General features: G+C 42.0%; 4 protein-coding genes, 1 long non-coding RNA gene and 1 other non-coding gene across 9 annotated transcripts in view; 2 read left to right on the plus strand and 4 right to left on the minus strand.

Moving 5' to 3' along the window:
- The first annotated feature begins 12793 nt into the window (after window positions 1-12793).
- On the plus strand, window positions 12794-52086 carry HOMER2 (homer scaffold protein 2). Its single transcript, XM_025894831.1, has 9 exons — window positions 12794-12890; window positions 28935-29066; window positions 35429-35521; window positions 36689-36715; window positions 36859-36998; window positions 38555-38711; window positions 40923-41033; window positions 43700-43780; window positions 45176-52086. The coding sequence occupies exons 2-9, from the start codon at window positions 28965-28967 to the stop codon at window positions 45362-45364; spliced, it is 900 nt and encodes a 299-aa protein (XP_025750616.1). The 5' UTR covers window positions 12794-12890; window positions 28935-28964; the 3' UTR covers window positions 45365-52086.
- A 9222-nt stretch (window positions 52087-61308) lies between these two features.
- WHAMM (WASP homolog associated with actin, golgi membranes and microtubules) lies at window positions 61309-86317 on the minus strand. Its single transcript, XM_029958699.1, is given in 13 exon segments — window positions 61309-62608; window positions 65262-65432; window positions 65435-65801; window positions 66184-66279; window positions 66364-66450; window positions 67886-68073; window positions 69023-69188; window positions 69877-70046; window positions 70555-70705; window positions 72046-72219; window positions 84648-84840; window positions 85433-85549; window positions 86074-86317. Coding segments are annotated over 11 exon segments (1932 nt in total). The 5' UTR covers window positions 84723-84840; window positions 85433-85549; window positions 86074-86317; the 3' UTR covers window positions 61309-62321.
- On the plus strand, window positions 78297-96459 carry FSD2 (fibronectin type III and SPRY domain containing 2). 3 transcript variants are annotated; one of them, XM_008925412.3, is made up of 13 exons: window positions 78297-78745; window positions 80445-81240; window positions 81320-81415; window positions 82478-82711; window positions 83975-83997; window positions 84971-85092; window positions 86092-86247; window positions 87242-87376; window positions 88128-88281; window positions 88601-88734; window positions 90584-90716; window positions 92702-92878; window positions 95042-96459. In XM_008925412.3, the coding sequence occupies exons 2-13, from the start codon at window positions 80485-80487 to the stop codon at window positions 95292-95294; spliced, it is 2373 nt and encodes a 790-aa protein (XP_008923660.2). In that variant the 5' UTR covers window positions 78297-78745; window positions 80445-80484; the 3' UTR covers window positions 95295-96459. The 3 variants fall into 3 exon arrangements, with proteins under 3 accessions (XP_008923660.2, XP_017925192.1, XP_017925193.1); XM_018069703.2 differs by having other exon boundaries at window positions 78297-78441; XM_018069704.2 differs by having other exon boundaries at window positions 78297-78429.
- On the minus strand, window positions 96308-99488 carry LOC108639100. Its single transcript, XR_001920265.3, has 2 exons — window positions 98438-99488; window positions 96308-97459 (listed from the first exon to the last, which is right to left on the minus strand). It is a non-coding gene; the product is annotated as an uncharacterized LOC108639100 (long non-coding RNA).
- LOC112840998 lies at window positions 98787-98917 on the minus strand. Its single transcript, XR_003212654.1, has one exon.
- A 9167-nt stretch (window positions 99489-108655) lies between the features above and the next one.
- PDE8A (phosphodiesterase 8A) overlaps window positions 108656-144179 on the minus strand; it is a 143046-nt gene continuing 107522 nt past the window's right edge. For both annotated transcript variants that reach the window (XM_018069706.3, XM_018069705.3), the window contains exons 2-23: window positions 142350-142406; window positions 139751-139941; window positions 138513-138569; window positions 137056-137113; window positions 135519-135607; window positions 135204-135282; window positions 133495-133632; window positions 128808-128896; window positions 127523-127574; window positions 127380-127422; window positions 126367-126444; window positions 125323-125393; window positions 124527-124691; window positions 122050-122098; window positions 121624-121759; window positions 119223-119421; window positions 116230-116447; window positions 115305-115437; window positions 111489-111653; window positions 110460-110589; window positions 109581-109700; window positions 108656-109499 (exon numbers count right to left, since the gene is read on the minus strand). In XM_018069706.3, the coding sequence (XP_017925195.1) occupies window positions 109594-109700; window positions 110460-110589; window positions 111489-111653; window positions 115305-115437; window positions 116230-116447; window positions 119223-119421; window positions 121624-121759; window positions 122050-122098; window positions 124527-124691; window positions 125323-125393; window positions 126367-126444; window positions 127380-127422; window positions 127523-127574; window positions 128808-128896; window positions 133495-133632; window positions 135204-135282; window positions 135519-135607; window positions 137056-137113; window positions 138513-138569; window positions 139751-139941; window positions 142350-142406 (2304 nt within the window). In that variant the 3' untranslated portion in view covers window positions 108656-109499; window positions 109581-109593. The remainder of the gene's footprint in view (window positions 109500-109580; window positions 109701-110459; window positions 110590-111488; window positions 111654-115304; window positions 115438-116229; window positions 116448-119222; window positions 119422-121623; window positions 121760-122049; window positions 122099-124526; window positions 124692-125322; window positions 125394-126366; window positions 126445-127379; window positions 127423-127522; window positions 127575-128807; window positions 128897-133494; window positions 133633-135203; window positions 135283-135518; window positions 135608-137055; window positions 137114-138512; window positions 138570-139750; window positions 139942-142349; window positions 142407-144179) is intronic.

A 144179-nucleotide genomic window follows, 5' to 3' on the forward strand; every position in this document is an offset into this window, starting at 1 on the left:
CTCTCTTGTAGTCTCGTTAGGTACTGGAAGGCAGAAAATCCCAACTCTTTCAGCCTGTCTCCATATGAGAGGTGCTCCAACCCACTGATCATCTTTGTGGCCTCCTCTGGACTCATTCCAACAGCTCCACATCCTGCCTATGTTGGGGCCCCAGACCAGGATGCAATACTCCAGGTGGGGTCTCACAAGAGCAGAGTAGAAGGGGAGAATCATCTCCCTTGACCTGTTGGTCACACTTCTTGGGATGCAGTCCAGGATACGACTGGCTTTTTGGGCTGCAGGTGCACATTGCTCGGTCAGTCCTAGTCCAGAGACCCTGTGTTCAGTTCCTCCAGTGTATTTGCGGTTTCTTTTCAACCAGAGAGAAGAAAAGGAATGAGAAAAAAAATACTAGGAAAAGGAAGTGTTTGTGTCAGTGCTGCCAGCTGACAGGGCAGCCGGCGTATCAAGCAGCAGATAGTGGCAACTAAATAAGGGCAAGGCAGAAGAGCTAAAATGAGTCCCACAGTCCCCTGGCGCTCACACAGGCTCTGAGCTCCAGCTGAGGACCCAGCACACAGCCAGTTTCATCAATAACTGCGATACCCGCAGGCCCTGGAGCCTGTGTGGAACGGGAATCCTGGGAGAGAGCCCAGCCCCAGCGTGCCAGCCCATCCAAGCCCATTGTTTTTATCCCAGTTCATGGAAAAATTATTTCAGATCATCTCATCATTTCAAACATTTTGGTAAGTGTTAATATACTTTCAGCTCAGTGGAAATAATCACCATATGGCTGTAAGATTTGCCATCTGTCCAGAGATGCTGGAATACAATTAGTCCATGTAGTCCATTTATCAATCTATAAGTGACAACATTCACAGTCCTGGCAACTTCGGCTGCTGACAGAATCAGCACTTGCATAGGGCCTACCTGTCTGCCCTTATTACATCAATATATAAATGAGATGGAAAAAATCCCATCATTCAGCTGTGTCCTTCACCCTTGACACAAAGAAAAAAGTCTATATTGGTGTAAATGAGACTGAGGAAATGGTATGCCTTAATTTTTGCAGCACTAATTGGATTTCTTTATGTCTAACAGACCATAATTTGATAAGGAAAAGAAAGATTTACTTGCAGTTGTTCAATCAAGAGATACCAGCAGGACAGAGTGTGTCACAGGGGAAAAAAATATTATGTCCTCTCCTGTTGTATTCATTTCCAAGGCACAAAAAGCTAAATATTACAAACACAAGGAATGTCATAATTTGCATCATACAGGTAAGAATTTATTTTCAAGGCTTCTTGTTTGACATCAGAAAAGCGAGAAGTTGGCTTTTCAGAAGAATGAATAATTTTTTTTTTAAGAAAAGGTCAAGACCTTTTCATTTTAAAGCTCCTGATGATCTGACAGTATAAAGTTCTGACTTCTGACTACTCCTGCCAATCTCACCCCAGCAGGCATCCTAGCGTGGCCCCTCAGAACTGCCATATCCTTGAAACTGGAGTTAGATTTGGAATATCCAGAAAATAACTTGAACTTTTTATTAGGTTTTGTTTATTACCCAAACTCATCTTGCATAATAAGTTTATAATAGGAATGTGTGCTATGTCTTGTTTATTCTACAAATTTTCACCCAGCCCACACTAGTTTTTGAGATTCTGCTGACAGGAGAATGTAATTTTTTTTGGCATATTTGCATTATAACACGTAGTTATGGAACCTGCATAGCATGAAAAGTGGTGATAGTTGAAATTAAATCCTTCCATAGCCCACACCTCATATAACCTGTATCTCATGTAACACACAAAGTTGGAGGCATTGACATGCAGAAATCAGAAGTGCCAAGGGAGCAGGACTGCAGGGATCAGAAAGAGTTGGCTATTGAGGTTCAGGAACTTCTGGGATAAGTTTCTCCCAATATTACCTGCAAATATGCACAGTTTGCAGTGTTAGCAAGCTGTTGGGGCTTGGGTTTGTGGGTTTTGTGGCAAGGGAAGTGGTGTTTGTTTTGCAGATACTATGTTTCTCATGAATAACCTGTTGGTTATGCTTTTCAAATTAGTAGTTTTTCTCTGTGAAACTCAGGAGATTACCACAGTATCGCTGCTTTTGCGCTAGGGCTGCTGACAGCTTTTTATACCAACAAATAATGTACATATCTGAGATCTGTACTGTAAATCTGATGGTAACAGATGGTGTTATATTTTTAAAGATCAAAGTGAATAATGTTAGCTTCTAAATGTTTGAAATTTCCTTTGTGGTTTTAACTGGAAGCAGAAGAAATGTGTCATGTTATTTTACTGGCTGCTAGGAGATACATGAGTTTCAAAAACTCTGTCCCTCAGTTCCAGAAGAGGTGCTGCCTGCATATTACCAGCAACCAGCACACTCTGGTTGTTGATTCTATTAGTCTATTAAAATCACCAGAAAATTGAAATCTGCTTCTTTTCAGACAGTCTAATTTAAACTGCATTGAGTGGGGAGTGAGGCTGGCTGTAGCCATGCTTGTGTCCAGCACCTTGCCCTTGCCTGACTGCAGCTGTGGGGTTCCTGGCTGTGAGCACAAGGGCTGTGCTTGCACTGAACCTCTCTTTACTGTTTTTAATACACTATCTTTGGTGCTCTTGACTACCTTTGGTGATTTTTGTCTTCTAGATGGCTTGCTCTGGTAGCATCAAATCAATTTAAACATGGCAGTGCTGTTGCTGTTGCCAGCCTGGTGGTGTTCTCAGCGCAGGCAAGTCGATACACATACTGAAAACCCCACGTGGGCATTGGATTGCATTTTTCTAATCTCTTACAGAGCAAATTGCTTATCCTTTAATTGCTTTTAATTTTTACATCCTTAAGTTTCATTAAAGACGTGCAGCCTTGTATTAAGCCATCTGTTTGCACCCCTTTTCTTGAAGACTAAGGAAGCACTCAGCCCTGAGTGCGTTATTAGCCCAGGTGCTCTGGTGGCAGCATGTCCCAGCACGGGGCACTTGCCCTGCCCTGCCTGTGCTCCAGCACGTGCTGGTGGCCATCAGGACCAGCAAAGCCCTATCGTTTGCTTCTGACATTATGGTTGGTAGAATTCCTTATTTGATCCTTCAGGCAGTAGATCAAAAAGAGTTATACAACTTGTTCTTTAAACTGAACTGATTGGCTTTTTTTTTTTTTTTCCCTAGTGTAAGTGGAAGAAAAGCCTCAGGGGAGAGCATTTGAATAGGGCATGGGAAAGCATATCGATAATTACATGCATGGATTAGTGCACAAAAGTACTCCCCTCCAAGGATCTGCTTAGTGCTGTGGCGTTTGAAATAATGGAGTCTTTAATCATATTATTTTGCAATAGTGAGGCTTTGATTATGCCACTGATTGAAATCAAGTTTTCAGATTGCTTTGTGCAAAGATAACCTCATCAGCCATGCAAATTCCTATAGCACGGGGGTTGGGGGAGAAAAAGTCCAAAACATAAAGATGCTGCCCTGGTGGTGTCAGTGGGTTTTACATGGACAAACACATTGTGTTTTACTTCAGCCTTCTGTTTGCAGATACCTGTGCTTTGGACGTATATCCTCTGACATTTAGCCTCTTCATTTCGTAAATAAACACCAAATAGCATGTACAGCCTCAAAGTACCCCAAGCCTTCTGCCATGCAGAAGTGCAAAGAGTTAAAAGTAGCAATAAAAGACTCCACTAGCATGTTAAAGGAATTTTCTGCTGGTTTACAAATGCAAAATAAACTATTCTCTTTCTTTGAAAGTGTGTTTGCATTATTTCTCTTCTTTGATTGTTTCTCTCCAGTGCCAACTGCAGATGTGTCTGATGTCTGACAGGGGGTGAGGAAGCCCAGGAGTGACTGGGGTTGCTGGTACCTCATTTCCCTGGCAAGGCCAGTGCTGGGGGGTCCTGGGCATTGCTGGTGGGATGAGTGAGGGCTCTCAGGAGTACTGTCTCTTTTTGTATTCTGCTTGGTGCAGTTCAGGTCTGTACACTGGCTTCTTATTTCTCCTTTGTAAAACAAACCAGGCAGCCCCTATAGTGTTTCATCTGTGCAGGGGAAGACTGATGGTGGCACAGGGCTGCAGAGCTGTGGTTTTGTCCAGTTTCTGCTGGCCTTCTGTGACAGCAGTGGAGGCTGATGTGTGCCTTGTGGGGGTGAGCTGAGTGTTTCCTGCACATGGGGAACCCCTGGGCTGGTTCAGCCCTGTACATCCCACCACAATGAGCTTCTATGGGGTCCCTCCTGCTCCAGCTGCCTTTGTGCTGTAACAGAGCTCGCTGAAAGCTTTCCAGAGCAGCCCTGAACATGTAAAATACAAGACCGGTGTGTGCTGGTGCTTCATCCTTCCCAGTGCCAGCTACATGGGGTAGATTTTGGTCTGTGTATGCGGGTCTGTGATCCAGAGCTTGGGATCAGTGACATCCCCTTGTGCCCTGAGGTGGGCACTACAGACAAAGCACGGGGAGAATGTGCTTCTGTTCCTACAGGCCTGTGCTCTCCAGTCCAGGATTTACACTTTCAATTTACAATGGCATTTCTCACTGAAATATTACAACACAAACATTGTGCCACATAGGAGGCTGTGCTAAAAGCATTAACTCCACTGAAGCTGGAGTGAACACAGAGGAGGTGATTTTTAACCAAGCAAGAAAAATAGGATGACTCTGGGGGGCTGTTCATGTGCTGATCCAGACTCTTTTGTCACAAGGGTAGGAGAGGTGCTGGGTGTAAACAGAGTACAAGTATTTTTTCCAAAATATGGAGTTTGAATTTATACGTATGCAAATAGGAGGCAGTGTAAACGTTACTGAGGGTGCAGATTTATGGATCCTTTTTCAATGCCTTCTCGTGAAAAATCTCGAAATGGTCAGAGTTACACAACCAGTTTTATACTCATGTGTCTCAACTTCTTTTTTTTCCAATAAATAACCTTACCTATGAAGGATTAGTTCAAGGTCTTCTCAGTTCCTGTCACTTGCGTATAATTGTTTATTCGCAGTGTCTTGAAAGGTTAATAGACCTCTGGAGATAGCCCCAAAATAAAGTGTGAGCTTTCTCACTGCCTGAGTTAAGGCTTTTAATTTGTATATTGACTTCATAAAGGCGTAGTGGTATTGTGAGACCTCACAGATGTTACAATGATTTTCACGCTGAGAGCTTTTGTCCTCAAGATTTATTCTTTTGGATTTACTTAGGTGCAGATCAAAAATTAGTTTAATTAACGTCTGTGCTTTTAACAGACAATTCCTCTTTAGCTAGCTAGTTGTATTCTTATTTTTTTCTGTCTAAGTAACTGGCACTATTATGTTTTCTACAAATGCAAGAAGCACTTTTGCTCATTATATTGTGTTGAAATAATAATGGTTATAAGTGAAGTAAGCTAAAAAGATGGATTTTTATCATGAATTTCATATATTTCTGCGGGTGAGTTGATATCAAATCTAGTATCAAGTGGGCACCAGAGAATCATGACTGGATATTTGAACGAGTTGCATGACCTTGCCTTTGATCAACACTGCTGTCAGATTCAGCACTTCAACCTCATTGTGAGGAGAGTGGTCTGCCTACAAAATAGGCATTTCAGCAGCTGAAAGACTGGAAAGAAGGACTTGGAGTAAATTCTATTTTAAAAATAGCTGTTTCTCTTCCTTGTTTTCTCTCTTTCTAGGAGCAGTGTAATTTCTGTCCTAGTAGTCTGGGTTTTCCAGAAGTCATTCCCTTCTGTGCACCCCCAGTTCCACCCTGCGGCAGGGAATGCCACCTGAGAGGACAGGGCTTGGCTGGGGAGTACCAACAAAGGCACTTTCAGGAGTGCCTGGGTGTTTTTTTCACAGGGAGAATAAAGAAGAGCAAAACCTGGGAGCAGCTGTCCCCTGCTAGCCCAGCCCATCTCTCTGGGCCAGTTTTCCCATCCCTGTGTACAATTGATAGCAAAGCCTCCCTCTTTTCTCTTCCTTGTATTGCTCAGGGTTGTGTCTCCATTCTTACAAGTAATTTTTGCCATGGAAATACCTGTGTGAGGAGGAAGGACTGTTTGCACTGCAGGACCAACAGGAGCTGGAGGCGGGTGGTTTGCAGGGCTGGCATCCCATCCCACCCTCTTCCACAGTGTGGAAGAGCAGCTCTTAAAACCACTGATAGTTCCTCTCTGCTCTGTAAGACTATTAATTCTTATAATCCTTTCTTTTGTTCAGTGGTGAATATTCAGCTGTTGATTTAGCCTTTTAAATTCAGGTAGTCAAAAACTTCCCTGAGTAGATGTGGTATAAAACTGCCCTGTAATGATAGTGATAGCTAAGCTACAGAGAGAAAATGAGGTGATTTAATTTTATTTCCAGGCTTGCTAGTGTCTCTGTTATCCTGGGATGCCATCTCGCTCTCCCTGGCTGTTTCTTCAGGTGTAAAATGGAGCCATTACCCACCTGCTCACCTCATGCTGAGTTTTGCACCCTTGCAAGTCGAAACAGGCTCTTACTTGCTTCTGCTAGTTGTGTGGGTTGGCAGCCAGCACCAGAACCTGCCTGTGGCAGCTGACGAGATCTGAGTGACCTGGATTAATTAGCATATGGCAATTTGGGAAGGGAGCAAAATGCCAGTTTGCTGCTATCACATCCAAAAAATGTGCAGGTTTAGTGTTCACCTCTCCCCAGCTCAGCCTGTGCTGAGTGAGCCCAGCCTGCTGTCCTGGTCCCTTCCCCCAGCCACGATCTGGGCAGTGATGGGCATTGAGGTGACAGTATCTCAGGGATTGGGCTGAGACAGCTGAATTTGCTGTGTTGTGCTGAGTGTAAGGGGAATGCACTTGTCTTGACTGGAGTGTGTACAGAGAAGTGAGAAGGGGTCCTCTGACTTTGTTCTCGGTCATCATTACGAAGCTAATTTTTGTGGTTTTCTTTTTTCTAAAAAGATTTTATCCAAGATGGCCCAAGTGTCCAACATGTAGAGGTAACAGGCTGGAGGATAATGGACTCTCATTTTTGCTTGAAGCAAAGATTAGTATTGTGCATAAACTGCAACCGCTGTACTGATTGCGGTATTGCAGCGTGTGACACCATGAACTGCAACTTCTGTCCACAGCAGTTATGCCTTCATCAGAGGAATACCTTTACTTGGATTTTGGTGTTTTGGGGAGAGAGGTTGGTTGTCTTTTGAAATTTGAGATGTGTTTGTATGAACTAGTGAGGAGAGTTACGGGTAGATGAAACAGTATTTTCACAGGTAATTCTTAGGCATCATAACTTGCCTGGACTTTCATCGAGCTGAGTATTCCAAATAGGAGAAAAATCTCCATCTGTGAGCTCAGGGGCCATCGTGCAGCAATAAAACCTAGAAAGGCAAGGCAGCAGCAGCCTGGCAGGGCAGCTGTGCACCCTAAAGGACCCTGGGACCCCCCATGCTGGCACTGCTGTGGCTGAAGGGGGACATTCAGTGACTTTTGGGGTCTTGGAGGAGTGATTGGAGAGCTTGCTGCTTTCAAGGGGTAGGATACAGTTACTCAGTTTTGTTTGGGACCAAAGGCATGGGTTTGCCTCTCTAATATGTATTAGCCTTTCGACCTGTGCATGCATGTTGGGGAAATCAGAGGCACTGGTAATGCTGGGTGGCTTTGGGAGCTGGTATCGTGCCTGTCCCACTGCCATACAGGAGTTGAGGGCAGCTGGTGTGAAAGCCATGCCTGGGCAGGGGTGGTATGGGAAGAGCACTCTTCTTTTTAGCAACATTGCTTGTTTTTGAACAATCACAAATAAATACAAATGGCATTCCAAACTATGATATGTGAAGATGTACATAGAGGATTTACTCTTTATTGCACTGTCAGGCAGTAGTAGTGATATTCAATCCAAAGAACTATTAACAACAAGTTTATCATGTTGTGTTTAGCAAATAAATTTTTTTGTATCACGACCAGTGATAGGGGATATGTCACAAAGTAGGATTTTGCATTTGTAGCTACTCTTCTTTCTTGAAAGATCCTCATTATCTAATACTTGTTACAGCAAATCACTGCAGATTGCTGGCGCTGTCAGGTAGTATAAAGCTCAGTGTGTGCACAATGCTGGTCTGTAGCAGGAAGCACCACGTTTGAAAATATCTATGCTGATGCACTGTTTGCAGCCATGTGCATCCCCCACCAAATGGCAGATATATGAGGATGTGTGCTTTCAAAAAATATTTTTATTTCAATTATTAGACAGCAAATGCAAGACTGTCTACTGTTAGTGTCGGGAGAGCACAAAAAATCCTGTCCTGCAAACTAGGAATCCTCATCGCAGAAATTTTAAGTGATCCGCTAATGAAAGTTTTAGCAAAATGTGCAAATAGTGGTTTTGCCTCTGGTGGAGTACCAGAGCTCCTGTCACAACTATATTTGATCTTCCAGATCCTACAAAAGTTAAAGGACCTGCTTTGTTCTATTTACTGTGCAGTCAGTGCATCCATCCGATGTGCACTGGACGCTTTGTGCATTTAAAAGTATTTGAGTGCTGATCCCACAGCCACCCACGTGAGTCACTGTGTTGTATTTACTACCAGAAAGGGTTGCTCCAGTACAGAAGTGTTCACATCATCAGTGCCTGGTTGAGAGCTGGAGCTGGTTCCACGTGGCCCCACGCGTGGCTGGGTCCGGGGTCCCGGCTCTCCCAGATGCCGGCTGTCCACCCAGCCAGGGCTCTCCATGCTGCAGCTCCACCAGCATCCCACAGCCCTTAGGGTGCTGGCTGCCAGTCAGCAGAGGCTCTTTACAGCTGAAGTGATTTAAATCACTGGTTGTGCTCATGATTCAAGTGATAAACAAGGAAATTTAAATTAAATAATTTGAACTTTTCCTGGGTGAGAGCTCATTCCCGTTGATTAGGAAGAGTAATGTAGAACACATGGCTTGCAGCTAGTCACACGCTTGTAAAATTTGGCGTGGTTATGTATTAACCAGAAAGTGATGCTGCATCTCTCACAGCTGTGCAGCAGTTAGTTAGCTTGAGAGTCTCGGTTTTCACTTTCTAAATTCTTCAGAAAAGGTTGATGACATTGATGGAGAATGGTTGTTTTTTACTTGAGATATCTCATATGACACAAGGACAGAAATTAAAGGTCGACTAAAATATGTAAACCGTTACTTGAAAATTGCGATTATATTTATGAAACATGCTTGCCATATTTAATAATAAAAAGCATTTTCTGTCTTAAATTACATTACTAAACAAAGAACTTTTAGGTGTAATTTTCTACTTTTCGAGCAACTTTACTCTAAACAGTGGATGTTACTGTCTAATTGATTTTTAAACAGTTGGTTTTCTTTTTAAAGAGTATTTAATCAATCATTAACAACTTTGGTTAAAATTAATGAGATTTTAAACATTCATAAATTCTCTTTGCCTTCTGATGTGCAGGTCCACAGCCCAGCTGGTAGTGCTGCTGCTCCCTGCCTCCCCGGGCAAACTGGCAGCCTCATGGAAGGACCAGCTCACGGGGCTCAAACCATGCAGCATGTGCTGTAGGAGCTTCGAGTTAGCATTGCTGCTGTTTTATCATAAAAGTTGATAAATCTCTGATAAAACGAAAATGAAAGGAACACTGGGAAACAAAGCTGTTACTCTACCAGTAAAGTGCTTTCTTGAATGTCAAAAGCTGCAAGTGAGTTACACAGAATAATCCGTCTCCGTGTGGAGCTCTGTAGGGCCCTGGTAAAGTGTTTTAAAAGTAACTAATTCAGTGTTTCACTTGAAAATTGAGTGCCACAGTTTTATAGTTGCCTGTGTGTGCCTCAGTGGTCAAAGGAGTTTGGGATGTAGTGAAGGATGTTCCCCCCCATGTTAAAAGCTTTACCACTGGAGTTTTCAGTGCTGTTGGCTTTCCCAACCCGCTGTGGTGTGTGGGAAGGTGTGGTGGCACCGGCTCCCAGTGCTGGCTCGTGGGCCCTGGCAGTGGGTTTGGGCTCCTTGGAGCAAGAGCTGAGCACAGACCTGCAGCAGGGCAGACACAGCCACAGAAATGCATCTTCTTAATTATTGTGAGGCAACACTGGGAAATCCAGGAGGCTTTGTCCTGGGGGTGCTTCCTTTTCTCCAGGGGGTCAAAGATCAATCCTGGGGCTTTGCTGCCTTGTAGAGCCACCTATGGCAGAAAGGTCAGAGGCAGGTGGAGCATCCAACTGGCCCTTCCAAATCTGAGTCTCAACAGAAGGTCAACAGCTCACTTACCTCAAATGAGTTAAAATGCTTAAGTTTACACATTGCATTTTCTTATTCTTAATGATTTATCAACTAGCAACTATCACTGTGAGTGTTACAGCTGCTGTTTGCACACACAAAATGCAGGGGGGGGTTTCGTCGTTTTTTAATAATAAGAAGTCAGAAACGTAGATTTTGCCTTTACTTCTTAATAAAAGCCCCATGTGAAAGGATACTTGGCTATCTCAAGCCCTGAGCTTCATTATCCATTAATTTATCCACTTGGATACATGTATACAGCTCCCGTTGACAGCAGTAGCTGCTTCAAGACTCCTGAAGAAATGGAGATAGATGGTTGTGGGTTTTTTTCCTTCATTCTACTTCTATTATCTCCAGATTTAATTTATATGCTTACTGCTCCTGCAGCAAAGAGGCCAGGCATAGTTTTAACAGTGTTTTCTGGTATCATTAAGATGATGTAACAGAGTTAAAGTTGTTTGTGGAATAGGTTTGCATGGAGGAAACTTTGGAAAGTTTAAACTGTGATATTTAGGTCATATTACTGTAGCAAAACCAATTTTTAGTAGAATCAACTAAAAATAGAGAACTGAGTAAAAGGCAAAATAAATTCAAAATCATCCTTCACTCGGGGAAAGTACATATTTTTAAGATTAAGCAGCTTGCAAGAAACTTCCCCTCCCTGCATTCATTATTGCAGACAAACTCCATGACCTTCGTGGGCGTTACAGTGCTAATCCAGTGTAATGGATGTTGGAAATACTTTTAAATGGAGACCTGCCCTTTCTTTCCTCCCAGCTGAGGATGGCATCGATATTAGCCTGTGAAATGAGAGCTGGGTTCAGTGAGTTACTGATAAGGAAGAACTGAAGCAAATGCTACTCTTTGACAGCTGTAACATGACAGTCCCATTCTAATTTCATTGTATTTCAAGTAAGTATTTTACATGGTTCAGCACAGCTGTCCATCCAGAAATGGAAAAATGTAGAACTCTGCATAAGTCTTGCAAGGAGAAAACCACTGTTTTATTTTCTCCCTCCTGAGGCCTTGCTGGGATTTACTAGTTCACTCCATTACTCCACTGAGCTAATTCTACTCTTAAATCACTTTATCTCTTTGATATTTGCAAATTTTCTCCCCTCAATTTTAATTTAACTGCAATGATTAAGATCATGTGTGAGGGTTTATATGGTTCCTACATACGGTATCTGAAGTTGTTGTGTTCAAAAAATGCACAGGTGGCTATACAAGGAGCTGAAGATTATAGAAATAATAATAAAAACATAGTTCCAAAACTATGGGACTGAGAATAATAGAAGATAATTATTTTTTTGAACAAGAAAGAATAGCATATGAGAACAAGAGATCTTTCTGGCCTTTTGCCTACCTCTTTTCATTTGCTTTGTGCAAAATTCATCCTGGCAGCCTTTTCAGTTTCCATGTGGTCAACATTCTAGGTGGTAACTCTTGTAGTACAATAGTTTTTGAATCCTGTCATAATTCTGTCAAGTGTACCTATTCATGATATGATATTTTGTATGGGATAAGAATATACTGAGCAGTACACTTAATACAGAACATTATATACTGCAGCTTTTAGGAACCAGAAGCATAAAAATGTATATAAAAGCGCAGCAGAGCTTGATTTGCAGTTCACTTCTACTGCTAAACTTGGATTAAAGGTCTGGTTGGAAGTGAATTTAGTTTTATGGCATTTAAGTAAGTCTTAATTCTGATCTTTAGCCTGGATGACTTTTTGTGTATGACATTTGTTTCTTTTGGTCCTTTGTCTTCTCTGCTTTATGTGTGATTTGCATTGTCACGTGTTGATGGTAAAACAAAACCTCTCCACTGTGTGCACAGTTTTCTTGATGAGAAAAACATCCAAGGAGAGCTGGTGCTTAGGAATGGGGTATCAGGGGTGGTACATCATCCACTGAGAGCTGAACTAAAAGGCAATATATATATCAGCTCTGGGGTTTGGTTGTGTTTCTTTTTTCCCCTTGCTTCCCAGGATGATTGACTGGTTTGCATCTGATGAAATTTTCATGCACATCCGCAGAGCAGTGGGATCCTGAGGAGAGAGATTAATATTTCAGTAATTGTACCATGCCTGTAGGTCACTGGGGTCCTTGGTGCATCCACAGAGGAGCCCTGGCTGTAGGCAGCAGTTAACAGGAATGTTGATAGGAGGAAATCCAGCTGTGGGGGGCTTGTTGCTTCTGGCAAAATATGTGGATGGGAAAAGAAAGAATGCATGTGAATGTCCTTTCCTGCAAATAAGTGTTTTGAGGAAGGGGTGGGTACTGAGTTAGTATAATGCAGGGAGAAAAAAGCTGATTGTTTCTCAGGCTATGGCAGTAACTTCAGGTGCTGAATGTCACTTAGTGATGCCAGGGAGAGGTAACCAAGGCTGGATCATGGCTTGGCAGAGTCACTGCTCTGTCTTTTCGTTTGGGGGATTGCCAGGCACTCTCTGCCTTGTGCTTTCAACATGCCTGGTCAAGGCTGGGCTTCTGGAACATTTCATCTTCCGCAGACTCATGCATCCATTTCTCCTGTCCCTCCCTATTCCAGAGAACAGCCCATCTTCACCACCAGAGCCCATGTCTTCCAAATTGACCCCAGCACGAAGAAGAACTGGGTTCCTGCAAGCAAGCAGGCTGTAACTGTTTCCTACTTCTATGACAGCACGAGAAACAGCTATCGGATTATCAGTGTGGATGGAGCCAAGGTAGGAGGCTGGTGGTACCCCGGCGTGTTTGCTGTGTGGAGCGGGGTGTGACTGTCAGCCCTGGCTGGAGACAGACATAGAGGGGCTGCATTAAACACTTAAGTGCATAAATACTCAGTTTTTTGTATAATCCGTTATGGAGACTTGCAGTGATAACTGGAAAAACACACGGCACCTGAAAAGTGATTTTGCCCAACTTAAATGATTTTGTCTCTGACTAATTTGCATTCATGATTGTAACAAGCCAAGAGCCTTAAGTGTCCGAATTGAGTCTGTGACACAGTATCTAAAACAGCCACCTATATTGGGTAGATAAGGCTGAGCCCTTTTTGGTGGAAAAAATTTTCTTTTTAAAGGGAATGAGGAGACAGATAAACGCAGACTAGAGCTTTTAATGTAAATGCCAACTGCATATTCACTTTTGCCTGGCTGAACTATTCACAGGTTAGTACTTATTTTCTTTAGCTTTTACACTGGGGTTCATCAGCCTTAGGTGACAAGTTTGACATGAAGACTCTGCCCCCACATTTTTTCTTATTTTGTTTTGCATTGCCAGAGAGTGTGCTGAAGTATTTCCTGTAAGAATCCCGGTCAGTTGGGTTGAATAGGTTGCTCAGACAACTGTTTTTACTACATACTAGATTTATCCCTCTGATTAGGCCCTCCAAGGTCACTTGATGAGTGACCACTTTGCCCTAGCAGACCCCAGTCAGAGGTATAAGTGAAAACATTTTACTCATGTACAAAAATCATTGGTCATTTCTGTCAAAGCACAAACCACAGGGCAACAAGATGAGTTCACAGCCTGTTTATCTGCATTCCTGTTTGGATGAGGATGTTAAAATATCACTGTTCTGGGAGATAGAGATCACAGAAATCATCCCTTAATAAAGCTTTTCTATTTGTCATGCCTATTTCACATACTTGTTTTTCCAAACATCTCCTGTGCTATATTTGGTTATATATTGGCTTATAAATCAGCCATACTGCCTGCTTAAATTGATGGTAATGTCTCATTGACACTGGTTCAGCATTAATACATCCCATCATTATGCTGTTTGTGCTGGTGTGCTCATTCCCAGAAATGCCAGCTCTCTGCCCCGGTTTGCAGAGGGCACACACAGCCCCTGCAACTTGCTGGGGAAAGCTGAGCACCCCCCAAATTTTCTTATACCCCATGGATGCCTCTGCTTGGCAGAAGCTGGTGCTGGTGGTAGTGGGCTGGTGCCTTTACAAACCCAGGCGAGTTTTTTTCCAAGCCAGAACTGCTGCACTCGCAGCAGTGGGTTGCCTGATTTGTGGCTGTGCATGCACGCATTAAGAGCAATTAATGAAAACAAAGTAATTACTGTATGTGGCAGGCGAAGCTGCAGGGCAGTGTACACCCACAGCCAGAGCTCCTACCCAGAGCTGTGACTGGAAAGTGTGTGCTGAGAATAAGGTGGGCATCTGGCCTTTGCTTTGTAATCTATCCAAAAGTCATTCAGAAGGAACAGCCCCAACTCCCCACCCCCATTCTAGTATGTCCCAGAAGAAAGTGAGTGTTCCATGATTTGAATTCTCCTGTGGGGCCTCCCAAGCAGGAATCAATTGCTGGCCACATAAATTATTCCTCTTGTATTGAATCTTTGCTGATTAAGGAACAGGTTGAGAGGAGATGCTGCCTTCTTACTCGCCTCTGGAGAGTCCCGTGACCCTGCATGTCCATTTTAAGAGTGCTAATTTGGGAAAAAATTGGTGACTATGCCCAAATAAGTTAAAAGTTGCATTTTCCCCCTCAACCAATTATTGTTTAGTGTTTTGACCTACTTTTCCAGGCAAAAATGAAACTGGCTAAAACCGTGAGGAAGAATATAGACAGCTTCAGATGATGGTGTCCTGCTTTCTGTACATTTCACTTATTAGAATGAAGTTTTCTGTGTGTTGGCAAATACCAGATGGATCAGCATCACAGCATCACTGTGGGCAGGAGTTATCTCTGTCTTACGGACAAAAAAGCTGAAGCTCAAGTAAATGAAGGGACTTGGCCCTAGGAGGAAGGTGGTGACAAAGGACATGTGTCTCTCCATCCTTGTCTGAACTGCAAAGGGGCTGTTCTAACAGTTTATTTGAGACAAACATATGCAATGCACATTGGCTTGCAAAGAAATCTCAGTTAAATCCAACTTGTATGCAGCTGTTGGATTAATTTGGTAGTTTTTTTACCTTACGTTGATGTTATATAGTAACAATAAAAATGTTTTAAGGTGATCAAGACCACAGGGCACTTCACTTAAATATTGCTCATTACCTGGTTGCATAAGCTTTCTTTTACTTGTAGCATTCAACGTGTCACTCTGGGCAGCGTGTTGAGTTGCAGAGGAGCACAGGGCTGCTGGACCCTGTTAGTGCTGCTGTCGTGCCAAGCACAGGGCAGGCTGTGTAATGTCACCCTGATGAGTATTTCCTCCTGCTGCAGCACTGATCTGATGGGCTGTGATTCGGGCAGGAGTGGCTTCTCCAGGCAGCTTCTGCTGCCCTCAAAGGTCCAGAGCCTCTGCAGTCCCCTGTCCTTCAGCCCCATCCTCTCTTCTCCCAGCAGGCATAGCCTGTCCCTATTTCCTCCTTGCCACTCATCCCCATGCACCTGGGGTGCAGGAGGATGGGGAGGGGTTCTGCAGGGCAGAGGGGAGCAGCAGGATTTTGCAATGGGCTTAAAGAGGGGGATTAAGGGAACTGCTGAGTCCGTGTGTTTAAAGGTATAAATATTGGGAGCTCATTTTGTGAGCCTGGCTGGCAGAAGGGCAGAGGAGCTGCTTGGCTCTGCTGCACAGCACAATACAACACTACCTTCACATCCTTACCACTTTGCCAAGTGGTGGGGAAGGACAGGGGGGCCTGGCTGGTACACATGGAGGTGGTGAGGACGGACATTGCGGCAGAGAAAAATGGGATAGAAAGAGAGTAGGGTAAAGATAGGAAGCAGAGTGAAGTCAGGACAGCTTAACTCTTACCTTGCAGAGGGATGTGCAAGAGTCTTATGCTGAAAACCAGGAGGGCAGCCAGGAGAGGGTGTACATCTTCAGGTACAAGGTTTCTTCCAAATCCTCTCAGCCCAATTACAAAAAAACCCACTGAAATGCCTGGAGAATCAAGCACTGCATGGTGGAGACCCTAGATTCAAACCAGCTTGTACCACTTTAATTCCTCATGTTTGCAAAGCTAGACAAGAACAGCTATTGTAATTCCTGTGTCTTTGACAGAAAAACAGGTGCTGTGGACAGTATCTTACACTTTACAGCAAAAGATTTCACAAGTACTATAAAAGAATGCACTGAATGATCTTAACCAAGATACCATGACCAAACAAGGGAATAGATTAGTACATCTTTTAATTACATAGTAATTGACTTGTATGTTGTCAAGAAAGTAATTTCATCATGACGTTTTAAGAGGTTTCTAGCCAGAGGCTAACTGTGGCATAATGAATGGTGGAGGAAATGATACAGTAAAATGCAAGGGCATACACTGATTCAGAGTTAATGATGCAGCCAAAAGACTTCACCATGTGAAAGTGTTCAGTGTTGTGGGCAGAAGTCAACCCTGCTGAAAAATGACAAAATACATGGATGGTGCAGGGAGAACGTGAACTTGTAAGTGCCCAACTGCTGTGCAGTGTGTGGGGAAAGCCACACACAGGGCTCCTCATTAAAAGTGACCTACATTGATCTGTCTTTTTGAGGTGAAAAGAAAGTTTGAAAAGGTATGAAAATTATGCAGACTAATAGCCTCTATCATCTTCAGGAATAATGCATGGTAGTGCCCAGGTTGGTGGGTATATTTATTTTTTATAAACTGGAAATACGTGTTATCCAAACAGTATAGAGAAGGGGGAAAGGCATTTCAGATGGAGATATAATCCCTTAGAAACAATCTCCTGCCCTCATTTTCAAATGTTCATATGTTGTATTTCTACAGAACTTGTGATTGCAAGGTCGTTTTTCTCTTTTGAGAAGTGAGTTGTTAACAAGGAACGTAAAACTATCTTAAAAATAAATAGCCAGCAATAAAGCGTATAGTGAGACATACTGAGTTGGCAGTAGCAATGTGACGCAGCAAGAGTCATCTCAGATGCCAGTCCTAAGTTGTCTCTGAGAGATGCTTTAACAGATGACTAGAAAAAATTAAAATCAGGGTTTAAAAGATGACTAGATTGCAAGAGTAATTGTGGTAAATACATGATACAGGAATAAAGTCTGTGTTTCAGGGAAAAAAAACCAGCCATCTGACACTCATTCCTGGTTCCTAGATCATTTAAGAATTTATTACCTGACAATTACCTTGAATATTGGAGAGCAGCAGCTAAGTTGGGCATAAGTGTGTGAAAGTACTGAAGGGAGAACCAGAAAAATTGCTGTGCTGGGAAAGCAAAATCAGTGGATCTATTTCTGAAGAAAATTGCAATTACTGAGAACAAGAATATGGGCCAAATTTTACCAATCAGTATTCACATAATTCTCCCCAAAGCAAATATAGGGCATTGTAGGGTGTGATGAAGCTGTTTGATTTAATGGTATATATGCAGCAGACAGTGTGATTTCCAGAGCACAATGAAGCTGGCAGGGACAGAGCCCCAGCAGCCTGTGGCAGCAGATATTTAGTGAGGTAAGAAGGGGTGATATGTAAGTCTGCTAATATTTGATGTATTTCTGGCCTTGTCAGTTCCTGTACTGGTCCTAATTGCTACCTAATTGAATAGCTGCCCACCTCTTTCTGACCACGCTTTCCGTGTTGTCACGACTGGAGGCACAGAGAGGAAATTCAGAATCCTTCCAGTGATGTGTTCAGGCACTCAAAACAGATCATTTTCTTTGCCCACAGAAAAGGAATTATTTTAAGGCATAGCTGTTAAAAATATCCTAGAGTACTTTGCCAAAAGGTGACTCTTAGATTTGAGAATCTTTTCTTTCCCAGGAAAACAATTGCAGGGTATGGTAGCACAGATGAAATTCCTTCATCTTGTTAGTTCTTTTTGTTCTTTTTTTTTTTATTTCATTGACGTAAATTCAGCCACTAAACCAATAGCAACTCTTTCTCAGGAAAAGCCTACTAGGTAATTTACATATTAAAAAATTTTTGGCACTGAATTATAAAAGGTTTCTGGCGGCATGTACCTCACCAGGGGTCTGCGTTGGTGTGGCAGCATTTAACTGCCTCCAGGACCTCATGGATCTGATTTGTGATAACATGTAGCAGAAACAATCAAAACATCACCTTCTCACCTGGCATTCAGAGTTATCAGTGTGTGTTCATCTGACCCTATACCCGATGAATTACATGATGTAGAGTGCTCTATTTTTAAATGCCCATATTTTTTTTAAATGCCAAAGTTTTTTAACTACCTAATTTTTCAAGTTTAATACCTCTGTAGTGAAACTACAGAGGATGTTTTACAGCCTTGGGTAGCCAAAGATAAAGGGACATAAAAGTACATGAAAAGTGACCTTACAAAGTGGTGTGTTGCCTTTTCTTTTAATGTGTATGGAAAAATCCTGAATTAAATGCTATGATTTGGAAAGATGTGGGTGAACGTATTTGTGTGTTTTGTCAAAGGAATGGAGATTCTTTGATTTCTAGTTTTGCCTGCCCTAGTTTTATATTTATGGCCATTGCTTGTCACATTGCTGTGTGCTGTATCCCAGAAGTGTGGTGCTGCTGGGGTCCCAGCCAGCTGCCCTATGCCTGCTGAAATGCCAAGAGGCCCCACTTCTTGCCCTGAAGATTATTTTGCTGACAGCAGCATTGGCAGGACTATGATTTCCAGAGAGTCCCTGCTAGTAAAATCTGATTAAATTAGCAGAAAATACTTTTTGTTCCATTTTCTCAAAGCTTTTTTTTTCACCACCGAGTAACTGAGATGGGTATTTCTTTTTCTCCAAAACTTCTTTTGCCTCACAGTTTCTTCCAGGCTGTGTGGGAAATCTCTTCTGGTGGTCCCAGAAAGTGTGCCAACCATAAAACCTGGATGGGGAGAAGTATGAGCTCAATATAATTTATGTGTCTGACACTGAGAACCAACACGAAAGGGACCTTTCATCTAAGGGCAGCATGTGACACTTTGATGACCTTTCATCCAAAGGCAGCATGTGACACTGTGCCCAGGAGACACATCCAGCTTGAGGGGGACACTACATTAGGGTAAACCACTGCAAAAGTGTCCAGGCTTTGACCTCTGGAGGTCTGATTTTGCTGATGCAGTATTTCTACCTTCTTGTCCATCCACACCTGTCCACAAAAGAAACCTTCATATGTCATAAGAAAAGATTTCCAGTACTGGTCTTGCTGATTACTGTAATACAGAAATATGAGCATATTTGATGGCCTTTATCTTCTCTTTACCATAGTATGTAAGTATTTAATGAACTATTGGATCTAATTTCAGCATGACTATTAGCACTGGAGATGACACTGGAGTCAACAAATGGAGCTAATTAACACCCCATATAAAAAGAACATCTTTTAAAATAGAAAAAATGGTTTAAATATTATTTTAATGCATGATCCTGTCTTCCAGTGTGCACTGTGCGTGTGCATGTTACAAGAAACATCTCATTGCTTTTATGCTAGGGAGATGACTTGAGTAAAAACATTAGTTGTGGTTTTGTGATTTTATATATACATTATATAATCATAGAATTGTAAAATGTCCTGAAATAGAAAGGACCCACAAGAATCATCGATTCCAACTCCTGACTCTGCATAGGGCTACCTAAAATAGTTAATATAATATATAAGACTAAAATAGAATAGTACTTTACTGTTGAGACAGAGCAGCGATAATAAATACCAGTGTGTATATACTGTTAATCCATACTAGAGCCTTTACAATAATTTTGTGCCATTTAATCACTCTCATCAGGTGACTTTTGGACTTTTCCTGGTTCAAATTTTCCAACCTGTGCTGGAGAATGATGCTCATCTGCTGGAGACATGTTCTAGTACAAACAGTGCTAAACCCCAAAGGATTTTATAAAAGATGCCTGAAAAGTCTCAAGCTGCTTTTTGGGGATCCCTTTTGGGCTTGTTATTGCTGTAACTAGTGAAACTAGATCAGACTGCTCTCTGAGAGGCAGCTGCTCCGTTTGGTATGATGAGCAGATTGAGATCAGAACATCTGTCCTGGCCTGAGTCACAGCCCACCAGCCTAACCTAAGCTGGAACTGGTCTCTCACTGAGACAGTGAAGCAACTTGCAGTAAATAATTAATATTTTTAATGGCTGTTTTCTGATTTAATTTAAAGGTGTTAGTGTTGTGGTGATGCAACTTCCAGATTTTTTAGCATCAGTGATTCAGGGAGAACCCTCAATTCAAGGAAGAATTGCCATCAGTGGTGGTGCTGGTGGCTCCCAGGCAGAGGCTGCTGCTCTGGGGCAGGCTGGGGTGCAGGTTGTGGTGCAGATGTAAGGCATGGGGTGTAAGAGTGTCTGCATGGGGTGATGGGTTGGGCACCTCAAAGGTGTGGGAAGTGTCCAAAATGTTATTCTCCAAGGGGGTCCTGTGCAGACATAAATCATTCAGCCTGTGGAGTATCAGAGAGAAATGTCAGTGTTGGGGTTAGGGAGAGCTGAAGCAGGACTGATGCAGATAGAAATTGGAAATGGATGTTTTAACATGAGGATCAGTATCCTTTTGGAGTGAGCCCACTGAGGTGTGCACTGGATCCTTCTGCTGCATGGACCAGGACTTATTCTTCTCAAAGGCACCTTTGAAGTAAGAGTGAATGAAAGTAAGGAAAACAACAGTGCCTGATGATCTTAAAATATTTGTGGTGTCTGTATTAAGGGCTACTTGGCTTGATTAAAGTGACTTAGGCTTTGGTTTCTCTCTAGACCTTAAAATAACTTGAGAACATTTTCTTTGGAATTTGGTGATGAAGAAATACAGCATAAAGGAGAAGCAGAGCCGTCAGCCAAGGATGAGACTCCCCACTTGCATCATCCTTTATTTGCTCAAGGTCATATCAAGTATTCAGAAATTCAGGCTGAGGGGAGGTGCAGGATTTAATAACTGGGAGGATAGTACATTGCCTGGAGTTGTGTCTGCAGGAGATTGTCAACAGTTGCTAAGACAGGTTTAGATGGGTAGAGCTGGTAACATTGGGTGCACTTGTGTGAACAGGTCTTTTCAGTGTTCAGAGGATGAAAAAAAATGGTTAGGGCTTATCTGCAATGGGAATTTCAGAACTGCTGTATTGGCTCAGCAGGTACAGATGACCTGGCAATGGAAGGAAAAATTAAAAATGTTTGCACAAACAAGGTGTAGGGCTCCAGGTGGAAAAAAGAGCTTGTCAAAAGCTGAGAAAGGGAGCAAAGTAAATGCCAGGAAATGTGGTGGGTCCCTTGAGATTGAATCAGCCAGAAATCATGATCACCTGCTGAGGATGTGTTTTGGTTTAGAAAAAATTAAAAGTCTAGAGCTGTAGAACTCACTTAAATGTTTCTATATTAATCTCTTTCCAAGTTATTAACTTTGAAATGTGAAAAATCTTCTCTTCATTGCCTGGATTATTTCTGGAAATAAATCCTTCAGAAGCTGGTTAGTAAGCTTAGGAGAAAAGATAACAAAGTGCTGTCAACAGCTGTATCCTTGACAGAAGAGCAGAAGCACATCTGCCCCTGTCTGTTCCTATCTGGCTCATTTTTCTGCTTGTATGTGTGTTGTGTGTGTGTCACTGGCTCCAGAAAGATCACACACAACCGAATCCAGGAGATTGCGTAAACCTTTTCAGAAACAAAATTTCTTACTCATTTAAAAGCAAAAATAAAAGTCTGTGCTAAGGATTTCTTGCTGTACCACTCACCAGCAAGTAGGGAAACTTTGGTCTGGGGAGATTTTTTTCTTTTTAAAACCTCTCTGTAAAATTTCTCAGAAAAACTCTGTCAGAGTGTTTCAGTAAGTAACTGCCCCACACAGAGTCGTTTCTGATCACCAGACACGAGTATGATGTGGCATCTGAACATTCCAGAGAGGTTAATGAAACCACGTGATGTTATTGAAAAGAAACCTGGACACCCTGTCATCTCCTAAAAATAACATACCTGTCCTTCTTGGCCATTACTCCTGCCAAGGGACAGTTTTACTGGATTTTGGAGAGGAAGTAAGCTATCCTATTGCTAACCACTCCCGAGGTGTGTAGGTTGCTGAAGAGGAGTCTGTAATGATGCTATGTGGTTGTGCCATTCCTGACCTCTGCAAAGGGACCTTCAGACTTTACTGAAGCTCTTGCCACACAGCTTGAAGGATGCAGAAAATGATCAGTGCTTAAATTATTCACTTAGGGATGTGGCTGTACTCTACACAAAGACTATATGCTTTTATTAAATCTCCCAAAGCATGAATGTGATATGACTTTGGGAAGTTTTATAATTCTATCTTATTATAGATAAGGCAACCTTCTTCCTCGCCCCAATTTTAATCACTAGGAAAAAATAAAGAGTCTCTACTGTATCCTTCTCCCTTTCTGTGATAAGTTAGGAATCTTAGTTCTCATGTGAGAATAATCCACAAGCATCTTGGTTTATATATTTTTTAAATTGTTGCATGAAATTCCTGGATAACAATTTGTTCTCGAGTGTTTGAAAATCCTTGCTGTAGATTTTCTTCGTGAAACAGCTGCTGGTGCTTTGAATCCTGTGGGTGGGTGGATGTGTGTGCTGTGCCTAAAAGGAAAAAAAAAGTTCTAGTCAGATGTCAAAGCAAAAATAGGAAATTTTAGAGGTTTAGACTGGGTGGAGGATGTGGGAAGCCAACTGTACAGAGATGTTAATTACCTTGGGAAAAAAAAGTGAGCAATGGAGTAGGTGTAGAGGTGTAGCAGGAGATTTACTTAATACAATTCACATAATCATGAACCCACTTTTGTTGCATTTAGACAGGTTGTCAGAGAGGGCTTTAGAACAGAAATATTTTACCAGAGGAAAAACAATTATTAGTCTTTTTGTTGGAGGGGAGGGCTATTTTTACATCTCTTTTCATGAAGGAGGACAAGAATTGTATGAGTTTTGTTTGATTTGTTGGCTTTTAGGGTTAAAAATGAACCTAATTTTTCATTGATTTTTTCTGGGAATGCAAGGTGATGCAGGATAAAAAAAGCATTATTTCCAACACTGAAAATGACCCTTTTCCTCATAAAACAAGAAGCAGCAGCGAGAGACTTTACCCATAAAAGGAGAGCCTCCTCTCTGCAGAGAGAACTCAGGTTGGGAAGTAAATGTTGAGGGCTGCAGCAAGTCCTCTGTGGCTTGCAAGACGTCCCTTCCACTCCCACCTCCTGCAGAAATACAGGATGTAGTTTTGGAAGCTTTTGGACTCCATTGATGGGTGAAACAGCTCCTGTCCTGGTTAACTGTGTAGAACAGAAACTTTTGAAAAGCAGCAGCTGGCCAGGCATCCTGGCACTGAAGGGATCAAATGGGCAACCCGAGCAAGAGCCTGGTAGTGGATGTCCTGCCAGCTGGTGCCTACCCGGTGCTCAGCCCCCTTGTCATGCACAAACAATGGAGCAGAGCAGGAGGAACAGCAAAATGGAGAATCTCAATGTTCTTCTTAATGTACATTTACAGTGCTCCCAGTCTAATCATTCCATACGCCCAGCATGTCCCAGGAAAAGCACCATGTACACGGCAGGTGCAGCACATAAAGCAAAGCTGGAACAAGTGCTGTTGCTACTTTCAGTTTTCCCAGGCTTTTTTTTTTTTTTTTTTTCCAAATGACCTTCTATAAAGACTTGTCAGCAAGGGTGGAGAGACAGATTTGATCACTTCTGCTGCCCCTGATTTGTAAAACAACTATAATTAACCCTCCTGCACTACAGGTTCAGTTTTGGCCAAAGGCTGTTCTTTCTTTCATCCTGAAGTTCTTACACTGCTGTGAGAATGTCTTTGTACTTCTCCTGCTTCACTCTGTTTGGTGGCCTCTGCAAGGGACTTTCTTTTTTCCCTTTAATACCACTATCTCAATTAACAATGTGTGTGTGCGTGCGTGTGTTCTGGCTTTCTAGCACTAGAAATGAGATGAGCAGTTTATCACCAGTGACATACTGGTGAAAAGATGTTAGAAGCAGAAGTAGGAAGGATGGTAGATAGTGCAGAGGATAATACAGATCATGGAAATGTAGGTGGGCTAATACCACAAAAGAGTTGCTGAACATTTGGGATAAAGGGAGAATTTCTCTGTAAATCCATCCCTGTCTCCTCATCTTCACATCCGGTGTCACAAGCCCTTCTGATTCATGCCAACTTGATGAGCTGGAAGAACCTGCTGAGCCTGTGATAGCTGTGGCCAGAGGATTAGCAGCTTCTTTCCTTCTTCAATTCTGTTTTTAGACTGGGATACATCTTTACTGAAGATTAGCAGCCTGGTGGGTTGAGGAAATTAGATTTCACAGGGGCTGGGAACTGGAAGCACATATTCAGAGGTGTGGAAATGAAATGGGGAGATCTTAATATAGTCTTAAGGAGTAGGTCCTATGGCCTGGAGTCTGGGGACTTTTCTGGAGGTGAGTACTCTTTGGAGTAACGGGTGATGTGAATTTGAAGGGGAAATTGCAGAATAATTCCTGATCTGGCACTCTTACCCCAGAATAAGGGGCCCCTTTCTCAATTAATTTAACACAGTTCCAAAATATATTGCCCAGTACATTTATTAGCTTCATAGCTGTTATTTCAGTCTTTTCCTACGTAGAGAAGCTGGTGCCAGGCTGGCTGACTTGGCTCATCATCCCCTTTGGTGAATGTCCTGACCAATTCCTGCCAGTGTGTTGGTTGTCCTCCTCCTCCTCGGGGCTGTGCCAGTGGCTCTGCCAAATGCCCTCTGTGATCTCTGCTCTCCTCCCCTTGGAGCTGAGCTTGCTCTCGTCTCTGCTTTTCCCTCTTGTGAACCTGGCAAGCTGAGACTGATGAGATCAGGGTGTGCACTGAGAGCCAAGCTGGCAAACCCCATGTGCTGCTCCAGCTCTGCTCCCTCTATACTCCAGCTGCTGACACACACCTTATTAATGAGACAGTGCCTTGGGAATATGTGTTTTCAGGAGCCACATCAGCTTTTCCCCTTCATTGCACTGTTGTGGTACGGGGAGTGTGGGAGTGGAGCCCTTTAAACATTCGAAGCACCCCCTAAAAGGAAGAGCAGCTGTATATATGGGCACTGCTCATACATCACAAGCAGCATGAGCTGCCAATACATTTTTCTCCTTCTACGCACTCAGGTCGTCTTGTGACCTCTCCCTGTTTGATTTATTTGGCAGTTTCTCTCTGTGGGAAGGCAGTGGGATGGGTGTGTTACAGCCCATGAATGTTCTGCTCTATGCCAGCTTATTTGCATTCACCTTTATCTGATGAATATACCCACTGTGTTCCTAAATGTTTGGAGTCACTTGTGGGAGCGCTACCTTGTGCTGGAAACATTCTTTTGTTTCATCTTCAGATAAAAATTTAGATCTCTCAGGTTCATTTTTTTCCCAAAGGAAATGAAATTAGTGTGAGATTTTGTTTGGCTTATGCAGGTGTAGCAGGAATGCTTGCCATCTGATAAGTTTGCATGTAGTGAGTGCAAAGGCAGGTAGGATTTTTTAACCACATGTAGACAACTCAGTATGATGAATGAGTTTATTATTTTGTAAGGTGCTTATTATATTATGCTCCTCTTTGTCTTTAGGGAGAACTTTTTAACCACTTCAGGGATCGATTGCATTTGATTAGAGAGTAGTAAATCTTCTGAATCCATTATCCTGGATGAAAGTCCACAAGTTTATTCCGTTTTATGATGCAGCTGGAATTACACTGTGTGTGTATTATACAAATGGGGACCAAAGGCAGAGCTTTTTCATAAGAGCTCATTTGAATTGATGAGTGGCCTTTTCTTATAGGATTATAACACTGGATTGCAGGTAGAGATGGAAAAGACCCGGTGGGCTCATCCTATCTGCAGCAAAATAGTGCCCTTTTCCTTCTCTCCTTCTTCCTTTGAAATTTGAAAATTCTGGCTCATACCTTCACAAAAAAAAGAAAGTTTTCCGAGTTTATTTGACCTTTCTTGTTGTAGTGGCCACAAATGCTTCCCCTGCCTTCTGCCCCAGCTGAGACTGCCTGCCCAGGAGATGGTGGAGTGGTGGGGGTCACTGTCCTTCTGGTCTCACATAGCCGAGGGTGAGCCAGCACGAGGGGGGGATAGGCAAGATTACCTGGCAGGAACATTTGCAAGCCTCATTTTTAATTGTTCTTTTAAATCATAGCACCTTTTCTTTCTCCTAAACACAACCAACACGATTTTCCCCTGGCCAGTGTAGTGTCTCTGTTCAGAAATAATGACCAGATTTATGGGGAAGTGAATGTACAGGCAGATGGGGTGAGGAAGGGGAGGAAGACAGGGTGGATAAGCATGATGTACTCACAGCATCCATCTCCTCTGAACTGCTTCTATGAGCTCTGATTTAATCTCCTGAGCTTCTACTTAGGTTTTCACTTCTCTGTAGGAATGCGGTGTTTCTGAAGTGCCTGATTGACAGAGGAGGATTTAAGGGGGAAAAAAAGGTAGAGCCAGCTTCCAAGCAGTTTCACTAATTGCAGCTTATTATAAATTTAACAGATGAACTGTCAGTTTCTTGAAGGTGTGTGCTCACCACAAGCTTTCTTTGGATTCTGCACTGGCTATAGAAAAAGATTAACATGTAAGGTGCTCAGCTAATGGAGCGTATTTCATTGCTCAGTAAGGTGTTCCTTGGTTTACAATTTGCCAGCTTCATTATTCCTTTTACCACATCTGATAATACTGAACTGTAGTCTAAGATAACTTTGGGTTTGTTTTTTTTTCTGTTTGTATTTACTCAATGATCATTGTAGGAGGTATGGAAGACTTTTATTCTTCTCAGGGTCAGCTACCAGTGAGTGAAGCTGTTGCCTTTCAAACAGGTCATTTTATTATTTTTCTTTTCCACAGATGTCTAATTTGATAGGCACAGCAGGACTGAAATAATACTTTTTATGACTTGAAATCTCTGGGTATTTCATAACTTCTAAATTAAATTCTGTAACTTGAGAAGCTAAACATTTCTAAGTGGTTCATCTGCCCGATGTAAGATTTTTTTTAAAAAGAAATATACATATAGCACTTTCTTTAAAGTTTTTGGAAAGCATCCTGATTTTTCTGGGTTGGTGGTAACTTTTCCTCCTGCTCTCGTGACTCTCTGTATCATGCAGTCCTGGTATCATCATAGTCCCTTTGCACTGTCAAACCCTTACCATAAAATCTTTGATTTGCTTTTAATTTACATCTCTGAAATCACACTTATATTTTATGTTGGCTGTTTCTGTTGTGTAACTTAGCTGCAGGAGAGCACATCTGGGCAGCTTTGCTTATACCTCTGCCTGTCAATTGGCCATTCAAAAAGATGTTTTGAATCTGGAAGCAGATCATAGAATCATAGAATGGTTTTTTTTGGAGGGGACCTCAAAGATCACCTAGCTCCAACTACCCTGTCATGGGCAGGGACACTTTCCACTAGACCAGGTTGCTCAAAGCCCCATCCAACACTGAGCACTTCCAGGGATGGGATATCCACAGCTTCTCTGGGCAACCTGACGTCTGCACAGTGTGTGTTGGCCAGAGCTGGTTGCAGAGCCTCCTCTCCCCCTTTCTTGCTCTGTTTCTTCCCATGCAAAGGACACTTTCAGGGGTACCAGCCACCTGACCCTCCTCTGCTTTCATCCTTCTGGTGAAACTGATTGGTAGGGAATGGTGGAAAATCATATGTTTATTTGAAAATGATGATGCAACAAGAGGGAAATAAGTTGAGCTATTTCTAAGAAAGCAAATGAAAGCATCAGCACAGAGGTCTGAAGTCATGGAGAGGATGGAGTCAAGTAAGGATCTTCCTCCGGTAGCTTTAATTCACACTTTTTGCTAAATGTAAATGAAAGCTTAGGAAAAAGTCTGCTTGGAATACATAGTAAATGATGTTGCCAGGATACTTCCTGATCATGTTAATTAAACTGTCCCACAGATTGGGCTTAATTACTGCATAATTTGCATATTGGAAATGATGGTACACATTACTAAAGAAAGTTCTTATTCTGTTAGCAGAAAGAACATTGTACATGAATTAATTTCCGGGGGAAGGAGTCTCTAGACTCATATAATGATGTATCTTGAAAATAAAGTTAAGGTTTCTGGTAATGAACTGACATATATCTCATTCCTTTTTGCAAGATTACATTTTTTACCTGTTCCACTAAGTTCCTTGGAGACCTCATCCACCAGCCTTCATCTTTTTGGCTATTTCCTTAATTACAAGGACTACTGTTGCTTTCAGGGTTGCTGCTGCTGAAGCAGATATTAGTTAACATGTGTGAAAAGGGCAAAATATTTGTTCTGAGGCCCAAATTTGATACTGTATGTGCATTGCTGGTGATACACTTCACCCCCTTCCCAAGTTAAACTCACTATTAAGATATCAGCTTCTCCTTGATTTGTTTTTTTTTGTTTGTTTGTTTGTTTGTTTTTAACTTCTGACATGTCTCTGGCATCCTACTTGTGAAGGCCTGAGGAAAAATGGAGAAATGTAGAAATACCTCTCTGCTCTTCAGATCTGAGGTCAGGTGTTGCTGGTGGATGCCCTGCTTGGAGGCCTTGGGCATCTCAGGTGCCTGGTGGGGTGTGGTGGGAGTAACTGTGTGCCTTCCTAATGCTGCTAAAAGAGGATTTTGCATCTGCATTTCTGCCAGGGTAATTTTACAGCTCTTGACCCTGCTGTTGCTTTGAGTTCAGTGATGTTCCTGAAGCCTCTTTAGCTGCAGGACCATGATAGTGCTTTGAAAAAAAAGACAAAACATCAGAATTTCTGCATGAACTAAGACAGGATAAAAACTGTTTTGTTTCGGGAGAAAATCTTCTGAACACAGCAATTTCCCAATTTAGACTGCTAATTGCTTTGGATGATATTGTTGCTAGGATATATATTCTGATGTGACTTCTACTTTTTAATTCTTTTTTGCTCTGTTTTTGAACAGGTGATCATAAACAGCACAATCACACCCAACATGACCTTCACTAAAACGTCGCAGAAGTTCGGGCAGTGGGCAGACAGCAGAGCCAACACCGTGTTTGGGCTGGGCTTTCCCTCAGAGCAGCAGCTGACAAAGGTACCAGGGCTCACTGAACTTCTGCAAAGCCTGTCTTGTTTCTTATTAGTGAAGAGTTGCCTAAACCCATCTGCTGACCCAGGTGTTTCTGCAAGTCCTCTTCAGCAGAGCAAGTGGCTCATCTGCTATATTTACCCGCTGTCTGTGGGTGGCAGTGGGTGGTGGCAGTGGCAGGGGATGAGTAGCCGGGGAGGGCTCATGCCAGGCTTGCTGACAAAGCTGCCTCTGCATTAATACAAAACCCCTGGCCATGAGTTTGGTATTAATGAAACACTTCCCTGGACCAGGGACTGGCCACAACAGCAGGCTTGTGAAGTCTAGAGCTGCCTCTTGCTATGAATAGCCAGCAGTTTAAAATACATCCTCTGTCACTGGATTAGTGGTCTTGACAAGTGCTTATGAGGCAGCTGAGATGATTGTTCATCTAGTTAAAAGCCCTACTTATCTAGCACATAGCTGACACCTGAAGTATGGCTACTTGGCACTGGGCTTTGTAGGGTAACTCAACACTGGTGTCCTTGGGCATGGCACACAGTCTCTCACGTTGCTGTCCTCTCCTAAGAAAAGGATCATGAGAACAAGATGTTTCTTTTGTGTCCAAATCAGCAAAGGCAGAACATTGCAATAGAATGACTTTTCCATGAAGTGAATTGTTATAGGAATTTTTTTTAGTTAGTCTGTTTTACTGAGTTTTTCCAATTTCTAGAGAAATGCATTTTTTTGCAAGTATTTCTTAAAGGAAAGCATATTTTACTTTTCATGTTAAATTATTTTTGTACTTGGGATGTCCACAAAGGTGCCATGACAATAACCTGCTCTTCAGGAATGCTAAGGCCACCCCATCAATCACGTGCAAAGCTTGTTTAAAATGAGGTGCTAGTGATGGTTACATTTTATGAAGCTTACCCAGGTGTAAAGGACTGCTCATTTCACTTGTGCATATTCCCCACTCCTGGGACAAAGAGGTGTTCATAGTAGTTAATAAGTAGTGTGGGAATATGGGAGGATTACACTGGGACCTAGGGGAATAGTTTGCTTTGAGTAACAGATAAGCATGATCCAATGCAACCTTTGGACACTGAATGAAAGGATTAGCACCACTGGATAGTAATTTTTAATCCTGGATTACTGAAATTACACGTCTGCAACATGACACATGACCACAGTACCTGAGTGCAGGCTGGGGCTAGACCTGCACTGTGCACTGTGGGGCTGGTGATGCTGAGTCTGGATCGGGAGAAGAGAGGTTTATAATATAATAAGGCACAAGGTATATTTGGAGGTCCTTGCACCCTAATCAGAGAGGTTTTGCCATATTCTCCACAACTGTTCAAACACATACTTAGAAGAAATGTATTGCTGGTATCAGAAAGCAGCTCTTCAGTGTCCATGTGTCCAGAGTAGAGCCAATTTGAAAAACATGTTGTATGGGCACAAGGACCTCAGCACCAGCTGTGTTTCTCTCCAGATCATTTTGCATATCTGTTTGCACTGCATAATCTGCTGAAGAGCCCACTGCCTACAATATAGCTTTCTACTTGCATGAAAAGCTTTCCAAATCAGCAGAAAGACTTCTGGTCAGAATATTGAGAGGGAGCTTAAGGGGAGAACTTCTGAAAATAGCTTGAGATGATCTCTAAAAAAAAAAAACCCACGCCAAAACAAAACAAAAAAAACCCTGAAACAAAACCCAAAACAACAGAAAACCCAAAACTCTGACAGTTACCTAAGTGGAAAAAGTAAGAAAACCTGATTTATTACTACCATGCAAAGCAATGGGATAAAGGTACTCCTTATCGTCCATGCTTCCTGTTTAATTATTGAACCATTAGTAAGAAAGATCAGAGCTGGTGGCAAGATTACAGATGTATAACTGTATTGGGAATAGTAAAATCAAGTTTCATTTTATGTTAATATCGTTATACTCTTATAAAAGATATAAATTAAAGCTTGCCTGTTTTACGGGAAATAATTGAAGTGCTTAGTCAGGAATTGGAAGGACACACTAAAACTCCACTAAACCAGAGATCAATAGCCCTGGCTTAAAATAAATATAAATAAATAAAGCTGAAAAATGTCTGCTGAAAACAATGAATAATAATGAGACAGGAGAAGAGATTAGCACGCCTAAAAATGCCTGCATTTTTAAGTATATTGCTTGGCCTAATAAAAGAAAATGCCTCATTCTAATGCCTTGCTTCTCTTGAGATACTTAAAGTATTAATCCATACCTATAGGGAAAAGCAGTTCAAATTAAACATGAGCCATTAATGAAAACTGCATTCCGTGACCCAGTAACCTAATTACCATTCACATTGATTGGGAGAATCCCGGGGCTTAAAGTTGATGTCCTTTTCAGGGTCTTTTTTCCCTCTTGCAGGACTTGCAGACCCTCCTTTTCCCCCTTCCTACCCTGTGCCTCAGAAGGGTCTCAAGACATTATTCAAACATTGCTACAGCCAAACTGAAACAGGAATCCAAAGAAATTAATGGGGTGTCTGGGTGTGAAAAGGCAGGGCTGGTGCTCTAAAGGTAGTGCTGTATTTTGCACCTGAAGCAGTTAAGGAAGTCGTTCAGGGTGCTTTGAGGGAGACATGCTATCTGAGGAGCTGCAGTTAGTCAAGGTCATAGGGACGAAGATTTACACGGGTGAGAAACCCAGCAAACCCAGACTTTGCACATCATAAACCAACTGCATCCAGCACCTGGGAAGCACTGGACTTTATTTATATGCACACGTGCTCATTATGTGTGGGGGGGTCACTGTGTTGCAGGGAAGCAAGTTCAGGGCAGAGCCTGCCCCTGCCTCCAGCACACAGTGCAGCCCCTGCTCCAGCATCAGAGCTGGACACGCACTGGCTGGCATAGAGCACATTACTGGCCACTTCTGGGGTAAATAGTCTTGTTATCTGTCAATCTGCCCCTACTGAGGACTTATCTACAGAAAACCACGGGAGAAGCATGGGTGCGTTGTGGGTCATGGCACAGCAGTTCTCCCCAACGGGGACGTCACCTCACCCAGCCTTCCAAAAACCGAGAGGGAGATGAAATATTTATGAACCTGCTTTGGGTGGGAGCAGCTGTTTCATCCAGCACTGGCACAATTTGTCAGTAGGAGACATAAAATATAATGCCAGACCAGGACCCTAAAATTTATGCATACAAGATCATGCTTTTTAATGTATAAAATGCTAAGAAGGTCTATTTAAATATATATATATTTCACCTTGTGACAAGCTGGCTACAGATTTGAACATCCTTTAAATAATCTGTGCAATGCACATTAATTTTCGCTGGCCAAGCTTCCTAATCAAGCACTGCTCATGGGCTGCAGCCACTTGACTAAAAGGCTTCACAAGTGTTGGTAACAGCACATCTTTTCCATATTGCAGCTTAATCTCACAGCTTCCTGGGGCATGGGAAGACATACCCTATAATCCATGATAGACTATTGGAGGGATGTTCAGTTACTGTTTCTCCTACTCCAGTCTTTTGTTTTTTGCTAATTTTGGGGACTTTTGTCTGACCAACAGCAAGCGTGGAGGAAAGTAAAGATGGAAGGAGAAGGAGCATAATGAATTTTTAAGTTGATTTCATATATTTATACTTTCATTGCCCTTTGCAACCATGCTTACCAAGCTTTCATTTACTGAACAGACTGTTCTTTAACCTTTTAACTAAGAATTTCACATTTTAAAAGTACTCCCTTTTGTTGCAATGGTTTGACAGCTCAAAGTCTACTTAGATCTTGGAGGTGGAATGTGATTTTGCAGTACCAATTATTTGTCAATTATTTATGTTTGGGACAGAAGAAATCAGTTACTAGAGAAAAAGCAGCTCTCTGGTATCTGACAGTGATTAGGCCCTGTGGCTGTTCTGACACTCTCCAACAGCCTCGGGATCTGGGAGGTTCCAGAAATGCCTGCTGTGTTCCTGTAAAAATTAGAGTTGGTAGTGCTGCACAAGTGTGGGCTGTCACCACTGCCTTGCTGCGCTCAGGAGAGTGATCAAGTGAAAGGCTTTAATTTCATAACAAGCCAAGTGATCCTCTGTAGCTTTCAAAAATAGACTGTTGTAAAATCGAGCAGGTATTAATTAGCTAAGAAACTGCAGCAAAACTCTTTATGGACTGACTGTTTCCAAGTGTGAGGGGTAACCAAAACCCAGAGTCAGTCTTTCACCTCTGTTTCTGTTACAACCATCTTTATGTCTGTAACAACCATAAGAAGGAAGGGTAATATTTTGATGCTTAAAACCAAAGATCTGTTACTGAGATAGTGAAAAAAAATCAGTTATTTGTACTTGTTTTTAAAAGGAAATGTGTTAAATACTTCTATTGGTGTTCCAGACATGACTGAACTCTATTATTCAATGAGATCGTTATTGGTTTAGTATTGAAGATTAACATTTTTTTATTATGGAAGTGTAGAAAAAAATGCCCTTTTCTTCTCAACTCACATAATTTTTCACAGAAGTCTCCTGTGTGCTTTATGAAGATAGCTGCAAAAATAAAATTTGATAGATCACTCCCAATTCTTTTTATCTTTTCACATTTCATATCGCCCGTGAAGAACCCTCATAAGTTTTTCATACATAAGATGAAAAGATTTATTGTAAAAGAGAGAGAGAGATTTATTATAAAAGACAGACTCAAACCAGCCTAATGCTATTTTGAAGAAACCCAAATATAGAACTTACTATTGATATAATATTTTAGAAATAATCAGCTGGTTATAGCTGTTTTGTCACAGCAGGAGATACATTTTGTGTAAAGCTGGAGTTAAATCACTTAAGGCACAAATGTGCTTGTTCTTAATGATCTGTAAAGTGCTACAGAGGTAATCAAGTCGTTTGTGTGTGCAGCGACTGCACATGCCATCAGATGGCAACTGCTGCCATCCAAGAGCACACAAGAGCTTTGCATATGCAATGTCAGCTGCTGTAACGAAAACAGCTGGATTCCAGAGCTCCATCTTCATTCATAGGCATCCTCACAGATCGTAGAGTACACCCAAAATTTCGCTCAGCTTTTACAGTGTGCTTGTCCATGGGATTTAACACTGATGTGTGCGTGTGTGTTTTGGAAATTACCATTTTTTGTATTATACAAAACATTGGTGCCTTCACATATGAATCCATATTTCTTTTAGCCCAAATGGAGAAGATTTGTTTTGTCAGTCTTTACAGCCTCAATATTTTACTGACAGAGAGCATGCTAAATACCTGCCATAAATCTAAAAGTTAGAAGATAAGATTAGTAAGTGGGTAATGATTCTTCGTATTCCTCAACTATAAAATTTGATGTGTTTTTTCATGCTTTTATTTATAGTTTTTTCATAAGTATTCTGAGTTATCCAAGGATATAATGGCAATCTTTTCATTCACAAACTGTGCAATAAAATACATCTATTTATATTTTTACTTTTAATATGTCCTACCTTTCTGGCATTTCAAGTTTCTCAAAACACAGGCAAGCGAGACCAAGCTGCTTTAGCTGAAAGACGAAGTTACCCATCCTTATACTGGATACATCTTAATTTAAAAAATAAATTATGTATTACACCTTTTTTTTCCCATCTTTGTAATCCTCCTTTTAAAACTTTAAACACTGTTTAGGGTGTTTGAAACCCTGCAACCCTGACTGGCTGTGATGATAATTGTATTTCAAAAGTGCCAGGCTGACTTTGGAGCAGATGTCCTACAACAACTTGCAGAGGTTGGGATTTGTACTTTCCCATCTTTATCTTTCCTTCCCCTCACCTTCCCCAGTTTGATATAACCCTCTTACAGGAAGCATTCAAGCCTTTCTCTGAAGTCTTCTGCATTTATTTTTGCCAGTAATAAGAAAATTAGACCAGAAAAGCTGTGTTTTCATAGGACTCCATCATGCATTCAGATCTACCTTCTTCTCATTTTTCCTGTGTCTTGATAATCCCTTGCTTGCATTCTGCAGATGAGCTTATTTGCATTCTTTAATTTAATTTACTTGCTCTTAGGAATAGAAGACATTGATAATATTTTTATCCAAACATATGTCTTTTGTACTTTCATCTTTAATAGACCATCAACACCAAGTGAAACAGAAGAGGGGCAGGAAATAAACCAGGAGACACTAAAAGCTCCTTTTCCTCTATGGGTTTTAATGTGGTCAGCCAGAGGTACAGAGATATCCCTCTTTTAGAAACATCCCCATTCCTTTTGAAAGAACCTCCCTGCCAAAGAATTAAGATGTTTTTTCATGCCAAAAAATTTAAATTAATAAAATTAGTTGTTCACTTTTGGAGATCTGTGAACCATATAGAGATAGTAATCTCAATGATTTAATAGATAAATCAACTTAATATCTTTCATGCTTTTTCCAGTTTGCAGAGAAGTTCCAAGAAGTAAAAGAGGCTGCCAAACTAGCAAGAGACAGATCTCAAGAAAAAATTGAGACCTCAAGCAATCATTCCCAGGTTTGTAATTTAGCTTTAATGCCTATACACATACAGGATAAATAGTTTAAAGTTAAATTTCCTAATGAACTGTGCCAGCTTCTGGCAGCCAACTTGAAGTGTATAAAATGGAGATTGCTGAAGGTAATTGTCAGATGCTGGACACTAGCATTGTCAGAGGAATACTTTTCATCCTTCTATGCCCTTTGCTTTCATTTACATCTAATTTTTTTCAGCAGTTCTTGAACTGTTATAGCCTTTTTAATAACAGGGGAAGCTATACATCCTTTGATTTGTAATGTTACGCATAGTTTGAGAGTTTGAGTCATTGGAGATCAAGTCAGTGTAGTGCTTCAGCAGACAGTAAATGAGATTCATCGAGATCCTTCTTTTTGTCATCTGTCTAATCCACTTCTGTAGGTGTTTGATTTGCTAGTGGAGAACCTGACTTTGTGGCTATAGTGTTTCCCTGCGTAGGTGTGGCTGATGGGAAGCTGTGGGAACAGAGGCAGTGCTTTAGGAGTGGCTGGAAGAAGCTTGTGTTGTATATCTGTACAGTACACTTTTCTAGGCAGCACACCTCTTATCACCAAGTGCCTCTGTGTCCAGGGAGGTCTGGGTTTCTTACAAACTGAAGGAATTGAGTGTTGTCCCAGTCTCTCTATGTGGTTGGCTGTATTTTCATGTGCATTTCATTAGGTAAGAGTGAACCCTGCTCAGCAGACATTCTTGGCCTGGGCCAGTGTTTGGAGAAAAGTCAGACAGATTTTGATCAGAGAGGAATTCAGATTCATGATCAGAAAAAAACTGCTGAATGCTTTTAGTCTTGAAACTACCCTCCTTTTTGGGGTCCACAAATAATGATCTGAGCGGCTGATTTTGTATACTTATTTTATAAAGACTTTGGTCATGGTTTTTGTAGTTCACTTTGTTCTCTGTTGATGATCAGCCCCAAGCACTGTGTGAATAGTATTTGTTTGAAAGAGCAGTATTTGTTTGTTTGTTTGTTTGTCAGTTTGGGCTTTACATGCTTCCAGGTGCACTGTATTGTTTCATTATCTTAAAAAAACCCAAACAACCTTTAGAAAACACAAGCCTTATCAGGGGAAAAAAAAAACTTTAAAAATTTTTGAACACTTTAAACTTCCGTTTGTGTATCATTCTAATTTTTTCATTCTTTTTAAACAGACCAGCTTTGCAGCCAAGATGAAAAGGGTATGTGTGTGTTACCACTGTTCTGCCAGGAGAGCCGAGGTCTCAGCCAAGTGGTGTGGGATCAAGATTGCAAAGAAATTGGTGTTGTGGTCTTGCAGGAGATGCAGGAGACACCCAGTGTTCGTTTGTGTGTTGTGCTGCAGGAGTCTGGACGTGAAACACCATCCTCCACTCGAGCTTCTAGTGTGAACGGCACAGACGACGAGAAGGCATCACATGGTGGCCCTGCTGAGGCACATCTCAAGTCTGAGAATGATAAATTAAAAATTGCTCTAGCCCAAAGGTGAAGTTCCTTTAAACCTAAATTGCATTGGAATAGTGTGCTGTAATTATCTGATGGCTAGTGATATTAACAGAAATTATTCAAGTGTAATTGCATTAATTTAAAGTGGTGCAGCAGAATGGATGAATGAGCAGATTTTAGCAAGTTCCTCCTGGTATCCAGTTGAGAAATATTTACCATTTCATGTATTCCTGATCCAGTTTGTGAAGAAATAAGCTCTCTTTTATTCTGCTCATGCCAACTATTATAACCCCCTTTGTTCATGAAGTTTTAGAACTACAGAAATAACATTAAAGCCATAGGGGAGCAATTGCTGCTGATAACATGTGAAGGCAATCTTTCTTCCTCTTTGAGTTTGCTACACTTACTTTGATGAAAATAGATATGGATATTTAAAATTATAAAAGGGAATGAACTCAACCATAAAAAGTTGAAGCGAGAAATATATTTTCATCAAGCTGCCTGGAAGTCTTAGGGGGATGTTTCTGAACTGGACAGAGCCCCTTGAAGTCACATTTTTTGCTATTTGCTTTGATAAATAATTTGAAAATGCTGAGAAGAGTAATTTGCAGCTGTAGTGAAAATACAGGCGTTGCAATATGCAAAGTTATGACATTAAAATAGAATAATTCTCTACTGGGATCTTGCCTTGTCTGCCTCTTGCATATGAATGTATCTGTGAATGGAAAGGAAATCTAATAGGATCAAGCTACTCTTTAAAAGGTATTTAAAAAATAAAGCAGCATCATAAGCAGCGTTACCCTGTGAGCAATTTCAAGGTTGCATATATTATATTTGAAGTACATCATCTCTCTTTATTGACATTTTAATAGCATAAACTATTTCAAACCATAATGTTTGCTTGTTCCTCCTGCTGAAGACACCTCTACAGGCAAGCAGCAACTAGCACACAGGGAGTGTCAAAGCCTTCCACCCATTCACCCTCTAATCTTGTGCTCTGTGCTGCAGCTCAAAGCTTTGGGGAATGAGTAGTTTAATTCTGCAGCATTATGTAACACTTTTATAGTTAAGACTCAGCATTAAAAAAAAATTCAAATATAGATCATGTCAATGCCCTAAAATCCTCCAGTCTGAATTATTGTGCCATCTGCAGATGTGCAGAGTGGCTTTATTGCAGGGGTGCCAGGTCCCCAGCCTGTGCTGCAGCAGAGGCAAGGTGAGGCACAGCCACACAGCTCGGGAGGTGACAGGGCCCATGCACTGCACTGGGCTGAGACCCCTGTGTGCAAATGGTGGGGGTCCCAGCTGGACCCTACAGCCTCCTCTGACAGCAGGGCTTTTCTTCCAGACACACAGGTCACTGCTGCTGGAGTTGGTAGATCCCTTTGTTTTGGCAGAGACTGTCAAATTAAGGCTTATGTTCTCCTTAGGCATGCAGAGTCTAAAAGGAATTACATATATCTGAGTGTTCTTCATCTTATTGCAACAAATTAATGGCCAACGCACCACGGTAGATGAGTTTGCATACAAGGTAAAGAATAACGATTCACAGGAGTAGAAGGTGAAACCACCTCATGGCATCCTGTTTTTCTCAGTTCATCCAATGTGAAGAAGTGGGAGACGGAGCTGCAGACACTGCGGGAGAGCAACGCCCGGCTGTCCACAGCACTGCAGGAGTCTGCAGCCAGCATCGAGCACTGGAAGAAGCAGTTCTCAGCCTGCAAGGAGGAGAATGACCAGCTGAGGAGCAAGGTAGCAGAGCATACCCACAGGAGAGCCATCCCCTCCAGTTAGCTGCTCCTGCCATTGCTCCTTCTCTTGGATTTTTGCAGCTTTCTCGTTGTGTGTGTTAGGAGGTGGATTTTATCTTTGAAAGGGAGTTGGATGGGGAGTTAAGGCAGCTGCTTCCCTCTGTGTGCAGCAGGCAGGGAGGTTCAAAGGACTGGGGATCAGACTAGGAAGACTAATGCTGCTCCATCACGTGAAGCTTGCTGCCTCGAGAGTCTTAGCATCAGCAGGCATTGCTGGATGGGATCATAAACCAGAAAGGTTTTAAAAGTGGGGTTACTGTTGCATATTCCTTTCTAAGCTCACTGAAATGCTGATAGATATGAATGAGCAGAAGGCATGGTTATCACCTGGTTACTCAGAGGAAACCAAGCTGGGAACCACTCAGTATTAGAAGCCAATCCCTACAACATGCAGAGGAATGAGGATCTGAGTTATTTCCTCAGCACTGTGGGCTCTGAGCCGGGTCCTCCAGCACTAACACCTGGCACATCCAGAAACCTGCCAAGAGGCACTGTCAAAAGCCTTTTGCCCTTCATTACTGAGCACATTTCTCAGTAGTGTTAAGATGGAGGGTTAGCAATGGTTACAACAGAGAACAACTCAGAGGTTTAAATTTGTGAAGTCTCAGTTTAGAGTAGTCATTGGTACCATCCCTCAGATAATACTGCATTTTCTGCAACAGCTCCACATGGGACTGGCACCAACCTGGGCACAGGAGAGCCTGGATTCCATGAGCACTGCCTGAAGGGATGATTTCACTTTATTCATCCTAAATGTCTTGGAAAAGCTGCATCCTTTTCCTTCTTGCTTAGATGGATCACTGGGACATTTGAATTAGAGATCAGATTGTATCAGTCTGATGAGGATATTTTTCGTTTAGTGTTTACTTTCAAAGAAGGAAGAAATTTCATGCCTTTCTGTGTGTCAGTAGCTGCAAGTAGTATTTCAGTGTTGGAGGTTGTTTGGGTTGTCTGCTGGCACTGAAAATCCATGTGGAGCAATCTTTTTCCTGAGGCAGATACTCAGCTGTCTATTCTCACATGTTCTGTGTGCACAGTGGTAATGCAGAGATCAAACCAGAACCATATTAACTGATGTTATACTAACAAATTAATATTAGTTGTTACTTGATTTGAGTTCCTATATCCAGTCTCTTGTGGACAAGGGGGAAGTGAGAGACTGGAACAGTATATTATAAGAAAATGGCATAATTTGTAGTGTAGTTATTTGGTTTCCTATACTGTTGCAGACAAAAGTTGTTCTAATTAAAATTAACTGATGAAACATGATACATCCCAGTAGCTGTACTAGATATGAAGACATTATTAAAACACTGCCTTGCTACAGCTGCAAAGTCATCATGCCAGTGACTAGCCAGACTGCAGCAGTGCTGTCTGTATAATGTACCATCTTTTTCTATAGAGGGAGGTTTTCTGAGCTTTTCCCCAAGTAGGTTCCTTGCTCAACACTCACACTGCACCACTGCAGCGCCCTGGGAACTTCCTTCTCCTTTATTAAATAGGTCAGAATTTTTTGCATATTGCTCTACCTTCATATGAGTGAAGTTATAATCCCAAAGCAACACGAAGCTGAGAATTAAAGTACGTACTTTAATGAGCTGGCCCATTGGCCTGTGGGAAGTGCATCTCCTGGGAGCTGAGTCCAGAGCTGGCAGGAGGAGGCATGGAGAGAGCAAAGCACCTCCCTGGGCGAGAGAACAAAGTGGCTCACGTTGCTCTGAACTGGTTCTTCCCCTGCAGTTTTGATGTTCTGTCCCTTGTACTCCAGCTAGAATAATAAGCAACCCCCAAGGAGGCAAAGCTGGGAGTGATGGAGATATTTCTTCTCCTTGTTGTGTTAAGAAAACCCATCCCTTGTAGTCTTGTGTTGATTTCATAGAAGTGAAGTGCAGATTTTATCCCCAGCTCCACTTATTTTAGGAGCTCAGTGTTTTGTGCATTCCTGAGTACTCACATGAGAGACTGTGACAGAGAATAAATACAGACCCAGGACTTCCTAGTGGATGTGTAAATTTGCTCTTTTTAAGGAAAGAAGTGATAATTTGGTGAATCAAATGCTGTGATTTAGGAAACAGATCCAATGCCTATTTCATCATGCCCCAGACTTTCAGAAAATTGAAAAATTTCACCTGATGTCTGATATTTCTTAAAGATTGAAGAACTGGAGGAACAGTGCAATGAAATAAATAAAGAGAAGGAAAGAAATGCCCAACTGAGTAGACGTCTCCAAGAACTGGAAACAGAACTTCAGGACAAAGAGCTGGTGAGTGTCCTGAACACTGAAGTGGCATTTTCATGTTTGAGTGGGTCTGTCTGCTTCTCTCTTGGGGTGTAGATTTATGGAGTGGCTCACCTACAATCAGAAGCAACCTAGTGTTTCTGGGTTGCCTGCTTCTAGGTTTTCCATGTACAACTCCTTAGCAACAGTTTGATAGAGTTCCTCTGTCTCAGTTTCACGATGTGTTATGTGCTGTGATGGCACAGTTTAATTTGTCAGGGGTTAACAAACATGATACTTTCATGTATACAACACTACTCCCAATAGAAGAGCCAGAGTGGTGAAATTTGTTGCCCAGTGCCAGACAGATGTATGCTGAGAACAGATTCATTTGTCAGTCCCCATGCCCAAAATTCCTGTAGACATTAGGACCATCATTAAAAAGACATCATTTACAAAATAACTTGGCATTTGTGTAACAAGTCCTGTTTCTTTTTCTGGATGGCTCATAGTCTTCAGCTTTGCTGTTCTATGGTCTCCCTCTGGTCTCAGGACTAATACCAAGAGTGAGAAATTCAGATTCATCTGGAGTACCCCAGTTTATAATTTTTGACATACAGGGTATTAATTTTTCTAAGGAGGATTATGATGATGGCTTGAAACCCCTGGATAGTGGGGAAAAAAATGGGATCCTCTTTTTTTTCCATTGTTACAGTGGCCAAGTGCTCTGTGCTGGCTGAAGAGAAAAAGCTGTCAGCAGCTCAGTCAAGTTTGCCATGTGCCATTAAAGCATCTCTACTGGTTCTCTTAAAAGCACTGCTCTTAAGGGATTTTATGGTGGCACAAGGAAATAGTTTAGGGAGATGGATTTTGATGCACTGTTATAAATGTAATGTTTTTCAACCCTGTATTTCAAAGGAAAATGTCATTCTTTCTTCCCTACCTTTCTGTGGCAATAGCATGTATCATAACCCTTATTCTCTGCTAGTGTTTTCCTCAAGATTCACGTTTTTACAGTGCCAAGTGAGCTAGAAAATAGACTGACTTGTAAATATTACATGCCTGTCTTGCATTTACGCTGACAATATGCTAACTTGTTTTAAAAATTCATGCTTACATTAGCAGGTTCTCGATTAGCTCTAAACTACCCATAAGTAATAACCTTTCATGGTCTGGAATTCAAACCCACATGAAGTCTGCTCATGGGCATTGCTGCGTAAGAGAAGCTGTTGATACCCTTTTCATGTAGGAAATGAGGAGAGAGAAACGTAAAGACATGGAAATCAGGACAGACATATCTAGTGAAATATTTATTTCTGTGTATATCTATGTCATATGCCATATGCCACACTCCATATATAGTGTGTATATAAATGTACATACACTGTGTTATACTATATATGGTAAGTATACAGTATAGTATTTATATATATAGTAAGTGTATATATCGTATTAATATATTTATATTTTGAGATGTGAGTTCTAAGCCATTATGTAGATATGGATATATATGCACAGGAGTTCATATCTCAAAACAAAGGGTAAGTTACCCTTTCTTTCCTCTATGTCAGTAGCTGGGACATTGTCTGAATATAGTTACTCTTACATTAGTTAAATTCTTCAGTGCAGTTCACAAAAAATCTGGAGTAAAAAAATGTGCTGTCTCCAATACTGAACCCTGTGGAACACCAGTTGTCACTGGACTCCACCTGGACATCAGGCTGTTGACTGCAACTCTTTGAATGTGACCATCCAGCTGATTCCTTATCCAAGTGATTCATCCATCAAATCCATATCTCTCTGATGTAGAGACAAGGATGTTGTGTGGGACACTGTCAAGTGCTTTACACAAGTCCAGGTAGTGCAGGGATATACCCCTGCTTACTCTTGAGACCATAACCATGGGCAGTTTCTGGAGAAGGATCTTGCACTTTTTCAGGTCAGAGTTTCTCTTGGAGTTGCAAATGTGTTTTTCAGATTCCTCAAACAATCTTTTTGCAAAAATGTATAGCCTTTCTTTGAGTCTTTCCCTACTACCCACATTGATGGTGTTCATTTGTGGTATTCATGTAGTCAAGTTGTCTTAATTTCCAACAGAGACATGGACTCCTATCAAGGCATGTTGCTCTTTTTGTTAACTCCTTTCAGCTAATCTGCTGTATTTAGCTAGTGATGCCAGAACCAAATACAGATTTTTGGGGAGGGGAGTGATTCTCAGAGCTGTACCATGGAGGAGAGCCCATTACAGCTGTGCTCTGTATGATGCCTCTATATATGCAGCTGGTATTGCCATTGGCCTTTCTATTTGCTGTCATATATGATTGAAAATGTACGTGTGATTTGCTCTTTGCTACCATCTATAAATTGCTTATAGCATTACAGTCCTTCAGATTTCTCTGTTATTTAATATATCTTTTGCATAGGTATGTGGTTTAGGTTAAGATTTCATTAATCTAATTAATGGCATTCATGCTAGAGATTGGATTGCATTGTCTGTTTTAGAAATGCAAAGTATAAAATTCAGTGAAAAAATGTATTCAAGTAGAAAATTAGCAATTTTGGAATGCAGACAAGTTATTTTGGTTATTTTCCATCCAAATACTGTGCAGAATACAATAAAATATGCAAAGCCATTTCATCATCTCAAATTTCCATTATGTTTTAAATTGAAACTTGCACTAATATTATTTTTTTCTTTTATGTTTTTAAAGGAACTGGAAGAACTCCGAAAGCAGGGTGAAATTATACCAGAGCTAATGTCAGAATGTGAATCTGTATCTGAACAATTACAGGTACAGTTTAGCAGTGAAATTAATTTTAAAAAAATTGGTACATTTACTTTCTTACTCACAGCTATATGCATTTCTCTGCTCAGACTTCAGTGTTTGAAGGCAAAAGAGCTCCAGTTTGTAAAAGCAAAAAATGCTAATTACATGCAAAATACACCATGCCCTTCCCAGCATAGGAGTAATTAAATAGCTCCGTTTCTTTGCCTTGCTCTTTGTAGAAATTGGTTTGCCTGGGATCATGTTTCATCTATCTCCTGCAGATTCCAGGCTGTCCTGTATCCTGTATTTTCTGCTGCTCTGAGCCGCACCACAGCCTTGTGTGTTGAGCAGCAATCCAAGACCTGGGGCTAATTGCTGCAGTGGCACCAGGGAAGGCTTTTGGGAAAGAAACAGATGAGCATAGCTGCACACCATCAGGAATAAAAGTTCACCTGAGGATGCATTTATGTGCTGTGTCATCCCTTTCCAGCAGCATTTGGCTGTGCACATGTGGCTCCTCTGCTGGGAGGTGCTCGCTTGGAGCCAAGCTCACGGGGTGTGGGAGCCCTGCCCCAGCCAGCAGCTGGACTTTGGGCATCACTTCCTCAAGTCAGGGATTGTTTAAATGCAATGAATTAATACATGAAAGGAGAATAAATATTAGCAGTCTCATCAATGAAGTGAAATCCAGTCAATAAATCCCATCACTCTGATAACCTAAATGATCTAAAATATTTTAGAAGGCTGCTGAGGAATGCAGATGCTGGAAATGGCTAAAATATGAATTTTGTTTGGTTCAGTGTGGTGGAAGATGTGGTCTGTGGGTTTTGTGAGAATAAGCATGAGCTTACATGCATGAAATAGAGAAGAATACGCAGAAGAGTGTAAGAGAGGGGAAAATAGTTGAACGAAGTGCAGCAAGGGAAGAGTTACCTGGCTACCCCGTTCCTTGCCTGAGTGCTCACACAAAGTGGAACTTTACCAATAAATCCAAAAGTGCTGAATAAAGCAACTTTATTCCTCAGACAGTATTTTCTAAGCTTGTTTTTCAAGGTTAACCCACCACAGATAATTCTGTATGTAATTGGTGGCACAGTGTCTAATTCTGCAACTATAGCAATGACAGAAATGTATGCGCAGTGCGTGAATTAAATCCAGCTGAATTTGAAGATATCAACCAAATGACAAAGTTTGATGCAAAGCATCTTTTCCAGTTAATCTGTGTCCTTTCCTGTATGGGCTTTCTTTCCTTTTAATCGGACTAGCACATGTCTGTTGCTTTCAAAGGTGCTTGTGTTAATCAGTTTGCAGAAGTTGAAGCAAACTTGCACAGCCCAGCTGCCATTTGTTGCTTTAAAGTATGAAATGCTGTTCATCCTTCATCTCTATGATTCCTCTTATTGTCCTTTTGTCTTTAAGGCTGCTGAGAAAAAGAACAAAGATCTTGAAGAGAAAGTCAGAACACTAAGGACAGAAGTCGAAGAGAGTAAACACAGGCAGACCAACCTTAAAACTGAATTAAAGAATTTTTTAGATGTACTAGACGGGAAGATAGATGAATTACATGATTTCCGACAAGGACTGTCTAAACTTGGGGTTGACAATTAGATGGCAATAGATCTTTTTTGTAATCTAGGGTCTGGATGTTTGATGTTTTGTTGATCCCAAACATGTGTTTTACGAAATATAACTAGAATGTTCCACTTGTTTGCATTGGTTTTGTACATAGAGGCTGAACATTTGCTGTGGGGGTTTTTTTGGTGGGTTTCTTGTTTTGTTTGTTTATTTACCAAACCAATCATGCTGCTCACTGAATTCTGTTGAGATTAGAAACTTTCTATATTGCTGCTCTGGCTTTGTGGGGTTGGGAACAGGTAGAGGGTTCTGTCTCAGGAATCTGGAACTAGATCTACCTTAAAATGAATATGCAGTTAGTTGTTGCAGGGAAATTTATATCTTTCTTAAGGGCTGTTGCAACCATAGAAACAGAAAACAAGTCTTTTTCCTGTCCAAACTATCAGCACTCTTAGCAACAAAGACTTTTATTCCTTGGAGGAGTAGAGAGATTATCTGGAGCTCCTGCAGTTTGTAAAATGTGCCTGTGGTGAGCTGCAGTCAAGTGAATCACTTCACACAGATACCAGGATCTGTAGGGACCACGTCAATCAGGCCTAATTCACCAAAAAAAAAAAAAATAAACCCCCAAAAAACCCCAAAGTGCAGTGGATTTCAGATAACCTCTGACAGAGGTTACATTTGCTTGCCTGGACCCATACAGCACAAAGTCAATGATGTAGAAATGAGTTTCAGCTCTTGAAGTCATGAGTCTTACCCAGTTGGTGAGGACAGCTTCTCTTGCTTAGCAGCATCACCTCTCTTTAGCCTTCAGTTTTGAACCCATACAGTCCCTTCATTATGCCCACCTGAGTCTGGGGACCAGATATTTATTTTTAAAAGTAATTTGTTGCTGGTTTGTACATGACTCATGCCCCTCTGTGCAACTTGATCACTGTTGATTAACTTCTGCAGCAGTGAAGAAGGAGACAATGCATGAAAGCATTATAAGGTAACTTGAAGGTGCTACTCAGAAGCAAGTTTCTGCCCACAAGTCTGTCAGGGCCATGACCACATGAAATAAAAATCCTTTCCTATGATTTCTGCATTCTTTGGCAGTAGGGTGAGAATTAGTCACCAAGTGATAATGTACAAAAAAACCCCCACCCCAACCTGAGATGCAGAAGTGCTGTTGTATTCTTGAACTGGTTATTCAGCAGCTCTAAGGGTGTTTTGAGAAATGCAAGGTCATACCCTGGCCTCCAGTGAGAAGGAAGTTCACTTAATTACAGATAGGAATGTAAAACGGGCCAGAGAGGAGAATCCAGCCAAGTTTTGCTCTTTCCCTAGGACTTCCTTCAGCTTCTTTCTCTTCTTTTTTCACAACCTGGTTTGTGAGTATTTACATGGGATCTGAATTAATTCAGGAAAGTACTTTTGTTTATGTGATATTATTACTTGCTTCTTGGTTAAGCACCATGTTAGTGCTTTCCAGCAGTGACTGATGTAAAATTGCCATGCTTTTTTTTTAATTTAGGGGCTTTTTTCTTTTTTTGGCACATCTCGATGATTAAAGTGACCTTTGAAAGAAAGATAGGTTATAGATGAAACATGCATTGAATACTTTTTTGCACCTGAATATATAATCCCCATGGTGGGGATAGGGTCTGTCTGCAATTGTCCCTTGAATTTTCTTTTCATCTGTTACATTATCTTCGTTACCTGTTTTTCAGACTGGACTCTGAGTATTTTTGCTTTTACTCCTTTTAAACAATGGATGTGAAGCTGGGACCTTTCATAACCATTATGACCATTTAAGTCTCTTTAAAACAAAATTACTGTAGGCTTTTGATATTTAAAAATAAAAATAAAGATCAGGTACATAACATGTAGGCGTGTGAAAATTAGACTTTGCCAGTGTGGAAGATTCAACAGTTGCATAATGTGGGGGTTAGATCAGACTTCTCAAAATGAAAATGACATCAGAAACTCTGTGTGGTTCTGCACAAGTAGTCTCCGTTTTTAGTCTCCTTATCTGATAGAAAGTCAGATATATACCAGCATTTATCAGGCAGCTCATCCTGCTTCTCCTCTCCTCCCATGCTGGTTTTGGACCCTGCATCAGCTGGGAATCACAGCATAACACAACTAAGAGCTGCAAGAAGTACTGGCAGTCAGAGCCCTACTCCTCGCAGTGGTTCATTGCCTTTGTATGAAGGACTCCACTCTATCTTCTTTTTCCTGTTGAGTAATCTTAGGGCTCCCCTCTTTGTTTTAATATAGCCTATGTTTTTTAGCATGTTAGATTCCAGGTAAAAGGATGCAAAAGACTCTGTGAACAAATTATTTTATTGGGGTTAATCCAGATCTTTTTTCCCACTTTAGTCAGGTCTATCTCAGATCCAGTTCATTAGGAATGTATTAAGCCACTCTTAAATTGCAAGAGAAGTGTTTCCATGGAATTGCATTGATTTAACAGATGGAGTTTAATGCTGGCACATTAAGCCAGTGCATAGCTTTGACACAGGCAGTTATTTCTGGGTGCTTTGTGCCCACCAGAGGAGTGATGAGGGTGTTCTTAGAGAAATCCCTGCCCTGTCTCTTCTAGTCTTGTCCCAAATGTATGTATTTGCTCGTTATCTTCTATTGCTCTGATGCTGAGTTGTTAGGGATGCCTGTACACAGCTCTATGCTGTGGGAAACTCTATCCTTTAAGAATCCAAGGTCTTGCTATAATTGCCTTCTTACTTTTTCCTTCCCAGCAGCAGCAAGTTGAGAGCTTCTATGTATAATCACTTAAAAACTTCCCCAAACTCCATCTCTTTTAGCCTTTCTCTCTCTTTCATTGTATTTTTCCTCTTCAAAAGCCAAAAGTGTACTAGGAAGAGGCAGTGCATGCTCTCAGGAATGTTTGGGCACCAGCTGCAGCTGCCCTCTCTGGCCTGGCCCCATTCCTGCCCCAGGACTGGCATCCCATGCTGCTGCTGGGCAGGGACCATCGGTGTCACACACTGCTTATTCCTCGACGCGCTGTGATGGCCCAGCAATAACCCATGTGCCAAATCATGAGCCTCACACTACTCCTCAGAAACTCGTCCATGCATTGAAATGCCTCTTCCCTCCAGGTGGGAGCATCAGGGCAGCCAGCCTTCCCCACCAAAATGCAGGCACCATCCTATGGATGCATTTAATCCACCTTTTGTGCACAGTTGGAACTCAGCCTGTTCCTGTGGGCGCCCTGAGTTCAGTTGGCAGACACCTACTGAGGGATGGCCCCAGATGCTGCTGGGGCAAAGAAATGCTCACCCCTGTCCCAGAGAGGGTCTGCAGACTTTGGTTTTGTTATACAGTGCTGGGCAAATCCTTATTTCCAAATGCCATCAGCAATGTGTTGGTCAGTGCTCCAATTCCATCCAACCTGACTGGAGGTGTCTTTATACGAGGCTGAGTCTCACCTTGGGCCACCCTGAGTTCCCTTTCTGGACACAGGTTTCTCCCTCTAAGTGGTTGATGGCAGGATCTCTCCTACCTCACTTACACAGTCTTTTTTTAACAAAGGTCTTGTGCTTGGCACTTCTTGTGCTGAGTTCTGTTGGCTGCACCACCACAGATCCTGCCACACTGAGGCTTTAGGAAGAAAAATCTGTGCTGGCCTCTTGTGACACCAGGGCAGAGAGTGTCTTACTGTTCTCTGGGCTGTGTCGCTTCTTTTAGCTGGTGTTAGAGCTGCTGAATAATGGTGGGGTTTGAATGTTTTTTGGTGGCCAAAATGAGAAATAAACAGGGCTACTTCATATTAGCACAAAACCAAAAAATATTCAGTGAAATAAAAATACATGAATTGTTTTCAGTTGTTTCATATCTAATATTCCATTGGGTATGTTACATCACATTTTGGAAAATTACCTTAGTCTCATATTAGAAATAAATTATTTCAAAATGAAAAACTGAAACATTGTTTCACACCTCAAAATAAAGTAGGTTAACCTTTTTCTTTTTTACTATTTGGCTGAATCTTTATTTGCCAATTTTGACTCAACTTCACAAGTAGTTTTGTTTGACCTAAAAATGTATTTTCAGCAAAAGCAGTACTTTACAGTGTTCTATCTACATCTAATTGGTGTCTCCTTTGCTAAGTGAGCTCACTGGAAGAAAACTGTCTTTCCTGTAAGGAATTCCATGCCACCTCTCCCTTTCTGTATCCTAGTATTCAAAAGATTCACGTTTTAAAAACAGTTTTATGCTGGGTGCATCTGTGCCCAGAAAACAAATGTTCTTTAAACAATGTCTTTTTTCTGGACAAACACCTGATTTTTTTTTGTCTGAACAGTTTAGAGAGAACATTTTTTTAAAGCTACCCAGTAAATTAAGGTGAGTGGGAAGGGTTTCTGCTGTTCTGCCTGTTGTCACTGCCATTGCTTTCCAAGGGTACCAGCCAAAGCATTTGTGGTGCTGAGGCAGGTGCTCACCTGCCTGTGTTTGTTGGGTGGCTTGTTGGGCACAGGAAGCCTAAATTGTCCTTAGGCTTCTGCACTCTTCTCTATGCTGTTCAATTTTTTTCCCAAGTGTTTATTTTCTCCCTTATTAATTTTTTGCCACCTTTGGTGGCTTCATAAGTAACAGAAGGAAAATTCTCTGTTACTGCCACCACCTTGCAGTGGTGGGAGTTTCTCAGCTACAAGACCATGCTCTTCCTTAGGCTCTTCCAAAGCGTTATCTCTGCAAAACCCTTCGAAGCATCAGTGGCTTGTAAAGAATATAGTGTTGTCTTCCTGAGCCTATGGATTAACAAAAATAAAACTGCTATAAGGGTGAAACACCTCACTTAGCTTAGTGTGTGACCAATGCTGAACCCAAAGGGAAGGGGTGTAAGGAAAGGTCAGCAGCAGCAGCTAATTTCGATGATTGTTTCAGCAGAGGCTTTGGTGAAAGGTGCTCTGCCCACAAGCTGTGGATGGGCCAAAGGTCTGGATGGCCACACTGATCCATCAGCTCACCCACCTTTGTTCAGGCACTTCTGGACTTGTCAAGCCTGTAATTATCAAAAAGTCCTCAGCATATCACACAGGTGGTGATGTGAGGGGTGGAAGGCGAATGTCCTCACACACAGAGCTGAGCAGTGTGAGAGCGTTGCAGCACTGGTTATGATCACACAGTTGCAGTCAAAAATAGAAAAAGCTGTTGCTGTCCTACAGGGCCTCAGCAGTACCAGGGACCTTGCATAAGGGCAGGCTCAGCTTTTGACGGGGGCTGAAAGGCAGCAAGGACTCCATGGCTGGGCTGGCAGGGTCTGGTTGTGGACACAATTTAGCAATGGTAAGACACAGAGCTACCCTAAGGTAATTTTTCTTTCCATAGATTGTGTTCAACAAGCACCTGTGCGTCAGGCAAAGCAATATGTAGCCACAGGATGTTTAATCCAGACACACCACCAGTGGGAGAGCCCCATCTGGCTTACACAGCCTGGCCAGGGATGTTGTGCCTGGAGTCCTGTGCCCTGGGAGCTTGACAGTGTTTTAGGCTCGCTATTAGAATGTAAACTTGACAGTTACATGAAGTTTGCACGTCTTAAATACCATTCTCTGTGGTAAATAATAAGGTACCTGAAGTGAAATAGAGTGAGGAGGTGAATGATAAATATGACAAAGGTGCTTCCCAAATGAGGGCTCTCCTGCAGGCTGTGGACAGAGCTGATCCTGGCCAGGAGGGCTTTGCTTGTGTCCCTGGAGGATTTTGGATGTCCAACCTGTTTGATTTTCTACTGTGTATTGTCTTAGCTCTTCTTTTTTTTCTTTTTTCTTTTTTCTTTTTTTTTTAAACAGGTAGCATGAACATACAGTCTTCAGATGAAGGTGCCTATACCTCCAAAAATTTTATATGCACATTTTGAAATTTAGTTCATTTAGTAACTAATATTAATGGTACACACATGAAAGGCACTTGAGAAAAATCTGTTTGCTGGTGTATTTTTGTTTGGGTTGGATTTGTTTGGGTTTTTTTTAACACTGGTCAGCAATAATTATTTTAGCCATATACTAAAGCTAAAAGAACCGATATGTAAGATTTGTGAAATAAGTTTCTAAGTTTGCAGTGTGCTGATTAACTTTGATATGTGATGAGGGAGCTATGCTCAATAAAAGAGTATTTTGCAGCATTTAGATGTTTTCATTTAATTGCCTAATAGTGATCATGAACATAATATTCTATAAAGCTCATCATGAATGGCAAACAAAGCACATCATTTTTAACATGCTATATCCCTTGTAGTTGAAAGTTCTGAGAGTGTTTTAGTGTGGTCTGCTATACCAAAATATTTAGATTATTATGAGATTTTAGTACTAAAGATAAACATACACCCTGTTTTTACTGTTTCAAGTAAAGTTTAGTGAATGACTGACAATTTGTTGGTATACAACTGTGGGAAAACACTGCAGTGCTCTAAATGTATCTTTTTATTTGGGTTTATTATATTTAGTATATGGTTTAATGAAAACTGAAGTGTTTACTACAGTTGGATCATCATAAAAGCATCTCTTACCTCATCATTTTGTCTGCTGTAAAAAAGTACTTTCCTCTTTTTTTTCTTTTTTCAAATTGACCATAGACAGTCAATGTTAACATTTAGACTCCTAGTAGCAGTAAATGCTGGGTTTTATATCTCTAAAAGGAAAACTTGATTTTTTTCTTTATGAACTTATTATATAACTTTGTGATTTTTATCTGATTTTATTGTAACATAAAGTTGTTTTATGTAAAAATATATAGTTTAAGTAAAATCTCTTGTCTCGCTGTCTTCATTGACTTCAGAAAACCAACATCCTTGTGGCTGCAAGTCTGAACTCAAGTGAATGCTGTCCTTTGATAAGAAGAATGTGATTTTGATCTATACATATGGTATCAAGCCTTGGTAATCTTAAAAACTCTTTTTTCAGAAGGTGGAGCTTTAAAATGTTTGTCTTGTTTCCCTTTATTCTGTTAGTCCACTCAGAGGGAGGTTCAGGATTAGTGTGATACTTACATACCTAAACTGAAAAAGTAGAATCTATAAATATTTGACCATGAAATTTTGGATTTACTGCATGCTGAGAGAGGCCTTTAGTTAGGAGGCAGCTTTTTGGCATCCTGTTTGGGGCATACTCAGGACTGAAAACACTCTTGTGATTCCTGGTGCCAGCTGGAGCTGGTATTTTCTCTGAAGAAACTACCTAGGACTCAGAAGTAACCCTCTGCACTGAAATGAGGGATGTTTTGACACGAATTTCCTGCATCAGCATATAGCAGTTAATAAAAGCCTCTCAGATGAGACTGTTTCCAAAAGTCCCTGCTGATGTCCAGTGACACAGTCCACACTCAACAGCACATTCCTGGTAGGGGAAAACACTGAAGTCCATCCACAGACAGTGCACAGTGATGCTCTCAGCACTGTCGTATTTGTTGTACGGAAGCAAGGTTTACACCAGACCAGGCTTTCTCAAAGGGAATAAGGAGGTTTGAAGACTTAAATGGCTGTGGCTCATTGTGCCTTTGTTACTCTGGGCTACAAGGCTGCAAATGTCAACTTTGGGGTGAGCGAGAAACTCGTCTGCCCCTGACCTTTTGTCAGAGCTTTTCTACCTGGAGCCGTCAATAACTCTGACAAGCAGTTCAGTAAATTCTGGCAATCCCTGAATAACCAGCAGCTACAAAACCAGCTTACATGTGTTGTAGTAAAATTCAAGTAACGGTCTCTAATTCTTGGCAAACACCATCCCCCCCATTTATCTATTTGGATTTGCATAATTATAAATGTTAGTATAACACCTGTGTGTGCACCTCATCACCTACAGTTATCAGGAGCGAGCATCATTCTGTTCCTAGGAAGCTCTGGTCCCACAGTACACATTTCCATTCATCCACATGAGCACCGTGCTGTGCATGGGGCAGTGCCTCCTGCCACTGTGTGGAGGTGCCTGTTCGGTACAGGCACACCTGGCATTTCTGTAGGCTATTCATCTCATTAGATCCTGGATGCATTTTTAGCATCAAGGAAGTCTCTGGTCTGTGTGAAAGGCTGTTCCTTGCCAGTTGTTTGTAATGCAGGTGACCAATGGTTCCAAAAGAAACAGCCTGGTCTGGGAGCCGTGGTGAGCGCTGCTGCCAGCAGGGATATCTGCTGCTGCTGTCTGTGATCCCTCAATTTTCACATTCGACTGGATCCTATCAGAGAGCTCATGAGCCTCCTCAATGGATGTGCCCTTCTGCAGTTACCCATTAAAAAGCACTTTAACCTGGCTCTGGGCTGCTGAGCTGTGATGTGCCACCTCGAGATGTCTGACAAAAACATGAGGTGAATTTCAAATGGAATGTTTGACTCCTAAGTAGATGAGCGACTTAATAATACGTATTCCTTTTAGCTACCTTGAGTTCCTTCAATAGCGTAGCAAAATCTAGGCCATAACTTAGTTCCTTTTGGAGGAAAAAACCCACCATGGCACCCTGGGGGTGGCCTGTATAAAGACAGTACAGTGGATGAGATCCCTGAGCAGGATCAGGCTTGCTCTCTCTGTAACACATGCAGCATGTAGCTGGTGACAAGGCTGAACTTACATAAAATACAACATTATTTTGTCCCACACACTTTTAATATTCAGTGCTTTTCATCTAAAGGCATGTCTGCACCAACAAGGGAAGAAAGGAAGATGTGTTAATTATATATTATTAACTGTCTCCCCACTTCCTAGAAGACTTGAGCATTTGTTCACAAATCCACTGCATACATTTTCTTTCATTTCTTTTTTTCCCCTAAAAAAATAGCCAAAATCTTGTAAAGTATTTTAATTATTTACAACATTAAATATCCTTTACATAATCAGCGTTGCTAACCAGAGCAGAACAGCAGCATCAGTGAGCCTAATACATAATAGGCTAACCTTCTCCTGAGAATGACTGAAATGTTAATGTTAGATAAAAAATGCAGCAGTGGCAGCTGAAGAAGCAAAGCCAGGTGATGGCTGGAGCTCAGCCTCTGACCCGCAGCGGTGGTGCAGCCCTGCTTCGGTCACCGAGCCCACTGGAGCAAAGTCCAACCATCCTTCAAAAGCAGAAAAAAACACCCTGCCAGGTGCACTGCCAGGTTTGATTTCAGCGAGCAACGCTAAAAATGGCCCTCCAAAGGCTCGTGAAGCAGCTCTGCGAGGGCTGTGCCAGTGCCCTGGGACAGGGCTTTCCACTTTATCATTAACAGGCGTCGGGGCAGCACTGCCACAGAACTGTCTCAGGCTGGGCAGATCTGAGACACAGTGAATTTTAAAAGCATAGCTAATCTTTACAAGGCAAACATTCCAATCTTATTGCAAGAATGCATTGCTGGGAACATGTAACAGATCACTGCAGCCAAGTGGTACTTAATTATGACCTCTGCCTTTGAATATTTCAAACACAGATCTCCATGCTATGAAATTCCCTCTGGGTTTTAACAATTTTCTTGAATATTGAATATATTTTGATAACTTTTCAAAACTGTTAGATCTTCTCAGAAGCACTGTCTGAAATTAAATGATCTCTAGATGGAAAACTAGTCATTGAAAATCAGAGTTATTTGTGTGCCAAATGGGGCCCAGCTTCTGATTTTGTGGCTGTACCCCCCTACTGTACTTCTGATTTTGTGGCTGTACCCCCCTACTGTACTTCTGATTTTGTGGCTGTACCCCCCTACTGTACAGGCACAGTAGGCACATCTTACTGAACCAATCGTGCTCTAGCAGAGCTTTTGGGACCTGCTGTTCTTCACTGTAAAATGGACCTCTTCATAAATACACACCCTCCTGTGTTTGTGTGCAGCAGTAGTTGTTATCCAGGATCCCAGAGCTAAATCCTATGCAGCTTTCCAGGGCTATACTTGCACACATGGTTGGATGCTGCAGTCAGAGTGAGGGCTTAAATACCCTGAACAACATTTCTTGACAACGGTTTGCATTTAATTAATCAAGTTTATGAGCAGATACATCTATTGGCATGTGAAGCAGGTTGATTTCAGTATTTTTGTTTTCCTTTCATGTCCTCTCCATTCATTAGTACTGGCAGTCTATGAAAAACAAATCTGTGGCTGCTGTAATCAAGAGAGATTGAGCTCTTGGCTCTTGCTTTTCTCCTGACTTTTCATCATTGAATATGATTTGTTGCATATGCCCTGGATTGTACTTAATGTATGCTGGCTGGAGGGAATTCAGACATTCAGGGAATTATAAATAACACCAGCACTGAACCTTTTTGCATTATCATGTCACATTGAAACGTATCAGTTTTCAAAGCTATTTACTTTTAGGCTTTTGCTATTTATTTTGTTGCTACCATTAGCCATGGCTTTCATTTTTCTCTGGATGCAGGTTTGTACCATTCATTAGCCTGAAGATGAATGTCACAAAACAGGATGCTGGAGTTCCCTGAAGAACAAAGAACCCAGGAAAGAAGCAAAGTATTTATGCCTTTCAAATCCTGCTTATCTATAGCAGTGTTGGGTGCATTTATAAAGATAATCCCTGAGACTGAAACCTGAGAAATTGCAGTGATTCACTCTCTCCTTAATGCTGTGGAGGTCCCATGGTCACCAGCACAGTTGTTTCAGTGGGAAGAGAATGGCTTTAGGTCAAGAATGAGAGACACAGGGATGTACAAAAATATGAAGGGGAAGGGGCCGAGCTATGCTGCAGCCTAGCTCTTCTACATCAAGGTGTGTAGCATCTGATAGGTTTTTTGATTCAGATAAAAGATGACCAGAGCCCAGTGTCCAAGTCCCTCCCTAAGATGAGATGCAGCATGCCTTGACAATCCACAGCTTCAGCTGCCCTACTTTGTATCTTCTAACTGGGTACTGGAAATAGCAGGTGAAACCTCCAACTTGCAAAGGTTTTTGAACAAACTCTGGGCAATTTTCTTTAGCTATGATTGTTGTAATGGATTTGATTTTTTTATACTTTCTGGATGAACCAACATTGCTGGTCATACTTAGTTCTTCTTTGGAAAAGAAATTTAATGGATGGGCTATTACTGATTTACAACGCCTTGTTTCTGCTTGTGTGATAAATACATATAAAACCCAACACCAGTACTGATGGCAGTGTATGAACAGGAACTGAGAAGCACAGTGTTGCAGTAAATAAATTTGAACTCCTCTTGTTGTGCAAACTGGCACATTTTGTGCAAATTCTGGAGCAGTGCTGGCATGGCTCATCCCAAGGCATTCTTTGGGTCACACCAGGTGACTGCAATGGAGCCCAGCAGGCTCAGCAGAGTTGCGTCAAGGGAAAACAATGCTTGTCTCTAGTTGCCTTCTTCATCTCTGGTCCAGATGTCTCCTTGCCCAATTTAAGCTAATTACAGTTTTACAGATGACTGCAGCCCTGCTTGACTTCTGTTCACATTACCATGGGGAATACTGCTGCTGTTCCTGGAGTCATCCCACAGGGATGGATGCTGATCCACAGAGCCAGTCCCATTTCTGACACCAGGTATGGCCTGGGGAGCCCCTGCCCTTGAGGGAGCAGGCAGCTGCCTCATGTGTGGGCAGAGGCACCAGTGCTCACTGGTAAGCAATGCCAGGAGGGAACAGAGGGGTCACACGCACAGCACAGGCCGTGTCTCCTCTTTGTGCAGCCCTTTTCCCTTTTCCCTACTTCACGGAGCATTCACACATGCGAAGTGCTCCTTTTGGCAGAGCAGACAGGATGCATTGCTGCCTCCTCACCCTGTGTGCCTGCACACTTCTCAGGACTTCTGTTCCAAACTAGCAGGGCTGCCAGCTCGGGAGGGAAGGGATGGCGCAGAGCTCGCCATGTAGGCTGGGGACGTGTAGGCGCTTGATCCTGTTTCGCTGTCACCTCTGCTTCGCAGGAAGAGACTGTGGGAAGGGCAGTGACTCACTTGCTGATGAATAAATGATTCGAGCATGTCTCCAGGAGTGGGACAGATTCATTTTGTCACCCCCAGTGTCTGCAGTGCCCACTGCCATGGTGCCGAGACATGCAGATACCACGCTGCTGGCATCGCAGCTGGCTGCCTTTCAACTTCTTCTGGGTGAGAAGAGGATGGAAAGCAGGGGCGGAGCAGAGACTGCTGCTGGTTCTCAGAGAAATACCCTTGGGTTCTGCAAAGACACCCGTGGGATGGTGTTTAGACTGTTGCCTTGGGATAGAAGGGAGGTGCAAATGTCTTCAGATGCTAAGAGTGATGAACCGATGCTCAAGTGAGGGGAAACCCAGTCTCCTGGCAGGACACTGAGTTTCTCCCCCAAGCTGCAGCCTGGCCAGCCTTTCCCCAGACTGCTGGCCCTTTGGGTGCTGGCAGGGCAGAGCTGGATGCTGCTGTGGGTTGGGGACCAATGTGGCCCCTTTCTGCCAGAAGGCCCTTACTCAGAGCTGGCCCTGACCCACAGCCACAGGACCATGATTTACCTGCAGGCAGCTGCCTGGGGAGGCTGCTGTCCCCCCTCTCCTTAGCACTTTAATGGGGATTTGGGGCAGGATAGGGATCTAGTGGAAAATGAACAACTGTAGTTTTGCTAAATATGTTTTCTGAGCAGTTTGTGGCTCACTGTTACTGCAAAAGCAAAGGCTTGCTAGAGACGGCTTGTTTTACAAAGCATTTTCACAAGTAGCTGAGCTGTTAATGTCACTGTTACCTGAGAAAATTTAATTGTGCTGTTTCTTGCTCTCAGTTTAGCATGACGTGCTGAGAATGAAAATCACATACCTTTTTGCCAGGAAAAAAATGCCATGTTCTGGAGCCGTTTTAAATGTTTCCTCCAGGGATACGTTCACATATTGTTCTGAGCTGCTATTGCTGCCAAGGTTTGCTGTGGCATTTATTAACTAATGCCTTCAATACCATTCATCTTTTATCATCACCATGGGTTTAGTTGAAACAATGTGTCCCTCTTGCCTACCAATCACATTATTATGGCATATAGTGCGCAGATGTGCTCTTGGATGCAAACAGGAGCTTTTGGAATTAAATCCATGCATAGACTTAGGTCTCATTTTCTCCAAAGGATGCACACTTTTATCTACCAACTTCTTTGTGGAGGAGGACTGAAAAAAGAAGCACTTTCCAGCTTTTTGTAAGTCCTAATGAATGCATTCATACTGATCCTCTTTGTCCCTCTTGTTCCTGGTGTCCATGTGCATCTTTTTCTTTATAGGGATAAAAGAAGGGAGTGGAAGTGATCGAAGGATGGATCATGGGTGCTGCCCTGCAAACCTTCATGGGCACCACTTCAAGTCCACATATATTCAAGTGTATTCCATGGTCCCCCATAGTCCCCACAGGTGCACAAGCGATGTCACATACTTGCTCAAGACCCTATAAGATCATTCTGGATCACTTCAGACTTGATTTATTCAATTCAGTACCATTTTGCAGAAAAGAAAAAAATCCGTATCTAGCATGCAAGTCAGCCCTGTGCACTGAGCTGGGGGGGTTAGCTATGGACATATAAATCCATAGCTACACTGGCATTACCAGCTATGGCCACAGTGCTCCGTGCTCCAGTACCACAACCATGACTCCTCTCTTGCTGTGATCAAAGCACTGGGGTTTCAAAGTGAAATTCTTTCAGTCAGACCAAGTAGTCTTTGAATACATTAACTTTAAACCTCCCTAAAAATACTGGCAGCTGCTGTCTGGACTGCCCACATCATAGAGAGATCACAAGCCACAGTGATACTGATTTATAGAAATTGATTTCTTTATCTCATTACCGGGACTTCCAGCAAATCTGTGCATTATTAACTCTTTAAAGACAGACAACTGTATTTTTTTCAGTTTAAACAAATAAATTTCTGCAGCTGGACAGTCAGGGGAGACTATAACCACTGAGGGATTCGCTTATTAGCCCATGATAAGTTATTTTAAGAAGGGTATTTAATGTCAAAAAGGTGTCCCAGCATTTTTGCAGGTTAATATTAATCTAAACTGATAGAGCTGGTTATCACAGAGCCAACCTACTACTTCAGTTTCTCATTTTATCCATCAGCCCTTGTACTTTGTTGACTGTGCATGGCACCAGCAGCTGCACCAAACCTGCCGGATCATGTTGGTGTGGGAAGGCATCTGTTGAAGCCTGAGTTCAAATCCAGAATAAATCCTCTTGACCCTTGCAGGTGGCTTTTCTTGAGTGTCCCATCAACCTGGGGTAAATCAGCCTCAGGGCGCTGGGGTCATTTCCTACAAGGACAAGTCACGGTCATGGAGAGCTAGAAGAAAAATCTGATGGTGGTTCAGAAAGATTTTTTCGAGCCTTTTTATATTTGGGCATCTCTCAGAAAACAAGCTGTGGCTTTCCCTGCAGAGGAAACAGCCTCAAGGCAGCAGACACTGAGCTCAGCTGGCCAGGGGCCGCAAACCTCTCCCTGCAGTGCCTCAGCATTACCAGCAGTGCCTCGGGGTGTTTATCTAACCTGCTCTTAAAGATTTCCAGCGACAGAAAATCCAACACCTTTCCAGGCAACCTGTCCCTGCACCTGTCTGCTCTCACTGTTTGTTAGAAAGGTTTTCCTATCATTACCCTGAACTCTTTCAGCTATAATTTAAGCCCCTTATCTCCCTGTGAACACACAGAACAAATTACTTGCCTCCTCTTTGCAGCAGCCTCTTACGTATTTGAAAACTGCTCTCTCTCCTTCTCCTCTTTAGGCTAATGCCAGTGCTCCTGGTGTTTACCCTGGTCATGCTTCTGATGTCCAGGAGTGTTGGTGCTCCAGTAGCTACTCTGCTGAGTAGCACCCATTAAATTTTGCTGGTGAACCAGGTGGTGAGGACACTTGATAGAGGTGCAATTTTCCACACCAACCAGAAAATTGCAGCAGCACATTTTCCAGAGCAGGCTTGTTGCCTGTCTAGCAAATTAAGTGGGCTTCAGAAAACAGGTGGGTTCAGTGGTTTCTGAGTGGTTTTTCAAGGGTATTTTTCAGCCTGGGAGGTAGAGAGATCTGTTGAACACCTGAGATCAGCCCCAGCTGAGCTTCAGTTACAAAAGAAACCCCTAAGCAGGGGAAATCACTGTCCAGTGACACTGATCTTCAGATGGCCTCTCATGATTAAAATTGCTGCTGTTAAACCCCCCAAAGCTGTAAGATTTCTTGGAGAAATTGCAACTCATTCTCTGCGTACTTTAAACTGCTGTATTTAATGTCCTAGCACTGTAGTTAAGAATTCAACAATAGAATTAAACCAATAAAGGGCTCTGTGCTGCCATTTGGCAGGAGGTACCAGCCACAGGAAGGCAACCGAGCCTCTGTGCCCTTTTCTCAGCTTTAAATAACTGCACTGCTGAAGGGCACGGCCTGGGAGAGGGCAGCTCTCAGCCCCAGCACCAGCCCCCTCAGCCCTCCCACTGGCCAAGACCCCTTCTGCCCAGGGTATCCTTGAGGAAGAGAGTTCTGCTCTCAAAGAACCAGATTTTGTCTTCAGTTCCAGTCTATGTGAAGTGCTCAGCATTTGGGGTGCTGAAGTCTGAATGTGCAGTAAATTCTCCCCTGCTCCCCCATGCCCATCCTGGCTCAGAGAGAGCAGGTGTGGGGGCACTGCCCATTGTGCCCAGTTCCCCTCTGCAGACATCACTCAGAAAAGATGAGTAAGAACTGATCTGTGCTGCTGCTGCTGCTCTTGTCTTTGTTTGGTTTGATTGCAGTGGACAAAAAAAAGTTTGGTTTTTTTCTGACATCCAAGCAGCAGTAGGTGCTTAAATGGCAAAAAATGAACCTCCAGTTGCTGCTTCTTGAAAACTGTTGCATACGTCTTTACTGTGCTGATTAAACAGATCTGCTGCTCTGTATTAAACAGGGAATTAAAGCACTGTATTTGCAATTTTGTTACCAAATTACAATTCATAAATATTTGAGAAAATAAGAGCATTTACATATAACATTAGTGAGAGTGCAGTTGCTATCAAAAACTAGAGTACCATGATATAAGTAACAGTTACTTCATAGCAGTATCCTAAAATGACAGCACATTGAATCCACTTCCTCTGTCAAGATATATTTTTATTAAGGGTCAGTATAAACTTCAAAAAAAACCTTGAATCATTTTTGTCACTATCTACCCAAAATAGCAACAGTCTCTACATTGAATGTAGCTGAATTTTTAAGTAGTCAGCTTCCAGGCACAACACAAATACCTGCCATTTATAAGGCCATCAGGTAATTTAAATTCATGAGAGTAGCTGTAAACATGTATTGATGTTTTCAGCAGGAAAATGCAGCTCTGCATTATAGGACTAGATCCTGGAAAATACTGTCTACAATATTTTGGCTCTTTCTTTCATTGTAAATGTAGAAGTATGAAAAACATTTAGCATCTAAAAGTTCTCTATACTTAATCTTTTCCTAAAAGGTAAACTCTTCAGTTATTACTGCAGTAGTGCTTATTTCAAACATGATACTAATTTTCCCAACAGCATTATCAAGCGCATTCATAAGTGCACACTTTCTAACATAATGATACATGGAGCATCCATGTAGTTATTTGAGAGTGAGCAGCACTAGAAAAGCAAAATGTTAAAGAATTTTCTGGACAATGGAGGTAGGAGTGAAAGATTCCAGATTATGCTAAGTTTTCTGGTCTGCCTCTGCCACCACAGATTTGGTTCTACTTTTATCTGACAAAAGAGATTTTCAGTTATTTTTTCACTCCTTAAACTTTGTTGTGATAGCATTACCTACTATGTAGTAGTGATCTAAAGAGTGTATGTTTCAATCCAGCATTTTAACTGTCTTCAGATGTGGTGAAAGCATGACATGGTTGAGCCAAAAATACCTATTAATGCAAGCATAATTTGGAGTATGATTTCTTATGCAAAAATAAGAATTTGTAGCTCCTATATAGAAAATCAACAGGATTATTTTACTTTACAAGACATTTTGGACTATCACACACACACACAATCACACTTCTTTCATTTTGAAAGGGACAGTCTTCCACAATGTGCAAAATTAGGCAGACAGTTCCAGTCAGTAAGTCTGTTATGCTGAACTGGTTAGCTGTCCCATTCTCCATTATTCCGATCATTGTCCTCCTCTTCTTCAGAATCAGCAGACACTTTCTTAATTCTCTGCATGGCTGCTTTAATGCTTCTCTCTAGGTCATTAGGGGACCCTTTACTGACATCTTTTTCAGTATCTCGATTCACTTTCCTTAGTTTAACTCCTTGCCTTATGGCAGAGAGGATGCTGTCTTTCACAGAAGCATAGGGGTTTGGCTGTTCCACTTTGCGAAGATGAACTTCACTGCGTTTTAGAGAAGCCAAAACTTCATCCATGGAACCTGCAACAGATGAATCTATTGTTACCAGAAGAAAGAACAAGACAACCACACTTAGTGGTATAAAGCCCTACCCAAGTGCTCAGGGTTCTCCCTTTAATCTGTACTAAAGACAGGAAAAAGAATGGTCTCTTCCAGAACAGACTCTTTCAAGCTTCTGCAACAGCAGGCTCTGGAACTGCTTTTGAAAAGCAGTAAAGCTTTTATATCTTGAATTGAGAATCCAACACTTCTTCAACACTTTACAAAGTGGTCCTCTAAGGAAGATATTATACACAAAGGATGATGCTCTTTTTCATTACAACTTTATGGGCTTTCAAAAAAAATTCACTGAACCAAAAAATCTCCTGCATTCTCCATTATAAACAATCTTCCATCCCTCCTAGCTTGCTCAGAAGCCTGCTGAGACCATCAATTGCATTTTTGCTCAGCCAAGAGAAAAATAAAAGGATTTGAGTAGAAGGGCTTGAAAGTGCACCACTGAAACCAGTGGGAGCCAGCTCAGGCCCTACACAAGCAGGTCTTTTCTGTACAGACTTAAAAACAATTCCCATTTTACAACATGATTTAAATCTCAGGTGTATGTTTCTGAACTTCAGACCATGAAGGGCACCATACTGAGAGAGCTTCCACTAGTCCTCCTGATACACACTAATTTGTGTTTTACTCCTTCTGTTGGATTCTTTGCTGCTTGCTGCAGACTGTCAGACAGGGAGGCCGTGTCCCTGGACAGCAGTTGACTCCTACAGCAATAGGTCCAGACCATCTGTGCCTCACAGCCAGAAGTATTTTTGCCATGCGCAGTGCACACAGGGTTATGTGATTAACATCAAGCACCTGAAATGTAACATTTTGCTAAATCCTGTGGTACCTTCAGAGACTGAAAAGGATCAAGCAAAGATCCACCAGGTCCTCTTACAAAGCCTACAAGCAAGAAAGCCTTAAGTCTATTAATGAAATGGGCTGCCTGGTAAAATACTAGTCAGGCTAATAAATCATAAAAAAAGCCTCTCCTGGTTCTTCACATACAAAGACACAAGTAGTCCATAACAAAACCAAACATGTTTACGAAGCTGTTTCAGGAAGTTCCTGTGGCACTAATTTAGCAATTACTATTACAGCTATTAACATGATGGTTTTCTTCAAGAAACTGGTGTAAACAACCAATCAGATCTCTCCTTGAACAAAAAATAATTTTTCTTATTCAAAAATAATGAAAATACATCAATGTTAGGTTGTGAATGGCAGCAATATTAACTACCAGCAAGGCTGTTCCAACAGCAATCAGACTACTCTGGTGTACAACTCCTGCTGCTAATTAAAGCTTCTTAAGAGTATCCATGGTAGAGTTATCCCACGGACATCCCAGACCAAAGTCTGCACTGGATGCACAGTAGTTTGCCATGGGAACTCGACTGTGTATCAGCCCATCAGTTGCTTGTACGTCCCCAAAGCTTGGAAGAACTGAAAATGCTGAACTTTCCTTGGTATTTCTGCCTGTGGTTTGCCTCTTAACTGAGAGGATACAAAGGCTGCTTAGATGTATTGTGAAGACTCTGAAAGGGAAAGGAATGTACCACGTTTAAACACATTCTTCATTCTAGCATAAGCTCCACTGTGAAAAACGACAGAAAAAATTGCTGCCTTCCAACTTAGATCAATCTCCCTGACACAGTCAAAATATCCGCTCGCTTTAGAGATAAAAATAAGCCTGTTAGCAGGATGTAACCGGTGCAGCCTTGGGAGGCTGCTGAGCTCTATTCTCATTCAAACTACTGTTTCAATTGCCGAGTTCAGCCTTCAATTACACCTGCATGATCTTGCTAACAAAGCAAAGGTGTAACAGAGCAGAATTTCTCCCCTAGGAATGTATGCCAAAACTATTGACCTGCCTTTCAAATCCTGGTTGAATCCTACGCGAATTCTTTTACAAAACCTTTATTTAGAAACCAAGCAAATTGTAAGTGGACACGGGCTGTGCACACCTTAGAAATGCAAGCAGCCCAACTGCTAGATCTGTAGTACATAAATCAGAAACACTAAATTGCAGCCTTAATACAACTACAAATTTACCCAGTGGTCTTCACACTGGACAGGTGATTAATCCTCAATCAAAATACCAGATTCAGTCAAAGTTCCAAAATTGTGGCAAGAACAAACCCAGCAATAAAAGTTGCTTCTCACCAAACAAAGAGTAAACCTCCTTTCCTTGGAATTTCTTCTGACACATTCCTACCAATTGCAGCTGTGGGATGTTCAGTCTCATGAGAAATGCAGGTCCTGAATTAAGATCTCTACAGAACTATTAGTGCTGTGATTAAGCATGGTTTAAATTAATTTCTAAGGCCATACTTAATACATATGCAGAGATTCAAGTTCAACTGTGCTAAAAGATTGACCTGTCCCCTTTGACAGCACTTCACAAAACACGCCAAGCCACACTCCAAGTCCAAGCATCATGAAGTGAAATCATTGTTACTCATTTAACATCCTGAATTATGGTCAGTGTTATTTTATGTGGTTTTTTAGACCAAGCTTTCCAAGAGCTTCATTCTCTCGATCAAAACTACACACTATTCCTGTCCAGAACCAGAGGGAGGGGGAACACAAAAATATAGGAAGTGAAAAAAGCACCAGTCGATGTGAGTCCACTTACCTATGCAATTATTTATAGATGTCCTGGGTGAGTCATCCTGTTTGTGCAGTGCAGGGCTTTCTGAGGGGCTATTGGAGCTGAGGGGAAGTGGTGTATCCTCTGTTGCTGGTGGTGTCTTTAACTGGAGAGGTAAGGGGGGAGGTGGGGGAGGAGGGGGCAAGAGAGGAGGGGCAAGGGAGGAGGGGGTGGAGGAGGAGGTGGTGGTGGTGAGGATGGAGAGACCAACAGTTCCTTGCTGTGCTTTTGTTGCTCTGTGTCACCACCAGTAAGCTCTGCGTCACCATCACTAACAAAAATCTGGACAGGGATATCTGCTGGGGTGTTCTGGCACAAAGCTTTTGATTCTTTGGCTTCAATCAGCAGTATGCTCTGTGGCTGCTCTGGAGCTGCCCTTGCTCGTGGTGAGGGTGCAGGGGACAGTACTGCTGGGGATGAAGGTGGAGGGGACAGGACTACAGCCTGCTCGGTGATGTTTCGTGGCAACTTGGGACTGAGAGGCTGGGGACGAGATGTTTTCAGAACAACATGAGCTGGACACTTCTGAAAAAAAAAATCAGAAGGCAGGAGGTCACATGTCCATTGGACTGGCCAAAACATCAATCCCAAAGAGGTAAAAAGTCAGAGAGTACAGACCTGTCCCACTCCCCCATTCAAGCAGAAAATTCAACATTGAATAAATTTAAATGAATATCAAAATATTTCTTTCAAAGCCATTTTCTCACCTGTATTCTTTGCAACAGGTTCCACACCTGGAAATTATATTCTTAGTGGATTTAATCCTCTTGACTCATAACACATAAACCTATTTTAGGCTATCCAAAACATTGTCTCTGATTTGGACTGTGCTCACACATGAGCTATGACTACATTCTGACGTTGTGTTTTCACATCATTTAGGACTACTGGAGTTCACAATACTTGCCTCCCTGAATGCTTTCAGCCTCTCCAGTGTTTTCTGACGTTCCTGGCTTATCCAAGCCTTTTTCTTTTTCTCCTCCTCTTTTTGCTTGTCTCTCTTCTGCATTAAAACACAAGTAAGTGAGCCTTATTCTGTGAAAACAAGCAGCTGGGAGATTCTTCAAGGCTGCAATTCAGTACTCACTATCTGTATGCTGTGATGCTGCTGGAAGCGTTTTTTGCTCTCTTCTGCCTGTTGCAGTCTCTGCCGGTGGCTTGCTTCACACTGATCCTGGGAGAAGAGCAAAATTCAGGCAACTCTCATCAGTTCACATTCACTGTGTACCATCTGTGCCATTAACTCCTGTGCACAGGTCACTAAATAGCAACCACGGTTGCTATTTAGCAGTGCCAAGAAAGATGGCTAAGCTCAACTAGTGTCAGATGTGAGACCCTGATGGTGAAGTCTGTGGGAGTCCTTCATGGCTAAAGCCAGCGGGACCTTTTGTTTTCCTAATTAGTCATATTTTTATTCATGCTGCAGAGAAAACATACCCAGACCTGAATTGACCACTCTGTCTTATACTTTTGCTAAAAAAATAATAGAAGAAATGGGAAAAAAAAAAAAAGAAGAAACAAGCTCTGAAGAAATGTCACCCAAGTACCAGCTGGAGAGAAGGAATGCAAAGACATGAGGAAGAAGGCAAGAAGGAAGCTAGCAGGGCATTACAAAAATACAAGGTTTCTTTCCCCCTGTTTCTTATTTGCCATAGGTCCCAAGTAAAAATGCCAGGGAAACAAAGGTATGGGAAAGCACAATGAATGCCTAGCAGGGGTACTTTCTGTTAGTAAGAAGTGCCACAGAAAAGCTGCAGGCTTCAATATTTTCTCTGGGAGTCGCTATTTGTCTCTGTACAGAGGGGGATTATCCACATGGCTGGACAAGCATTTGCAAATCAGCTGGCATTTGGCTTTAGTGTTATATAACCCATAGACAGCAATTAAGGAAATGAAAACAGAAGCAAAAGAAGTGTTTGCCAAGGAAGCAGTTGCAAGCAAGAGACAATGATGGCTAACAAAACATTTCCAATGTCATTCCCATTTTGTCCAGGCTAGTGACGGGTAAAAGGTCAGACAGACTGGGACCTAATTTCTGCTCTCTGCTCCAGCAGGACTGCAGGTGTAAGGTAAGCTCAGCCTACTGGGAAGGTTCATGAGAGTCAATTTGTGTCTTCCTAGTTCTGCTCTGGCTAGGAAACAAAAGAACTGCCCTTTGCACAGAACTGAGAGGCTGGAGAGAGAATTGCAGCAGTTAAGTTTTCCCCTTCCCTCTGTTCAGAGGTAAAAGTATTAGCGTGTGGGCTGTTCAACCACTGCAGCTTCCTTCATGGAAGGCCAGGCTTCCTCCTGTACTGCAGATATTTTGAAAAGGCTGCTAAGGCAAAGCTCCAGCTGGCCTCAACAGGGCTCTGGTAAGGCTTAGCTGATGGGGGAACACCTGGGTCTCCCAGGTAACTTTGTGTTCTAAGTCACATGCACTTGCACCACACCGCGGAGTATAAAGCTGGCTTAGAATCACATTGCCCCTCTTTCTGTTTGTGGACCTTGGCACTGAGTTTGAATCATCCTGTATGTTCCACCCAAAGCTTCCCTAATTGTTTCCTGTCCATCCCTCGTGAGTCAAGATATCAGCTAAAGAAAATGCACATCTCCAGGACTGCATTTACTTTTTTGTTCCTGAGGTAGGCTCTCCTCGCACAGACAGTCCCACGCTTTGTCTCCAACTGCTTAGTCTTCTGCCTCAGCATCGTCATTTCTGACAAGTTAGCGTAATGTTGTCCCATTGTCTGTTCAATGACCTTGAGCTCCTCAGGATTTTCACATGTATCATAGTAAACAACTTCATCCTGTTTCTCTAAAAAGGCATTTGGCATTTTTTAAAAAACCAAAAATTGCCACAGTTATTTAAACATTTAAAGAGCTAATGACATTTCAAAAGCCATTGAAGGCAGTGAGTTAGTTATGAGGAAGTGTAATGCTCCAGAGCCGAGCTTGGTCCTTCACAGTCTTATGCAAACATGTCATGTTACTCACAGGGGTGCTTTGCAGGATCAAGTTTATGCTGTTAGCATTTGTTATTTAGCTTCCTCTTTCAAATGTCTCTCTGTGTTTTAACTCCTACCTTCACCAAATGGAGTTTTCCTGGAAAACCGACGACTGTTCTGATCAACACTGGGTGTCTTATTTTACTATTTACCACATTTTAATTATGCAACAAGCAGCAGCAATGTTTACTTCACAGTGCACATGGTAACAGAATTCATAAGCTCAAAGAAGAACAAGACTGGTGCCTAATTTGCTCATAAATACGTCACGGTGAGACACTTAAACTGGAATATAGCAGCATTCAGGTACCATTCTAGCCAAATCACCTCTTTTTGTCATTATAGGATGTATTTTGTAACTTGTACACATTATATTAGAATAGATTATGATGAATTACAGGACCTATTTCAGCAGGTTCATGATATCCAGTTTCTACGCATAGATCTTGTAACTGTGAGAGCAGTTAAGCACTGTCAATATAAGTTATTCCACATGCTAAACCAGGGCATGCACATATCACAGCTGCTGGCAAGATAAGCAAGCACTGTGGTGTTTTTTTAAACTTGTGCCATCAAATTAGTGTCTAATTAGTTAGAGGACAAAATATCAGATGGTGCCATGGTGCCATGAATGTTTTCCAAAGATGCTTTCTACTATTGAGACCCAAGCAGTGATATCCATTTTTTTAAAGTGAAAACAGAGCAGGCTATATTGCTCCTGTGTTCTGAATATGTGCTTAAATAATTGTTTATTCTCACCTTTTATCTGCCTCTTTATAGTGTCCAACTGTACAATAAGCAGCATCTCTTCATGTTTCAATACTTCAAGCTGTACATTATATAACTCCAGCTGCGTTTCATAATACTGTATTTCCAGCTCCTCCACTACACTTAAGTTCTCTTCTTGCTCACCAAGACTCTCCATCTGTATAGCCCCAAACAAAAAATAAAATAACAAAATATGCACACATGAAACATGCCTGGATGCACAAGTACCTGTAAAGAGCCTGGCCTAACTGGCAGCTGCTTAGATGCTTTGGTGTGGAAACAACAGAGCATTAGAAATGGCTTGGAGCAGAAACTCAGAACAGCAGAGAGTCTTATTTACCTAAAGTGTAAGTTTATCTCTAGTCTACCAGGAAAGACCTCATTATAAACCACACAAATGATACTACTCCTGAAAACAATTACATATGGTGCAGTACACTACTCTTGGAAAATAAATATCAGGTACTCCTAGTGGCAGTTAGAGGGCAAATCCAGAAGATCAGAAGACTAATATTAAATATTTTCATTTTTCAGTGTCCTCTGAAAATAATATCTGGGTCTATCTCCCTAAAACTAACAATTTCAAAGGTTAATATCACAAATGCTAACATGACATTTGAACTGTAAAAGCATGTATCTTAAACTTTGCTAAGTGTCCTCAAAAATGCAGGAGCAATTAAAAAGGCCCTGAAGACATGCGTTTTTCCACAACTTAAAACCATGCTGAAAACCAAAACTGTTTCATAGACAAAGACTTCAAAAGTCTACTCCCATGACCACTTTGCTAGGTTTTGATGAGCCCTTCACAAAACAGTGACAGAAAAGGAGGTTTTGTAAGGTCTTACGAGTTTCTGAATGCCAGTTCTCTTCTGTTTCAGGCACAACTCTCTTGCCCTCAGATGCTGAAGGGTTTCTTTTGCTAACATACATTTCAGGTTTTCTAGTCGTGGCAAAGCTGATGCCCAGGCGGTTTTACCAAATCTTTCCTCATCTTGTTCCATCTGTTTGTGCATTGCTGTGGATTAAAACATTGCAGTAAGACATGAGAAATGCAGTGTACTAATTGCCCTTGTGCGTTTCTGCAGTACTAAAAATGCTGATCCAACTAAACAATTTTGGAAGCTTCTTTAGAAATTACAGGATTAAAAGGGTGAATTTGTGATCTTATACATGTAAGTAAAATACTTTGTTGTACCTCGGAAACATGCCTTAACAGTTACACGGAAACCTACTCAGCTCACATGCTGAAATCCTTGAGGTTTGCATATTAAGTGTTAAAACTTCCATGGGTTTTGTGCAGAGCTTTGCAGCCATGGGTCCCATGCTTTGATAATATTTATGTGCAAGACAAATACAAGTTGTAAACCAAATTAGCTGAAAGATATAAATCTTAAGTGAATAAAAGGCTTCTTTCTTAAGCTGGACACTCATCCTAACCTCAGGTTCTGCAGATACATAAGAGGAGCTCTCAGTCCCCTAAGTCGAGTATTTACACAACCTTTTGTGTAAATCATTTTGATTACCTGCCAGAGCTTTTACAGTTTCTTTGAAGTAGTTCACAGTGATATCCTGAATGGAGCACACAGCACTCTCAGCTCGCTTAGTCCATTCTTCAGCATCTTTCTGCAAAGCTGCCACTCTTCTAGGCCCCAACTTATCATACTGCAAAGACTTCTGCAAGGACACAAAATTCCCGGTTACCGCCTGGTTTCCACAGAGGTGCAGCTGCACAGTAATATACCTGGGGACGTTCCAAGCAAGGCAGAGCATGGTGGGAAACATGAGCTTCCCCTCACCTGTCACAACGTGAATCACTGTCCATGCCTATGTATTGCCTTGTTTCTCATTCTCTAGGCTAACTCAGAACCTTTGTTTCCCAATCTTGACCCCACATTTATTTCTTAAAATATTTTTTAAACTATCATCTTAAAAATCATATCCACCATGACTGTTTTTAGTTGCTACTAAAAGTAACTCAAACCCACTCTTTTATGTGCAATGTTCCCTTCTATTTTTCCCCACGTGTTGACAGCACATTGCACTGTCAGGTTCTCCAGTTTGGCAGTTCTTTCACACAGGAACAGGGATACAGAAAAGAAACATAAGAGAGTATTTTCAAGTCCACAAAGTGTACATGGGTAGAAGACTAGTATTCAAATACTTTTTTAAAACAACTATGTTTCAAATAAGCCTAAATATCCTTTAGAGGTTTTTTTTTAATACAGAACAAATTTTGCTTCATTTGTTCCAATTTTCACTTTAATTTTCAGAACAGGACACTGGATATTTCACCGTTACGGATTTAGACCTTCAGTATCCAAGCACCTTAGTCTAAGCTTAAAACTGTTCTGCTCTTTTTGAGAACATCAACAGCTCATTTTAATTTTAACACATTATTTAAGGAAAAATCAAAACAGTAAATGGCTGCCATTTCCAGGGGCATCATAACTTTCAGCATGTGCTTCCAGTTTAAAATGCACATAAAACTAAATGAATGCACTGACAACTGACATGTTCTTAATCTGTACTTGTAGCAGGTTGTAGCAGCAATAGAAAACTTCTTTGAGTGGGAAGGTCTCCTCTGTCTTCTGGTCTACCAGCACAACTGAATTAACCAGGTGCATCAGCATTACTGAGGGAGGACATTATCAAAGTTGTAAACTAATCCCACTGAAGGCGGCACAACAAAGGCTACTTAGATCTCTGTAAATTCAGCCTCCCAGAGAGCAAACCCAGGAAGGTGGAGCTTGGGAATATTTTCCTTTTAACTGGGACACTGGTGGGAAGACAGCTGCAGTTTTAGTCAAGCCACTACCAGGGACTCAGAAATCCTCTGAGAGCAGCTCAGCCCTAACTCTGAATTTCTCAGTCACGTTTGATGGCTTGGCAGGGACAAAAAAAAGTAGGTACAGACCAAAGTAAGGAATGTTACGTGATGTGAGTTTAAACTGCTCCAAGAGCAGCTGATGCCCTCCTATACAGGTTGGCCTTTCACTCTGTAAAGGCAGACTTACCAGGATTTCCAGTTTGTACAGTGTCGCCAGCTCTCGCATATCTCTGAAGGGCTGCAGTAAATACTGGTAGAATTGTGTTGCCATGGTGACCAAATCCTGATAAGCTTCATCTTCTTTTTCATAAACCTTCATCAAAGCTACCATTGTGTCAGTACTTTTATGCTGCTGCAGAACCTAGTGGGATGAAAGGTAAATCAGACACAGTTGCTTTGCATTCGTGTGTGCTGGATGCTGAGGGGCTACCTGTAATTCCACAGCCAAGACTTCCCACTGCATAGGAGGTGTGTGCCAGGCATTCTGTGGCCACCCCAGCTGAAAATATCTTTGGCACCACCCTGTTAAAGGCACTAATTGCTGCATATTGCATTAGGAGACTGCAAGGAACATCATGCCTAGGGCTTGCACCACAGAAATTCTAATAACTGTGTGCAGATGACTCTGTTGCTGCTTTTTATAAACATAACTGGGAATCTTGGGAAGTTAGTGTACTGCAAGGACAAGCAAGGCATTCTTAAACTAGCTCTTGCATTGCTTCCACAATTACTAAATGCCTGCTAATGAATTTCTGGATCCAGAATTTCTGACCTCGGGCACAGAAAAATCATATTGACATTTAAAAATAAGAATTCAAAAATATATTTCTACACCAGATAACCCTGCAGTTAAATTCCTTTAACTGCTGTACAATTTATAATAGTTTATTCTAACCTCAGTTCTAATGATATTACATTTTGTAACTCATAATTCTTTCATGGAACTGCTGCCTTCCTAATACACTAGACCCTATTTAAAGTCTTTACTTGCTTCTATGACAAAATACAGAGTTGGGGATTTCCCTTTAATTGCATTTGTTTATTGGCACCAATCAAAGCTTCAAAGATTTTTTTCTTTGACAGCAGCTGGCAGAGACTATGGCATGCTCCACATGCCAGGATAGAGTGTGCTGGCTGAGAGAACACAGTGAAGTACCACTGAGAAACACAGACCTTCCTGGAAGGACAGCGTGTGCTCTGCAGCTCCAGGAAGAGGGAAGGGGATGGGAGGGAGGGGTGTGCTACAACAATGAGGAAAAGCATTAAAAAACTAAGCTTGATTGTGTTGCAACTGAAAACCACTGAAACTAAACCATCACCTTTGCTCTTGCCAGCTGAGTCTGGGTTAAGACAGCAGGAGCAGAATTCCCATGCATGGATGCATTTCCTCAGGGCAAATCTGTGGAAGTCAGCTCAAGGGCATTTCCCACCCATCCTGCCTGCAGGCCTGGTACAGGCAAGACAGGGGAACAAGAGGATCTGAACTGCAGTATTACTGATAATCCCAGATGTTAAGCAGCCCGTTAGGGCTCCCCAGGAGCTTGTGGTAGCTCAGACATAGTTCAAAGGCCCACCTGCAGCAATTCCACAGTCTGCTTTTGCCCCACTACTAAGGCCAACCACAAACTTAACAGTTAACTTTCTGGTTCCCATACTAAAAGCAAGTAGTGAGGGTCCCGCTGCTCCTGGAGAATGTTTAGAGTGAGTACAATGGACGTGTTAATGACATTTTAAAGTCAACTCATGGGACAATTATTCATTTACAAGGGTTTGGGCTTTTTTTGTTTGGGTGTTCTTTGTTTTTCTTTTGAAGGGGTGGTATAGTATGTCTATCATTTGGCCTGTTTTAAGGTAAAATCCCTGCTTTTACACAGTGTCATTCTCTTTTCATAGAATTCCAGTTCGCCATCAGCCCAACTGACTTCTTTGGTTGCAACAGTAATGTTCTTGTGGGTTTTTTTTCTTGAACACACAATACAAGAAGTATTTACACCACACTACTCTCCTCCATCCTGTACCAGTATCTTTTATATTCACTAAAATTAATTTCCTGGCCCAAAGGATGAAGTATTTGAGAAGGACATGGATATGAAGAGGGGAGAAGGATACTCTGGTACCTAAGGCTGGGTTAGTGGCTATTTCTTGAATCTTGCATAACTTGGTCTAGAATGAAATATAATGGACTTATGTCCCTGTTAGGCCTGCAAATACAACACTACAGCATCTTTAGCCACATCTAAAATGTAGCTGGAAATAGTAAAATAACTGGCACCAAGTTGTACTTGACCCTCAAGCTGCAAACTGCTACACAGCTGTACATGTTTGTGCTGCTTGCAAAAGAGTGTGGTGGCTGGAATGTGTGTGTGGCTGGGCTGTGAACTGTTATAGTCAGTGACAGACACTGACTTTTGTATACAACACAGTACACGTTCATGTAAACTAAAGATGCCTTTTTAAAAACACTGTCTTTCTGAAACAGGAATGTTGTTACAGCTGTAATAAGAAACAGAAGGCTAAAGTCAACTGTCTTAACCTTCCTCCAAAGCATGATCACTTTCATAAAATACCTTTCAGCTTACTTTGCCAGAAAACAGACTGGAAACAGGTACTACAAGGAAACTGTAGCAGCAACACACTGGTGAGCTTGAACTTATCTGTAACTCTTGTTTTAACATTCTGCAACTGTGTTACCAGACACTGTCCTTTGAATTCATGCTTACAACAAGGGGGGGAAAAATCTAGGAATACATCTATAACAAGAAGAAACTTAAGGTACTAAATAAAGAAAGGGCTAACATCATCATTATTTCATCAATCATTAGGGCAGAATTTGACACTTTTAAAAAAATAACACAATTTTTCTGACTACAATACACTTATTTGGCATAGAACTAGGGCAAAGTTTGGTTTTAATAAATAAACCTGACTTAGAAAATTAGCACATGATTGTACTCTCCTCTTCGGTTACTCTTCCACACATTGCACAACACTGCTGGATGTTTTTAGCAATGTGTTTTCGTAGGAGTGCTTACAGCTTAAGCAAACGCCCCAGTGTTCTTATATTGACTGCCCACCTGGAGCCGACTTATTCCCCACTTAATAAAGCTGCACTTACAAGGCTGACGACACTTAGTACTTGAGAAAGTTGACTTGGTGGCTCCCAGGCAAATAAAAAAAGTGTTGTGTAAGCCAAATCTGGACATTGGACAACACTACGAGCAAGATGGTATCAGCGGCTCGGTCGCCCTTGCTCACAGGAGTTTTGCAAAAGAGTTTGCCCCGAGCGAGGGTGAGCTGCAGCACCAAGCAGCAAACGTGCTCCTACAGCGTGGGGACCTGTAGGGAGCGCAGGGGGGGCCCGGCAGCACCCTCATCCCGCACCCCTGGGGGACAGTCCCGAGCCCCGGTCCCTCCGCCCCGCCCGGCCCGGGCCCGTACCGCCGCAGGCCTCCTTGGCCCGGGCCAGGTGACCGCGCAGGGCCCTCCCGCGCAGCTCCTGGAGGCTCTCGAAGTACTCATCGTCGCAGCGCGGCGCGAACAGCGCGTCCAGCACAGACCGCCGCAGAGATCCAGGCCCTAGGAGTACAGAGGCCCACAGTCATCCTGCAGCTCGGCCTCGCCGGCCTGCGGCCGGAACAGCACGCCCAGAGAGCCCGCGCGCGCCGCCGAGCGCGGGGGGGCGCGGCGGAGAGGCGGATCGAGGCGCGGGCACAGGGCCGACAGCTGCCGGTGGACGCCGCGCAGGGCCGCGCGCCGAGAACAGCCCGGCCCAGCTCTGCGGGGCCTGCTCCGCCGCCTCCGCCGGCCGTGGCAGGTCACGGCGAACGCGCCCTCCGCGCCGTTCCAGCCCACGAGGAAGCGGAGGCGCGGCGGCGGCTTGGGGCTCGGCGAAGCGGTGTCGCGCACGGCCCACCCACCGTCGAGGCTGTCAGGCTGCGGCTCCATCGCGACAGCGGCGACAGCGCCCGGGCGGCCCGGAGCGAAACAGAAACGGCCCGCGGGCGGGGCGGGCCACGCGTCGCGTCAGCGGCGGCTCGCGCGCCCATTGGCGGGCGGTGCTGGGGGCGGGGCCGTGACGCCTGAGGGGCGGGCCGTGACGCCTGAGGGCGGGGCCGGGGCGGCCTCCACAGCGAGAGTGGAAAATAGACAGGAAAGGGAGCGGGAGGGGCGGCTCTGGGAAAGCTCGTTCTTTGTAGAATCGTGGAATGGTTTGGGTTGGAACGGGAGCTTGAAGATCGCCTCGTTCCAACCCCCATGCCGTGGGCAACCTTCAGCTAGATGAGGTCGCTCGGAGCCCCATCCAACCTGACCACCTCCAGGGATGGGGCATTCAATACTTCACTGGGCAACCTGTGCCAGCGCCTCACAACCTTCACCCTCAGTAAAGAATCTCTTCCTAGTGTCTGATCTAAGCCTACTCTCAATTTGAAGCCATTCCCCCTTGTCTTTTGCGATTCTGTTAGGACAAGAGGGCACACTCTTAAGCTGTGCCGGGGGAGGTTTAGGTTAGACATTAGGAAGAATTTCTTTAGAGAGTAATTCGACATTGGAATGGGCTGCCCAGGGAGGTGGAAGAGTCACCATCCCTGGAGGTATTTAAGAGACTGGATGTGGCACTTGGTGCCATGGTCTAGTTAACAAGGTGTTGCTAGGTCATAGGTTGGACTCAATGAACTCAGAGGTCTTTTCCAACCTGATTGATTCTGTGATTCTTGTCCTGTCACTACAGGGTCTTGTAAATAGTCTTGCCCTATCGTTCCTGTAAGTTCTCCCTTCAAGTACTGAAAGGGAAAATTTTTGTGAAATAAGCAGCTACTTCTGCGAGGAGCAGCAGGCAGGAAGCAGGGGACACACAGTCTTTTGGGAAGGAGCAGCATCCTTGGGTTTCTGCCACTGCCTAAGGGAGAGCCCCAGCTGCAGGTGGTTCTCCTCCCACCCAGGATTCCTGTAGTCACTGAGAAACACGAGTCCTTGTCGTGTCAGAAGGCAGGTGAAATCCCACACTCCTTCCTCACAATGCCCTGTGCCCATTTGCCCTGACATCCAACTCAGCCCTGAGGTTGCCACACTTTGTATAAATACCACCCAAACACCGACTCAGGGGCCGCTGAGGAGAGCAGTGTTTATATGTTGCCTCTCCCTTATTCAGGCCCTGTGTGTAAGGCTGAATGCAATTCATGGCGCACAGAATGTTATGTTCCAGTCTTTGGCAGCGAAGCTGACACTGCTAATTTTTCAATAAATTAAGGCCTGCAAGATAGTGTAGTGTAATACAAAGAAAAAATAAGTTCTAATTTGAAAAATTAATAAGATGTCAGACAGTTAACATTTCAGCAGAGGCTGCATCATTTATGTGAAAACATCTCTGCTCTGATCTTACAGATGATGAAGGTGCTGTTAGTGGTAATGAGATCGTGCCTACATGGGCAATTAACTTGTGATTCCTTATCAAAAAGCAAACAATGGCACTGCTAGGAATGTGAGAAAATGACACCAAGTTTAATTGGAAAAGGAGGAAAAAGGAGAGCTGTGACAAGATTGTTTCCCCTTGTGCTGTCTCCTGAGCCCAAGACACATATAATGCAATGTTCTCAAATGTGCTTAAAAGCCTCCTGCCAGCAAGGCTGGCTTGGTAGCATGTTCACAAGCAACAGACTGTGTGTGGGTTTGAGCAGACACACAAAGCTCAAGTGCTACAGCAATCAATAATCAGTGCTAATACACAGCCTGGTTTTTATCGTATGGACCTCTACTCAGTGTAGACTGGAGGGATATGTTCCCACGAAAACCCACTGACCACTTTCTTCACTATAATTAGCTTTCCAGAGGTCTGGCATACACATAGGGTGGGGATGTATGTGTATGTATAACAAGCACATGTAACAGTATGATTTCTATTTTTTTCCTAAATTCTGAATTTTAATATTTCTTTCTAATATATGATCATGATTCCAACTCAATCCCATAGTAAAGCTTCTGCTAACTTAATAGAGAGGACTTTGCCAGTAAGTGTTTGCAGAGAACAGAACAGACACTTCCATGTAGTTGTGCAGCAATGCTGTAAGCATGTGTCCAGCCACGTGAGTTAGTTTGTGCTGGATGCAGGTTCTGTGTATCCCAGACATGATACTCTGCCTAACAGCCCAGCCTTGGAAATCACACCCAGAGGCAATGACTGCACTCTGCAGGGTTTATTAATACCACCTCCGAAAGTGAGAGGGTGCTCTGGCTTTAGTGAGGGCTCTCTATAACCATTCTAAGTACTTCAGATCCAGGAATCAACCTTCAGAGCCTTTTCTTGGTGTATGACATTCATCCTGGTGACACTCAAGTAGCACACTGCTGAAGGACAGCCGGGGCACATCTATATTTGTGCCATTGCTCATTGCTGGCATGTCCCTATCGGAGCAAAGAGGCAGGCTAGGGTTACTGCAATGCATCTTCCAACTGCAGTCATAGGAAAGTGGCGAGGAATTGCTTTCGTGTGAATTAATTTTTACTAGGGGAAATAGAAGTGAACTTTGATGCCATCTGAGCTATCAGAAGAATTTATGACGTCTTAAGATAGAAGGCAAGTTTTTAGGTAGTAACATTCTTTGTTATATATTTACGATAATTGACGGTCACGGACTTAAACATGCTTCGTGTAATTGTATCTGTGCCTGTAAACTGAGCAAACACTGAGCAATCATCTGAAAATCTTATTTAGGCAGCAGGGTTCCAGACAAACTTAATTATGCTCATTTTAATTTATTTTATTTTATTTCATTTTGGTAGGAAAAATACATGTTAATTCACTTTTCTAATTAGTAGTAGCTTCTAAAGCAAGTCTTACTGTTATAATTATGGTGGGAAAAGCCTTTGTGGGAGCCAGACAACATTTTCTGGTATGTGTCAAGACCTTTTCTCTGTTTAACATGTTAGAATTTGCATGATTTATTTTATTGCCTTTAGCATAAATGGTATTTCTGCCTAACTTCTGTGTTTTTGTCTGTAGTAGGATATTGCTATAGCTGTAGAATCCACACTTTGTCTGCAGTGCCAGAATATAAACAGTGAACTTCTATGTGGGTTTTCTTACACATCCGTAAGGCTGGACTGAGTCAGGAATATAAAAACAGAGAGTGCAAAGTTTCTCAGTATTTTTCACCAGTTCAAGAAGTTGTTTTCTAGTAAGTGTTGATAAAAATTTTCTGACTGTGTTGACTTTGTTAGCTAAGTAATCCTCGGGAAAATTAGTAAAATACTGATGAAATAAATTTGAGGTAATAGCAACTACTCAAAACTACAAAGACCATAAAAAGTAGTTTGAAAGCAAACCTGTGTGAAAGCTTATCCAAAAGCTCTGATGACACTGGTGTCTGACTGATCTTCTGACTTTTATTTTTCAGCAAAAAAGTGATTTTAAAGGTTTCATATGCTTCACTTATCTAGGACTAGATGTAACTACAGGTTCATTAATATTCAGCTGAAATCTTTCCATGAACTCTTCTGCTTGTGGTAGTAAACTGCTGATAAAACTGATCTGAGTAGTTCTGTAGCCATGATTTCATTCATGCTGGTGAGCAGTGGAAAGCTGTGGGAAGGTTTCAGCTCTGACAGAGCTGACTCTATACTGGCATTATTTCATTGCTGTTGTTAATACAGGCTGGTTGGAAAGAGTGGGCTTGGAAAGTCAGCATTAAAATTGCCTTTGCACCTTTAATGTTGTCCCATGTGCATCTGGGATATGCTTTATCATACAGCTTTGTATGTCACCTCCACATGCTCTTTTCACACATCCCTCATTGCACAGAATGGACAAAATGTGCAAGGTCCGTGTCAGAGCAGACATTTCTCAGCTCACAGGTCAATGACCTGACTTGCTCCCTGGTTATTGTGTGCTTTATAATGGAGACCATCATTGATATTTTTTCTAAGCTTCTTTTATGTTAAAATATATATTTTTCACAGCACCTGAGAACTGTGAACACCCCCAAAAGGCACTATGTTTTCCCTGCAGTATTTTAAAGAAAGGACCCAAGACCTGGACTCAAGTTTCAGTATTAAGAATAGCAACTTGAAAAATCCAGAACAGGATTTTTCAGGGCATTTTCTAGTGTGTTATGTGGCATCACTGGTCACAAGAGAGGACGTTCTACATTATGCCTGACTGACAGTTCAGAAAACACTCTTGACAGCAGCTGAAGGGTGAGCAGACTTCAAACCAGGCCATTTCCAATTGCACAGAACAGCACTAACTGTGCCTGAAGCACAGCAGTAGTGTTGAGCTCAGGACAGGGCTAGTCCATAGTTTGAAAATCAGGCATGAGGGTAACAGATGAGTCACTCAGAAAACAGGATGCACACCAGAGACAGCTCTTTGCTGTGCTTTGCACAGAGGTGAGAAAAAAATAAGCCTCCCATGGCTTCCCTTCAGAAGCTTCACTCAGGAAGTGAAGCTACTGGCTGTGGTCTTTCCCATGCCTACCTCCAGGACCTGGGCAGTCCTCAGCCAAATCTATTCCATCTACATATTTTTAAGCAAGAAAAACTCATGCTTTATATCTAAGTATGTAGCTAAAGATCTTTCTTATCTTTTACAAGATTGAGACTCGACATCTCAAAAGCCTTGCTGAGGATACCAATGTCATCCAGATCTGGCAGCGCAAGAGAGTATGAAACTAGTAGCCAGTCACGTGGCCATTCAGCTTCCCCACCAGTCCCAGAGTCTAGTGAGACTGAGTCTGAAGGTTTGATATTTTATCACATGGATCTTTATGGATCAAAGGAGAGGTTTGATATCTTTCCTGAAGAGCTGTCTGGTCGAGAAGACAGATCTCTGGGGGATACAAGACGAGAATCTGTATTGAGTAGTGAAAAAGTTCAGTGCTCACAAGAAATTGGCTACGACATGGAAAAGGAGGTTGCAGAGCTGGCTAAGATGTATGGACTTGATGAGGATAAAGAAAAAGAGCTTGAGCTTCTTGAAGGACGTGTGGAGATGGAGAGCAGATGGCCACCTGCTCGCACAAAAAAAGCAGGATCACAAGGCTCCACAAATAACGCATCAAAAAGCAGCACTTCAGTGAAAGATCAAAGTCAAAGCACAAAGCAACAAGGACTTCCTGGCGAGGCTTCTCAAGATGAAGATCAGAGCAAAACCAGAGCAGATGATGAGGTTGAGAGCAACATATGGTCCAGAGAGGGGCTTAGCAGTGGCGGCATGTCAGATGAGTGGAACAGTCAGGCTGTCAGTGAGGAGCAGGAGGAGGAAGAGGAGGAAGTGGCGAATGTTTTTTGTTCTACCTGCAAGATACCAATCCGAGCTTTTGACAAACTATTTGGTGAGCACAAGGATCATGAGGTGACTCAACTGCCCAATGCCTTGGAAAGTGAAAAGGTGAGAGTAATACAGGTGTACTGGGGTGCCTCTAAACCACTGTTCAGACATAATAAGAATCACACTGGGTGTTTTGTAGGAAGAGATTCATAAAAACATGTGCAAGTTAGAAGAACAGATTGCTCAGATGGAAAATGTTGCCAGCCATTTGGAGGAAATCTTCCTCACTGTAGAGGTAAGGCATTTTTTCTTGGGCTAACTTTATGGTACTGGTGTTAAACAATTTTGACAGTCATATTGACACTCATAGTGTTCAGTTGTTGATGAACTGAGTAATTATAGTAACAGAGCACAGAGTTACCTCAGGATTCGCCTAGATTGAAGTACTCAGAAAAACTAATCCTAATGAATTCTTTATGTGGACTAATGAAACCATATTTAGCATTTGCATAGAAATTTGCATTCAGAAATGAAGTGCCCCCCCTCCCGTCTCAGGTTATCTTAGTTTTAAATGGCCAGAGACCTGTGATCTAGCTAGTCCATCCTGACTGCACCCCTTGTGTTCCCTCGGTTTCATTCACAGAAGTGTCAGACACAGGCAAACCCCTGGACCAGCTGCATCAAGCTGATGACTTCAAGGGTTGTGCTCCTGCTTGGCTGCTGTCAGCTTGGCCCCAGGGGAAGGGGGTCAGCTGGCAGCAAGTCAAACTGAAGCAATGACTCAAGGCACCTGTGGTCTTTTCTCTGCTCCATGTGGCACAGGAGGACATTGGTGCCCGAGCAGTGGGTGGCTGCTGGCAATAAAGCCTTGCCTGCTCCTTAAATCTTCCTTCCTAATGCTTTCTCCAGCAGCAAGTGAGGATATCAGCATTAGCTGCTCAGCTCCCCCAGCACAAATCCATGGATCCCACTGGGTTGCCATGGTTTCTCTCATGGAAGGATGTGCTTGTTGGTGGAAACGCTTGTGAGATTACGGCTAGGATATAACCTAGTTGTGCTCCCTGGGCTTAGGTTGCCTTGCATCTTACTTTTTTTTATAACTCTGTTGCTCTTATGTCTGGAACAAAATCCAACATTCTTTTGTACCTCAGTGGAGTGAATGATCAGAATGCATTCCCCTAAAATGCAAATTAGTCAAATTCCATCTTCTGTGTACTGGTATTGTGTCCTGGCTTTGTGAATTAAATCGTGACGTTGCCTCCCTGGTAAGGAGAATTTTAAGCAGACTTGGAGTTTTCTCTGGATGACCTATGGATCAGGCTTGATGCCAAGATACAAACCCCCAAATGCCTTGCAGGAAAATTTTGGAAGGCAGGAGCAGAACTTTGAGGTGCATTACAACGACGCAGTACAAGTGCTTGCTCAAAAGTACGAAGAACAGCTGGAAGCACTGGGGGAAGAGAAGAGGCAGAAGCTGGAAGCTCTATATGAGCAGCTGGTCAGTTCTGGGAAACTTCTCGACACCTGCAAGGAACTGACAGACAAAACCCATGAACTTTTCCTGGAAAATGACAAAGCTGAATTTATGAAGGTAAAGAGCTTTAACTGTTAAGGCCCCTTCTAAGTGCTTTTTGCTGCTTGCAAGTAGTCCCCAGCCAGGAAGTTCCAAGCGGCTTTATTCTGGAGAGCATTCGGGGTGCTCAGTCCATGCTGCTGTCAGTGCTCCAGGTTCTTGCCATGGTGGCATCAACTTAGTAGGGCAACACAACTGGGGTAAAATGCAGAAGCAGAAGTTTGTAATTTGGATGCTCATTGATTCGTGAGTCACACTGGGGTTCAGAGGGAAGACATCTCCCTAGAATGCTTATCTCAGGAAACTCTGGAAGCACAGTGTTCATTGCCTCTTGCAGGCTCAGCTCTCTTGCTCTATTCTGGGCTCAGAGCAGGCAGGCTGATGCAATCACTTTGGAGAACGTTTCTTTTTCTTCCTCATTTTTTTGGAAAGTTCAGCTGAACAGGAGGCTCCAAACTAAATACATCAGGAGCTCCTGCAAAGCGATGGATGCATCCCTCTCTTCAGATGGTGTCAAGAAGTTATTTTGCTTTGGCAGGTAGAAAAATAATTGAGGAAAAAAAAGAGAATTTTCACTGCTGATGAGTGATTGCTCTAACCTGAGCTGTCTTGTGACTCAGGTGGATGGGAGCATTCCTGTAGCACAGCCACAGTAACTTATGAACTGGACAACAAACCAATCTCCTAAACACCTCCAGTCTGCTCCAGTGGATCAGTTTGCTATGGCACTTCAACTTGCTGAGTTCTTCGCATGAGCTGACTTTTCCCATTCCTTTGAATCCCTGGAATAACCTTATTTTCTCCTTAGCTTGTAAACAGTTTTACATCATCCCTAAGAAGCATTATTCACCAAGAAGTGAATACCTGTTGGTCACGAGCTCTCAGCTGCTTAGGTTTCTCCAGGGACTGTACATCTGTCTTCCAGCTACGTGCACTGCTCATATTCCCTCTGGTGCAGATCATTTCACTCAGTTCGTTTCCCCAGCTGTTTTTGAGTTTTGTTGGTGAAGAATCTGTTTGCACTTCAGACAACTTAGGAAGGAATCAGCCTAGAGTCTAACTGGGAGGTCACTGCCTGATATTGCACTTTATTCTACTGTAAATTGAGCCCAGATCTGTCCCTTTGAATGGACAGTTAGACATGACTTCGTTCTCAGATCTGGGTGGCAGCCAATCATGTCACTCCAAAGGCTGCATTTGGGGCAATTTATGTAAGACAGGTCAACAGTCTGACTCTGGACTTTTCCATCTTTAACACTCTCTCTCTCTCTTTTTCTACAGGCAGCAGTAACCATGGTTGACAGGTAGTATCACAGTCTGGGATTTTGTGTCACCTTTTTTCCTGTTAAATGGACTGGCTATTAGAGATACCTGCATGTTCTGGACTTTGTTCAGGCACACAAATGTTGTCTAGGCCACTAGAGCTATTGAAATATTTAGTATTTCTGTTTTAAACTGCATCAGGAGAAGTTGCTCTAAGAAGTATAACAGTCAAAAGTAGTTCATATCCAATTTCAGGAAACCCAAAAGGAGAGTTAGAGCCTCTGTTAAATCACTGTTTTCATCTTAGTCATAAGGAACTAATTTCACTGACTGAGAAACAGGGTTGCTAAAGATCTCGAAAGAAATGCTCTGGATACAAATGGGACTAAAACTGAGCTCCCTAAATAGATTAGTAACAGGCTTATTTATGCATCAATATAGCAGGGTAGAAAGTCGAGCTGTGGGAACTCAAAACAAATACTGAAAGATTTTGGAGCAGTTGGAAGAAGTCTTAAGGAACACTAAAATAATTGCAAAAAACCCACCTCTTTTAATTGACTATAATTGTTAATGAAAACACAGAGAAAAGATACCCCTTTTTTTCAAATTTACGACACCTAGAGCCACAAGGTCCTGAATTAGTAGGTGTTGTAAATTCAAAATAATGAAAATTATGGAGCTAATAGATTACCTTGCACAGAGAGGTTGGGGAAATCTCACTCCCCTGCTCAGTGGGAGTGCAGTATGCAGCAGCCAGCTCACTCATGAGGGGGCACACAAAGGAGGTCCCTCAGTCCCATCAGCATCCAGCTCTCTTTGGCATCTTGGAGCACTGATCCAACATATCTCCAAGCAACAGGCATGGGGGCCTGAGCTTTGTACAACTAAGAAAACAAAATTTTAGTGAAATACATGTTAATTTGCAGTGTGCTGTTCTTTTTCTCTTATAAATAGGTATCTCAAACACTATGGTACTTCCAATTAGAAATATATTTTTTTTCCCTGCAACTACAGGCTGGAAGAATTCTTAAAGCAAGAAGTGAATTTAGAGCTTTCAACACTGCCAGACTTTGAAGAGCGGGTCATAGATTTCTCTGAAGTTGAACAACTCATGAACTCCATTAATGCTATTCCAGGTACTCTTCCTATCTGATCATTATTTCAGACCTATTTACATTTAATTAAGGATATGTATTAAACAGAAATCTATTACTTCTTTTAAAGGAGAACAGCAAATGCAGGATTACCTTCTCCCTAGTTTTCATTCCAGGGTTGTTTTTTGTTTGCATCTATTTACAGAGACAGTGGCAGATATTTTTGGATATTATTTTTTTCATTTGTTTTCAGTATAAAATTACCAGAACTGCTAAGTTTGGCCTTCCCTGCTTTTGCTGGATGATTTCCTAGAAGACTGACAAAGATTACCCCCTTCTATTGAGGTGTCAGGCATGCTTAGTTGGTGATAATGTGTCTTACCTTGTAGTTGCTTGAAAGAAAGAGAGGAACACCAGACTGCTTTAAATAACCTGCACAGCTTCTCTTGATAACCAGATTTCAGTGCCTTGTTCCTCTGCTATTCAGCAAATTTTTTTCCTATTAACAGGAAACAGAACAAAACACAGTTTTAATTTAAAAAAATTAAAATCTTTTCTGGGGCATCACAAATGGTCAGAAAGAGCAGTTTTTATGCACAAATACTGTGTTTTCTTTAAAGTAAAACAGCATTTGTTACTTGTTTGCTTGTGCTGCTGACCCCCTGTTGTACAGCTCTTCCCCCATCCCCTCCAGAGGCTCCAAGCCCCCGGGGGGGTCACAGTAGTGCAGGCTTGGCAGATGTTGCTCACTGGTGAATCCCAGCTCCCAGAGCAGGGGAGGTCGAGTTTACAGAGAAGGGGTAGGCTGAGGCTTATTTATTTTGTTGTTTTCATTTTAATGTGGAGAAAGACTAGTTCTCACACACCAGTAACCTGATTATTATCTGTAACTGTTTACGGAATCAGCTCCTGACTTTTCTCCATGTGGGAGGAATATGACCCCATTCAGTGCCAAGGCTTTGTGCAAACACCTTTGTGAGAGGAGAAGGACAATACACCAGGCTTATACATTCAAAAACTTACCTGTTTTCCCCTCTGCAGCTCCTTGTGCCCCTGTGATCAATCCCCAGGCTCCAAATGCAGCAACTGGCACCTCACTGAGAGTTTGCTGGGGCCTCTTCTCAGATGACACTGTGGAGGGATATCAACTGTGCTATAAACCAGTGAGCAATGAGAGGCACAGTGGTGAGCAGGCAGGTAAGGAGGCCTGGACCCAAGGGGGCAAAACCAGCTGGTTCCAAAGTACTTCTGGACTTAATGTGGCAACCAGTGCACTTTCTGTGCCCTCTCTTTGTCACCAAAACTGTCATATCTGCCACTACATTTCCTTCTGGCTTTGTCCCTCTTCCCCTGCCAGGTCTGCCATGCTGCTGGCTGCAGCAGGACCCATCACAGCAGCAAAGACAGGAGAGGGCAGAAGCAGGGATAGCAGAAATGGGAAGGGGACAATGGATGGAGTCGGGTCTCAACAGTAGCATTTCCTTTCCTGGAGGGTGGGCACTGAATTAAGCACACATGTGCTGCATCCAGTGCAAAGCACAGTATTTTTAGAGACCAAATCATCACATTATCGGCACACCCACTGAAATCCCCTTAGTGATTTTACAGTTTCTCTCAGTGCTAATAATAGGCTGTAACTCCCTATGATGCACATGCACAAAAAAAGAAAAGAACCACAGAACCATCCTAAAATGTCCCACTCTTGTGACAAAGCTGCTTTTGCTAATAAGATTCTTGCAGAACCTGCAAAAGTGGAAGCCAGTAGAGGTGGAAGCTGGTTAGTTCAGAAAGAAAAGCATAAACTATGCAAATTTTCTAAGATGAAGAATGAGAACTGGGTAGCTCTTGTCCCTCCACTAGGATGAGCTGAGCAGTATCCCTGCAGTAGGAACATGCAGGGTCTTTTGGGAAAAAAAAAATTAGTGACAGGTGGGTGATCTTTCTTTCTGGATTTTGGATTCTGAGTGATGTAGCTTCTTCAGAAGCTGATGTGTTATCTGATTTATGCCTCTTTAGAGGAAGGCACGCTGAAACTGCCTGACAGCTAATCAAAGGGTGTGGAACACAAGGACCTCTCTTGAACTCAGCACACAAAACAACATGCCTCAAGTCCACTGTTTGAGGCAGCTTGGGGGAAGAGTGGGTAACTGTGTAAAAAAGCACTGTAAATGCTTCGTTGTTTTCGTTTCAGAGCATACCCTAAAAGTCAAAGAAACATACTGCACCATTACTAATCTGTTGCCGAATACACAGTATGAATTTTGGGTCAGTGCTTTAAATGCCTCTGGTATCAGTCCACCAAGTGAAAGAGCAGTTTATGTGACAGGTAAAAATATTTTATTCATACGACTATGGGACCTTCCTAGTGAAATTCACAGTCATCTCTGAATTTTATGCCAGTAATGCTTTTTGGGCACTTTGTTTCTTCTGATGTAAGCCTACTGATTGCATGAGAATTCCCTGCTTTCACTTGGACAGCCTATCAGGCCAGTTGTCCCTGCTTTAGAGTTGAAGAAAGAGAATCAGAAAGACAAAATAATTTCTTTAAATGCAAGGATGTAGAGCACCTGCCAATAAGGCTCAAGTCTCCCAGTTCTGTCAGATGGATGTCAGCTCTCCTTTTATTGGCCTATAGGTATTTTGCAGATTCCCATACTATGCTGTCCTTTGTAACAGCAGTTCAGTCAAACACATTGTGTGAAATCCAGACATCAGATCGAGCAAGCCAGAGTAAGACCTTCAAGTACTGGTTCCAGATGTGTTTGACATCTTAGAGCAGAGAAGAGATGCGTTTTTATGACAAAGATAAAACTAACGATAGAAAGAAAACTGTTGTGTAATTATTCTCTATGTTACTACACTGTGTAATTCTCTTGGGACATTTATAGTCCAAATTAAGTATTTAAATGCTATTGTTAATTGCCCTGCCTGCTGTTTGTTGTCCATTGGGAAGCAGGTTTCTTTAACTATATAGTATTAGTAAACAACTTCATTCTATTTTTTTATGTCTTCAAAGCATGTTTGTTGCAAACATCTTCAAGCAACAACTTAGAATTGTTCTTTTGCCTACCTTTTAGCTCCTTCACCACCTATCATAAAGAGCAAAAAGATCCGAAGCTGTGAAAATGCAGCACTGGTGTGCTGGGAATCTGGAGACATTAACCCTGTCGATTCCTACACGGTTGAACTGTACAAGCTGACAGATGAACAAAACGATGATACTATTACTGAGTGAGTTACTGTTTCTTTGAGTCCCGTGACCCTTTTGTGAATTTACCTGTATAAACATTCCTCTTAGTAAAATTAATTGTATAAATGTTAATAAAAAATTACTATATGGGAATGAGCATTGGTATGGGAATAGAGCAGAAGCACCTGCTCCTGTCACAGACTTGCAGGTCTCTTGGCCCTGTTACTGTACAAGGTAGAGTGTTGATGGGTTACAAAAGAACCTGATCATATAATTTCTTCTTTGTTGTTCAGAAAAATAATCTCAAAGGCCTACCTTTGTTTTCTACCCTATAATTTTCCATGGATTTATTTTCTGTAGATCTATTGTTGGGATTCCTAACTGTGAAGTCCTAATTCACCTCCAACCAACACAAAGGTATCACATCTGTGTTAGAGCCCAAAACCTAGGTGGCTCCAGTGAAAGAAGTGAACCTGTCCTGATACACACCACAGGTACTGTACAGCTCAGAACAACTCCAGCAGCTTATTGTTGCATCTATTATCTCAACAGAAAGATTCCTGCTGGTTTCAATAGCCTCTGGATCAGGTTTTAATCTCTTACATCTAATTAGACACACCTGGTAACCTTTGAGGAATAAAAAAACCAACTTTTTGTAACAGTAAGTGCATTGCTTTAGCTCTGTAATTTAAAAAATATTTCTGTCCAGTACATTTGATACTTGAAAGTTACTAATTTTTAAACATTTTAAAAGACAGTATCAATCCAACGCCCCCAGATATCACCAGCTTGCCAAGTACTGACACACCAATGAGGAAAGTTGTAGTGTGATTTTACTTTACTTCAGAGATTTCCTTGTAATGATGCTACTGTTGGAAAGTATGGCTGAGACAGCACTTTCCAGAGTCATTTGGGTATGCAAAATCTTCCTCTGTATTCATTAGAACATCTCCAGCTTGGCTGGGGAAGCTCCAAGGGGTGGTTCTTTTATATTTATTAGGAAAAAGGCAGTCCAGCTTTCAGCTGGAAGCTTTGCTTTTGGCAACTGACACAGCATTAACAGCTGCTCCCAGTGCCACACTGCACAAGGATTAACCTACCCCAAAGGGAAGTTGGAAGCCCTTTCCCCTTCCAAACATCTAATTAAAGCTCATTTTGATGACTTAGAGGCACACACCTGTTTTCACCTTCATCAATGCTGAAATGACACTGCAACTTCACTAGTTTGTCTCAAACCTCCCACATCACTCAGATGTATTCACACCTTGCTCTTACCTTCTGTGAGAGATTTGCAAATTGCATTTATTCAGCAAGCTGACCACACAGCCATTAACTGAAAGGTTACATTTCACTAAAACCCCTATCTGCTACACATCAGTGACACCACAGAAAAGAAATCCTCATCCTCAAATCCCTAGAGAGGAAGACTGTCATTATGTTACCATCATTTGTGTGCATTCCAACTGCTTAAATCAAACTCAATATTTGAAATTGCCCATTCTGTTTGCACAGCATGTGTTTGTTTTCAGCAGCACATGCCTGTAATTGCCCTGCCATTGTTTGTATTGTATTTGCATTGAAGTAACTTGCAGTTTGATTATAATGATTTCATTTGGGATTAGCATGGGGAGATTTATCTTCTCTGAGTCTACATTATGCAAACAGCTGATGCAAATTGATCTGTCAACTGCAAGAACCCTCCTCCAACACTGTGAATGACCTTTGGTCCTTTCTGAGGTGGATACACAAGCACCAACCACAAACAGCAGCTGTGATGGACATGGCTGCTCATCCGAGCGCAGTGTCAGGTCGGCTTTGGGAAGTCTCCGCAGGAGGAAAGGCAGAGGCACTTTTACCCTGGGCTGGACTTACCTCTCTGAGGGCTGATCTGACAAGGGATCCCTTATCTTCAAACTCTGCCCTGCATTTATGTGGAAGAGTGAAGCCACGGAGAGGCCTTTAAGCCCCCTTTCTCCTTTCAGTGATTAAAACCAGATCACTTCAGCTCTGAGGAAAATCACTTGAAACCAGACAGTCCATCGCATCTCTGAATAGCCACTTCCTGTGCAATGCCTGCTGCTTTGAGCCCTGGTAGGGTTCAAAACCAGGTTAAGCCCCCTGCTTTTCGTAAGGCTGAAACTAAACATTGTTAAGATGTAAAACACCAATTATTAGAAAAATTTCAAATAGACAATCTTGTCCTCTCAGTGTCAGCCACAGATTCCTCCCGGAGCACTGGTAAATCTTTTTGGGGATCCAAAAAAACATTTCACCACACCCTTGCTGTAAATCCTGATGCTATAAGAAGTTTCTGGAGTTATCTTCAGGCATTTTCTCTTGCAGGCACCTGCTTCTACCTTAATGAGGACACAGCCCATCCTTTACTGGCAATCCTAGATGACGGATTTACAATTTCATGCGATGAACTGGAAAACCCAGAGTGTGATCTGCCCGTCTATGATAACAGCTTTACAAGGTATACTGAAGCACTTCACTTTGTGTTTTTTAACAGATGCCAGGAAATGTCTAATGGGGCTTTCAGCAGCTCTTATTCATTTTGTGAGCTGAAATCTCTCTCTCTAACTGCTCTTTGGAACTTAAGCACCACTTGGAAGTTAATGCAAATTCTTAAAGAGGATTACAGATGCAATAGCCACAATTACATACAAACCTGCTTACATGTTTGGCACATTGAGCTAAATTTTTTAAGTGCCCCCAAAAAAATGCTAAGGAAAGGAGAGGGATCTGAAAACTTAACTCTTGCTGAAAGACATAACTGATACTATTTGGACTGACAGATTTTACTTTCAAAAAAGAATTAGGCCCTTTGTCATTGAAGTGAGAGACTAAGCTTGCCAAAATGCATGCTACCAGTCAAAACCACAGAAACAGCACATAACTAGGACAGGCATCTGCAGACACAGGATAATAGAAGTCCACAACTTAGTTCCTCCATGGAAACGCAATGTTACTAGAGAGCTCAGTAGAAAAGAGTCGGGGAAACAATCATTCTCTTCATTAAAGTCATCATGATAAGCTTAAATGGGATTTCATCTCACTTCCACAGAGTGCTTTTATGTTTCACAGAAACAGCCAGAGCTGGCACTTATCTCATTCTAAGGCTGAGGTTTTGGTACCACTGTGAACTTTCAGAAGTCTCTTTCATGCTAAGATACAGCTCTCATTACTATGGTCATTTTTGTTCACAGATTTTTACCCATCCATTTTGCATCATTCCTTTTCCTTCTCAAGCTGTAGCAGCACAGTCTCCACAAGTCCTGATTTCAGCAGCCTTTAAGCTATTCCCAAGACACCTATGTGCACTTGCAGTGAACTGTACACTTGCTTTAAGCAACTGCTGCTGCAGTGGCAGAGCAATGCTATTGTGCTGCATGTACCCATCCTTACACACCAGGCCCTCTAAATGCTGAATGCAGCTCTTTTTCAGCATTACCTAGAGGCAGGAGAGCTGTGTCTGCCAGCAACATCCTTTGCCTTTGTAACTTAAAACTTTAGACCCTACAACAGTAACATATTGGTTGTGTGTGTTTCAAACTTGCTGTCCCCTGTGACAACAACAGCTAACACACCATGTTCTTTTCCGGAGAAAAAGCTGAGGTGTAGTCTTAGAGGATTCATATTGTCCTCTTAAGACAAGTTAGGGTGTTTGGGAAGCTTTTACCACAGGTTATTTTGCCCAACTTCCTGGGTTCAGAACTTGTGCTTTTGCAGACTTGCATCTTCCAAGCACCCATTTCCTTTGACTCCAAGACTGTACCAGTAAATCAATCTGAAGGGTCTCTCTGTGGTACATTGTCTTTCCTACACATCTTTTAAAAGAGTTATCCTCTACATGGTTCCTATCACACATGCTAGGAGCCACAGTCCACTGTTTTCATGGCCCAGGTACCCAGCATATTCCAAGTTCTCCTACCTCATTCAATTCTTCCTGATCTCTTGAAATACAGTGTAGGAAGGTCTCCTCCCCCCAGCTGCCCCAGGAATTTCATGCTGTTACAGTGCTCAGTCCCTAAATGGTGAGTGACATTTAAAGCCCTGGGCTGTTTGGGAAGAAAATACAAGATATGTAGACTTTTTCCCCTGCTATACTGGGGTTCACCATAACACTCTCTTTTCTAGCAGGTAATAGCTTTCCTAGAAGACCCAGTCATTACAGGATGCTATTCTGAAAGTGCTCAGGGCACTCATTTATACAAAGCAACCCACAGGTAAAAACAAGACGAGTGCCACAAAGAAACCTGCAGGTTGTTTGTCAGTTCCTCAGCATGGGGAATTTGCTGCAGTCAAAAATCCACACTGCACTGCCAAGGAGACAGCAAAAGTGGCTCTCATTTATTGATCTGTAATGTCCAGGTATATACATACCTAAACATACCTAAACATTATAAAGAGCACTAGAGAGGCCCTGCCAAAGCACACATTCCTGTCTGTCTCCCACAGGTGTATTGCAATCCTGGGCAGTCTGATCCCATTTCCAGGAAAGCATTACTGGGAGGTGGAAGTTGAGGAAGATACAGAGTACAGAACTGGCGTGGCTTTTGAGAACACTCCAAGACATGGTCACCTGGGGGCAAACAACTCATCCTGGTGCATGAGGCATATCATCACACCATCAAGGTAAGGCTGTGGAGGCTGCAGGTCTCCTACAGGAACACCTCCCACATGTACACCTGCAGGCAGAACAGGAGAGATTTCATATCAGCCCAGACCAAACACTTAACGAGGGGCCTCTGACATTCGATCAGTGGCACTGTGAACTGGTCTTGGAAGGATTCTGGAACATTTAAGTAAATCCTCCTGCTTAATGACATTCTCACATTGAAACAGGCAGTCTCAGGGACAAATCTGAATAAAACTGGAGTTACAGAATTTAGCTGTAAAGGCTACCAAAACCCCAGTGGGAAGACAGAGGTAACCCAAGTTACCCAGAAACTGTGTATCTGGCTAAACCCAGTTGTACCCAACTGGTTTTGATCTCTGTTCTATCTATGGAAGTAGGTCATACCTGTCTGCAGAAATGCCAGCTCCCCTCATGCCTCAGTTGCACTGCTGGACACTATTACAATAGCATCATTGCCTTTGACTCTCATGAGTGATCTGGGCACCCTGTGAAGCATCCAGGAGCAAGAAAACAGTCCCATCCGCAGGCATGCCTGAGCATTGCCTACTGCCTGCCTGGATGGCTCAGTGCTCAGCCAGAGGTGCCAGGGTGCTGCTGGGTCCCCCTGAATAGGGAGATGGGACAGCACCCTGCACTCAGCAAATGGCAAGGATGGAATAGCAAGGGCCCAAATCTGCCTGTCCTCTGCCTGCCGGTACAGGGAGGTTTTAGATGCACTCAGTTGGCTGGAGCCCTCACTCCTCCCCAGCACCCGCTGCTCTGGGCTGCCCAGCAGGGCAGCAGCTGCACAGCCAGTCCTCAGCAGTGCCAGCATCTGCCTTCCACAACAGCAGGAAATGCTGCTTCTAATGAGGAATGCCAAACCCACCACAGCTAATGATGCACGGCAGGCAGGCTAATTGGATTTCCTTGCTACTTTGAGCAAAGAGGTACTTGAGGTTTGTTGTCATTCTTCTGGAGCAATAAGCACGGACTCCAGAGAGAAAAGGAAGCTGGGCCATTGCTCAGCTTGTACTCACTTCTGCAGGGAAATTGTCTCAGGTTTGAGCAATGTGGGTGGAAGAGGTGGGTAGTGAATGAGGTGGCCCTTAGAAAATGCCAGATAACTCATTCAGCTGAATAAATCTCATTTCTGCTCAGAAAGGCACGTCTCATACATCTTTTTGTTTGCAGCATGCCACACTAGAGAGTTTGAGTAACTGTTTGAGTTAAACTAGCTGTTTGAGTAACTGTTAGGGGACCTCAGCATCACTTAGTGACTACATGGGGAGGGCTACCCTCATGACAAAGCTGTTTATGTGCAGAGCACCTTCCTGGCCTCCAATAATCCACAGTACAGGAATCACAATCACTCTGTAGTAAATGAACATAAAGACTGAAATTTCCCCATGAACACAGGCTGAGCAGGGAGGTCCTGTAGGAAAAAGCAGCCAAAAACATAATTTACAGAGTGGGGTTTGACAAACAATGTCCAACAGCCTGGAGGATGCTTGACCATGCTGTGCATCAGGCAGCCTCTGCCCCAGGGACTACAGTACCATGCTGCTGCTGTGAAGGTGGGCGTGACCAGTTCTGTAACACTGGCAGGGAAGAGGCTCAGCACCACAGGCCCTTAGGGAGCAAGTGGGCAGCATGGAAGTGCCTGGAAGGACAAGATTGAGTCACCTCACCACCCCCTCCATGGCAGGGCCCACAGCTTCCCAGGGGCAAGTCTTAGGAGATAACAATCAATGGTCTTTCTGGGGCAAACCCAACTGGCCTAAAAGAGCACAGCTCCTTCATGGAGAAAGGGACAAATTCAAGCTAAACCTAGGGGCAAGAGTGCACCCTTTGATTTATGGGACACCCATGCTGTCCTCTGAGGCATGGAAAAAGCCCAGAAAGTTCCATCTTGTGCTCTGACCTTGTCCATTCACAGCCAGACTGGGATCTGAAACAAGCTTAGACAGGCAGGTGCAAGAGCTGTGGGATACGGCTGTGTGGAAGCACAGGGACACCTCCCCTTGGCAAACACAGCCACTGCTCAGCAGCGTGGATGGGACTGGGCATGCAGGAGGGACAGGACTGTGAATTGGGAAGTATATCCTGGAACACATCTGTGTGCTTCCCTTTGAGAGCAGCCAGGGTGCCCTCAGGTCTTTTGTGTTTCTTGCCTACAGGCACAAGTACGAGTTCCTGCACAGCGGGATGACGCCAGACATCAGAATTACTATTCCTCCTACAAGGATTGGCATCCTGCTGGACTACGAGAACTGCAGACTGTCATTTTTCAATGCAGATATTGCCCAGCACCTTTACACATTCAACTCACGCTTCCAGCATTATGTCCACCCCTGCTTTGCTTTGGAAACACCTGGTATCTTACGGATACGTACTGGAATTACAACGCCTCCATGGACTGCCCTCCTATAACCTGTGTTCTGCCACTACCACACCTACATCTGCCCTCTTTCAGCATCAACTGCTCCATCACACTTCCTGTAAACCAGCTGTTTCCCAAGAAGAGCAAAGCAACCTGACCCAGATCAACTGCCAGGCCTGAGCCCTTACGAGTTACATCCTCTTAGGAAGGATCTTAGCAGAAAGCCACTATGGTCACAAGATCCATCAGCATCTCAGAATTCTCCACTTAGAAACAGATACCATCCTTCTCAGAGCTGACACTGTCATCATGCAGCAGTGGCAGCTGGATCATTTGGGTGATCACTTAGGTGACCCCAATACCCATCTGATGCCCAGGGAACTTCCCAGTTCCAGAGCAATCATTAATTCTACTCCTGAGGCTGCTGAAGAGCCAAACATTCAAAGAAAAACAAAAATAGCAAAAGGCATGAATAGTGTACAGCTGCTAGAGCTGAAAACACTCCAACCATGAAGCTGATCTCACAATCAAGTTTTCTTGTTGCTACATGAAGTCTGTGACACGAGATAATCAAATACGCCTCCCCTGTGTGTGAACTGTTAGCGCCTACATACCCAGTGAGGCTTTCTGAAATACCCAAGCATGCACTACAGTCTCAAATATAAGACACTTTTACAGAATGCCCATGTTTCTCATTCACTCATCCAGGGAAAAAACAAAAAAACAGGCAGGCTTTTTGCAGTGCTCCACTATCCTTAAAGAGAAAACAAAAGCATCATTTTTAGCTGTTTCTTTTTAGCTATGCTCATCTCCACTTGGGTGTAACCTCCCTCCACCCTCACAGATCTGTTCCCCCCCTGAGCACTGAAGAATTCTCACCCCAGTGCTGTGCCCTTGAAGCTTTGGGTATCCATGGGGCTGGAAGGACTCTGGCCCAGCACTCAGTTGAGATGTCCTTGTTTAGGCTTCATTTCCAGACACCAGATGATCAAGACAGCCCTAAACAGCTTCATCCGTGTATGTCAAAACTACCTGAGCTCAATCAAGAGTCATTAACAGAGAAGCTTTTCCACAGATTTATTGCATGTTCATTACAAAATTCACTGATTCAAGTTTCCATTCTAGGGGATAGCCAGGAACAGGCAGGGGCCTCTTCAATATACAGGGTCTCTACAAATAAATGCCGCTGGCAAAACTAAGAGATTTGACATAGAACTGTGTATCAAAAGCTTGTCTGTTCTTTCCCAAATAGCTTCAGGCATTCAGAAACCATAAAACCAGGACCAGAATACCTCACTACAGCAGTGATTAGGACCATCTGCTCTTGGATTTCTATTTATTTTGCAAGCCTCAAAAGATGGGTTTAGCAACGCTGAGCTATGCAAGTTCAGTCTCATTTCTTAGCCTACCCAGAATTCAGCCAGTTCCAGGGCAGAAAGGGTTGTTTGGGTCACCCTGTGAGACCCCCTCTAAGCGGGCCAGAGACTTTCAGTTGCTATGTCTGGCAGTGAGCAAAGGAACCTGTGTTCACCACAAACAGGTAACTCAGCCAGCAACCACTGCCAGTGCAGAGGGCAGGAGGTGGCCATGCACCCCGGTGATCCTGGCACAGCTATACCAGAGAAAGCAGCTCCTGTGCTGGGGAATGAAGTGGAGAGAAAGCACTGTTCTTTGCTTAAAAATGTACACCTTGATTCTGTGTCCAAATTCCACCCACTGGAACATGTTTTACCTGTATCTGCCAGAAATTGAGAGCCCCACTCTTCTTTTCAAGTAGATATCTGAAAGAGTGTAAAACACAGCTATCCGAGTAGAGGTGTGAGGATGTTTGAACCTCCCAATAAAGCCTTTAAGACACAAAGGCTGCCAGTGAACCCACCATTCTGCTCCCCACAACCAGCTTTCACCTCAAGTGTTTAAACCATAGCTGTATCCTGGCACCAGGATTAGTCTTTCACCTAAAACCCAATCCAACATACTTTTCAACTGGTGAAATGAACTGGGAATCCCCAGGATTTCCCAACCCCCTGGCAGGACTGTGCAAAGACACCCTTGCAGTGGGACTCTACAAGTACCAAACAGTTCTATTATGTTCCCAGCTCGATGAATCTGTTGGAGAACGCAGGCCTGACGGCTGACTAGCCTGCTCAGCAGAATGACTCCAGTGGTTACTACCAGGCATGGTACAGGACAGCTAAGGCAGCAACAGAACTACCTGAAAAACGAACAAATAAGCAATAATTGGCTACTAGGTTAAAAACAGTAAGGGAAATGAATTTGCATGTTTCTGTTTAATAAAAGTTTCTCCTTCCTCAGGAATCCCTTAAATACTTATGCAGCAAAGGAAACTTGGACAACTTGAATTTTTTTCAAACCAGCTCTTGCTGTGAACAACCTCTATATAAATCAACTACAGTTGATCAGACCAGCACGACAGCCAAGTTGGAAATTCACATCAACCCCATCTCTCTGTGTAAGCCCATCAGAAGAGCAGGACATCTCTAAGCCTGTGAGTGAGGGCCAAACCCTGCACAGAACTGGAAGCTGTATTTTACAGTGAAAGGCGAGTTTCCTACTGAAGCCAAAGGGCATTAACAGGTCCAGCACGGTGCCTTGGAGCAGGCTAACACCAAGTGTGTCTGGAATCCTGGCTACATCACTCAACTTGGGAGAGCTGTGTTGAGCTGTCAATCCGAGAGCTATTTCTCCACATTGAAAGGTATCTCAGATGAGGTGAAATCAGTTATCTCTGGCCTGTCTACAGAACTCTGGCTGAACTAGATCATACAGAAGGGCAACAGTCAGTTAAAAATCAGTTGCCCTTGTCTCTGATGTTACATGCTGCAAGATGCATTTTTCGTGGTTATTTTCGTAATATTTTTCTTCCTGGTCCTTGTTACTATGTGCATTTACTGGCAGAGAGCAGAATTCATCCTCTAAGAAGGACACGAGCTCATGCCTAAAGCTCTGGTATTGACCAGCTGAACCCCACAGGCTGCCCTGATGTGCAGAAGTGATCCATGCATCCCTGCAGAGCTTGAAACAGCAGAGACTGCTAAAGGCCAGAATACCCCCAACCATGCCTCACCCAGTAGCTAACTGGGGACTTTGCCAGGGCTGCCCAAACCCCTTCAGAGTGGGCCAAAAGAACCACTTTTTCCAATTCCCTTCTATTCTCTGTGATTTCAAATACCTGTACATGTTGTTGCCACTGGAGGGCATCACGTGAAGCCCTTTCACAAGGCTGCACCAGGTCTTGGAGTTAACACCAACCATCTAAGGCTGAAGACAGAGTTTTCAAACTGGTTACCATAATCCTTAGGCATGTCCAGTGTCCCTCCTCACCCAGTGCTGGAGCCGGGAACAAAGGGACCCATGGGCCTATGAGCAAAAACACGAGACAACTTCAAAAGCAAAAATACAAGAGAAAACACAACAGTCCTGAGACATGGTTTAGTGCGTTTTGATTCAAACCAAAGACCCCCACCATTTTCTACAGAAACACATGACTTTTAACTTGATCCCTCTCACTGCTATTAAAACTTTGTAGGTAGATGAAGTAGGCCCTGACTTTATCTCACAGGCAGGCCTTGTTCTTCCACCATTTAATTTAGGAGGATAGTATCAGTGGAGTCAATATAATGCCACTGGCTCCACTTTCTTAGTCCTCCAGATGAATCCCCATAAAAAACTCTGGGAAAGTCTCAGGAGTTGACTGCACCCTCCTAAAGGAGACTGCAGAGCCTAACCATTCAGCTAGGAGGGCAATTCCCTATTCCTGTCCTCAAACTCTGCTGAATCTTTTTAACTGCCCACCTCTGTTTCCCGACAGGAACTGACATTACTCACTAGCAGTGCACAGCAAATCTGCCAGGGACCATGCAAAGGTGAGGCCTTGCTTCCTGTTCAGCTCAGCACCTGGACTCCACTGCACAGTCCTGGGCCAGCCCAACACACAATGCTGCCTTTTTGTTGAATTTTCTCTTCATTGAGTTTATGCTGCTGTGCTCAGTTGCCACTGGGACTCAGCTGTCCAGGCCAGCTTACTTTTAAGCTTTACTTGCTTTGATACAAGCAATACTGAGACCCGAACTGCATGTAAAATGGCTGCAAGGGGCTGCATGCTCTGCCAAAAGGGTGCGCATCCCACAGCTGGCTCTGAATAAAAGTGGGTTTCTGCAGAGGGAAACCTGCGGCTTAAACAGCCCCAGAAAGGCAGAGGCAGCCAAAAGCAGGGTCTCGGTCTACATCACAAAACCAAAACCAGGGGCAGCGTGGGCAGGATGGCCCACGCTGCCCAGCTACTGCCTGGCACGTGCGGGCGGGCGGGCGGGCGGCAGCGCTTACCTGCGTCCCCGGGCACAGCGCCGTGGGCGGGGGCGGCCCTTCACCGGCCCGGCCCGGCGGGGGCCTTCCACGCGGGATGCACATCAAGGCGGCCGGTCCTGTGAAGGGACACAACGGGTTACGGGACAGCCGCGGGCAGGAGGCCGAGAGCGGGCAGGCCGGGCCTCGGCGGCGTCCACCGCAGAGGGAACCCGCTCGGGCTGCACGGAGACGGGGCCCCCGCTCCCCGGTGGCGGCCCGCGCTCCCTGCGCCGCGGGGCCTTTCCGTGCCCTGCGAGCGAGCGCGGGCAGGAGGCCGTGCCCGAGCTCCGCCGGCCGCCCTCGAGCACCCGAACGCGCCGCGGGCAGGCAGAGGAGCCGCGCTGCGCCGGAGCAAGGGCCCGGAATTTCCCTCTCCCCCCAGGAGCTCGCGCCCGCGCCATTTCCGCGCAGGAGCCGCCCCGCCCCTCTCGCCCGCCGGCGGGCGGGGGCTCGGGCCCGCGGGCGGGCCGGCGCTGTCCCCACTGGGACAATCGCGCTCTGACACCGGGTGGGCGCTGCTTTTCATCCTTCTGTCGGGCTGCGCCGGGAGTCCTCGGGTTTTACCCGGGTTGGGAGCTCTGTGCCGGCCCTGCTGCCGCCCGGCCCGGCGAGAACTGACTGGCCGAGCCGAGCCCACCACGCTCGGCGCCCACCTGGGCCCTACCTGCTCCTCGGCTGCACCGTGGAGCGGCTCCTCCGGCGACGAGGAGGGCACTCACTTGTTGCTTCCAGCCAGCCCTGTCCCAAATGCCACCATCCTGCACAGCACCTGCCGAGATTGAACCTCTCCATTCCTTCCCATAACATGTTCTCGATCCTGCAGGTTGAAGCCCTGCTGATGGGCAAGCGGTTTCCTTCCCCCTGGGCCCTACTTCAGGCACAGCCCAGGCATGGCTGAGGAAGCACCAGCCCTCGGCAGCCGCTGGGTCTCCATCAGCAGAGCTAGGGGCAGGACAAAGCTCCTGAGGTTTCTCATTGCTGGGATAAGTGTTCCACAGCTCCCAAACCCACCTGTGTGGGCACCTTCCATCCAGGTTGGGCTGGGCCAAAATACCTCTCTTTGGAGGTATTTTGCAGTCAGTTGGATACATTCAAGTTTTCTCTCAATATCTAACCAAAATTCCTTATGTTCCATCTACGGTGTTGCAAAATGCATTGTCAGGTGATGCCTGGGGTCACGCCAGCACCTCCCGCCCTGTGCTCCTGTGCTCACCTGAAAGCTGCAACCGGGCTGCTGGAGTAAACCTTGTTACTTTGCCTGTGCAGTCAAAGTCAGATATATTTCATGGTCTGCGTAATAAAATGCTTGATGAAATAAACATTGAATAGACTTGGCTCATCTGAGTCCATAAAGCTTTCTTGTAGCAAGAGTCACTAGCAGCCCTGCTTGCCTTCCCTCCTTTGGTGTGGCTTTTCCTGCTTTCAGGATAGCACCTGGTGCTTTTAGCATAGGTCTGGGCTTTGGGAGAGCCTCAGCATCCTCAGACAAATCGCTCCGTGTCTTACAGGTTGGCCCATGAACAGCCAGCCCAGCCCAAAGCCATATGTGCCTGTTCAGCCCTTTCAGTCGCAGTGCATGGTGAGGAGTACTCAGCTGGTCATGAACCTGCAGCTCACTCTCTCCTCTGGGCCAGCTACACTCCTGGGTTTCACTGCACTCCTAATTCCTCAGGGCCTCCCAGGACAGCTGACGGCAGGAAAAACAGCCATGGGAGGGAAAGCTGGGAAGGAGATGGTTGCTAAGGCTCACTGCAGAGGCAGCCACTGGAGGCTGCTGGGCTTCTTCCATAACTTTTTATTCTTGCAAAAGGCAAAGAAGTAGCCAGAGATAAAGAGCAATAGCTGTAAACCATCTCTCCAGTGTCCATATTCTGGAGGTAACAAAGCTCTGCTTGGCCTCGGCAAAAGAAAAGCAAATTGTTCATCAGACTCCTCTTCCAAGCAAAGTAAACACTTTGCCTCCTGCCCTCGCAATGGCTTATCAAAGAGCAGTATCTCTTCAAAGCATCTTTCAAACCTGGGCTAACTACTGTGTGTGCTGTTATTAACTGGAGGCAATTTGAGATAGGGGGCTTTGATTACTCTGACATGAAAGCTTTAAAGAAGAAAAAGTCATAATATCGACCTGTGACGCCATGGCATACAGACAAAAGCCTAGCTGTCATTTTTGCCTGCAGAGCCTCACCAGGACTTCACTGGCCTGACTTCAGAGAAGCTCAGTCCTGATCTATGAACCGTGTTTATCTCCCTCAGGTCCCACAGAGCGTGACCTTTCCTCCTCTCCAACACCCCACAAAGGCAGGGAGAAAAACTCACAAATTGCTTCTCATACATGGAAGCACGTAGTCTACAGTGATGATTTATTAAGCCTAAAATTTCTGAGCATGCCCAAAGAGATGACTCGTATTGACATACAGGAAAGGACACTTAAGGAGTTCGACTGCCCTCACAGCCTATGAGGCAATAAAAGAAACCTTTGTTTCTGGTGGAGAATTTCAAATTCATTGTTACAACCTGTTCTCTTGTTTTGAGTTCCTCTGTCCGCGCACTAACCCAAGAGCTAATATCTGGCTTTTAAAAAAGTTAAATAAATCAAAAGTTCAAAGAACAGACAGACAAAAATAAAAATACCGTGGTGTTTCATGTACAGACTATAACAATGTGACCATGTATTTGCAACCACTCTTAGGACAGACCTCCTTCAGAAAGCAAAAATCTAAGAGGTGGATCCATGGGTAAAAAATAAAAAAGTAGCACTCAAGAGGCAGATTATGAACAGAACTAAGAAATAAGTATAAGTTCACCAAAATCAATGCACTGGGAAGGACTTCTACTTGTAAGTCCCAAGGTGGGGCTACTGGCAGGCAGAGGGGAGGGGAAAAAACCCTCCAAACCCTCTTTTTTCAGACCACCTTCTAGAAACACTACCGACTCTTGTTACAACAAAAGCAACACAAATACCACTTTGCTAATACATACTGAGCCAGACTTAAACATGTCACTGATATTTATTTAACAAATATTGTTAGGTATGTACTCTGCTATGGTTCAAAGAACACTTGTTTATTTAAAACAGCTTATTTTAAAACAAGGCTTTTTGTTTTTTTTTTTTTTTTTTTTTTTTTTTTTTGTTCCTGGCATGATAGAGCAGCTAAAACTTTCTGTTTTCTGACCTTGGCTTGTAAGAGATCTATCATAACAGGAACAGTACATTGGCACTGAGTCTGCCAACACAGCTTTTCAGGGGCTGGGAGATGCTGATCGCTTTTAGGGCTAGGTTGTAAGATGAGGAGCATTTCACTCTGCTCTCACCATGTCCTGAAAACTGTCTATTCATGCAATTGAAGTCTTTCTCCCTCATTATCCTCAAAAGCCATGCCTGATGTTGTGCTTGCCTTTCCCAGCCCAGTCTCAGTGGGATGGTTGGGCATCTTGCCTGTTCCTTAGCACTCCCATTCACGCTGTATCGCTGCACTCCGTCTTACTTACCGTAAGCAGTGTCTGAAAGAGCCGGCACCACCCAGCAGGGGACAGGCGAAGGGACACTCGCTGATGGCATCTGGCACTACCGCGAGTCCCACCCGGGTCAGGACACAGCAGGGACAGAGGATGGAGCTCTGACCAGTATCTCTGAAAAGCAGCAGTGATAAACCCTTATGAAAGCACCTGTTTTCTCCATTTCTCTTCCCACTTTTTGACAGTCAGATGCTTCCACCCAGAGCCCTCTGCGACAAGCTGGCAGCCCCCAGGACTATGCCAGGGTTTGCCATGGGGTGGACGCCAACAAGCCACTTTGCTTCCCTGCAGCTTCTTTCACCCACCTATAAAGGGCTCTATGGAGCTGCTTGTAAAGCTCTTTGGGGATCTGTAAAGGAATAATTTCATTTTCTGTAAAGAAAAATATTACAAACAAAGTAACATTTTTTTTAGGCAAAAAGGGACAGTTCTTGCTGGAGGCGCAAAGCAATATTCCTCACACATTTCACACTGCAAATACCAAGGGAATCTCATTAAAAATATTCCATGTCATCTTTAGGCTGAAGACAGAGCCATACCCCCTTCCCAGGAACTGGGGAGCTACAATATCACCAGGATGACATCATTCTTGGTTATAAAACATGCTGCATGCTGAACTTGGCACTCAGCATGCTCAGGTTAAACTAAGAGCTAATGTAATGAACTCTATGGAAGGATTTACATCAAATACCACTTTGGAATATTAAATATAGACAGGAGCAACTTCTCACTTGAATAATTACACACTGGCTACATTTATTCTTTCATTTCAAAGCCAGGCAATCACCTTTCCCACTTCCTCTCTAAAATTGTGTGCATTGGTGTGCTATTTCACTGCCTCAAGAGAGACATGTGATAAAAGGATGAAGTAACTTCTGTTAATTACCATGGGCTGAACTAAGATCAGTTTTAGCTCTAGCAATGACTATTGCCACTCGAGGGGGGGAGCAAGCAAACCGAGAAAAGAAAGATTCAAATTTCAACGTGTCCACAGCTGCTTGTGTTTTCTAACATAGTCTCAAAGGCAGAGGTGCCTGCAAACAGTCCTGAACTTCACTTTGTATGTGGGAGTACAGCACAAAAGACCTTGCACACATATCCCCACTGCCCCAGTAACAATGCAGAGCTCACAAGCTGTTTCAGCTAACTATGTATTCTCCTTCTGCTTGTGGATACCAGTCTAAGGCTTTCAGCCATTACAGGGTATTTTTCCAGGCTCACTTTAACTTGAATTGGAAAAAAATATATTTTCTTGTGGTAACAGTTGCTGTAAGCAGCAAGAGTCATTTTGAAAGGCAGTGTTTAGTTCCAGTGTTATGGCTGTGTGTTTGAGGGAGATGTTCAGCCAGCGGAAGTTAAGGGAAAGACTCCTAGCAAATGGGAACAGAACCAATATAGAAGCTGAGAAGCTGAGAAGGGAAAAAGTGGAACCTCAGAAGACCTGAAGATTGTTTCCTGGCCTAACACTGTTAAACCACAGGCAGGGCTTGAAGGTCCAGGACTTCAAAGGTGTTTAGAAGCCTCAAAGCCATTTTTCTTAGTGATTCTGGGCCCTCTGGCCTTTCCTAACTCAGTTGTCTTTCTTGTTAAAGAGGATGCTAGTGCTTGGCTTTGCAGGGCTTGAAAAGCTGAGTCCACTGAGGTTTGAGTGGGAAGTGTGGGAGGAGATTCTTAAAGATGTTAAAGAAGGGGGGAAAAGGAAAACATGAGACACTTTTGCCTAGTAACATTCAGAGCAGGCACAGAGAGAAAGCATTTGGTGGAGTTAAACCACAGAAGTCCTTTGCCCACAGAGCCATAGCTCCAGCACAACAAAAAATCACCGAAGCACCTGGATGTCCCCTTTGTTCTGAACAAGCAGTACAGGGACAAGGCAGCAATTTAAAAGCTCATTTTCTGCATCCAAACATCATGTCAGAATGAAATGCACTCCATCCTGCTATCATTTAACGAGCACCCCTGGGACCACTGTACCTTGGAGGCATGATGGCACACACCAGCAGAGAGATTATTTGTTTTGAAGCTTGTGAATAGCTCTGAGACTTCATTTCAAAGCACTCACAGAGTCATGACTCAAACCCTTCTGGCCTCACAGAAAGGCACAACTGACTACAGTCTCCCTGTGCTGTTTCTGAGCATCCTGTAAGGGATTATTAGAAAGCTATTATCCTTTCTTCTCTTTTATGTAGGAATGGCTTTGCCGTTGCTTCAATTTTTTCACATTCAAGACACATTTTCCTAAGTGTCTTAGCAATGATGTCTCTGCTGAGACAAGCAGAGACGCTCACTGCGAAAAGCACTGCAACAACAACAAAAAGGCATTAATTCCATTTCAAGTGATTTTTAATTTATATATAGCCATTGGGAATATTGCAATATTCCCAAATGAATTCCCAGATGAAAGCCATCTCCAGACCTGTGACAAGGGAGCTGTGCACACCACCTGTCTGGTTTCTCCTTTTGTCAGAATAAGCAATTATTACTCAGAATTTTTTACAAGGGAACAAGATATTAGTCTAGGGCAATTTGCTGAGAAGTCAACATTTTTGTTAGCAGATCATAATAGTTCATGCCCACCTGGAAGCAATTACAGTGATACCCAGGTTTAGCAGCAGTATTACTTGATAGAAAATTTTAGCATGCAGCATGGAAAATAGAACCAGTCATTCCAAATGGGTCATTTAATGTTGAATTGCTGAACCTTATTCAGTTTTAAAACAAAAAGCTTTAAGATTAAAACCCCGAAGATGCATAAAGAACCTCTCCATCATGTCTACATAGGAATTTACTCTTGCATTAGCCTTAAAACAGGAACAAATGGAAAGTGCATAAGACTGCCAGCCTGACTGAAATTGGGAACAGTTCACTCAGTTCACCTTCCATGGTGAAGGACCATCAGTAAACCCATGGTTTTCTCCAGCAACGCTCCATCACTGAGTGACAGTTCAAAAAGCATGAGAAGAGATACTAAACTGGAAAGGGTTCAGAGCACAAGGCATGTGATGTTGCTATGTAATCTTGGAGGATAAAGGAAGGGGATCTGGAATGGCTGAAGAATTTGCAGTGGCATACAGAGACATCTGAGTACTGGAGTGATAAATATCACGTTAGAGCTATTAGTGCTCCACAGCAAGGCCTGGAGTCACCCCCACAGAGTGGACATATCCTCACACTGCACAGAAGGCTTCAGACGTGTAGCTTGTAGAGAGAAGCTCAGTGGGAAGAGATCTTAGGTGAGGATCAGGCACTGTGGTGCCAGACTTTAATTATAATCTCTCCTTGGCAAATTTAGATGGACAGGAGAATGAACAGAGCTGCAATCAATGCCTGCAAATCAGTGTTTTATGTTAAGTGAAATTATTGTACACCAATATGGACATAAATCTGGCTGATACAGAAGGTTGATTAGCACAGCTCTACACTCCAAGTAATAGCAATAAAGATGCAGTGTGAGTTTCAGGGAATTAATCATATCTTTTCAATGACGATGCATCAGGCCTTTTTATAGCAGATTAAATTAACTGCTTTTACCATTCATTAATATAACTCAGATATTAACTATGCTTATGAAGAAATATTTTTTTCTGGCCAATTCTGTTTAATATCTTTATTGATGATCCAGACAAGAGGAACGAGTGTGTCCTCAGTCAGTTCACAGATGACACTAAGTTGGGTGGGAGTGTCAATCTGCTGGAGGGTAGAAAGGCTCTCAGAGGGATCTGGGCAGGCTGGACTGATGGGGCAAGGCCAGTTTTATAAGATTTAACAAGGCAAAGTGCCAGGTGGTTCCTGCATTTGGTTCACAACAACCCCCTGCAGCGCTCCAGGCTGGGGGAAGAGTGGCTGGAAAGTGGCCTGGTGGAAAAGGACCTAGGGGTGCTGGTTGACAGTGGCTGAACATGAGCCAGCATGTACCCAGGTGGCCAAGAAGGCCAGTGACATCCTGGCCTCTTTCAGGAATAGTGTGGCCAGCAGGACCAGGGCAGTGATCATCCCCCTGTACTCGGCACTGGTGAGGCTCAGGGGAGACCTTATTGCTCTCTACCACTCCCTGAAAGGAGGTTGTAGCCATATAGAGATTGGTCTCTTCTCCCAAAAAACAAGTGATAGGATAAGAGGAAATGGGCTCAAGTTGCACCAGGGGAAGTTTAGACTGGATATTAGGAAAAGTTTCTTCATGGAAAGGTTTGTCAAACATTGAAAGAGGCTGCCCAGGGAAGTGGTCAGGAGTCAGGATTAATGGTTGGACTCTATAATCTTACAGGTCTTTTCCAGCCTAAATGATTCTATGATTTTATGAGTTTTATCTGCAGTCTCTGGGCCCACATGCTGTTACCATTCCTCTCCCATCCTCACTGCAGCAGACAAGCGGAGGAGATGGTGTGATGCAGTTTCCCTCTAACAGAGATGGTGGAGCTTTTCCTTGAACTAGGCACAGGAGCCTGCAAGGAACAGAAGAGATTAATACCAGGTAGCAAATTAAAGCTGATTACAATAGGTGCATGTATAAGGAAACACAATGTCATATTGCCAGGAAAATATGAATTCTGTATAGGAAGGGAGAGCGCATAAGCAGGGTAAGGGCAGCACTGGCAGAAAGGCTTGACACTAACATGAACAAATGGTGGTGGCCCATCAGCCTCACTGGCTTGAAAGGAAGGAGAAACAGAAGTTGGTAACACCTGGAGAGGTCACCTCTTCCTTACTTACCTGCTTTAAGGCTCTACTGCTGCAGTCCCTGGACTGCTCCATCATCCACCTCTCCCCTGCTTGTGCTTCTTCAGGAATGGTTCGAAATGTCTCTGAAGTCGATTGCCTCTGCAGTGTCAACAGTCAGCAATTCTTTCAGTGCCTCTGGAGTTCCTTTCTTCAGTGGAACCCTGTGACACTGCTTGTAGCTGTGAAGAGACTTGTCCAAGGCCACACTAGGGTTTGATTGGCTTGCCAAGGGCAGGCCACAAACACAGGGGCTTGCCAGCCATAAACCACCTTTCATCACCCTTATGCCAGTCCAACTCCCTCAACTCTTCCCTTCCCCAGACAACAAGTATCTTAGTTATTTTTAAAAGAATTTCATCTGTTTGTTATTCTGCAAACTACAAAGTAAATATACATTTCAAATGAAATGGGTAGGACTTGACACTTCTTAAAATATACATTTTATTATTTTCTGGTAGTTGCTATGAAGGTTTCATTCAAATTGTGAAGGTACACAGCCTTTACAAACTTCTTGAGTTAAAGGTTTTTGTTGGTGGTTTTATGTTCTTTTTCTTTCATGGCAAAGGAAAATACATAGGCTATAAAATGTTGAAATTCATTAGATGCTTAGTATCACCTCTTCATATATGCTGTGGAATGCTTTCTAGAAATACTTTATAAAATAAGGCAGACTTTAACAGGGAATTCAGTCGTAAAATTTCATGGGAGAAAACAAAGAGTTCCAACATATTATTATTTTTGTAGCCAAGAGAAGATCAGGTGGTCGCCACTGGTTTGTGGGAGAACTACTGCAGTTCTGGTGCTCAGACAGTATACAGTTCATGTTTATTCTACTATTCTCAAGTGAGACCTTTTCAATAAAACTTATTTTAATTAACATAAATCAGACAATATTTAAACATACACATCTATCCTTACAGTGCAATAAAAATGTATCATTGTATAGTATTTTGTATTTGCATTATGAAAATAAAAGGTCTGTACATCAATTAAATGTATATTAATGAGTATGAATCATGTAAATTTATAATGCATCTAAAGTTGGCTTTGGCTTTTAAGTATTTATAAATTCATAGAAAATATTGAACATCTAACAAAATAAATAAAACATAACATTTTAATCATAGATGCTAACGATCAACCTCAAAAATTCTTGTGTTATTTTTTACATTTGCTACTAAATTTCTTAAGGAGAACTCACTTTCAGTAGTGCTCAGAAGTGAATGATTGCACCTTCTGTGATGTGAAAAAATACAGTACATCTATTTTCATAGATCAAAAATTCTTTCATAGACAGTTGCATTTTAAGTGTTTGATTGTTCTACGTAACTGTCTTAAGTGCTTATAAAAAGCATGTAGCTTTCTCATAAAAGCTGTGAGTCTCTATTAATAGATAATCTTCTAGTGAATGTCCTTTCCATGAGGATTCTTCAAGGTCTTCCAGCTTCACACGCTGGTATGAAGGTATCGCAAAAGTATGTTCACTAATAAACCCTCTTCAGTACAAGTACTGCAGCAATCCAGTGTAATTCCACTTGGTGGGCTTATTTCATCGGAGTCCACACATGGTAGTTCGTGGAAGTCAACTGCTGACCTTGTGTTCTCTTGAGTTTGAAAGTTCCCCAAGTGCATGGGCTAGCCTTACTGTAATACTGAAGAGACCAAAAAAAATCTGAATTCACATAATAAAAGTGAGCTTGAATAAATATGCATCTGGTTAGTAAATTACACACCATGGTCCAACTGCTATTCTGGTGGTGGTCGAAGGACTCGCAGATTCCTTCCGTCTAATCCTTTCCAGTATTTAATGTTATTATTCAGATGCTCCATCAGATTTGGCAGGTCTGCAAATGCTAGGGAAGAAAGGGCAGAGAGTATTTAGTCTGCAGAACTGAAACAGTCACAGATTCTGTCTGCTTCAGTATCACTTGAAATGTCTGGGCAACTGTGTTAAGTAGAAAAGTTTAAATCTGTCACACTGATGCTTGAAATGGTTTTGGCTGTATAGCTCTCATCACTCAAGTAACACTTGGGCCACTGAGAATCGTTCTGTAAGTCTACTTAATACTGGTATTGCAAGTCCCAGCAAAGGGACACAGTTTTCCAGGAGGGGCATAGCTAATTATGCTTGTAATTATTCTGCTCCATCAAATCTCAGTCACATGTCATGATCTGGCATTCAGGAGAGTCACATTTCCGACCACTTTTACCACGGGGGCAGCACTTGGAAGGAAACAGCTGCTCCCTCAAGCAGTTTCCAGACTGTAGAAATTTGTCTTGAAGAATAACCAATATTAACATGGACAAAATGACTGTGCCCAAAGTGCTATCAAAGAGAATGTGTTCTATTTTCCATTTACAGAGAAGCAAGTTTAAAAAGTTAAACATTGCCTGAATCTAGTATATTAAAGAGAAGCCATGAGAATGACTTGTAGCGGTATCAAATATTTCTAAGCTATAATGAAGTTATTAATCTTACTTGAACTGCAGAAATCTTCCCTTTTCTCTCCCTTTCTTTAGGAGCCATAAAAAAGCAAATTCATTTATCTATCACAGCAGTTTCAAATGTTCACAAAATAGTTATCATCAGGAAACAGCAGAATTTTGCTTACCATCCCAGGCATCAAACATATCAATAATGAAGTAATCAATGAATGATAATTGGGATTTGGGGATGCTGCAAGTATTTCTGTCAAAAACTGGCATCACAACAGGTAAACCTTGCCTCCTTTCTTCATCAGTCTGCAAAAAAAACCTCCAATGATTATTCATCTAAGACACATTCTATTAATGGGCTTCTTTTAGCAGCAGATTGTTTGGCACTGACTAGAGCATGTATCTGCTAAATAAAAGGAGGAACCTGAATAAATCTGAAGCAGCAGCGATTTAATCTTATGCACCTATTCGTTCAGGTTTTGGCAAAACAGCAGACAAATAGTGCCTTCCAGTGTTTCCCACAAAGAGATACATTTACCTTCTGCATCTGCACACAAGTTGACCCCATGTAACTTCACACATTACCAGGTTATGACTGTTGCAGAGCTAAGAGGTGCTTAACCATTTTCAATCTCTGACAAAAGTGACAATCTGTACAACTCATAGGTGGCAAAACACCTTTTTTATCCCCTTTCCCTGCACTTGTGTACCAAGCCCCAATTCCAGCATTTGGTCTATCATCTGTAATAATGACTCTGCCCTCTCCTTTTCCCCACCTTTCTAAAACCTTTCTTCAGTACAGTGTGCTAATGTCCTACAGTATTTCTTGGAGTGAGTGCTGTTGCCATCCTAACACTAGAACCTGATGATCCTATTCCTGAGGCAAAGCCAGCATATAGGTACACAGAAGGCATCCTTGCTCTGCCTCGTGATGGAAATGTATTTGCAGGCAAGACTCGAAAAGCCCAGCTCCAAACTGAACAATTTGAAAGCTTAAATTTTCAGAAACTGCACTGTAGAAGTTGTCAGCTTTCATCTGTCTGCAGGCATCTAGCATGAGTAATATCCCATCATTTAAAATAAAAAGGTTGTTATTTTTCATGTTCCATAACGCACCCTTAGATACTCTGTGACACTGGCAGTATATGCATCCTTTTAAGAGGATGCTCACGTGGAATTTCAGCAGCCCATTTTAGATGCCTTACCTGTGCAAAGTACTCCTCAGAGATGCGTCCAGCCCACTCTATACACTGTTCTATGGGTCTGCATGGATTGGAAATGTCAGCACACTTTATCAACATGCGTTTGATAAGGATACGGTTTTCAGGAGACCTGAGAACAGTTTTGATTGACTCTCCATCACCATTATTCTGTAACATTTAAGAATTAAAAACAATCCATTAGCAAAGTCTCCATGCACTAACTCAAAAGCTTTAGTGCCTTGTGAATGCTTTCAGCAGATCGTACAGGGATCAGTCCTGCTACTGGCTACCATATTTTATGTCCAACTGAATTTATAGGGGATTATGAAAGTTAGCCACAGCTCTGAGCTAGCAGTGAACTCCAGTTTCTGGATTCAGTCACTGTCTTTGTGACAGATCTCTTGGGCATCTTTGGGCAAGTCACCTAATCCCTCTATGCCTTATCTGCTGCCTTAAAAGTCTGGAGAGGATCCATTCATCACTACACACATAGTCATGAGCACCGTGTAGGCAGAAAAATGTAACTCTCTGCTGAAATCCAAGGATTAATGGATTTGCACATTAGGAGTGAAATAGTTTAAAAAAAAGGACTGACCCAAGATGCACAGTCATCCTCAGCACACAAACCTCATCAGGATGGGTATCAATCATTCTGACAGCACTCCTACTATTCAGAGAGTCAGATCCCACACTGCCTCCCAGGCATGCTCCTTACTCCCTTCCACTGGACCCACATTAGCCCATGAGTCTCTGGTTTGACTGGGAATTTTTGGTTTCTGAGAGTCTATCAGTATTAAAGCAATATATTAGAAACATGCTTCCAAACAGTCTCGTCTTTCCTCTGCAGCTCCAGCAAAGTTTTCAGCCCACACACAGCTTATATTTGGTTCCCAGGCTACAGCCAGGAGCACGTCAATGGTACTCTATATTTGGAGCCAATACACAGCTAATATGAGTAAAGTCTGTGATGATCCAGATTAGAAGCTATTTTCTGTGGAGCTCTGATGAAGCAAGTTTCCAAAGGACAGAGATCCAGGGTTAATATATCTTTTAAAATTACCTATAAGTACAACATTGTTGTTGGACTCTTTAGGGATGGGTAGGTACAGAAATTTCCAACACTGTCTACTCAGAATAGAAACTCTTTGAAGCAAGGAATATACAAGACTTCTCTGGCACCTAGCAAGGTCTTGCTCTATGGTCAGAGCAGAGAAGAAGTAACTAACAATAATGATGATAATAATAATGTGCCACCCATTCCTGCAGTATTTTGTATGAAGAGGGAGAGAAAAAGCAGCAGAAACATTCTGACCTTTCATTAGGTCAGAATAACCATGACATTTTTCAGAAGAAAATTCTTGTGGGGAAGAAAGTTCTTCCTAAAGGAAGAAACTGACAGTAATAAAATATTATTAGGTAGTATACTGGCTCAGAAACACCAGCTCCACAGTTCTCAGCAAAATGAGATTCCCAAACCAATTCTTTTCCCTCATTTTTAGGTATGTAGAAGGGAAAACAGAGGAAGCAAAGTGAGGTGCATACATTTCCAACTGCATGGCAAAATTACATAAGAGAAAGCCAAAATAAAGAGATGAAGTTCCAGAAACACAAGCATGGAAATTAAGTATGGAAATATCAGAGACCATTCAGTTAAGCACAGCAGAGAATACCCTAGTAGGTAAACCACTAGAAATCAAAAAGGGATTTTCACTTCTGTGATCTGTTCCAACCAAAGGCACAGTTCTACTTGCTCTATGCAGATGTCTTGGGAATAAAATATGCTATCTCTGCTTAGTCCCAGCATCCTGCTCAGAGTGCAGAGGTGTCTCTGCATGTCAGATGCTGGCTTCCTGTCATAGGCTTAGGTGACATCATGAAGGGAAATGGGAGGATAAAGGATGCTGGAGCTGGAAAGGATTTTTTTTCAGTTTATGAACAAAAGAAGAAAGGAAACAAACACAGCAGCTTCTCAGCATGGCTCTTTGAACAATATGGATAAAAATAATAAATAAAAAAAATAAGTGGAACTGTCCCATTTGGAACATGCATTTGGCAGCTCAGCTGCAAACACTACCCTGAGTCACCACCATGACTAGAAACCAGGCCAGAAAACACACGCTGCTGCTGCAACCAGAGAGACAACACACTTGAACGAGGGTCTGACAGTGTTGTTCTGCTCAGAACAGTAAGTGATTCGCTTTAACCACTCACACATTACAGGCCTTTTAATAGGAACCTGCTGAAATGAGAAACTCCCAATCAAAAGAAGGGAAACTTTTTGCAATAGAAATTATATAACCTTTGTCTTTCTTCTCGCCCTTGGGCACAAATTGCTGTGAATCACAAATGCCCTGTGGGACAGATTATTTCTCTGCAGTCCCTGAGGTTTAAGGGCAGAATTAAACTTTTGTTTCATTTCTTTGTGTTGCTGTATTTGTTTTTACTCTCTGATTGTACAGGTCCAAGCCCTGTTCTTCAGCAGCAACAGCTGCTGCGTAAGAGGCAAGAGAGGAGTTCAGCTGGATGGATGCTATGGATTCTGCTGCTCAAACAACGGCTGCATCCCAATCCTTGGGGCTGGGAGGAGGGGCTCTGCACACCAAGCCAGGCCAGCACAGAGCCCTTCAGCAGGACCAGGAGCCTTAGAGAGTTACAGACTCCACGGGGTCAGTGGAGTGGTGTACTACACCCTGTGCGGAATGCTGCTACACTCACCCAGAGGACCTGTCCAGCTGAGAACTTAACATCCTTTCTCCCAGTTTAGTCAGTAAAACCAGTATCCTACTGGGACTCTGGCTTCACAGAGTTCCCATTAGCATTGCTGGGTGCCAAGAACAAAGTAAATTCTAGCATATACTCCTGTAGACAAAGGTACAATTCTCCAATTAAGCTCCAGTCTGCTTCTGATAAGTGGAGGAACAAGATCTATTCCTCTCCCACTCTCAGATAAAAAAAACACTGCCCTTTCCCATTACATACAACAGTCATAAATGTGGCTTTCTAAAAAACATGGTAAGAAAACACAGAAAACCATGACAGCTCCTACAGGACATTGCCACTGACATAAACTTTATTATAACCATTTCTGAAAATCTTCTCTTCGCAGAAAAACATTCCAGCAAAATTTTACACTGCTCTTACTGGCAACAAAACCGTTGGTTGAAGCTGTTATTGAAACTGGTGCAGTTTTTCAGAATAAGTTCTCAACAGGCAATTTTGTTGTGTCCATAGGGTTCCAGATGGCTATTGATTATGTCTATATGATACATAATGTCACCATCATCTATTTTAAAGATTAAAAAAGAAAGCAGACAGAAAACCTATGAATGCTGCCAGGCAGCGCTGAAGGCTGAGGACCCTTATTCCCAGAGAATGCACCATATGGCAGCCCATATACCTGCCCCTGTGCTGCACCCCCAGCATGTCCCCTTGGGAGTAGGGAGTAATTTAGCCTCTGTTTTGAAGCAAGCCTTGGCTCCTTTGCAATGATGCCAAGTCTTGCCGCTCCATGGGAGTGACTGGGTTAATCAAAATGGCATTTTTAACATGAAAACATAGAGCCCAAGGTTCTGGTTCCAAGTATGACATCACAGCACTGAGATGTTATAGGATCCAAGTGAGTCCCATTCACCCTCAAAATGGGTGACAACCAAGTTAAGCAGAAGGACATTCAAATCCAGAGGTAAAAGATAAATTACTAGTCTCTCTTTCTCCACGTTTCTGATGAACCTTCTCATTATACCATGAGGGGATTTCCTAATGACAAGGGTTCCCAGTCCCTGCCTAGTCATTTTAAGGAGGACTTGCAGTGTAGCTTACCCCATTTTCTTCTAGCGCTGCCAAGGGTTTATTAATGCTGTTGACAAACTTGTTGACATGCTCAAAGTGCTTTGTCATTTCTGTTGCTAAGACCATGTCAATAATAACCTGGCGAAGAGTTCGATACTCATTCCTGTTTAAAGAAGGAAACAATTAAGAATGCTGGCTGGTTCACAAAGGGCTGGTTGCTAAAACAAGTCTAACAAAAATGCTACAGACCATTTCCATTGGAGGGAGGTGCTGGGGGAAGAAAGAACAGTAATAAAGGCTTGGGCAGCTGCATGTATGCTAGACAGAGTAACTTTTGTTGTGTAGAGACATATGTACTCAAGGCATGACTGCACCTCTACAGTACCAGAGCTGGGCAGAAGCAGTAGCACCATCAGGTCAGAAGGGCTGCCAGGATTTGGCACACCAGCATGTTCCCAAGGCCACTCAGCAGTGGCTCATGCTCCAGTCAAGTTTTCAGCGATACTTTTCTGCTGTATCTTGAGAGGACCAAGGCAATGGTCACCTCCTTGCCCTAAATGCCTTTCTGGGGCTGGAAGAAGAACATCAGGTCCTTCACTATCCTTGCCATTGCAACAAGGCATTTAATTTTTTACTGATGCTCCACAGCTCTTTCTTTCCTTGTTCTATCCAGCAAATATCTACCTACTCAGGCATAACTTGTTCTCTACATTCAGTGCTACAAAATAATTCTTCTAGACTTGCCCACATTAAGATTTACAATAAGTTCCTTAGATAGGGTCTGCCTTTTTATCAACAGGAGGAACTGACACCACGGGACTACTCCTAAGTCTGTGCAGGACAGGCATAAGAACTCTACTCTTCTAGAAGCAAAGGATGCTTGTTTGCCTTATGTTACACAGAAGTAAGTGAGAGACGTTAGTGGGCAGACAAGGACCCTGGGTTTTAAGCTTACCTTTCCATGTTTTTAAATATATTGCATTTGCCATCCCGGGTGGTGAGCTGGAAAGCCAGGGCAGCGTGGTGGCTCTCCAGCACCGCCGTGTCATTGTAGAGAATCGCCAGCTCGCTGCCAGCATTGCACAGGAAAGAGTTTGTTCTTCCTGGGTGATCCACATCATGGACTGTGGCAGCAATGAGTGCGGCAACCTCATCAATTGGATCCAAAGTTTGCTGAAAATAGAAGGATGCTTAGTTTTCCTGGCAGACTCATTAGAAACCCTATTCTGTCCATAAGATTAAGCCAATTTCCTGAGGAATAAGAGCCAAAACTCTGGAGATCAGTAAGGGTCAGATGTTCTACACAGAGCAATGGAAAATTCATTAAAAGCTTCACTGAACACTGTATGACTTTTTTGGCTGTTTCGTGCCTCTTAAATTTTGCCTTAACCACACCTTTGTCACAGCACATCAAATTAAACAAATGTAAAGTAATAAATTAGTTTGTGTTTTCTAACAACACTGAAACCACCTTCACTTGGAGTTAGGCTATTTGGCTTGGAAAAAAGAACGATACTGCTAAAAATTATTCTATTACCACCAGACCTCTTAATTTCCTCTGGCAATTTAATGTGTCCTAATCACACTCCAGTTATGTGCTGGCTAGGTTTACAATTTGAAAGGAATGTTATCCATATATCCAGTTTTATAATAACAGTGTCCTGGGGTTACAGCTAATGCATATTCCGTGAAGAGTACCTGCTGGTTTACATCCATGGACAAATTATACAATACACTGTTTTATACTTTCTGTAACAAGATTCTGATTCTGTTAGTGTGCTGCACTCCATGCTTTATGTCTACTTGCAATGGTCATTGCTTTATGTCTAATTTTATCTAAGTTATTTCATGAAAATACAAACCCATTTGACTTTTAAGGTTTTATATTGAAGTTTTAATACTGTATTAATATCATAAAGGAGAAAAACCCCTAAGCATCTCAGAAATATGCTGTATACATTTGGACACTGGCCTTTATTCTGTTGTGTTTATGCTGGTTTTTTGTGAAGGACCACAGATATCAAACAATTATGTTAAAAATTTTAATAAAATGAAAGAGACACAAGAGCAGAAATATCCTCCATTGAATCTGGGAGCAGGGCAGATAATTTCCATCCCAATTAGCTTGAATTTAAGGTCCAAATTCCCTGCTGGCTTTGACAATACCATTCAGAACAGTTACACTTGGTAGGTGAAAAGACAGACTCTGCCCTACGTTACACCTCCTGAAATTAATGCAATGGCTTGACTTTGAGGGAGCTAGGATATTATTGAGGACTGCCAAGAAAGTCTTGTGGAGAACAAGAAAAGGCAAAACCTATCTCTGCCGTAGTTCATAGTTAGCATTGTCTGAAATACTATCTGCTGTGTGTTAGCTTCTTCTTTCTTTCTTTCACTGCTGTTCACGGGATTCTGGTTTTGTGGTATAAAATTAGAAGAGATTTTTAGAACGGGCTCTCCTCAGAAGGACACGCTGACCAGTGCTCAGTCTGGCTGAGACAGATCTGTACAGATGGAAAATGGCCAGAAGCTTGGGAATACCTGACTTGTAGGACCAGAGCAGTCTACCTGATGCTCATTTCCTGAGGCTCACATAACAAACTTCACAGGGATTTGCAGCACTTTTATGACCAACATCAGGTCAAGAATTCTAATTTTGTCATTTTAACTCCCATGGCACAGAACTGGAAATGATTCTGAGAATATGGCTTCAATTTGGGAGCCTGAAAATTTTCCCAGGCAAGTTGACCTGAGTTCAAATTACAGAAAAAAAAATATTTTCAGTGAGAATTTGAGTGGCAGAATCAGGCCTTCTGTGTTTAAGTTAAGTTGAACTCTGGACAACACAAAAGCAGCTGGGCTGTAACTTTGAAAAGATAAAGAGAGAATTTTGAACTTTGATTCTGCTCCTTCTTCTGATGCAACATTTTTTTTCTCTTCCTAAGCCTACAGAGGAATGGAAACAACATTCTGAAAAAAGAGGAGGCAGTCATGCTTCTGTGGCATTGAAATTAATCCAGATTTATCTGTTTTTCATAGATATTCCTGGGAAGACCAGCTAAACCTCCGGCAAATCAGGGCCTGAAAAAAATCCAGTGACATTCTATTCCCATTTGGCATATGGTATTTGTAAATCGGCCACTGGAGAGCACACTAATGAGCTGCAGCTCCAGGTTAAGGGACTTACTACAGTTTAATGAGCTGTCAGAAGCTTGTTTACAGTCACAAATTTCTCAGCCAGGTGCCCACCAGTAGCGCTATCCTCAGGCAGGCCAATTCAGGGTAGGAATTGCTACCCAAAAATGCACCTCAGAAATACCAACACACATGCAAGCACTGCTTTAGCTCCCCTTCTCCAGTCTGGGCATGTGAGAGCAAAGGTTGCTCTGATTTATTCTGGTTGCCAGTAGCTCTAATACCCCAGTGGGTGTTATGGTACAAGGAACTTTGACAAGTAATCTTTCTCAATAGTCTCCTCCAATGCAGTCTCTATAATCCTCAGGGCATCTTGTCCAGTGGGTGATACAGCCGACTTCATGGCCTATATTGTCCTGGGAGTCACCTGCAAAGTGACTATCACAAGGCATAAGAGATGGTGGTTTATTACATTAAATCTGTATTTGGCATGTACTGTCACAAAAATAACTGTCATTAGCTCACCTATCTGAGGAAGCTTAAGTGGATGAAGAAGTTTTACTTGAAAAGGAGATTTTCGTATTCTCCCATCAAGAACTGTTCAATTCCTGTAATATTAGTATCCATCTTTCCACATATACTGTAAGAGAAATCCTAGAACTCATGTAAAGCAGACCAGTTCTTTGACTTCAGAGTTACCAAACTGGTTGGCACCAGAAAGACATTTGGCTTTTGGAATCTGTTTTTGAGAGATCTTCCTTTGATTGCATCTGTATTTCCCACCTACACTGTTTCTTACAAATGTGGACTCACCTTTACTCTTTCTTTAGACAAGAAGTAAGCAGTAGCATGTAGTACATCTGCTGAATGAGTAGAATTATGGTAGGAGTTGGAGGAATGGTAGTTAGCCTCAATAACTTGTAACCATGACCTCAGAGTGGATTCTGAACAGTTTAGGAATTCACAGATTCCAAAGCGAGCAAATATTTTGAGACCCAGATAAACCAAAGGCCTGGAGAAAAATAAACAGAAAGTTTTAAAATAAATGCAGCTGAAAGAATATTATATCACATTAATAGCATGAATCCATACAGCATTTTTAAACAATGACATATTAAATGAGGTATAAGGACTCATGACTGTATTACAGTCCAGACCTGTAGAAGTGTTCTGCCTACCTATCACATGCACAGTCTCAGAACCAGGCCAATTCCTCCCAGGGATATTAAAAATGCTCTATATTACTGCTGTACTGCACGTAGCAGTGTTTTGGGGCTTGGAAAGTCTATGTTGGGTAAATGTAGACTGCAGTCAGAATGAGATAAATTAGCAAGTACTAAACTGTGCAGGAGAAGAAGGGAGATAATCTTGCTGCTGCCACAGATTCCTAAGCTAATCTGTTTACAATTAGATTAAGTATATCTATACTACAGAATGCTGCAATCACTATGTTTTCTGCACTGCAGATCTGCTCCACTCCTTTTACACCCACCCTTGGCAGGATTCCATCCCTTGCTGATCACATGCAATAGAGGATGCTGCTTGAGTCCACATGCATCAAGCACTCTGATTTTTAACTGCAACCGACAGGTGAGGTGAGGTCATTTCAAGGTGCTGAGGTCATTTAGAGTTAGATGTGCATCTTTTGGCAAAAACACTCAACAACACTGTGTCATATACTACAATTGTAATATACTAAAGTTAAATCCCCCTTAATCCCTCCCACTGTCAGAAAAAGGTGCTTCCAGGTTTCTGTGTCAGGGAGCTGTAATGCACTAAAGCTTCTATTTAATTAATTATCTTGGCTTTACTACCAGATGTCTGCTTGGACTTAAGACAGTACTAATAACATATTCATACTTGTGAGTCATGTAAGATCATTTTAATTCTCTTAATAAATGAACTGCCTTTATTTAAACACAGGAGAAAGCAATCATTATGATACCTTTAATAAGAGAACAGACAACAAAGTACCACCTTTGCCCCTCTGTGGTCTCTCCAAATCAGCAAGAAGAGAGAAGCCTATCTGGTGATCTCATGCATGTCGGCTGGGATAATAATTAAGTTACTGCAATGCATGCATTAAATGTTGTAAATCACACAGACTGACTATATCTTTACATTTTTCTTTTTAATTACTGTATCTATAGGACTGCATTAGAGATGAAAATGCAGCAAAGAAAAAAAAACCTAAAGCAACTGGATGTAAATTTCTTCACTTGCAATAAAATCACTTTAAAGAAGAATAAAACCCTGGGGGTTTTTGCAGCTTTTTGAAATGAAGTGAATGTATGTTAACTAAATGCCTCATATCTTTCTTAGACTTTGGTTTGAGTACCTTTCAAAGCTCTTACAGATTTGGAATTTTGCAAGGGTTTAAGATAGTCAATTCATTGCAGGATCCAGCCTCCAAATTAGTCTCTCCAAATAGAAGCTTTAAACTAAGACAAAGCATGATACATGAAATTAGACCCAAAAGGGGAACTTTTGATTAAGCATCAGAAAATAAAAACAAGGATTTAAACAGATCAATTTACTCTTAGTGGGAGCCCTTACTACTAACGAAGCACAGCCTATCAAAATTGCTGATTTGCTTTTAAGAACTTCTATGATGGTATGCCCTACTTTTTATCAGTACATATTCTTCAGTTAATCTTATAAATAAAATGTAGCCTGCCAAGATTTTAGAATAAAGACCTTCCTCTAATCCCAGGGCAAGGCAATGGGAATACTGTTGAAAAGCTGTATTGGACCTGTTCAGGAATAAAACCTACCCAATTATATGGAAAGAAAATAAAACCTGATCTGCATCAACTAATCAAATTAAGACCAGCATGTTGACTCTGTGTGTAGTTGGCCATAATAAGAATCTGAATCCCCAAAAGAAAACAATTTGATTTGTAGAACCTTTCTATTATTGAGAAAAGGAAGGCTTTAAAAATGATGTTGTTTTGTCATTATACCATATCAAAGATATATAATCTTCACTTATATCCACTAGGAATTTGCAGGAAATAGTGTATGATGAAACAGAAGATATTTAATGTTCATACTCAACTAGAAATGCCAATGGGAAAGTTTGAAACATCTGACTTTGAAAATAAAAATTATTCAATTTTAAAAGCACAGGTAGAGAAATTAAGCAGTCTGTTATAGGATGACATTTAAGTCACTTTTCAGCAACTTCAGTGTATGAGCTTTTGCATTTACTGACCTTTTATGGGTGGCAGCCTCAAGTTCAAAGATATCGAAATCCCACTGTTCTTCATTTTCCATTGCCTGTGTTATCCGTGGGGGTATGTCATTGAGGGAGATTGGAGAGCTCAAACTGCCAGTGACCTGATGAATTTCTGTTGAGGAATACATTTATTACTGTATTAATATATTTATTAATAGTATATTAAATACTATATTTAATAGTGAGATACACTTCTACTGAATGTACATGTTTTCTTTTCTGTAGTAACACCTGGCAACTCTCATTTTTATGAAGCTCAGTAATGCTGCAGAAAAACACTTATGAATAAAAATAAACCCAACCCAAATGATGCTAATATAAAACCCCATCTGATCACATTTCTCCCATTTCTTAAATTTCTGAACATTTTAGTATCTCAGTAACCACCAAATTAAAACTTACGTTTTGCTGACAATATGTATTCGTTCCCTGATAATCTTCGCAAACCATCCTGTTAAAGAAAAGTTGAGAGTTAAATCCAGGTTATGGCACAAAAGGTCTAGAAGATGATGACACCAAATAGTAGCACGACTTCAGACAAGCCTGACTGCAACCTGTAACAGTCATCAGAGCTGCCTCAACCTTATTTGTGTGTACTGTTAGGATTTGCCTTGTTTTACATAGAGTTCATAACAGAGGAGAAACTGCAGGATATGGATGGGACACACTAAGAACATAGATAGGTAAAAACTTGCATTTCTCAGGTGCAGATGGAGGTGTGGAATTACAGTCACACATCTGTCTTTGTCTGGACAACAGGCACACCACTTGTGGATGTGTGCCACAAACAAGGCACTGTATGGCCACATACTCCCCATCAACAAGCAAAGGTGGGTGGTGGGAGGGAGTGGATAGAGAGGTGCTTCTGCTCTCCTCCCCTGGCACTGGCAGATCAGGTCACCTCAGCAGCATAAGAATCTCATGATTTTTTGCTGGAATTGCAGAGCAACAAATTTCTCTGAGGCTTCCTTTCTATCACAGCAGAATGTACGTTTGTTTATTCTTCAGTTCAGTGCCTCCTAGGCTTAACTCTGGCATGACACCTAGATGTGCAAACTGAGATGATGGATTAAAACTAACAGAGTTATATATTTAGTATTTACTTTTCAGCTTATAATTCTAAATACCGTGGCCCAAATCCTGCTTGTTCTTTTGAGGTTACAGCTGTTAGTTACTGCACGTTAATGTTTAGCCCATGATGTAAAAAAACCAGTGCTTCAAACAAATATTTCTCAATGCACCTTACTAAAAATGTTATGCACACAAAGTATAGCAGAAGTACATGTGGATGCTATAACTGAACATGCAATATCTGCACCTAAAAAAATTTTTATATCTCATTTTTACTTTCACACTTGTATCTGAGTAGGGAGTTTTGTGATTTAAAAGGAAAGGGAGAACTACAGTGGCTCACTGACTCTTCAATAGCACTGCTATGGCACAAATATTTAAGACACCAGCTGCTGCCTCTCATTTGAATCAAAGATTAGTTTTTTAAGAGTTGAAATAGCAGGTGTAATTATATCTGGCAAATCCATTTTTGAACTTCAAATGCCCTTCCTGCCTGAGAGTTCAAATCCAATAGCATATTACTTGTTCCCCTTCTCAGACATAACTTCTGAACATGAAATGGAATGATGTGATTCTGTTTTCAACAGACCCTTTGATGAAGAAATTATTCTCCCAGATAATTTTCAAACTCACATATGCCTCGTGCTCTGAAATAGATTTATCGGCTTTCCTGTTGCCCCATAAAATAGCCTCTGTTTTATTTTTAGTAACGGTTTTGTATTTTGCAGTATTGTTACCTACATGTTCATGGACTGAATACAGTCAGAATACAAATGCATGTAAGAATCAGCAATCACCAAAAAGGAGAAAACAGTCGAGTTTATGGACTATGTGTATTCAGCAGGAGAAAAGATTCACTTTGAGACTAATGGTTATATGTATCAATATCCTTCCTATATTTTATAGTTAAGGTAACAATATATTTTGTCTATTCAGTAAATTCAACCCTATATGAACCATTCAGGTCTTCTCCTGGAATTCTTGAAGTCTCCCATATGTTTCTCCTGATTAGATATTTGCTGTGGTATTTTGAAAGGCAAAAATACATATAAACTATTAGAAGATTCTGCTGGATACTTCAAAGGCGTTGAGATAGTTACAACATGAAATTATAATAGCCCAAGATATCTCTGAAAAGCTCATATCTTGTGAACCTTTTTACATCTAACACACTGTAAATTTTTTTCCCAATGTAGCCTTTTATATGCAACCTACAGACTAGTGGGAACAAATATCCTTAAGGCACAGGTAACATTCATCTAAACTCATCTCGTTACCATCAGGAGGGTCAGACTCCAGGCTCTGAAGGTTTGGGTTCAGTTCTTGCTTCACTATGTGCCCTTTGTTCAACTTTGGGTACACACTAGAGGTACAAATATAATCGAGGAAAAAGCAAGAAAAATACATATTTTGCATTCCTTTGGAAACACATTTTTTCTGTTGACTGAAAGGCACCCCAAAACCATGTCATTCTAATCCTCATTAATAAATACAAGTGTTTGGCTATCTTTATTTCTTCCTCTCCCATCTCTACCTCTCTTAAATGAATCCCATTGAAAAAAAGAATTGTTTTTACTTTTCATTTGTAGCAAAACTAATGTTTCAAAGGGGCTGGTCAATTTTCTCCCTATTCTAAGAGCTGCATTATTCAAGTAGGGGGGAAAAATTCACAAAAAGAGGTGTGCAGTTTTTTCTGTAAATTTGGCATTGTAGAGGCAGAGCACATGTCAGATGATAAAGATCAAGTAACTGGGCAAGTCAGGCAGCAGAACATTAATCAACAGCTGTTTGTGGCAGTATGTACTTACTGTCATTAACCCTCCAACAAGGTCACTTGTATGTGGATCCTCATCTTTTGTCCCCAGTTGTGGAGAGTACAATTCAGTGGTTCTTAAAATCTCCAAAGCCCGGTCTAAAGCTTCTGCAACTGGCATGGGACTGCTTTCTTGTGCAGCATTGATGATGTTTATTACCTAATGTAGCATTAGACATATTGTGAACTTAGAAGTGATTTAAGAAAGGACAGAGATACTCATCAACTACTATAGAAAATTCAGCAAATAAACAAGATCCAAAACTTTAATCCACATTAAAGGGAGAATCCAAATGAAAGGAATGTTACAGAAAGACTGATGCTTGCTACAGATTCTGGGAACAAGACCATGGCCTTAAAGACAGCAAACTTACTAATGACTTTCCCCTCCAAGCCACGGTCTCAAAATGTCTCTGAATGGATTTAATATAACTTTCTCCCATTTGCCTCTCTCAATTTATTAAAGAGCTGATTTTTAACAAATCCTAGAGTGGTTTCAGAAGGCAGTTTACAATGCACCAAATAAGGAGGAGAAACACAGGCAAAAGTTCTTAAAAAGGGTCATGTGATGGCTGACCACATAGATGCCACTCTACCAAGCAGACTTGGGAGATCATTGTTCAGAGTATCTGGCTTTCTGGAGCTACACCAGCAGGCAGGTGGAACAGGGGAAGAAGTTGCCCCAGAGACCAGTGCTGCCTTGCTCCTCAGCCTGGATGCTGCCCTGGAGCCTCGTGCCCCAGTGCTGCAGTGCAGCACAACTGCCCACAGCCAGAGCCAGAGCCCATTACCTTGGTGATGGGGGCTTCGATAGTCATGGAATGTACCCTGGCCATGGACGAGCGACGCCTTTGTGAGCTGCCTGTGCACAAAACAAAGCAGAATTTGTATCCCAATTCCAGCGACAAGGCATGACAGGATTCATTTTCTGAACTGCTTACCCTGCTGTGCCTTTCAGAGGCAATCTATTGCAGAATACATACACATGTTTGTGATGCTGGGGACACACAAGTGCAAAGGGATGCTGGCTGAACCACTGATGTCCCTGATTAGAGATAGGGAGCTGTAATAGTCTGGAAAATCATGGCTTTGTCTTTTTGTTTTAACTAATTAAAGTATTCAATTAAAACTCAGTTAAAAGACTATATAGATGTGTGTGTATAAACTGGCAATCAAAGGTAGGTAACCATTGCATTTAGGTTATTAGGCAATGTATCTACTCTTGCTGCCTGATGCAACATGACAAGTCATAATGAGTCAGCTTCCAAGCTGAGGTAAATCAGTGAAGCTCCTCTGAAGTGGGTAGCTATGCCAAATGAAAACAGCAGAGGTCCTGACCTATTATTCATTGGAAATTTAAAAACAAATGTTTTCTATCGTTTAGCAAATTTATTTCTGTAGAGAAAAAGTCAAGATAAGATTTTTCTGGATGTTGTGCTACCTATAAAATGCAGACACATCTCTGTAACTCTGTTTGCTGAGCAGTCCGTAAGAAGAAAAATCAATACTATTTTTGCTATACTGGAGCAGGATTGTATTCTCACTGCCACAGACCTACTTCCATACTTCACTCGTGTGTGCTGCCTAGACTGTGATGATGTATGCTTTAACAAAATCACGTAAGTACCAGCAGCAGTTTTGAATATGACTCATCTATAAAGTTTGTGGTGATCTAACAGAGCAAAATATAACAGAGTGAAAGAAAACCAAATTGATAAAAAAATATCTTCACACCTTTATCAAGAGAAGTGGTAAGAAATATAACAATTTGTGTATTGGTTTTGTGTGGCAACTCCAACTCAGCCAGACCCAATACAATGACTTGTTTAACATACCATCACTCCCTCGTGATGTGGTGGATCTGACATCTAGGGATCCTTTCCTCATGTCTTTGTGTCTGCAAGTCTGAGTATCTGTGAAGAAAATATCATACAATGACATGAAGCTGTGCCTAAGATGTATGTCAAAGGAATTGAAGCTCAGAAAAAGCCTGACAGCAGCTGAGTGACATTCACCACAACACTTCAGCACGTGGGAGCCAACGAAAGCTCCCTTTTAACTCGCCCAGTGATACTGCCATGAACCCAGTCATGCTCACTGGCAGAACATGCCTCAGTGTTTGTGCAGAAAGAAACTAACAGTGTGGAGGAAAAAGTGCCTCTCTTGCCACAGTGACACAATTGTAGTTGTGAATAGAACTTGTGCAGCACACCTGAGTTCACTCAAGGGACCACTGCCATCAAGAACTACTTGGCCCAAGCAGAGTACACACTCCCAAAGTAGGCAGTGTATCCCAGGTCCCTTACAGACCCTGACAGACAGAAACTGTCCTAGCAAGGCTATAGTTAACAAGTACCTACAGCATGGATATCAAGGATGTCATAACTGAAGTGTTGATATGTGGGATGAGGGTGAATAATAGTGTTGGTCATCCTCATTTCTACCCACATGCAAACTTCCCCCAGTACAGCTGAAAGCAATGCAGACACACATGCCACTACAGACCAGCCACAGTAATGTGACTACAGGGCATCCTCCTTATTTCTAGTTTTGTCACACGGATCCACCACCTACAACTGAAATGTGATGCTGAATCCAGCAATACCAGCTTGGGGCCCCATTACTGTGTTTTCAAAGGGGGGTTGATTTATGTCACTTCTAAAACAAATGAGGCAGGCAGAGAGGACTTGTATTTATTTTCCTGCCTTTTGAGCTGAATTCCCAACTTATCAGTAGGTAAATTGTACTGTTCTGTGCAACTGTGTTTTCAGTCAAATTACTAACAGTGGCCTTAATTCTTTCCTCAGATATGTTCTCCACTTATTAGGATGAAAGAGATGTGTCATACCTGTCTGAGATTCAGCCTGAATACATTCACATGTCTTCTCCACCTACAATTCAGTATGAGAAATCCAGTTAGTCAGAACTTTGTCAGTATTTTATAATATTTAGGGCTCAAACTAAAGCAAGCATAGCACTATTTTCACTTACCTTATTGTTGTCATTGCACAGTCTACTAATTGACACATAGTGTCTAATCTTTCTGTAGGCAAAAAACAGTGTGTTAATTCCCATCCAAACCTCAGCTCTAATTCAGTGCTGATACTCAAAGCAGGTAAGAGCAACAGATTATTTTAGCACAAATCCTGTTCTGCCAGGAAGGCTCAACTTGGAAGAGGAAAACCTCACAGTTCTGCATGTCATGGGGAAAATGGAAGCATCTTTTGCAAAGTCTGTCTCCTCCTCTTTCTCTCTGCTCTCCCCCCACTCTCCTAGCTTCTTCTGGCCTACTGTAGGATGTTTCATGTATGATATAAATGCGAAAAATGCAACAGTGCTGTCCAAAACTCAAAATCTTCTATAGGACTTAGGGACAGAGCAATCAAACTGAAAACTAGACTCCTGATTAGCAGAAAACTTCCTAAGTCAGCTTCAATTGGGCTTAGGTTGTTCCGTAAGTAGCAATGTATGTAATACATACATGTCTTACAAGTTTGACATCTTAAACTGAAAATACGTTTTCACTCTATTGATGGAGACTAAAGAACATGAATTACTTCCAGGGATTAAATCAACCCAAAACATCAAAAACTTTTTTTTTCCTTAAGGATGTTACTGCTTGAAAAAGCTGCATTTGGCCTTTCCTTCTTAAAGATACAATTTTAACAAACAATTGTCTCAGCCAAGTCTGAGATGACGTGCCATGCTCTTGATTAAGCCTTAAAGGGATTTGAACCTACTACTGCATGCAATCTGATCCACCTTCTTTCCCTGAAAGGACTCATCATAAACATACCAGTAACTAACATCTACTTGTGTGCTCCAAAGGCTCGATTTGGGGACCAAGTGGAAGTTGCATAAAAATCAAGACATGCTTGAATTTTGCCCATGACCAAAGCACACAGTGACCTTATCACGTAAAGACACCTGGCAACAGCCATGAGTAGGTGAGCATGGAGGGACATGGTACAGGTGCACAGTTGGACCTGGTGGTCCCACCACAAAGCACAGAGAGACCAGAGAGTGCATTTGAACTTCAGGAGTATTAGAAGAGTCAGGGTCACTTTTGGGGGAGAAGTAGGAGAATTTCACTTTCCCTGCACACAGCATGTAAAGCTGATTTTGCCCCAAGGAATTAAAAACAGAGGTCTGAGGCTCCCTTCCTTGCATAAGCTTCCATTATACTCAGTAACAAGATAATCTAATGTCTGCAGAAAACAACTGAACTCTAAACTGAGCCTTGAGACATAAATCATTGTTTAGCTTTCATACTTACCCTCCCTGTCCGATGACAGGTAGTATCTTCACATTTTGTTGTATGCTATCTCCGTTTTTCTTTTTCGCATAGTACATTCCTTGCCATTCCTGAAAAAATAATTCAAGTAGAAGGAAGTTCAGATAAAACAGGAATAGAAGCTGTAGGTTCATGCCTTCTTTCATTGAAAGCTGTCTTACTATACAAAACCAGGCAGGACTGGTTACCCTCAAATTTCTCCCCTGGAACAAACCTGTAGGTCACTGTGCTGCTGCCAATGCATAGAGAACTTCCAGAGAGGCAGCCTGTGAGTGCCCTGATAGCAACAACTGGACCTCAGGTGCTGTGGGAATCGACCACATATTCTCTTCAACATCCTACCTCAGTGGTGTTGTGGGTCACTGGGGGGAGATCTGGCACAGAGCAAGAGCTCAGACCAGTCTCTGCCTGGAGCAGGAGTTCCCCCAAGGTTCCGGGAGTGCCATCAGGCTCTAATTGTGTGGGGCACCACCCTGCCCTGCCCAGGACCACACACCACATGGTTGGGACTGCTACACTGACCTGCCTGACTTTCTCTCTGACTCTGTTGACTTGTTCCAGGACAGGAAGGTCAGTGCAAAACTGCTATGCTGACCTGATCACCCTCTCTTCTGAACTGCACCGTCTCTCCTGCAGAGTTGGGAAGTCCTATCACTGATTGCGCATTAAATATATCTGTGAACAAAAGTACTTTGATATCCTACTACATTTACTTTCCATACTGTCAGTTTACTATCAAAAAGTGCCAGAAATTTTTCCTTTTTTTTTTTTTTTTTTTTTTTTTTTTTTTTTTTTTTTTTTTTTTTTTTTTTAAAGCAGAAGAGAGCCTAGTAGAATAGCTCCTGGATTCTGCCTCCCTGTAAAAGCAGTCTGGTTTTAGGATTGTCTACACATTTCCATCCCTAGAACAGCTATTGGTGGCCTTTTTAAATAGGTGTATATTTTGAGCTGGGCATCTAATAAAAACCAAGAGATTAATAAATAATTGATTTCGTATTGCACATTCACTTGACACAAACTGCTCATTGCAATTGCTGGTGCAATTGCCGTATTTTAGTTGAGTTCAAGAGACTGCAGATCAGATCTTACAAACATATGTGAAAATACCTTCATGAGGCAGATGATACATATTTATTTATGTGAGACTGACATAGTCAAGTGAGGCTGATTTCACAGTCAGGTAGGCCAGAGCACAGGTACAGAGAGAATTTTGCATTTATGTTGATGGAGCCAGCAAACAGACTCTAGCCCACAGAGAAATGCATGGTAACAGGCTGAACAGAAAAAAATATGAAAGGCTTTTCTGAGGATCTGTCAGAGAAAAGAACTGTGTATAACAAACTGTGAAGCGAGTGTTATATCTTCTCCTGTGAGCTGCTGGAGGAATACAAATGAAGATAAAGCAAGCATCACAAAATTCAATGCTCTCATAATTAAAATATTTATATCGATAGTCTCCTGACAACCAGGATGAGGTAGAGATGAGTAATTGATCTCTAACCCAGACAATAAACCCAGGATGTACATAAAGGGATGAAGTCATAACGTACAGATTGGATAATTCCCTCATTGAAAGTGCATCCTTCTCAAGACAGGTTATTCACTAATGTGTTCTTCCTAGTCAACAGATCGATTTTTTCAACTTGTGAATTTCTAAAACCTGTGAAACTGTGGCAGGAAATGTGTGAGGGAAAAGGTCAGCACAATTCTGAGAAATAGCAGGTCCAAGCCAAACTCCTGCTGGTAGGTAAAGTTCTCCCAGGGATGTTACTTAAATGTATTTTAAGAACACCATATGCTCTTCCCAGAGTCTCTGTCAGCAATCCAACAGAGAAGAGCTGCTTCCTAAGACATGCTGTCAGTCAAGCTCATCATTCTGTCTGCATTAGAGCCACACACGCCCTGTGATCAGTCCGTGCTCTATGGTATGGTGTGCTGGGATCAAACACAGAGTAAAAATCATTCACAGTAAAAAAACCACACAGTTTCACCCTTTACAGAGTGGTCAGTGCTGATGTTTCAAACTCCATTAAGAAGTCCAAGGCATGCATCTGTCCACTGAGCACTCATACATGCACAGTAAGGAATCCCCCAATTCAGCCTTCCTTTTAGACTGGGGCTTCTTGCACAAGACAGCAAAGTTCAGTAAACTGCTTTTAGAAAACAGAGCAAACCAAAATAAACTCGAGGTGTCATGAAAACAATCTGTAAGAAAGTAAGGTTGAGTTAGGAAGCAATTGCCATAGACCTTTATCACAGACTGTGATTGCTCTCCCACCCACTCTGTAAAGACTGATCTCTCGCAAACAGCTCCCAAGGAGTGAGAGGAATTGAATGTCTTGTCTGCTTTATCAATAGCTACACATCTCACTTCAAAAAAAGCAAAACTAAGATAAAGAGCTTTGTGTCAAACTGCAGAGATCAGAGGTAGTAAGAATTCTAGTCAGAATTGCACATTTCATCTTAATGGATGCAATTTGAATCATGAAACAGAAGAACGAAGTTTTTTTAAACTCCTCAAGTATGGATGGATGAACATGTCTTTCAATAACATTGACTTCTTGCAAATTACAGCCAGCTGTAGTAACAAGAAATGAACTTCCAGAGATATTGTTTTTGCTAAGACAAACAACATCCTGACCCAAGAATCCTTATGTACCATGCAATTAGCAATTTTTGAGTATAATGCCTATGAACTTTGGACATACTAAACTTGCCCACAGCATTATGTTTGTCAGCAAAAGAGGGGAAATGCTGCAAGAGTCCATCTTCCTAAATTCCATTTAAAGATGAGAGGTAGATTTTATGCAGCTCACATTTTTCTAAGGACCAGAAAACCTTGCTTTCTATTATTTTTATTATTATAGTACCATGTTTGTTCAAAACAGAAAAGCCAAACTTGTTGACAGGAGAACATCACAGTAGCGGACAGTTGGTTTTTTTGATATGCTGTAACCTACAGTAGCCAATATAGGGCCTACTGTAGTGGGAAGATAGTCTTCTAAATTTAGGATATAAAGAAATCACAAGACTGAAAGCAATGCACAGACCACATCAGAATGATCCAGTTAGGCACCTCTGTAACATCTTGACACAAATGATTTCAAAAATTCAAATATTTCAAAGGTTATTCCTCACAGTTAACCTTGACTTGCAACTACTTCCTGTAATAATTTTATTTGTAATTCATTTTTATATTAATATATAAATGTAAGGTTACACAGATTACATACTATAAAGTGTTCCAAAGGGAAACACAAAATATGTGTAAACAGAATATATCCACCTGAAACAGTTTAAACTGTTCCAGATAGACAGATAGGTAGTATTTCATTAGCCCTCACCACTGAAGTCGTACAGTCAGGAGTAAAATAAGTGCAAGGAAAGAGATGGATTAGGGTTAGATTTCCATCATTCATAGAGTAAAACATATTTCTGTTATAAATGACATTTCTATCAGCCCACTAAAATATTAAAAAATTTATCACTTCATATCTTGAGAATTGACGTTGTGGATTTAAAACCTGACACATCCAATATATTTGAATTATAACTTAATAAATACTCTCTTCTAACATCAGTTTCGTATTACACTCATTTACTTTGAGATAACTTTGGTCAGGCAAGAGAGATGTGAAGCACCATAATCCAAGCTATTGTCTGTCACTGGGATCTCTTCCAACAGCCAATACATGTAGAAATGAGCGATACATTCTCATTGAAATGCACACGGGATCTGCCCCCAGCCAGAGCACAGCTTTTGTTGATCAGTGCTTGTGTCAGCACCCTGATTTACAGAGGATGACTCACCACAACCTTGCAACCCTGTGTAGATGCACAGAATGCCATGATTCACTTCAGCACCTCCTTGCTCTGTGCCAATAATGTGCTGCTTCCCCCTGCACAGTCGGTACGACCCAACCGGCTGTCCTGACTCAGGTCTGACCGTGGGCCATGACACACCACCCAACACACCAATTCCCAAATCTATTTGTGTAATCTCCATGATCTTCTTCCTATATGGTACTGTGACATGTTCAATGGCATCAGAAGCATTTACACCTCATCGTAGAAATGCAGATGGGAGCTCCTAAACAGATCCTCACATACATCCACAACACTCCCAAAGGAACACCGTGGAGTACCAGGCAAACAGTAACATCCCTCTGTAAAGACCTCCCTTAAAGCCAGACCTTGGACAATCTTAGTGCAATGAACATTTCTAATGGAAATCCATTAGACATCTCTCATATCATTACAGAATAAAACACACTGGCAGCTGGCAGCTGACACCTATCACTCTCAAGTGATATTGCAAATGTCTCTGATATTTTTACATTCTGAACTTGCTCCCACATGGTACTTTTCTCATTTACATAGCACTGGATAACATGTGCATCCATCTCATTTCTCTTGTTTGCTACAAACAGCATAAATTGTAAAGAAACTCAGTAAGTCACTTATTTGCATAAAACAAGTACCTCTTCCAAGCAAGAAAAGAGAAAGAAGCCCTTAAAAAACCTCACATTTTTTACTTCCCGTTCTTGTTTTGAGTGAGAAAGTTGCAAATGCTACTTTTCTGTGAAGCTGCAAGTCACAACGTGTCATCTCTGGACTGCAATAACTCTTACAGGTAGCAAATAATAAGTGATACAATGCCATTACTCACCTTTCCTATCTTTATGCAGGAATTAATAGTATCTAGGAAATCAGCTTTTTTTTCATTTATAGGCACTTCTGTTAATTCCTTTTGTATTAGTTCACCTATTTGATAGCCCATCATTGTTTCAAAAGCAGGATTGACGTACTGTGAAACAAAAACAAACAAATACCCGTTGAACAGTATACTTAAAGCACAACAAAATCCCTCTTTTCTGTTTGCTAAACCATGGGATCTCTTTCCCAGTTTGAAATAAATGTCAGCATGTACTACTCCTGAGAGAGATGCCCACATTTTTTAATTTGTGAAGCAAAACAGGAATGTCCGTGCCAGAATAGTTCTGTGGAGTGTGTGCCTGTGAGTAAAGAGAGGGAAATTTTGGAAACAGCTGAGTATTACACATTAACAGAGTTTAGAAAGACAGTATAAATTCCTGAAAAATAGGTTCTGTCAGTTCTCAAACATATAAACCTCAAACCTACCTCTGTGTTCCTAAAAATCACAGATTTGACAGTGGGATACCATAGGAATATTAACCTTATCTATTAGCAAATTCATTGTCTCATTCTATGTAAGGGCCAACCATCACTATTTCCCTGTCCTGGCAAGTCCAGCCAAGCAAACTGGAAGAAGTGGAATTTAATAAAGCACTTTCTCTCCAGAGTGAACGTTGCATTTCACTGCAGTTTTGTGGCCCTTGCCCAATAAAACCAAAGATTGTTACCAATAGCCCACACCTTCGTGACCCTCTCGCTTGCTGAGTTACAGGCACAGCTCCTGCCAAAACAGCATCTGAATGTCTCACAACTTACAGTGTTTTACTATGAGAGAAATGCCCTCTGCTTCTAAAGGTTCCCCCCTAAAGGTTCCTTCCAAAAGGTTCCCCTCCATGTGCGAAAGCCCTGCCCGCTGGAGCTCCAGGACTCCTGCACATGTTGGTTCTCTCATACTCTGGGACTGTCAGCAGAGGGACAAAATTGGGTCTGAAAAAAACATATTTAAAACAACTTCAGGATGTGTTCTGTTATTTTTTTAAAAGGGATGAAGAAGGCACATCCTGAATTGAAATTGCCAGTGTCAAGATTTGGGTCAAGAAGGTACAATTTATATGCATGTTATAATTCCCAGAGGCTTAGACTCAAGCTCTTTGCTGATAATAAAATCACTCTTCACTGCTTCATAGCTGGGGATGGAACTAACTCCTTTATAAAGATGATGGTTTCAGAACTGCAAACCTAAGCACAATTTCTTTTCCCTATTTTAAAGACATTTCTAAGAGAGGATTACATTCAAAAACAGTTGGCCCAAGAATTCTGAGACATCAAACAGTATCAGGTTTTAGGAAAAAAAAAGTGTACAATTATTTAAATAGAATATCCATTAGATTTTCAAGAGTATCAAATTAACATACAATATTTTTGGAAAAGAATGCTTACAAGCCAGTGGCTGCATTCATTCTTGATACAAAAGAATCAATCAAAAAATAAAAACAAGAGAGTAAATCCTTATTCATTCAGAAACAACAATCACCCTTAAAATTGACTTGATTTATGCAAGATACTTTAAATGGAGAAAATTCTACTCTACAGCTAAACTCACTTCAATCTTTTAGAACCATTAAGTTAGATTAGATTCTTGTGCTGTAAGAAAGAGTAAGTGTAATCATGGATGAAATAAAATACTGAGCAATTTTCTGTATTTTTATAACTGGAACAAACCTGTATTACATGGTCTTCACTTGTGATCTCAATGGCTTCTTGGCTTTTCTCTAATGCTGTAAATAATGAATTACACGCCCTGGAAACAAACAAAAAAAAACAAAGCATCTCATAAAATTTTATCCTCTTAAGTCTTCTCATATATGACAATAAAGTATGACAACTCCATACTGGATAACGTTGTACTTCAACAATTAATGTATTTTCTTCAGCTAACTGCCATTCTATAATTAACTATCATACATAAAATAAATACTCTATTAAGATGTGGCTGAATTGAAATTTTTTTGTTGATAACATTTTTGGTAAAATTACCTTAGTTTGAACTGTGCCTGTACCTGTCCAAATTCCAGCTGAATCAACTCATTGTAACAGGCCATTCTACTGGAATTTTCTATATATCTCTGCAAATAAAAGGTTAGAAATATTTAATTAATACACATTTCCAAATTCAAGGGTATGAAGCTCTGTTTTCTTTTGCTTGATAAAGAATCAAAAAAAGGAGTAGACAGGCCAAAAATGAACATGCTGTGACACAAGCAACACGAGAAAACTATTTTTTGGGAATAGGAAAACTTTTTAGGTTACTGCATTTTGAAAAGGTGACTGATCCTCATGGTAATGAGGTTCAACCAATCTGTTTATTCTCTGTGTTTGTTAGGAGGATCAATGTATTTTTTAAAAATCTACTTTTAGCTCTCATGTTACTTATTTAAAATAAAGTGAAAAAATTGTTGTCTCTCAAGGCATCGAAATCTGAGATTATTTTGAATTTCTAATTGCTAATAGTCCAAATTTTCTACATAGAAGAAAGCAAAATTTCCAGTCAAACACACCTACCATTGGATACAATTATTGATTTTGGGGCTTGTATAGCAATGACCTCAGTATCTTTCATGTTATTTTAACACTTCTCATATTTACCAGGTATGAGCCTGAATGTTAAATCTTTGTTCATGCTAAACCAGCACAGAAGTGGATAGTTTGCAGGGAGGATCGATTATCAAAGGTAAGCCACCACATTAAGGTGCTAAACAAAATTTTCTGTGCTTTGCCATTAGCCCCATCTCCAAGGCTCTGATCCATAAATAATTCATAACCTGTGTTAAATTACTTATGTGCCCCCTGAAATGACTCTTTTCATTTAAATACCATTATCTTCAGGTTCTAGCATTTCCTGGACTGGGACCTTACTAGAAATAAGCAGAGGGGTGCAAATGGAATGTGATGGGACAGCAAAAAATCTGGTGAGCATGGAACCAAATATTCTGAATCACACTGTAAATCAGGCCCATTTTCGTTCCATTGTCAGCTGAATGCAATAAGGAATCCACTTAACTGATGCACTAATAAGTATCTTTTTAACTTAGTTGCCAAGGAACAGATTCAATGCCATACTTTTCAAGTGCCTCCAAACAATAGATAATAGCATGACAGTGTCTGAAGCCTGTTTACAGATGTGAATTGGCATTTGATAGAAGAGATTTCCCTCAGCACATTGTGCTGTTCATTGCAAGCTGCTCTCTGGCTCTGCCACAGTCACCAGTCAATTTTGTCCATGTCAACTTTTCAAGCAGAGCATCATATATTTCATCTGAAATAAAGGCATAAAGCAGTAAAAAGTCTCAGCACCACTTCTTACGTTCCTGAGAATGGCCACCTACTCAGCATTATTCTAATTCTACTGGTGTACAGTGGTCAGAATTGGGACCTACAGGAATGAGCAGTACTAACAGGATCTACAGGTTGGATCACTGACACAAAAAAGGACTGAGCCAAACTTCTGGATAGTTTCTTGCATGAAAATTTTGAAATATCAGAGCAACCCAGTACAATATTGCAACATACATACCCTTGTGAAGCCAGCAGAGATCAGGGGCAATATTGATGACTCCTCACGGTCAGTATGCCTTTGAAAAAAAGAATAATTAAGTCAGAGATTATTTTTGTAATCAACTGAGGCCAAATTTCACAATCCATTGACATACTTGTACCCCAGATGTCACACATACTGCTAGATCTTTACAGGATCTAGGAATAAAATATATTTTTTGTGGTTTTTAATAAGCTTTCATCTTTGGCATGGAGAAGTCAAAATGTTATTTTCCTTTATGCACCTAAGGTGCTGCTTACACCACAAAAAACCTTGTGCTTCAAGGAAAACAATTAATGACCTAGGTTGTTGGACTATTCCTACTTTTTTTGGTACTGGATTCTTTATTGTTTATGCTGTCCTTAGTCAGAGATGCACTTGAAAGTCAATACAGCCAAAGTTTTAAGAAATTCCCTGTCTGAGTGTACCACATCCTAGATGGGCAACTCAAGAAGCCCAAATGAGGACAGATTTGCTAGTGTTGCCTACCCAGTGCCTTCCAGTGGGTCGCTTTGGGAGGACATATTCCTAAATGAACTACCTAAATAATTTTGAAAAACTTGGCTGTACTAACTGTTAAAAGACACTCAACATATGTGACTGTATGGCTGGAATCTGGAAGAAAGGCAGCTATGTTAAGTTTCTGTAAATGAGCAGATTGAAGTTTTTATTTACACTTGAAGTTTCGGGTCTTGAAATGTTTAGTTATGGTCTTTTGTTTGCTAGAGATGGGGGTATATTTTTAATGGGGAATTTCAACACCTCATAATTAGTTTTCAGAATTTATGTTTTCTGAGAAATGGCTATTCCCAAAATTGTACTTTGAGGAAATTGTCTTCCAGTTATTTCATTTCAGACTAAATATATTGATTTTTTTACATTATTTTATGATACATAAGTAATGTTTTCAGAGGAGGCGGATGGAAAAAGCATATGCAGTGCTTTACTGAGATGTCATAATATAGTTTGTCTCGCTTTTAGAACTTCTGTGGTCAGATGATACTTTGTACTGATCAAATTGTACTGATCAAATTGTTCTGTATCTTTTTTCACAACTTAGAAGGTCTCCTGTTTGTGCTGAGATTAATCATATTAAAAGGCAGATCAAGAAAGGTTCAAAATACAGATCTGTGAGACATTCTGTACAGGATGCTGCAGAAGTTGTTTGAAACATACTCTGAAAGCTTGCAATGATCAGGAGAGTGGAAAAAACCCCAAAACCAAAACACAAAGTGAGACCTCCTTAGTGAAAGCAGAAATGAAAAAAAATTCCTGCCTTAATCCTGTGGTCGAGGATGGTGAAAACTCTGTGTGGTATATAGTTATTACTAACCCAGTAAGAAGTTCTCATTCAAGTTTTTAATGTAGTATTTACTTTTAAAATGATAAGATTTACACTTCTGATCACACTTGAAAGTAAAGATATGAGTATTTACCTTTGTACTACACAAATAATGACTGTATTTTCTGAGGCTTTCGTTGTTCTGATAGACCTTTAAATAAAAAGCAAATAATTTAAATTTTTTTAAGTTCACATTTCAGAAATCATGACTTTACAGACTGTTCACACAGTACTTTTCTTAAAATGTCTCTTTTAACTCATTTAACAACAAAACAAAAATCAAATCCCGAGCCTGCTACTAAGAAAGGAGAATAAATTCAGCCATATCTGAGACTCCACGAACATAAGATTATTCTAAAACTCAAATGTTATCAGTGGGGGAACAGCAAAAATTCTCCACTCTGAAATGGCTTATAATGGACTTGTTTGAAGGACTTGGCCTCACTCATTTCAGGTGCATTTTCCTTTATTCTGGGACAGAATGGTAAACATGGGAGAAGAGGAACAGTGCTGATACCTAGAGTTTGCCTGACAAAGATCTTATCTAGTTCCTTCAGTTTAGCAAGAAGAGCCTTTGTCCCAGTGCCCTGGCCCCACCACACTCACCCAGGGTACATACCCTGACCCTGCCACCCCACCCCACAGCCTGTTATTCAGTCTAGACACATTCCCAAGGGGTATTTCACTGGAAAGAAGTCACTGAAGCAAGGCACCACTGCCTGTCAAGTCTCTGTGGAGAGACTCAGAAAGGCAAATCTTTTTCTCCTTTTTTCATACTTCACAGCAGCTTCTAAAAGTATTTTTGGAATCAGATTGCAACTTTGCTCTTCATAACATATTTTCAAATGTTGTAGGTATGGAAACACACACACCAAATGTTGCCTGTTTGCATCTGGGGTTGCTCAACAGCAAGTAACATTGCAAAAAAATCAGAACATTCATGAAGTGAATGTATTAATTGAATTGCTTGGTGATATATGCTATCTTTGCAGTTGATTTAGTGTGCAAACAAGGAACCAGGGATTTGGGAATAAAAAAAAACTAACAGAAGAAAACCAAACAAAAAACCCAACAGTTCACTATGGCCAGAAAATTTGTATGCTGTGGCTCCAAGCCAGATCGAGCTTCAGACACCCTAGCACACAACCAAAAATGCTGCTGCTATCAGATGTAAAGCACTGAGGTAATACTATTTGATGCTGTCAGTGCACACCTGTCCAGAAAAGTATATCAATGATCAATAGTTTATAAAAAGGTCATATAAAAGCAAAAAAACTTTGATGATGTGTTAACTATATTGCTAAGCGTTAATTGCACTGAAATGGTGCTTACCTGCATAACGCTTCTGCATCAAAGTGTCTGGAATGCCTATGGTCAATAATGATAATGTCATGGTGTTTATCTAGAAAGCTTTCTAGTGCAGACTGAGGTGTCCTGGCAATGTTACATCGAAATCCAGCTTTCTCACATGCCCAACGGAACCCATTACTCTGGTCGTCTTCCTCAGCAAACACTAAAAGTACCTGCGTTAAAGACAAACAGTGAAGAATTACAAACAATTCTTACATATACAGTATACAGAGTCTGTAACTTTTGCCTATTCTTAACATGTTTTTTAAAGCCACTTCCAAGGTTTAATCCTTAATTGGTTTTCAACAGAATTGCTTTCTACAGAGCACTGCTTTTTTATAATTGTCTGTATACAGAGGTGTTTCAAGTGGATAAAACAGTTTGCCAGAACCACGTATATCCACACGGGGAGAACAAGTTTGGAAAGTCTCTCTCTTGTCATTATCTACAAAGAGAGCTTAGGCAGCCAGCAGAGACTGGGTGCCTGTGTTTCAGACAGTGTACATGAACTAACAGCAAGTCCACTTCACTGAAACTGTCTCACATGCAACCATTTTCTTGGGGTTTATTTGTCTTGGATCATATTCTAGAAAAGGGAAAAAAAGGCCATGTTTCATCTTGTGTGAATCAGTACTCAGTGGTGCTTCCATAGCACGATGAAAAATGTGCTTTCCTTTTTATCTCATCCTAGTTCCCCAAAGTACTGGATGCTGCCCACTCTGTGGGGTTTCTGGAAATTACAGACAGGCTGGTCTAAATGAACTCAAGCCAGACTGAAATCATAAGTAGTACCTCTATATATGGAGTATGTCCCTGTGTGACTTCTACACAAAGCTTGCCATGGGATTTATATCACAGAAGGAGATTACCATAGTTGAAATCCAGAACTGGAAGTCAGATCTGTGAGCCAGTATTTGTTCTGTCCTAACTTGCTGTGTAATTGCCAATAACTAATCTCTCTGAGCCTTTTTAAAATCAATACAATACCTATATACTAAAAGTATGATAAAGCCCAATTCTTTAGAAATGTATTCCAAATTCTAGGATTTAAAACAGTAGAGAAGATAAAGTCTGCTAAGGAGGACTCTTACTGATACGATTGTGCTTTGCATCAGGATAATGTTTTGCAGACAAAACTTCTTTTGCCTAAAAGAATACAGCATGGCAGACTAAAGATCTGTGGTGTGTTGCTTTTGGGGGATCACTCAGTACATGCAGCCTTTCAGGAAAGATGGACAAATAAACCAGCATTTGGTCTATTGTCCCAAGACACCAATCTTTCAGTAACTTAATCAAGCCACACTTAAATATAAGCTTCAGTCAGACAATAATATGGAGCACACGTAACTCACACCATATCCTACTGCTGTTTATCTTCTGGATGATTTTAGGAACTCCAGTGCTAGTTATACTTTGGACCAGGTTGGTGAAGTGTCTACCAGTAAATCTTAACATTTCCATGTACTGCATATTTTTGTAAGACTAAAGGACTTTGTACTCGCTGAGTTCAGGTTCCTTTTATAGCAACCTGCAAAACTGTTCACTATATTTAGTGAAGTTAATTTACAACACTCCTTAAGAGGGGAAGAAAGGTTTTCAGCAATAGCACAAAAAGTCAGCAGATCTGAGCTGTATGATTGACTCTGGCACAAATGAGATGTTGCTCAACTTCTCCTTCCCTCACACCTGCCACCTATATCACCAGGATAAACCAGCAGCGCTTCAGAGTGGCCTATGACTGGGCAAAAGTGATAAAAGCATTAATAACAATACAGGAGGCAGAAATATTCAAGAAATGTTTCTTATTTACACTGGGGGAACAGCTGGATGAGGATGTTCTAAAATCTGATGCTGAATAACATTACTGTCTGTTTTGAAAATAGCTCAGGAAGATGTTGAACTGCAATTTTCGAAGACATTTTCACATTATTAGGTTCAGATGGCATTAACTGAGGAGTTTTCTAATTACTGACTGAAGAATATCTTGGATGATTAATGGTTCAGTATGCCTTGGGATATGGGAGAATTTTCAAAGGAAGTCCAAAGGAGTCATGTATCTGCAAACCTCATACCCACCCCAGACAAATAAGGGGACAACTGACATAAGACCTTTATTAATAAAGAGACAAAGGAGGATTAATTAATGCCAGTCAGCAATGAACAGCAAAAAAACAAGCTCACTTCATATCTTCTGTAATAATTTTGCAAGTTTTGTTGATGTTAGCAATAGTTCTGGTATAATAGACCTTGACAGGCTTAGTATCAGTTTGATGAGATTTTGATTAAGAATTGACTACCAGTAAAATACAAAATGAGGCACTCACTAAATTGATTACAAGATAACTGATAGCAAAGAATATATAGCTCTATTTTTATGAGCTGACTGATGGTTGGAGAAAACAGGCAGGGTTTTTAGGCTATCACATAGAATGTCAAGATAAAAATCTGTTATGTGCACATTATCACTTGATAAAAATGCTCTGTGAAGATCTCTGTACCCTGAAAAATTCCAGTCATAAATTTTAAGCTAACATCTGTGATGTTTTAGAAATCAAGACTTCAATTTGAACTGCTGTGTTACCTGAAGTTGATCTTGATGAAGTCTCATAGGGCCAAACTGCACATCTGTTACTGGTGCCTAAAAGGAATAAGAAGGGATCTTATTAATACATTACACTTAAGAAGAAAGAAAAATTATCTCTGTTAGAGAAGACATTTCTTATCTACTACTGTCTCAGGGATATATTGATACCATAATGATGCTGCTGCTTCATGAGAGTCTTACTCTGGTTTTGTAAATTTATATGCTAAGCTGCATTAACAGAAATCAACAAGCTAGTGCTTAATTATTTTTTAATTATTGTTATTTTAAACATAAAGTAATGGATTAGTCATGAAAGTCTGATAGACATTGTTATTTTTCTGTGTCCTCTGTATCAGTCCAACTGTTCTGGCAAAACATGGAAATGTTTAAAAATTCCATCTTTTAAAGTCCAAAAAAGCATTAAATCTCCAGGAGGAAGGCAAAAATATGTTATTCTGCCCTTAGAATTTCACATGGAACAGGTGCCCAAGGGTGCTAAAAAACCACAGTAATTTCATTTCTCCAACAGCATTTATCTACATTTTCTCCTTCCCACCCAGTGCCTCCAGAGATGGTTCCAGAACTCAGATATTTCTACTTGACAAAGCAATGCAGCTTTGCTTTGAAAAACCCTGCAAAAACACTGTCATATGTCATGCTTTCTACATGTCAGGGATTCTCACATCAGGTTCTGATCAAGTAACACAGTTCAGCATGAACTGAGCTGGGATCTTTCCCCCTCACATGTCCCTTCATGGAAAGGAGGGCAATGACAAGAAGTGCTGTTTATCACAGCTGCTTCTCTTTTATATCATTAATCATTAATTCAAGCTTGAATGACTCTTCAAGTGGTATAGGATAGACTTTCTAAAGTAGTTAAACACATAAATACAGAGGGAGACTGTAATAGGATTACACGGGGTTGGTTCTTTGGGAATTCCCACAAGGCAAATATCAGCACTTTCAACGTGCTTAAATATTTTTCACCTCTTGTCCCAGAAATGAAAACTAAAAAGCAGGAATAGCAATGTTCCCAATTCAAAATAGGAAACAGAGACCAATCAATGGTCCTTGGAGTCACATAAACTCTTCAAAAGTAACTGGACAAAGAAAGCAGAAGAAAACAATTTTTGCCAATGCAGTAAACGGAAGACATCTCTGGATTCAAATGTGCAAAGAAAAGAGCTGTTGAGCACAAAGGTGGCATTTTTACATTGTTCTTTTTCAATATTAAAACCACACTTGAAGATCAGATTTATTGCTTTACAGCCTGGAATTTTTCCATTAAGTAATTTTAAACAATCATCAGCACATCCCACAGAAAAACCTTTTAGAATTGCACGCTCCATTCTTTCTATGACCTTACTGCTCCACTGCTCAGCCCTCAGAGTTTCTCATATGTGATTTTACTTATTTATCAACTTGGAAGTCATCACTGCAACATTAAATAAGCAAGAAACATGAGTCAAGGAAAAATGGCAACCTAGTGCCTGCAAAAAAAAGCCAGGAACCAGTGTTTGTCTGTCTTGTTTAAGAGGGCCTTTAAGAGCTGATGTTAAAATGACATGGTGGGGTTTCAGATTTACTCAGTCATTCTGGTCAGATTGGGTTAGTTTAAACACTCTCCAGTCTTTTTTCTAATTTTGAGACTAAAAATTTCTCTTCAGTTGGAAAACTCGAGCTGCTTTATTCTCCCTTGTGGCCCATCATCCAATTACTCAAAATCCACACTAGAAAACAGCAAATACTTTTGCTGATAATGCACACAGCAGGAGGGAATCCATCTCTTTCCACCAGGGTTATTGGTTTTATAGCACTGACAGTAGT

The sequence above is a fragment of the Manacus vitellinus genome, unplaced genomic scaffold (genome assembly GCF_001715985.3).
Source record: "Manacus vitellinus isolate BGI_N305 unplaced genomic scaffold, ASM171598v3 scaffold_16_pilon, whole genome shotgun sequence".
Lineage (NCBI taxonomy): Eukaryota > Metazoa > Chordata > Aves > Passeriformes > Pipridae > Manacus > Manacus vitellinus.

Excerpts from the sequence above, each read along its gene's own strand:
- FSD2 (XM_008925412.3), top strand. The coding sequence starts at position 80,485 with ATGTCATCCAGATCTGGCAGCGCAAGAGAGTATGAAACTAGTAGCCAG. Across the intron at positions 81,241-81,319 it reads ATGCCTTGGAAAGTGAAAAG|GAAGAGATTCATAAAAACAT; the intron begins GTGAGAGTAATA and ends GGTGTTTTGTAG. Across the intron at positions 82,712-83,974 it reads ACAAAGCTGAATTTATGAAG|GCAGCAGTAACCATGGTTGA; the intron begins GTAAAGAGCTTT and ends CTTTTTCTACAG.
- HOMER2 (XM_025894831.1), top strand. The coding sequence starts at position 28,965 with ATGACCTTCACTAAAACGTCGCAGAAGTTCGGGCAGTGGGCAGACAGC. Across the intron at positions 36,716-36,858 it reads TTGCAGCCAAGATGAAAAGG|GAGTCTGGACGTGAAACACC; the intron begins GTATGTGTGTGT and ends GTTGTGCTGCAG. Across the intron at positions 38,712-40,922 it reads ATGACCAGCTGAGGAGCAAG|ATTGAAGAACTGGAGGAACA; the intron begins GTAGCAGAGCAT and ends TATTTCTTAAAG.